Source organism: Martes martes (genome assembly GCF_963455335.1).
Source record: "Martes martes genome assembly, chromosome: 3".
Classification (NCBI taxonomy): Eukaryota; Metazoa; Chordata; class Mammalia; order Carnivora; family Mustelidae; genus Martes; species Martes martes.
The window spans coordinates 118,916,282-119,060,460 of NC_137890.1; the positions used below are offsets into that span (position 1 = coordinate 118,916,282).

A 144,179-nucleotide genomic window follows, 5' to 3' on the forward strand; every position below is an offset into this window, starting at 1 on the left:
AACTGGATAATTTTTAAAGCCATCCATAAATGTTACTGTAAATGATCAAATGTTTTATAGCACTTATATAAGAAGCTGTGTGCTATAGTTTCTGAAATTTTATGAGAATTTTATAATTGAATTATTGTAAAATATATTTGGAGACAACAAATTATAATTGTAACATAAATTCTTCTGTAAAGCCAATTCCTCTAATTTTAATATTTTCAAGTTTGCATTTCCAAATGCTTATCTTCCTTAGAGTGAGTACCATTATACTTGCCTCAAAGAACAATTTTTCAAATGTAGATATATAACTTTTTAAGAATCAGATTTATTGAGATGATTTTTTTAAAAGATTTTATTTATTTATTTGACACAGAGAGAGAGAGATCACAAGTAGGCAGAGCAGCAGGCGGTGGCCTGAGAGCTCTGATGTGGGGCTCCATCCCAGGACCCTGGGATCATGACCTAAGCCGAAGGCAGAGACTTTAACCCACTGAGCCACCCAGGCACCCCAAGATAATTTATATACAATAAAATCCACACTTTCTTAGGCATACTGGTCTCTACTAAGTAATTTCACTAGTTTTCTAAGACTACTACAGATTTGAAGCTATTATCTACTTTCTATATCTCTGAAGGCTTATAATTTTAATGATCTCTGGATATGTTCTAGGGGAAAACAGTAGAAATCTCTTAACTGAATGGAAACTACTTGGAAATCTTTAGTACCAAATGAACTGTTAAAACTATGCTTTATATGATGAGGGAAGGAAAATCTCCAATAATGCTTTTAAAACTTAGTTTCCTAATCATTTAAAAAATTTTATGTTTTCCCAGAAAGCTATAGTAAGAAAAAACCACAACAGGCACAATTTTTGGTAATAGTTTTATAGGCTGATTAACATGGTATAACATATTTTCAATGAAGAACTGAAAGAAAATATAAAATGATATATACTAATTACAACTGCCATAAAATTATATGTACATGGCAAAACATATAATTACCTTAGTTCTGATAGTATGCTTTTTATATAGATAGGCAAATACCGAAAGGGTTGAATCTTAGTAACAAGACACTTTTTGATGCAAAATGTAGAAAAAAATGCAAGAATTATGAATACTTCCTCTAGATCTAATCTCTTTTACTCAAATAGGTATATTCCATTCAGTCTAGGGTCAGTATGTCTAGAAATTATAATAAAAACTGAATACTGGACTAGATCTAAAGAGTCTCCCTCCATTGTGTATTCTAAATTATAACCAGTGTTCAAGTTCATATGGAAACATGATAGTGGCTTTTCTTGAATAACAGTTGTGTTCAAATTATAATATGGTACCATTTTTTTGTTCTCTTTGTATATCACTTTGGAAAAACTAGAAAATGATGTGAACTTTCATTAGTAGGACTCTGTAGTTCCGCTGCTCGCTAAATTTATTTGTGGTCCCCTGAAAGAGCACATCCTTCCTTCAACGTTCACCATCTTTCTGTTTTCTTACGTGGCTGTCCCAAACCCCTCATGCAGCTTTGCTTTTCCCAGGTCTGCTCTCACGGTAGCAGGCTCCAGATGCTTGCCTCCTCTAAATTAAAATTTTAACTATCAGGTTGGAAAGTAATCAGATAAATCAAATCCCCCAACGTGTTACTGGCTAAAATAGCTCAAAAGGTAATCTCCTTGACGTGTTTGAATTTAAAAAATAAATAAATAAAAGTAAAGGAGTCTTTAGGTACAAAGCCTTCATTCAGGTGTGATTGACTGTGCTGGATGTTGGACTTCTTTAATGTCACTTAAGTCAAATGCATTCAGTCCATTCCCTTCCTCTTGTCAGGATATTAAAATAAAGATTTCTGTAGAAATAGTACACACCCAGCTTTATATGTATCTTTAAAAGATTTTATTTGTTTGAGAGCGAGCATGAACAGTGGAGAGAAGCAGAGGGAAAGGGGGAAGCAGGTTCCAGGCTGAGCAGGTGGCCCAAGGTGGGGCTCCATCCCAGGACCCCAAGATCATGACCTGAGCTGAAGGCAGAGGCTAACCCACTGAGCCACCCAGACACTCCTTAAATTTCTTTTTGAAAGCTATTCATCACAATTTCCTTTTCACAAAGCGTTTTGATCAACCCAATGATAGCTTATTTACTCTTAGAATGTTGTTTTGAAGGTGGTTGAACATTTTGTCATTCACTTAAAATTAATGAATATAACAGAAAGATTAACACATCGAAGTAAATTAAGGGCAGAAATTATCAAAGCAGTGTGAATCCTCTTGGCTAGAACTCCTCCAGCCAATTACCTAAGTCCTCGATTCGTTCACTTTTGGAACCAAGTCTAATACATTTGTCTAGAGGGAGTAGTCTTGGAGTGTGGCCGGGAAGAAACTGATCAGGAAAAAAACAAAAAAACCCAAAAAACCACAATGAGATGGAAAAGTAGAAGGGTTCCAAGAAAGGGTGGGATTGAGGGTGGAGGCCAGGAAAAAAAGCGATCGTTCTTTCATTGAACATTTATTTTTTGCTTCCCTCATGCCAGGGCCTATTTAGAGTCTTCTCCGGATGGGTGCCGCGAGTCAACAAATTCCGGATTCCGATTATCTCAGGAACTTGAGTTGCCCTCACTTCCGACCTCCTCTCTCACAAACTGCCTGGAGGCAGGGGAGTCGGGATGGGATGGGGAGGATGGGAGAGGCGACGCCCGCCTCGCGGAGCACAACATCTGCTGTGTTCAGCCGGAGCGTCTGTCAAGCAGTGGGAGGAAAAAGAGCTTGGAGCCACCAGCCCACTCTTAGGCAAAAGTCTCCTGAAACGCTCCCCTCCCGCCCTCCGGGCTTCTGCTGGTTTCTTTAGGGAGGTGGTGCGGAAAGGCAACTTTTGGGAACTTGTAGGAGAGGCGTGGGGGCCGAAGAGGGACGAGCATGGAAAAGCGACCTCCCTCGGTCCCGGCTCAGGCACTCCCCTGCCGGGATCCGGCGCAGTGGGCGTTCAGGGCCGGGTCTGGGGCGGGAGTCAGGTCTCAAGCGGCGGTGGCTGCAGCAGCGGCCAGGCCGGGAGGGGCGACTAGGGCCCCCCCCGGCGCAGTTCCCCGTCCGGCCTCGCGGGGGCGCCGGCGCGGCGGATCAGGTGACCGAGCGCTCGTCCGGGGCTGCGGGAAGCTGCCTCGTTCTCAGCCGCCGGAGACGCCGCCGCCGCCGCCACACCTAGTGGAGGAGCCGGGGAAGGCGGCTCGGTGGGGGCTGGGGCGGAGAGCGCCGGGGGTGGGGACGGAAGGGCGGCGGGCGGAAGGCAGGGGGCTGACGGGGCGCGGGCTGCTGCGGGGGAAGGGACCCCTAGGGTCTGCCGAGGCTCGCTCTGTCACCCGCGCGGGATTGGGGCGCAAGGGTCATGGGCGCTCTCCCCTGAGACGGAGGTCGCGGGCGGGGGGAAGAGGCCCGAGAGAGGTTGACGCGGAGGCCGCGGGCCGGTGACTGGGCGCAAGGCGGCCGGCGGCGGCAGCGGCGGCGGCACCGGCGGCGGCACCACCACCACCACCACCACGACTACCACCATGTCGCGCTCCGTGCTGCAGCCCAGTCAGCAGAAGCTGGCGGAGAAGCTCACCATCCTCAACGACCGGGGCGTCGGCATGCTGACTCGTCTCTACAACATCAAGAAGGTGCGCACGGGCCGACGAGGCCGCGGCGGGGGCGACGGGCGGGCGGAGGAAGGACGGGCGGCGGGGGAGAACTGGGGGTGGGGGCAGCGGGCGGCGCCCACGGCAGAAATCACGGCCATGCCGAGTCAGGCCCGGCCCGGGGTCGCTGAGATGCGCCGCGGCCTAATGCGGAGTCCCGGCGCCTCGCCCCGCGCCTGGCGGGCCGGCCGGAGGCAGAGAGAAGCCATTTCCCCGCTCCCAGCGTTGGGATCTGGCGGGGCCGGCACAGGGTGCGGGGTGCTGCTATCGCCCCCTCCTCGGCGCCCCCGCCCCCGGAACGGGGTCAACAGGAAAGGGAGGGTAGAGGGTAGGCACGATGGGGGCGGGGAGAGCATGGGAAAACTTGGGTGTTCCATAACTGAGGCTGAATGGTGGGAATCTGGCGGAGATGGTAGCAATTTTTTCTCAATTTTTTGGTGTGTGTATGTGGGAAGGGAATTGTTCATCAGGGTGAACCCCGCATCTCCTCCGCTTGCCACTTTATTTTAGATAGCTAAATAATAGTCGTTTGAGAGCATGCTGACAGTTTGGAATTATTTCATTTTGAGGGTGGAGAGGAGGGGGAGGTGAGGGTGGAACCAGTTTTCTTCTGAAATACTTCTGGGCTGTGAGTCACTAGAACAGGAATAACAGCCTTCTCTCCCATCCCTCTTTACACCTCCTCATCTTAGTTTTTCCAGCCTTGTCTAATAGTACCTAAACACATTTCTTAAAGTTCTGTGTCGGTACGAAATTAAAACTGTAAATATGTTGCTATTATTACTGGTTTATAACATATAAGGAAAATTTGTAGTTGTAGCTGATAGGCCCATTGAAAGTCTTTAAATGGCTTCAGCAGATTAAGAAATGGAAGGCTGAGCTGGAGTTAAGAGAAATAGATGTAAAGATAGAATAAATATTAATTCTTCCTAAGAGAAAACAAACCAAGTTTTTTTCCTTTTAAGGCAGGGTTAGTAAGTTTCAAAGAACTTGGTAAAGAGAACATTAAAGAGATTTTTGGGTACAATCTACATTCTTTGAGTTTCCAATGTGTATTTGATGTCATGTCTTCATAACTATTTTTGTTGGCTTTTTAGTAAATCATGAATATTTCCTTTAGCTTAACCATAGTAGAATTGCGATGTGTGTAAATTAGGGCTGCTGAAGAAATACATATTTTTTGAAGTCCATATAATGAGGTTCAAGTATAAAACCGATTTATTCCAACAATTTGATGTAGATATTGTAATTTTAAAGAAGACTGTCCTGACTTAATACTGATAAGTTTTTTATAAGGATGGTTTATGTTCCTGTTCCTTACCTGGATGCAAGATTAGTTTGCCTCTAAACACAGTAAAATCTGGAGAGTATCTGCAATATGTCTGTTCAGTTTGTTACATCTTATGTGGCAGGAGCTCAGTATCATTACAAAGAAGCCCTCTGCATTTACCAAAGGGCCTTGGTTATAAATTTATGTGGTTGCAAATAATTTAATTTTGGTACTATTACTTACAGGTTGTATTGACCTAAACTTTTTTGTGAGATTATGCTTTTTAACAAACTTTGAAATTCGTTCCTATATGAACTTTGTCCAAAAAAAACGAGCAAGGCAAGCAGTACTAAAAATTACTAGACCTGTGGTATTGTGGTTAAAGGAAATGGTTATGATGGTTTTCAGAAGAGGAAGTGAGAGAGTAACATCAGAAGTGATTTGGGTATTTGGGCACAATACCTTTTTAACCGTGCATTTAAACATTTTTATGGTATAAATACAACCAAACTTTATTCCACTTTCATAAAGTACGTAAGGTTAAATTTTAATCATTTCAACTCTTACGATTTCAGTTCAATGCCTTAAAAGCATATTTTTTCACTTCCTGTTTTGAGAAACTTCAGGCTCTTGTATTACTGAGCTAGTGAAATTTAGAGTGAGTTGAACGTGATTATTAAATCCAAGTGTCAAATATTTTGAATTATTGAAATGTTATATTTCAGCACCTTATTGATAAATATTTGTCCACCTTGCTGTTCCCTCTGGGCAGGGAGAGTGTTACTCATTTTTGAATTACTAGTACTCAGGGCCTTACCTGGTCCATGAAGTTTTCAGTTAAGTCACATTGAATGCATAAATACACAGTGTATAAGTGTATATTTAACATATGAGTGTGTGCATAATCTTGCTCTAGTTTTAATAATAGCTTTTGGTTTGCTCTCCTTGTGTAATTTTGCATACAAATGCATCAGATAGATTTTGAATCTTTTACCGTATAGAGTTGTCTATAAGACTGGCATATCTTCCTGGCTGGCTAGGGATTGAAACATTTGTTCAAAAATCTTGCCAGAAAAAGTGAGTAAGATTTGTTCACCATGTGTTTATAAGGTTCATGCAGTCTGCATTTTTATAACAGTATGAGCTACTTAATCTTTTCAATCCCAATCTCTTACAATCCTCAAAAAAAAACAACCCCAAAACCCCAAAAAACCAAAACCCTTCCACTACATAATACATGTCTATCAATCAGTTATCGCATTTTTATTAACTCATGTGTGCATTATATTGTTAGATTCAGTTACTCTGTTTCAGTTGGAAGTCTGCATGGGAATATAATGAGTGTACACCATGAAAATACTTAGGTGACCTGAGTAAAATAACTTCAGAAGTTACTGGAATCAAAAATAATATGCTTTGATGCTTATTACAGGAATGTAACATGATTATTGAAATCGTTTTGCTTTTAAAAAAAAAATCTCATCAGTTGAAAAATTTTTGAATCTTAGTATGTACAGATTATGGAAATTTTAAGGAATTTATAGACTAATCAGGGATGTGAAAACACATGAAGGAGGATTTTAGGGAAAGGACATGAACGTGGTAGGTAGTTTTACATTTAAGTTTATTTGTTTCTTGAATCCTTAAAAATTCTGGTTTTTATTGAAAATATGTCTTTTTCCAGACCTGATAATACTGCTCACTTATATGTTGATTTTTAACATCTTCCAAGCTCCTTTTATATCTGTTACTGTGGCATGGCAGGCAGTGTGGTTGTGAAAGTGGAGTACTGGGCCAGGATTTGGGAGACCTGCATTACAGTCTTCAGTCTGTCACTGAGTTTTGTAACATTGGGAGGTGTCTTGACTTCCCTGAACTTCATTTTTTACTCATTCTGTAAAGCAGGGAAAAATTAACTGTAAAAGGAATGCTAAAGTCCATTCCAGCTCTGATTATCTTATCTTTACAAGTAGTAGTCATAGCCCATTTTAAACAGTAACTGAATTCAGTATACTTTTCTATAATAGAGAGATGGTAATCCATTCTCTGCCTACATCACAGATTATTCATGAAGATAAAAGACAACAATGTGAAAATAGTTTAAAACCTCTGTGAATGTAAGGTCGTATTTATTTAGGAGTCTCAGCAACTTTTTTGGTCAACATTTGTTTTTTTGAAATTTTACTGCTATTAGCAAACATATTCACAAATACCAAAACATTTTTGCTGAGTTCAGAAATATATCTATTTTGTTTTTTGTTTCCTTTCCTTTCTTACCTGTCATCAACATGAACTTGATAATTCTGTACCAAAAAGGTCTCAGTTAATACTTGCATAATTTTGTTACATTATTGCCTTAATTCTAAAGGACAGAAAAGAAGACCCACCCAGCTATTGCAGAGTTTTTTTTTGAATGGCATCTGTTTGCAGATTTCAAAGCACTTTCACTTGTTTAAAAATTTTTTTCTTATTAGAGGCTTTTTAAAAAAATAGTCTTTCCCCATAATTTTGGATATATTTATTTTATGAGGAAAAATGGGTAGAATAGCAGTGTAAAAAATTGAATGTCTTTAGCTGGTATCTGTATATTTAATGGAGAAAAAAAAGGGTGCATGGGAAGGGTGTAGTGCAAGGCAAAGGGAGGGGAATCAGCTTTAGTTTTCTCTTTCACTGTTACGTTTATCTTCATTTAGGGTGTTATTTTCTCTGTTCCTTGATAAGGAGCAGAAACATGCTCCAAAGATTGGTTTGTAGCAAATTGTAGACTAATAATTATTATTAGTATGAGATTCCCCCCCCCCCCCCCCCGCCATGGGGTTTCATTATTAAGAGCCTTAAACATGATAAGAAGGAAACATCTCTCCATAAATCTGAATTAAATAATATATATTATTTATTTAAACAGATCCTATCATGTTCATTTGTAACTTTATTTTTCAGGAAAGCTACTTGTAAAAATGAGGATTTGATAATTTTTTTTCGTGTTATGTTGGATGGTAGACTGAGGAGATAAAGATCACTGAAAAATACTTAGGAAAAATTACTTTTATTTTTTCAAGTGGCAGTGATAGATTATTCTTTGTGGACTAGTTAAGTAAATACTAAGCATTTTTAATGATTACAAAAAATACATGTTTATTATCAAACTCAAACATAAGAGAATTGTGTCACTTCAGAAATTCTTTGCCTGCCCTTCTCCCACTTTTAAAAATAAGCCTTATACTTACACCCTTTTCTGTACCAATGCTAACATATGTGCATGCATATTTTATTATATTTTGATTAAATTAGACTCTTCACAAAAATAAAATTGAAGCAGCATGGTGCAGTTTACATATAAATGAAATTAGGGTCCTTAATCTATTGCTTGTATACTTACACTGTAAGAAAGTGTTAAAGGAACGAACATACTTAGCTAGCTATATCCAATATGTAAAAAATGAAGAAGCCCAGATGAGAAAGTATGTCAAGGTCGAAAGTTCTTGTCCTTACTGCTTGGGATAATTAAAAATCTACTCCATATTCTTGTTTGATAATTTCCTAGGGATTGTTCTTATTAAGTTAAGTTTTAGCAGTAATTTTGGGTTAGTTCCAGTAGTTGTACACTTTATATGTTACTAGAACTAAAAAGTTTCATCTCTTTATTGGCCAGTAAAAATAATGTGTAATGAAATTAAAGCTAGCTGCCATTTTATTGAGACTTTACTGTATGCTGTTTGTATTGTTTAAATTTGTCCTTAGGTCTATGACGTATTTATTTATAGTTAAAGCAGTTGAATTTGGAGAGGTTAAATAATTTACCCAATTCCCTTTTTTTTAAGTTTATTTATTTATGTTTTAGTAATCTTTACAACCAATGTGGGACTCTAACTCATGATCCTCAGATCAAGAGGTGCATGCTTCTCCAACTGAGCCAGCCAGGTGCCCCTGTGCAATTCTTATTCTAGAAAATAAGAATTTAGATTGGCGACTTTTTTTTTTTAATTAAACCGTAAGTATGGTTTCTAATTTAATTATTTTTGCCATTAGATTTATAGTGATTATTGACATTTTTGTGGTAGATAGAATTAGATTTTGGACACACAGTAACCTTAAAGAGATATGCAGTTATATTACAGAAATAATTTTTATTTTTACTGTAGATTACTTTTGTATGAACTTTCTATGGATTTGTATGAAAAGATCATTGAGATCATACTCTCAGTGTACCAGAATTATTATTGTTTTAAAAAAAATTTTATTTGAAAGAAAAAGTGGACTGGGCATAGGGAGAGGGAGAGAGAGTCTTAAGCAGACTCTGTGTTCAGCATGGTGCCCATGTAGTGCTTGATTTCATGACCCGAGCTGAAACCAAGCTCTGGCCACTTAATTGACTGCACCACTCAGGTGCCTGCCCAGAGTATTTGTTAATGGAGACTTCTGTTTAGCTTTGTAATGTATTAAAATGAGAAATAGTTTAGAATTAGGAATTTTAAAATTCAATTTATTGAAAATTTTTTGGAGAAATATATTTTTTATTAGTTTTTCATGTTCTGTGCATTTTTTCTTTGTGATTATTTCTAAAATTTAGTCTCTGCTATTAAAATATAAAAATTGGAAGGACTAACCATATAAATAACACTAAAGAAATCAGAAATTTTGTTTTATATTGGGGAAAGAGTATTTATAAAGCAGAAAGGAGAAGTGTAAACTGAAAGAAACAATGAAGTAGCATTTGTCTTTCCTGATGTTAAGAACACATGCAATCATTTCCCCATTTGAAGGTATATTTTGTTCCAAATTGAATTTGGATTTTTAAAAAAAATTTTTAGAGGGAGTGAGTATGCAGGATGCAGGGGAGATGTGAGGGACAAAGGGAGAGAGAGAATTTTAAGCAGGCTTCCCACCCAGCCCCACAAAGATTAATTTCTTTGAGAGAGAGAGCAAGAGAGAGTGAATTCGGGGAGGGGCAAAGGGAGAGAGAGAGAATCTTAAGTAGGCTCCCCATTGAGTGAGGAGCCCAACCTAGGGCTCTATCCCAGGACTCTGAGACCATGACCTGAGCTGAAATCAAGAGTGGGATGATTAACTGACTGAGCCACCCTGGGGCTCCTAAATTTAGAATTTCTAATGTACTTTCTCATTTTAAATTTTACATAAAGTTAAATGGTAACATTCTCACACTGAAAATTTTGTAACATGAAATACAAGAAATGCAGTTAATAAAGTCCACCAGTAAGTTTGTTTCTTTCTGTGTTGGGGAGAAATTAGTAATTAGTAAATTAGTAGTACTGTTTTCTATTCTCAAAATGTGGGTTTTTTTGTTGTTGTTGTTGGCTGTTTTTACGATTGCCTTTATCAGTAAATGTAGTAAAATCTTCTTTTGATCCTTTTAGGAATTTGCAGTACTATAATTAGACTTTGGTAGATTTTTTTTTACTCAATCTGACAGTGATGAGACAATCTCCTGGTTAATAATTTCTTAAAATAATATTATACTGCAGTGTTTTACTTAAATAAGTTAACAAACTTCATAAGCTCTTGAATTGCTAATTTTTAAGTAGGGTTGTACATGTGCCAGTTTCAAAGGAATTTCTTGTTTTAAGTAAAAGCCTGTTTGGGAAAATACTTTCTTACTGCATAGTTGATTATTTTAGATACTTGACAGTAATAAAACTGCATTTTAAAAAGTATTTTATAAATCGTATGAACTTTTCTTTTAGTTCCAGATTTTGAGGGTTTTTTTATTCATTCATTTGCTCTGCATTTACTGAATGTCTTCATAGACACTGGGGAGACAGATAAATTAAGATGCAGTCTCTAATGCCAAGAAATTCACATTTTAGTAGGTTGAGAGATTTACAGGTATTTACCTAAAATGTGTTGTGTAAGTGTGCTTACGAGAGTCTTGAGAAGGGCATTGAAGATTCCATTCTGGGGAAGAAGAGATACTGACTTTTGTGCTTGATTTTGAAGTATGAATAGAAACTTCGGGTAAGCAGTGACAAGGTGTAGTTGGTCATTATTAAGATTCCAGGACTTTTGTTCAGCAGAATATATAGAGATGTAAAATATATAAGGTTATAAGAATCCTAGTAATGTCTAATGCCCTCCTTGCTGGCATATGGCCTCTAAACTTCTCTTTTGTTTTTCATTCTTGTAATATATTCTATGGCTTGAGAGAGCTAGATTCCAGATAAAGCTCTGATACTATCTTTTAAACTTTGGACAAGTTATCTAATTTTTCTTGGTTATAGTTTCTTTATCAATTGAGGAGACCAGTGTTTTTTAGCCAGGGATGCACAATATAATTATTTTAAAAGGTTTTTAAAAATATATCTGTATCTTGACCTAAACCTACTGAGTAAGAAAAAGCCCCTGAAGTGATTCTGATGTTAAGAACCATAGAAATAAGTAAAATGTAAGTTTTTAATACCTCCATTTTCTTTCTCAGGCAGTTATTCACAATAGTGATATAATTTTGTTTTCTGGGGTAATACTAACTTTCTGGTATACTGGGCTGCACGTAGACTTTCTACTAGCAAAATCATCTACAGAGTACTTATTCTCAGCTTCTGTTACACTCTAAGCTGTATGTTTTTGTTTCCTAAGCCATGTTAATCTTTCTGATACTAATTCTTGAAATTTTTATAGATGTTCCAGTTCTCCTGTGTCTGTAGAGTACTCTTTAGTTAACCTTAGAAGGTTGAGTGAGTTAATTCATCTGAAGTGCTAGTGCAGTGCCTGACACAGGAGTAAGAAATGAGTAAGTTTAGGCTATTGGTATTAAATCTGTTTCTGGGGCATGAAACAAAGTAGACATTTCATAAGTTCATTTTTCCCCCCCTGTTAAATTCAGTTCAGTATCACCTCTGGGAAACATTTCTTAACTTTTCCTTTTTTACTTTCTGACATTATAGTTTGATATCTATTTACTGCTAGTGCAAAATAAGTATTTTTATTACAGGAGTGTATTCTTCAGTGGGCCCTTATTTATTTATTTTTAAAGATTTTATTTATTTATTTGACAGACAAAGATCACAAGTAGGCAGAGAGGCGGGCAGAGAGAGAGGAGGAAGCAGGCTCCCCGCTGAGCAGAGAGCCCAATGTGGGGCTCATGTGGGGCTGGATCCCAGGACACTGGGATCATGACCTGAGCCCAAGGCAGAGGCTTTAATCCACTGAGCCACCCAGGCACCCCTTCAGTGGGCCTTTAAAGAACAGATTGACTGACTGATTGATTGATTTATAAAATAAAGTGGAGCCCAACACGGGGCTTGAACTCACGACCCTGAGATCAATACCTGAGCTTAGATTAAGAGTCAGATGCTTAATTGCCTGAGCCGCCCAGAGGCCCCAAGAGCAGCTTTTTTAAAACAGTAAAAATGTGGCCACATATAATACTTGAAAAAAAAAAAACCTATAGAATACCTTTTTTTTTTGTAAATTGAGATGTTTCTCTATATTGCAAGCTGAAAAATGTTTAAAACCTATAGTGAAATACACTTCTTGTGAATTGAATAATAATTAGTAACTCATTTGAATCACTAAGATTTTTTAAAAAATGAATTTTGAAATATCTAATGCATTGAAATATTTGTTTGTGATTTTCCCAGAATTTGTGCTTAGAAAGCAATAACCATAAAATATATATTTTTAAGCTGGCTGTTACTGGCTCCAAGTAACAGGTAATTATTGATAAATTTGCATTAATTTTAAAGCATTTCCAATAATTCCAATATATTTTCTATGAAGCCTCTTAATCTAAATTTTAGCAGTGAATTGCGTTTTTTTCCCCACATATCCAAGCTCGAGGGGAAGTTCAAAGCACATTGCTTGGACAAGATATAGGTGATACATACGAAAAAACAAAATAATTGAAAACAAAACCACTGATGAGACTTAAGTCTTGTTTTGCTCTTGATAGATTTTCCAGTATTTATTGAAACTTCATTGTATTACTTTCATTTTTGAAATTAGACAATAAAAGAATGATAGCTAAATTATTTTCTGTAGTCCATTATTTTAGGTGATGTCCGTCTTTAGGCATTAATGTCAGTTAATTTCCTTGAAGACTCAAGGGAGAATCTTGGTCCTGGTATGCTTTTTTTTTTTTTTTTTTTTAAGATTTTATTTATTTGACAGAGGTTACAAGTAGGCAGAGAGTCAGGCAGAGAGAGAGGTGGGGAAGCAGGCTCTCCGCCAAGCAGAGAACTCAATGCTGGGCTCGATCCCAGGACTTTGGGATCATGACCCGAGCCGAAGGCAGAGGCTTTAACCCACTGAGCCACCCAGGTGCTCTGGTCCTGGTATGCTTTTAAATTTGCAAAACATGCTTTAAAATCTATGGTTTTTCTTATTTATTGAGTAAAAATTAAATTCCTGTTTCTAGCATAAATTGGTCACATTTTGCATTTTTCTCTTTTTCCCTGACATATTCAGATAGGGCTAGTTTCTTTCTCGTACTTTCACAAATAGTGTTCTCACTCTGAACTCTGGGATTTTGTTCATGTTTTTTCATTTATGTTGCTGTATCTAAAAAATTGATTTGCTCTGCAGTATTTTGGCAAAAGAATGTGTTTTATTGCTGAGTTAGACTAGGACTTAAAAAATAAAACTGATGAAACTAAGCAGATTTTTCCTTTGATAGTAATTACTCCAGTGAAAGTTTTGAGCAGTTGAGGTGTTGAAAGAATGGAACTTTTTTTTTTTTTTTACTGTTTTTCTGTGCATATATTTTTAGATAAGCATTTTTAGTGCTTTAAAATCTTTATGTACTCACAGCTAAACCTTGAGCAAGTCACTTAATTTTTCTGACGCTCCTTTCCTCTCTGTTGAGAGATGCTTTAGGCAGTTTCAAAAGCATAGATGTTTTTACACACAACAGGTGCTTGTAAATGTTCTTTTCACTCCCCACTCTTGGGTATTTGTTTTCTTTTTCTTGATTGTTGCTTAATCTCTTATGAATAGATTGAGGATTATTTCTGTATTTGATTTTTGTAATATCATGGTAAGTTTTTGGAAGAATATGTAGCATTAACCGTATAAAGTTAATCTGTGTTATGTAATCGGTTTGAGGAAAGGACTTGGGGGAAAGGGTTTTGGTGGTAGATTGGCAGAAAAATTTGTTTTGAAGTTATATTTTGAAATCACACAAAGTCTGGTGTTGAGGTTTCTGGTCACAGATATTTATTTTGTGGCCTGAATGAAATATTATGTGGTTTTCTAAAATATCTCTGTTCTTTATTTTTGGTAATAATATTATATTTATGTCTTGTGAAAAAAATGAATTTGGAGATGTTGACTGATAATTAATTCTGAGCTAGAATTGGTTAAATGGAAAATTTTACTTTAATAATTGGGAACTCACTATAGATATTCATGTGTTTTGAGAAGTTTTATTTTAAAAAAATGGAAGATTGTTCAAATAAAAATCCGAACAGTCTACCCTGGGAAGTAGGTAGTATTAGTACCCTTACTTTTATGAATTAGAGAACTGAGGTTCAGAGATTAAACTGCTTGCCAGGAAGTCATATGGGCTGAGCTCCTTGACTCAGATTTCTTAATTATTATATTTAAGTATTCCCTTTAACATTAGTGCAATTTTATCTTCCACATTAAATAGTCATAACTTTGTTGAATTTAAAGACAAGTAGAATATTCATAGACAATAAAGTTGCAATTGTGAGAACTGGAAATTTAAGTACATAAATATTTAAATTTCCTTTATATCTTCTGGAATTTTAAATTACAGTGTTTTTTTGCATTATGAAAGCATGCTGAGTCAAGATAAAGTAAAATACATGGTTTTGGGGTTGTGAGTTTTTTTTTTTTTCTTTAAGTTCTGTGGCTCAGAAATGATTTACTTTTTGTCTAGTGATACAGCTCTTTTAGCCAATTATGCAAAAAAGCCTTTTTTTTTTGGATAGGGCTGTAAGGTTCAGTTATTTGGGTGCAATTTTGCCTTGTACTCGCCTTTTCTTTTCCTCTTTTTCTTTTTTGGTGTGGGGGAGGAAGAAGTATTTAAAAGTTTTGTTTGGTTTAGGCCTTTTGGTAAGCCTTTCTGACACATAATAGTCTAAAATTTGTTAATAACTAACTATAGTAGTATATGTTTTCTTTTTTATAAGATTTTATTTATTTATTTGACAGAGAGAGAGATCATAAGTAGGCAGAGAGGGCAGGCAGAGAGAGGGGGGAAGCAGGCTCCCTGCTGAGCAGAGAGCCTAAGCAGGGGTTCCATCTCAGGACCCTGAGATCATGACCTGAGCCAAAGGCAGAGGCTTAACCCACAGAGCCACCCAGGTGCCCCTTTGTTGTTTTCTTAAATGTGGCACTTCAAAGGGTGATTCTTTTGAGAGTGAAAGATTAATTTTGTATAATATAATAGTTACAGGAGAATGAAGTAGAGTTTGAGATGTACCAGCTGCAGACAATGTTTCTGAAATATAGGTTGTTATTTTATGATTTCTTTGTCCTGTGTCCTGAAAATGAAATGCTTTGAGTGAGGTTGGAGAAGAATAATAATTTTTATTAAATGAGACTATCTGGTTAGTTGGAATTTTTTATTTTTAATTTTATTTGACAGACAGAGATTACAAGTAGGCAGAGAGGCAGGCCGAGAGAGAGAGAGAGAGAGAGAGAGAGAGAAAGAAGGAAGCAGGCTCCCTGCTGAGCAGAGAGCCCGATGAGGGGCTCGATCCCAGGACTCTGGGATCACGACCTGAGCTGAAGGCAGAAGCCTTAACCCACTGAGCCACCCAGGCGCCCCAGCAGGAAACCCTTTTTAACTGAATTATTATGTATGGCTTTTTGTCAGATATTAATTACTTAGATGTTAGTTTTTAGTCAACTCGTTGTTGTTGTTTTCCTTGTACTTTTTCTTTTTTGCATGAGTGTTCCTTACACAGTGTTTCTGTTGGTATTAAGTAAATAAATCAAGCAGGTTGACCAGAAAAAATGAAATAGGGGCTAGTACTTGTATATAGTATTTATGAGCCATGTATGTTTTATTTGCATTTTTGAATGCTCATGGTATTCCAAATATCTATGTTAACTGCACAAGTACATGCATGCACATAGGTAATGGGCCTGAAAACTTTTTAGGGTAAATTGCAATTATTATCAACCTATTTGATGGATGGAAAAACTGAGGCACAGAGGAGTAAAATCACTTACTTCCTTATGGTTATGCAGTTAAAAAGTGATGGAGTTAGGATATATGAACATGGGACAGCCTATCTTAGAACTCATGTTCTTAACTACAAGGCTAAACTCTTTCTATAAGTACAACACATTTGGCATTTAGAGAACAAATGAAGGAAATGTGTGATTGGAAAAGGGAATTGTGGTCATTATTGTTTTATATACTATGATAAAGACTGTTTTGCAATTATTCATATGAGACTTTTACTTGGGTAATTATAATTATTGAGGCTGTTATTGACAATAGCTAGCATTTTTAGAGCATTTTAGAACACCCATATGGTAGCCCTTCTGCTAAATACTGTACATGGTTTATCTGTCTCTTTTCTAATCCTCATAATGACCCTATGAGGTAAGTACTAATTTTCCCATTTAAACATGTAGAAACAGACTAGGAGATAATTTGTAGTATATTCAAGGTCCTATGGATCATAAGTGGTGAAGATTGAAACCCAGTAAGTCTTATTCTAGAGTCTGTTCTGCCTCCCAGGATAGTATGTTTAGATATGGCTCATTGAGCAATGTGGAAAAAGGTAAATCAATTCCACGAAAAGATTATACAACCATTTATTTTTCCATTGAAATGAAATTTCATTCTTTATGTTTTCAGTGTAAGAAGAGTTCCTTGTATATATACATGCATCTATATATATGAGAATACATGTAGGTTAGTTTTCAGATATTTGATTAAATTCTTACACAGTAAAATTTGTGATCATGGGAAATGCATATGGTAGTCTATCATATTTTCATTATTCAATAGTCACTAATAATGTTAGAATGGATAGCTAAATTTTTAAATATTAGAATATGGAAGATAAAACATAACATTAAGAAACTGAATGTAATACTGAATAAATACTCAACAAGTGAAAAAAAACTGAATGTAATAAAAAATAAAAAACTGAATGTAATTTGGAATCACTTTAGGATTTGCACCACCTCAGGCATATTTAGGGAACTTGATTTTCATTGTATCGTTGGTGTAAGGAAATGCTAATCTGTAGCTGTGGTTCTTAGTTATTCTTATTATATATAGTAGACTATTTTTTGGGAAGTGAATTAATTGGCTAATTAGTTTATGAGAAATCACATTTTAAACAAATGATAGTCTACTCTGAGGAAAAAGCAGATGTGTTTTAGTATTTACCATGTTGAAATGGAATTTGCATAGTTGTTTTGTGTCAATCTGGTTAAGGATTATGAAGTTCTAAATTTCTTAGGTTAATTTTATCTACTTATGTTTGAACAATAAGAGAATTCTTACTGCATTCCTATTTCCGTTTGGAAAATAACAGGAATGTTTGCATTGATTTTTATACTTTGACTTGGAAGGGAGTTAGGTGATATTTGAAAGTAGTTTCAATTTGAGCTGAAGTGCAAAAGTCATCCAATAACAATTTATTTTATTTTTGGCTACCGTTTCTTTTTAAGGTATGTAAAATTTCACTGACGGTTTTGCTCCTATTTTTATAGTTGCATGTAGTCTTCATTTTCCTTCTAGTATTATTTAAAGTTTATTTAGAAAGAGCACCAAGAAACTGACATGGTTGTACACTTACACAGTAGTATTTAAATATATATGAATAGTATAAACTCTATAAATCTATTGTATACTAAACTCGCTACTTAGAATACCTTTAAATTGTAGCACCATATAGTTCTAATCTTGTTTTGTTATTCATAGTCTGCGGTGCATAAGTTCTCTACTGAAACTACTGAAACGTATATCATAGTTTGACAATCATTGTTTACACGTAATTTTCTCTCTTTTTATTACAATGCTTCCCCAGCAAGGACAAGTTTGGAAGGTTTGCAAAGCTTTTCACCTTCCCTCTGCCCGCTTGCCCGCTTTCAGATCAGTTTCATGTTTCATAACTTCTCTCTCTGCAATTCACAACATAGCCATAGTAAACAATGAAAAAAACATTAAAATTGCAATATGTTTCCTCACACATGGTAGAGAGATAAAACTTTCTCAAAGGACACATTTAAAAAAAATGTAATGAGAAGTTAAATAACAATGTTATAATTTTAGCAATTCCCTAAGAAATAACATTTCACTAGCATGCAGTTTATTAAATGTCACATAACAAAACACTAAATAGTTTCGATTGTATTTGGTATTGCTAATAGTTCAGATAAAAAGTTCCTTCTAATAGTAGTACTTGACATTTGTAAAATGCTTTACAGTTTACTACAGAGAATGCTGTATGGCTGATGTGGTCAAAATGTAAACATTCCCATTTATTCTGTGCTTATGAGATATAGAACAGATGTAGATTCAATGTTTGAAGTGCTGCTGGTATGATGGAAAAATACTGTTGTAACTCAGATGTTCAGAGGAATAGGCAACACACTTCAGTAATATAAAGACAATTTTAGCAGCTTCCAGTTCTTTTGAACTAGGGCTCTTGTATTAAAATGTTTAAAGTGAATGAGGAAAACATTTTGGAAAAGACATTTAAACATAAGCTTATTATTTTATAACACTTAGAAAGAAACATTTCCAGTATTCTTCTGAATATTTAATTTTGTAATATTTTATTAGCTTCAAATGAATACAATCCTACCTCAAACCAAGACTTTTTTTTTCTTTTTCTTTTTTTTTAGGTTTGAGCTTTTTCCTTCACTGCTGTTCTGCGCTAACTGCTTTGAAACTTTCCATGCATTTTTTTTTTCAGTAGAAGAACATCTCTGTCCTGTCTCCCATTGCATATTTCAGCTGTGACAATCCCTGCACTTTGCCTATTCATTTTATCACCTGCTCACCAAAAACAATAAAATATCTCTAACTTCTGATTACAGATTTGCTGTTACTTGGTTTTAGAACAAGGATGCATTTCACTTTTTTATTACTGTTGTCTTATAGGCATGTGGAGATCCCAAGGCAAAACCATCCTACCTTATTGATAAAAACCTGGAATCTGCTGTGAAATTCATAGTCAGAAAGTTCCCTGCTGTAGAAACTCGCAACAACAATGTAAGTCATAGAAATTTTTGTATTGCTTGATTTTAGCAATCTGAAGGGAAAGTAATGTTTAGTTCTTATTTGTCTAATTCTTTGTATTTGGTATGCCAATTATGTAACTTGATTAAGGGCTTTTGGGAACAATATTCTTATCTCTAAACTGGAAAAAATGACTCTGAACTACATCACCATTTTATTATAGAAAACATAAGATCTTAATTTCTTACACACTTCTTCTCTTTCAAGTTGGGGCAGAAAGTAAGGTAATAGAAATGTATATATTCCAAATATTTGCATGACTAGTTGGGGAGTTTTTCCTTATAGTCATAAACTTTAATTTGAAATTAGTAAATGTCTTCATAGAATTTGTATTCTTTTTAGTAACTATCTATGTTTATTCTAAAATACATTTATTTCTTTAGTATTTTTATAATTGAGAAAAACGTTTCTGAAAAATAATATAACAAGGTGATGGTGTAGGATCTTTATTTTTCCATATTACTTTCTTCAGATGGAGTAGTTTTTCTTAGTATATAAAATATAGTCATATCCGGAGTCTTCCTGATATGTTTATATAATCTTTTGGTAGTTCTTTATAATAATTTCTATAAATAACTAATTTTAGAAAATTAGGGCTAATTTTATCTCACCATGGTCTTTTCATATAAATTTTGTTGACTTGGAATCTTTCTGCATGTCTTCTTTTTTTTAAATGTTTTTTCTTTTGTAGTTTCATGTTATAATCTTTACTTTCTTTTTCCTTATGTACAAACTTAGTCTAGAAATTTCCTCTTATATATGGTCTCCGTACTTTTAAGAAACTGTTTAAAAAATATTTTGTCATCTTTTAGTTTCCTCAAATCATGTATAGTTATTGAACAATCATATTTTCCCTGTTGATAATCACCTTTACTTAAAAATATTGTAATGTAGAATCAATCAGAATTAATAGTCTGGTAAAGTGCTTTTTAAAGAATTTAAAAAAAGGTCTGTTTTTTGTGAGTACGGGTTAATAGAGGTCTTTCTGTGTTTCATAGATGATTGTGTTTCATAATTGTTATATTAAGGTATCAATTAGTTTTTGATTACAAAATGGGTGATTCAAAGTATATGCTTCTTAAGAACACCATTATTTGTATGGAGAATTCTTTTTTAGTTATTGACATTAATTAACTGACTCATATGACAGATAATATACCCACTCTGAATGAGAGAGATTTTGTAATGAAAATCTGTCCTACCTTTAGTTTTATATATACTTCTTTTTCTCCTGGCTCATAAAATCTCTGTGGTATGAGCTCTCCAGAGAATCATTTAAGTTTAATTTATGTGTGTGAGTATGTGTGTGTGTGTGTGTTTGTGTGTATAAAGTTCTATGTGAAAATAAGCATAGTTCCTAAATAGGAGGTCTTTTTTTAGAAAATTAGTAAGATCTGATTAAATACATGTTCACTGTTTTTGTAACAGTAATATTTTTTGTTGAAGAGTAAATTAAGAATCTTTGCTTTTCCTGGTTTGTGGGGCAAACTTTATAATAATGCTGCTGTTTTTTGTTTTTTAATAATTTTATTTCCCTTCTCAAATTCTGCAGCACAAAATTGACTTTTTAAAATGAGCTTTTTAAAAGATTTTATTTATTTTTATTTATTTAAGAAATTGGCTTTTTAAAATAAGGTTTTTAAAAAGATTTTATTTATTTTTATTTATTTAACAGAGAAAGAAAGATCACAAGTAGGCAGAGAGGCAGGCAGAGAGAGAGGAAGAAGCAGGCTCCCTGCTGAGCAGAGAGCCCAATGCAGGGCTCCATTCCAGGACCCTGAGATCATGACCTGAGTGAAAGGCAGAGGCTTAACCTACTGAGCCACCCAGGCGCCCCTAAAACAACAGTTTTATTAAGGTATAATTCACATACATATAGTTTACTCACTTAAGGTGTACGATGCAGTGGGTTTTTAGTACATCCACAGAGTTGTGTATCCTGTACCACAATCAATTTTAGAATATTTTCATCACCCCAAAAAGAAACCCCAGACTTATTAGCACTGACTCCTGCCAATCCCCCATCCCTAGATAAACACTAATCTTCTTTCTTTCTGTATGCCTATTTTGGAGCTTTCGAATAAGTAGCATCATATAACATCTGGTCTTTTTTGACTGGCTTCTTTTCATTTAGCATAATGTTTTTAAGGTTTATGCAAGTTGTAGCATATATTAGTACTTCATTTCTTTTTATTGCCAAAATATAGTCCATTGTGTGGGTAGATCCTTTTATGTATCCATTCATCAATTGATAGATGTTTAAGTTGTTTCTGCCTTTTTTTTTTTTTTTTTTTTACTATTGTGAATAATGCTGCTGTGAACATGTATGTAAAAGTTGTTGTGTGAACTTATGTTTTCATTTCTCTTGGATGTATATACTTAGAGGTGGAATTACTGGGTCATGTGGTAATTTTTTGTTAAACCTGTGAAATCAGTTATATAGTATTGTTGAATGTTACGCTGCTTATAGAATTTATTCTGGTTGTTCTGTTTGCAAAGTCTGAGTTTTGTCATACAGCCTTTAAAACTATTCTGTGTAATGCCGTTCTGTTGTTTTTTGCCTACTGAAGTACTATGTACTAGGTATTTATGAAATTTTGTGACCTCAGTTTTGATCCGACCCTGTTAAAATCCTGGTGAAAAGTTCCTGGCAAACTTGGGTTAGGAAATAAGAAATGAGTTCAGTTTTTTTTTTTTTTTTTTAAATTTCATAGAAGTAGTTAATGGAGGTTTAAGGACTAGCAACGGTCCTTAGTACCATCTGGGAATGATAGAAATTTGCAGATTTCTGGCTGTTAGGTATGCTGAAGAAATGATACTGATATCATAGTCGGGTTTTTTCCTTCATGTTTGGGTCTTTGAGTAATTATGTAAATATGTGCCACAGAGCATGCTTACTTTATCTCATGGATCAGGGAGAATTACTGGTTAGCACTGTTTCTGTTTTGATTCAGATAAGCACGACTTGTCCTCAGTTTCAGAAAAGGCAGTCATAAAAATATTGTTTTGGTAAAAATTAAGCACAAATTTATTTAGATGTTTCCGTGATTTGATTCTTTTAAAAAAAAGGCTTCCTGTGTGCTCACAGATAGCTGGTTTTCTGGTATTCTGAGAAAAGGAGAACACTATTATCTGATATACCCAGATTGGTGCCTAACAGTGCTTTAACAGTGATGATGTTGGGCTCTGTTGAGTCAATTTTACTGTCTTACTCGGGCCCTTTGTAATCTGGTAGAAACTTTTGTACTCTCCTGATTCTGGAGTCAGGGTAAGTCAAGGAATGCTTGTTTTGTTTTGTTTCTTTTTTGTTTTTGTTTTTGTTTTCTGAGTCTTGATTTTGAACTGGATGCCTCAAAGGCTTCAAAGCAGGTTGATTAGGGTAAAAGTCAACTGAATAAAAGTGATACCAGTTTTATAATTACAGCAGCATTTACTGAGTGTCTAATATGTGCCAGGCTATGTATTTTAATAGAGTTATTTTTCTTATTTAATTTTAGATTAAAGAAAACATTTCTGAGCTGAGAGATTGTCTAATATATCTATAACATGGTATCTTCTAGTATTTTGAAAGTGACTGCCAGATGGTTTATAATTTGTTTCCTGTAAGTTTCTTATGAGCATATAGAGGGAAATCTGTAATTTTCCTAGATAAAGAAAATAGTAGAAACTTCTTATATTTTTAACAGGTAAAAATTATTTTGTCCAAGAAATTCTAAGGGGCACTTTAAGGAAATGTTCAGGTGTATATATGTTAAAACATTTCTTTTGAAATATTTTTCCTAAAATATTTTAATTTCCTCCCTTTGTTCTGTTGTTAAATTTCCATCTAAAAGCTACTTTGTGTTTTTTAAAACAGTAAAAATATCTAACACAAAGGTGTCATTGTAAGATTTGTCTACTTATGTACATTTTAGTGTAAAACTTTTTATTTGATTCCCAAATTAATGGGAAAGTGATATAAATTACTGCCCTGTATATGTTGAATGAATAGGTCTTAATTCCCTAAGAATGATGGCATTGTTCGTGAGGAGAGTGCCACAAGAACCATACTGAGATTCTGGACTGAGATATAGGCCATTATTGAAATAATTAGAAAATTAAGTTTTCAGACTTAAGAGGAATATTTTGTGTTATAGATATTACTTATCTCCTCTCGTAAGGAACCCAGTACTACAGGATACTATGTAATAAATTAAAGTTTTTAAGTAGCTTACAGCATCACTTAAGGAAAGACAAAATAAAGCAACTCTAATACTATTGGTTGTGAGACATAGCATTAGAATCTGTTTTTTTTTTTTAAATTTTTAAGAAGATTTTGTTTAAATGCTTCTTGGAACACTGAAAAAATAAAATATAAAAACAAAAAATACAAAAAAAGAGAGAAGATTTTGTTTATTTATTTGAGAGAAAATGAGAGAGCACAAGGAGGGGGAGCAGCAGCAGGAGAGGGAGAAGCAGGCTCCCGCTGAACAGGGATCCCTATGCAGGACTAGATCCCAGGACCCTGGGATCAAGACCTGAGCCCTAGGCAGACGCTTAATGACTGAGCCACCCAGGTTTTGTTTTTAAACACCATTTTATCCCTAGTGCATGGTACATAAGAGGCAATAAGTAAATGTTTGATGAGAGAATAAAATTTCCTTTATTATTTTAAATTTATGCCAGAACCCAACTTAGCAATATTTTTTTTAAATTTTTTTAATTAAATTTTTAAATTTTTTTTATAAACATATAATGTATTTTTATCCCCAGGGGTACAGGTCTGTGAATCGCCAGGTTTATACACTTCACAGCACTCACCATAGCACATACCCTCCCCAATGTCCATAACCCCATCTCCCTCTCCTGGTCCCCCTCCCCCCAGCAACCCTCTGTTTTGTGAGATTAAGAGTCACTTATGGTTTGTCTCCCTCCCGATCCCATCTTGTTTCATTTATTCTTTTCCTACCCCCCAAGTCCCCCACGTTGCATCTCCACTTCCTCATGTCAGGGAGATCATATGATAGTTGTCTTTCTCCAATTGACTCATTTCGCTAAGCATAATACCCTCTAGTTCCGTCCACGTCGTCGCAAATGGCAAGATTTCATTTCTTCTGATGGCTGCATAGTATCCCATTGCGTATATATACCACATCTTCTTTATCCATTCATCTGTTGATGGACATCTAGGTTCTTTCCATAGTTTGACTATTGTGGACATTTAGCAATATTTTTTAAATTTCATTATCTTCTTAGCTAAAAAATAACTATCCTTTTTAGTAGAGTTACGCAAGTATGTCTCATTAATAATACTACTGAGAATAAACTGGAATACGAATAGGAGTCCCAGCTTAAAAACATAAATATGTTTTGGGAGTGGGGTGCTGGTATCAAGGACGGGAGTAGGGAAGCTCTGACACATGCCATCATGCACTGTGGTTTAGTTAGAAGGAAAGGGTAAGGAAACTTAACTTGTTTCTAGCTAATCTCTAAGAGGGCATTTGTTGTCTTGGCATGGTTTCCATTATGATGTGGTACTTAAGAAGATGGACTTTGGAGCTAGTAAACCAGAATTTGAGTTCTAGCTGAATGATTTGGGAAAGTCATTTCACATCTTTTTTCTTTTTTTGAAAGATTTTATTTATTTGAGATACAGTGAGTGAGCGAGCGAGAGCGGAAGCTGGGGGAGTGGCAGAGGGAAGAGGGAGAAGCAGATTCCCTGCTGAGCAGGGAGCCCAACTGGGGCTGGATCCTGGAACCCTGGGATCATGACCTGAGTTGGAGACAGACACTTAACTGACTGAGCCACCCAGGTGCCCCATGTCATTTCACATTATTTTAGTATATATATGCTGCCGAAGAGAGCATAGTCATTTCACATCTTAAATCTTCTTTGTTCTTATCTCTAAAATGATGGTAATACCAATTCTCAAGAATCAGTTTAAAATCTCCTAAGTACTTCATAGATTTGTGTGACAAATTGCTTTTGAAAAATGGAAGCTGTTACTTATATTACCTCGCTAACTTTTTGGTCTACTTCACTGGTTTTTCTTTTAGCTGCCCTATATAATGTGGGTGTTTCTAAATGGCTTCCTGCCCTCCTCCCTCCTGTACTCCCCTGCCTGCAGTATATATGTATGAAAACATTTACTTCATGGCTTCCACTAAGTAACAAACTGCCTTCTGTTTTCTGGGTTCTAGATCTGAATTCCTTCTACCCTTTGGACGGCTGTACAAGTTAAATAGCAAACTTTCACGTAGTATTGAACACATGGTTATCTTCCATTTTGTTTCTCTTTTGTCTTGAGTCTCTTTTTGTCTTGAATCATTATCTTCCACTTGGTTACCTAAACTAGACTTTTCAGAAACCCCTTTGACTTTTAGAAAATGTCAAGTTAGTCATTTAGGGCTCATCGGTTTTAATACTTGTCAGTTTTCATAATGTTTTGAGTATATCTCCCCCCCCCCTTTCAGGTCTGCATCTCCTGCTGGGAGAAATGCTATGATAATTCAAACACTGCTTTTCATGCCTTTCCAATCACTTCTCATGTTGCCACCCCCCATCTCCCACACTGGGGGAGGCCAAACAAAACAAAACTAATCTGTTTCTCTGTTGTAACTCACATCTCTGTTTTCCTGGCCCAAGTACTCATCTTTGAATCCTGTTGACTAGGATATAGTAGGCCAACAGATAACACTTTGGTTTTAAAAGGAATTATCTTATAATAAGATAATGTAACAATTTTTTAAACTTTTTTTTTTTTAAGGATTTTATTTGTCTCAGAGAGAGAGAGAGACAGAGAGAGTGCACGAGCAGGGGGAGTGGCAGGCAGAGGGAGGAGCAGGCTTCCCACTGAACAAAGCCTGATGTGGGTCTTGATCCCAGGACCCTGGAATCATGACTGAGCCAACGGCAGACACTTAACACACTGAGTCACCCATCTGTCCCATTGTAACAGTATTTTGATGGTGTATTTTGTCATTAGTCAATATGTCTCTATATATACTGTTATGGAAGCTTAAGGAAATATTTGGTCTTGACCGATTAAACTTTGCCAAAATTGAAAAATAGTAAGAACTAACTAAAGTGTCTATTCTTTTAAAAAGATATCATCAACATTCATTTAATATCTCTTCTACATGTAATAGTCTTTAATTCTAGCTTGAATAAACAGAATAAATAAAAGAATGAACCCCTGATTAGTAGATACAACTAAGCCATGCTTTGATACATTTGAAAAGTATTTGAAATAGGTCAAGTGCTGGCAGGGAATTGCATTAGCACTAATGACCTACCTAAACTGGTTTAAATTATCTTTCAATTTTTACCAAAAATAATGTGAATATATCGTAATGAGTCAAATAGTTCAGAAGAATTTAGGATGAAAAGTGATTATATCTCCTATTCCATTCTTTCCTACCCTGGTCATATTTCTCAGAAGGAACTTGTATAAGGAATATCTTATTTTTCTTTTATAAATTCATTTACCAATGTTAGACACTGTATATAGTCTACAAAATAATTTTGTAGACTGCTACAAAAGAATTTAGGTCATTCAGTTTCTTGCTCCTTACTCACTCTTATCTTCTTGATATTCAATAGGTTTTTTTCTTAATATTTTTGGATCATTGGTTACTTCATTTTTAAACTTTAAATATAGTTCTCTATTTTTATAGCCTCATCGCAGTCATTTATACTTTAATGCTGTCAAAATTGTTAGTGCTTTCTTTTGTTTTTGAAATCATAAAGTGTTCTGAAATTGAATTATATACTGATTCTAAAAATTAAAACTAGTAAAGACCTGAGTGCTTAGTTTGCATTGTTTCACTCCATTGTCACACTGGACTTAGAATAATTTATATTACATATATGTATTTATGTTTACATATGTAATATATAGCATTAAAATGAAATGGATTCTTTCTTCCAGAATTATTTCATAGTTACATGATTTTCTGTACTTACAGTTATGTGCCTTGATAGAATTCTTAAATTTACCTGTCCTAATAATCACATTGATCAGCTTTCCTTTTTTTATGGAGTCCACTCTTCTATAACCTGCAGCCTTCTAACTTCTCTCTGGACAGTTTGCTTATGTCTGCTGCATAGCTTTCGTCCTGGGAAATCTTCTCTTTGTTGTCCTGCTAGGGCTCACATGGAGTTTTCATAAAGTTTGGGAATGCCTTGAAATTGTGTACCGAGTTTGAGTGAGAATGTATTTTTCAGCTTTCATTGTAATCTCAGGGATGATTCTTATGCTCCCCAAACACATCTCTTTTGAAATCATAATCTTGTATATTGTATATTCTCATTATACTGAACTGTAAGCATAACCTCTTCAGCTCACTGATGCTGTTTTCCTGCAAATGAGACTGCCAATGGACATTATACAGGGGTTTTATAGTATAGCCCCCAAGGAGATACATTCCTGGCATTTGCAATCATCTATTTTCCTCAAATTTCCTAAAGTTATATCTTGCCTTTAGTGATAGTTTTTCAGCTGTCTTTCAAAGAATCCCTTTGGCTGCAATGGTAATTATGATCCCCTACCTAATAACAAAGGATGTTACCAATACCTAATAACTTGTTGATTTTTAATTTTTATTTTCTTTGTCATTTGTTTAAGGAGGCTCTAGCCACTTTTAGCCTGTACCCTTTGAGTACCCTTAGCATAGTATTTTACTGCTTATCATGGCAGGTCTGGTCTTACCTTTGGTCAGATCAGAAGTTATTTGCCAAGATCCAGAGTAAAAGACAACAAAAGAAACTACAATGGAGTAAATGAGAAGATTTTGCGAAATCACTTATTTTCTTTATTCTTCCTAGCAGTAATCTTGGCTAAAAATGTTTTAAATATGTATACCCATGGTCTTTGGCCACAAATAAATAGGATAGTATACTATGTTAGTCTTCAGTCTAGTGTTGGATAGAATGTAGAACACGGGAAAATTATTTAATTGCTTATATATTTTTTAAATTTTTATTTATTTGAGAGGGAGCGTGAGCGCATGAGTGGGGGGAGGGGCAGAGGTAGGGAAAGAGAGAATCTCAAGTGGACTTCACACTGAGTGTGGATCTCCACATGGGACTCGATCTAATGACCTGAGTTCATGACCTGAGCTGATGTCAAGAGTCAGATGCTTAACCAACTGAGCCACCCAGGCATCCCTTAATTGCTTATTTTTTAAGGAGTATTTTGTTTTGGAAGAGTATGTTTATGCTTTTCATGGCACAAATGGCCATGCTTTCTTTTGCCTCTAGGCCTTTCTTTATTGCTGTCTTTACTATCTGGCAAAATATTTTACTCCCATATTCTTTCACTGGGCTAACTTCTTCTTGTCTTTTGGGTTTATGCTTAGATGTCACCATTTCAGAGAAACTTTCTTTAACCCTTCCAGTTAGGTTATGTGCTGCATGTATCGTTCCCTCCATTTATCACTTACTTTATTCACTTATTTGAAAGGTTTGTTGAATGATGTCTGTGAGCCAAGTTCTGTTATATGAGAGGGGATCCAGCAGTGAATAAACAAACCAAAATACTGCCCCATGTAGAGCTTATATTCTGTTGGGTAGAGATAGAAAAGAATATGAATATAATACCAGGTAAAGGTGAGTTCTAAGAAGAACAGAGCAGAGTGATAGTGGGGAGATACTTACTTAAGGTGACCAGGGAATGCCATTCTGAGGAGGATGAAATTTGCAATCATTGAGATGAGAGCTGATAGTGACTTGAGCTAGAATGGTAGAGGTGGAATATATTCAGATTCTGAATTATTTTGGAGACTGAGCCATGAAATGTTCAGATACTAGAATTGTATTTTGAAGATAGAATCTAGAGTAATTTGCTGATGCATTGATAGGGGGACAATGAGAAATAAGATCTGAAGATTTTGGCTTGAGCAGATATCAAGCTTTACTTGGGAGAGGACACAAGAGAACAGGTTTGGGGTGGGAATATAGAAGCGGTGGTACTCGCCAGCTCAATATTAGATATGTTAAATTTGAGGGGCCTGCAAATCTGAATGGAGATTTTGAGTAGCCAAGTCTATATATTATTGAGCTCATATATGTAGCATGAAGCTGAGAAGTTGAAGAGAAATTGTTAAGTGTTTTAATGGAGAGGAGGAGTGGCATAATCATTGAGAGGAAGAGAATGAATTGACAGTAAAAATTGGCAGTGAAAATGGAGTAATGTTGCTACTCAGTTACGGTTTATGATCATGAAGTGGGGTTGAGATCAAGTCAGCATGTGTATATTCTTTCTCTCACTGGGTTTTATCAGGCAATAATGATAGAGGGAGAAAGGGACAAGGGTGTAATACAATGATGGGCCATTCAATTTTTGGGGGGGGGCATTCAATTTTAAGATGGATAAAAATGGAAATAGAGCATGAGATGATGAATGAAAAGATGGTAGGGCAAATGTATGGGGGTGCCTCAGCGTTCAAAGAATTGATGAAGATGTATAGGTATTAAGAGAATATTACCTGTATTAAGTGGGAGTTATTCTTCCATTGATGCTATTATACTTTGTCTTCAAATCTCCCAAGAACAAAGGATAAACAAAAAGGCCAGAAAGAAGCCACGACAGCTTAAGCATTAACGTTATTCCTGTTTATAGGCCTGCAGATTGAGGAAATTTAACATGAGCCACCACTCTCTGTCAATATGTAAGAAAAATAATTCCTGGGAGCCTTCTGTATTTTAGGGTCTCCTTTAACTTCCCCCCTCTTCTTTACCATTCTCACTGCCCTTAGAAACTTCTGCCATTCTTATTGTGGTCTTTTGCAAACTAGAGTGAGTGAGTGTGTTTGTGTTTGTGTTTTAAACCTCTTTCATGTAATTACTAGTTGGTCTTTGTCTTGTATTAAGCATTATAGTTTTTCACTATATATTGTAGTGTAACCAGCTTCTAAAACTGGATATTTACCTAAAAAAAGGTGAGAGTTACCTGTATATCTACATAAATATCCCTCACTAGATTATATACTCATTTAGAGGGCTATCATTTATTGATAGTTTTATCCCCAGCTCCCTCATGTTGCCTGATAATAATAGGTTGGGATATTTGTTGACTAAATGAATACTATATTATTACAGTAATTCTTCACTTTCCTAGAGGTTACTTTCCATATCACCAGCCTCTTTGAATACCTCTGAGAACTAGGAAGGAAGCAGTGCCACTTTCAAGAATCTTCTCAAGAGGAGAGCCTGTGTGGCCCAATCCATTAAGCTGAACCTTTGGCTCAGGTCATGATCTTCAGGGTCCTGGAATCTCAAGGTCCTGGGATTGAGCCCCGTGCTGGGCCCCCAGATCAGCAGAGTCTGCCTCTCCCTTTCCCTCTGCCCCTTCTTACCACTCATGCTCGCTCTTTCAAATAAGTAAATAAAATCTTAATAAAAAAATCTTCCCAAGAAAAAGAAAGTATGTGTCCACATATAGATATGTTTATAGCAGCATTCATTACTTGTAATAGCTTGGAACTGGAAATAGTTCAAATGCCCAGCAATCAATGAATAAATAAAATGTGCTATATCCACTTAATGGGATACTGTTTAGCAATTAAAGGGAACACACTACTGAGGCATATTGTAGTATTAGTGAACTCCAGAAACATTTAGGCTAAGTGAAAGAAGCCAGATCAAAAAAGCTACATATTGTGTGATTCTGTTTTATAGGAAAAGTCTAGAAAAAGTAGATTTGTTGAGACTGAAAGTAGATCAGTAGTTGCTTGGTGCTGAGGTGGTGGGGGTAAGAGGTTAATGTAAGTAGGTACAAGGGAACTTCTTGGGATATTGAAAATTTTCTAAAGTAATAAGGTTGGTAGTGGCACAACTCTAAATTTACACAAAGTATTTAATTGTTCATTTATCATGTTATGGTAGGTAAATTGTACCACAATAAAGCTATGAAAAACAAATAATTTTGAGCAGCCAGAAGTGGTATTTTAGAAAAAATAAAGTTTATTTAGAAATAAGCCTTTTGGTTCTCACTATGTCAAACTTGTTGAGTTTACTTAGGCAAAATTGTAACAAGTCTGTTTTCTAAAGCACTGTACATTAAAGGTACTCTTATCAGGAGCAGCAAATGATAATTGACAGGAAGAGAAATAGAAACTTTAAAAAGTGAAAAGTATAGCCAGCAAGGACTGTTTAACGTTAGCTTATTACCTTGTATATGTCAGTAGCACCTAAGGCTATCTTGACATGAATAGCTCGGTATAATTATTGATTACAGTGATGACATCTAATCAGTAAGAAAAGCTTGATTTCTTTCTGTGTCCCCAGGTTGTGAAAGCAAAGTAATCACATATTATAGAAAAATTTATAAAAATTAGTTATTAAAATTCAGTGTAAAGGAACTAGCTTCATTTATATTTTTACTTATATTGGAAAATGGTGCCATTATATGAGGTAAATTATATTATTAACACAGTGTGCTGTCTTTTATATAAACCTGTTATGCCTAACCACACTATACTAGGATCTGGAATTAATGATTTTTCTAGTAGTAATGATAAAATTACAGTAGTTTCATCAGTTTGCATTAATTTTGACCATCTTGTAACCAGAAATCTTAAACTTTCAGGATTTTTTCTGATGCAAGTTAATGCACTGAGGTGGTCAAATAGAGATTGTTTTAATTTACCTAGTGCTACATAACAGGCCACCCCAAATCTTGCTGAGCTTAAAACACAACTTATTTCTTATCATTCTGTGCGTAGGTGGGGTAGTTCTTGTGCTTGTCTTACCAGTCTTACATCAGAGCTGCATTTAGCGGTGAGTTGGCTGGGGGATGGGCCTAGCTGGGCTTAGCAAGATGCTGAACAACTTCTTTCTACATGATATGATTTTTGAGGCTTCTTCACCCATGACATTTTAGGACAGTGTTCCCGAAAGAGGAAAATTGGAAGCCATAAGGCCTCAAGTTAAGAGTGTCATTTCTGTGGCTTTTTGTTGGTCAAAGCAAGTTACAAGACCAGTTGAGATTGTAAGGGTGGAAAAATAGACTGTAATTCTTGATGAGAGGAGCAATTAAAGTTCTATTACAAAAGAGGCAGTCTTTAATTTTTTTTCTCCTTTCTGTCCTTTAAAATATAAAATTATGCTTTTCAGAATTGAACAGATGACTAGCAATATTGGAAAAAGTTTGCATTTATATATAAAATGAAGAGGTTGAATTAGAGAAATTCTTGGAAGCTTCAGTCTGATGAGGCTACAAATAAATATAAGTATTTTCTGAAAATAGCTTTGGTTTTGCTTATTCCTGTACTAATTTTGTGTCATTGTAGGGCAGCTTCAATGTTGAAGTGTATTGAAGAGGTGTTTGGGCTTTGAAATTTGACCTGTATTGGCATTTTCCCTTTTATGGTCTATTTCTGTATCTGGAAAGTGAATATAAAAATATACCTGGATTGGGAAATAGAAAAAAGTTCTGGAGATAGACGGGAGTGATGGTTACACGACTATGTTAGTATATGTATATTTTTAAGATTCATTTAGAGAAAGAGACCACAGTTGTGGGGGGGGGTGGACAGGATAGAGTGGGAGGGATTAGGGTTACTTTCCCTAAAATTTACTTACTTTTTGTTCAGAAAAATGCATTTCTGATATAATTGACTACCAATAGAATCGTTTTATATATGATAAAAGAAGAATCCTACAAAATCCTATGAACCTTTTTAAAAAATTGTGTACTCTTTGTGTGAATTTGGATTTTCAGGTAATCTTAAGAGATTTGCTTATATTGGATAGAATATGTCATTCTCTTTAGATGTTTCATATTTCCTTCTTTTATGTTTTCTTATCCTAGAAAGACACAATGAAATATTTTGCCCAACTTTGAGGATTTGTTCAAAGGATTAAATCACCACTTTGTGTTAGGATACATAAACTCATTTGAGGCATGAGTTGATGCCTGATACTACATTCATTTACAGTCAGCAGTGCAATTTGAAAATTGACTTCATGATTTTTATGTTGAGAATCTTGAGGATTGGTGATGGATTGATTGTCCATCTATGTGCTATGTCCATCTCAATGCTGGCGATACAGCAGAGAATGATACAAATGCCCTTGCTGTCATGGATTTAAGTTCAAGTTGAGATTTTAGACAACAAATAAGAGAAATAAATACATACTTTGATTGGAGATAAGTGATAGAATAAGGAGTTAGAGAGTAATGAGGAAAAGGAGACTATTTTAGAGAAGAATCCTTAACAGTGGCTTCTCTGAAGAGAAGTGTGGAGTGAGTTATGCAAAGAAGTGGAGAATAGCACCCCAGACTTAAGAAAGAGCAAGTGCAAAGGCTCTGTGGTAGGGCCAGCCTTGGTGAAGTTGATTAAAAGAGCAGGAAGAAGACCAAAACGTTAACTACTGAGTGAGGCTAGAGGAGTATGAAGGGAGATGAGGTCTTAAAGGTAGGCAGATCTGCTATTTAAATTTGATTCTGAGGCTCTGGTAGGGACTTTGTATTTTAAGAGTGATGGGAAACCATTGGAATTTTTAAAAAGCCTTCTATTTTGAAATAATATTAGACGTGAAAAAATTTGCAGAAATAATGCAGAGAGTTCCCATATACTCCTTACCCAGTATTAATATCTTGCATAACCATTATTGGAATCAGTTTTTTGAGATAGAGTGTTACTTTAAAATTCTCACTCTCCCGCTTCTATGTGGAGAAGACTGAAGAGGCAAGAGATGAAGTATAGAGTCCAGTTTGGAGGCTAGTGTAGTGATCTAGATGAGAGTTGATGAGGGTGGTAGCTGACAGTTTCTTAAGAGGTTTATCCAAATAGCTTCTTCGGGACTCGTACTTTTAAAAGCCTGGTTTAGAATCTCATACTAAGAAACTGTACAAAACTTTCCCTGAGACCAGACTCCTATACTTGGTTGTTTTTTAAGAGGAACAAAATACTAGCATAATTTAGACCAAGAAAAATATTGTGCATAAGCAACTTTGTTAATGAAAGCAGGTAATAATTGAACTAAGCGAATAAAGAACTATAGCCACATTTCTTTGTGTTGAAAATCAGTGAGTAGCTCTCTTAGGCCTTGTTGTAAGTTGTCAGTAATTTTTCTTTGAAAGAATGAAAACTAGTAAATACTACATTTCAGTCATGTTTTTAGATACTTTGTGTGGAAAATGCTTCTTACTTTGACAAAGATCAGTTACCAAGATTTTTCATTGCAAAGGTACAGTCTTATTTTATGATCTGCGTGGCTACTCTTTTACTTGAATGGTAAGAATTTTATTTGAATGGTAAGAATAATGATCCATGGTTTGAAATTTTTTTTTTTAAAAGATTTTATTTATTTGACAGAGATCACAAGTAGGCAGAGAGGCAGGCAGAGAGAGAGGAAGGGAAGCAGGCTCCCCGCTGAGCAGAGAGCCCGATGCGGGGCTCGATCCCAGGACCCTGAGATCATGACCTGAGCCGAAGGCAGAGGCTTTAACCCACTGAGCCACCCAGGCGCCCCCATGGTTTGAAATTTTAAGAAAGCATTGTATAACTATATACTTTGCTAATGTATATAGTTAATCTATGAATCCATGATATACTTTTAAAGTATTAATGAACAGAATGCATTCTTCTCAGAGTTGTGCTTTTCTAATGTTCTCTTCTGTAACATTAAACAATTTATTACTAATTTATGTTCTTAAACTATTTCCTGCTTTTTGTTCACTATAAAACAATGAGGTGATGAATTAAGAAAACTTTGTTCTGGATGTTGAACCTAAAATTAAGTACTTTTTGGTAGTATCTACTCTCCCTCACTTTAAGAACTAAGTGGTAGCATTTTTTGTGGTTGAAGTCTGAAAATTGTAGACACTTTTGTTCTTTGTTATAGGTTTATATAATTTATTTTCATTAAATAGAGTACATAATTGATATGGTTGAGTGAGATATTGTAGAATATTTGGAACAATGCTTAGCAAAAAGTGCATGCTCACTTAATATTAACTCTTATTAGAAGTACTATAAGTAGTATTGGCATTATTTAAAATAGCCTTGTTTTTGGTTGTTTTGAAGAAATGGTCTGTGAGCCTCCTTTGTTACTTACTTAATATTTAATGGGTAGCTTCTGGGTGACAGGCACTGTCAGATGTTCTTATGTACTTTATTTTGGCACATCATAAGAGTATTAGGCTCTGAGAGGTAAAGTCATATAATCATCGTTGTGCAATAAGAGGTAGGCTTTCTTTTCTTTTCTTTTTTATTTATTTATTTTTTCAGTGTTCCAAGATTCAATGTTTATGCACCACACCCAGTGCTCCATGAAGAGGTAGGCTTTCTAACAAAACTACCCAAACCTGTCCTCTGTCATTGACATATAAAGGCCTTTTAATTTGTCAAAATCACTCCTCTCATAGATGTTTATATTGCATAATTTCTTATGTGCAGAGCTATATGATATAGGTTGTGGAGACTGAAGAAATGAGTTGCATACGCTGTCTTATAGTGTTGGAGATAGCTGTGATACATGGAAGAAAATGATATTAGAAATTAGACACAATTAGAGGACGGAGGTGTTGTTTGCATTCAGGGAAGAAGGTTAATCAGGATTTTTTTTTTTTAATTTTATTTATTTATTTATTTGAGAGAGAAAGAGAAAGAGCCAGTGTGAGCGGCAGAGAGAATCTGGAGCAAACTCTGCCCTGAGTGTGAAGCCCATTATCGGGCTCAATCCCACATGACCTGAGCCTAAATGAGGAGTCAGATGTTTGTTTAACCAACTGAGCAGAGGAGGTACCCTCAGGGATGGTTTCTTGAAAATAGGTTAACATTTAAACCAAGTGATTTGGGAGTATTGGGATTTGGACATCTCAGTAGAGGAAACAATGAAAACATGAGATAGGAAAATAGTGAATAATTTGTTTTGGCTACAAATTAGGGGAAATTTTAAGATTGGAAAGGTAAATTAAATTTAGGACCAAATTGTATAGGCCTTTGAAAACGTGACCGTTTTGAATTCAGACATTCATTTAGTTGAGTGCATTTCTTTTGGTCATTGTAGAAGCTAGTTACATATGGTTGGGGGGAAATAAATTGAATAAGAAATTTAGACCACAATGAGATTTTGTTATTAAAAAGGGAAATTGGTAGATATGCAGAATGATACAAAGAGCACTTTATTAGGAATGAGGAAATGAGATTTACAATTCTGGTCCTGCCATGAAGTAGTTATATAACTTTGGAACAGTTCTTTTACATTCTGTGTACATTAGGTTATCAGTATGTGAAACGAGGTTTGTATAAGGAATCAATAAAGGCATAATGAGATGGTGACTGTGTCTTTTTTTTGGTCCAAATAGGATGCTGAAATTGAAAGATACGATTAATAATTAAGCCCAGTAACAACTGAATTATATTCTTGCTTATCTTAATGAGTTTTTCACCTATTATGTTTCAAAACTCAAATTTAAAGTACTGAACAGCAAGAAAAAGGACTAAGACATTAATCATAAATGTTTAATGTTGAACAAGGTGAAGGTAGTATAATCTGAGGAAATAGAAGCTTTAAAAAATTAATTATTTTTAATTGAAGTGTAGTTGACATACAGTGTTACATTAGTTTCAGGGTATGTGGCATAGTGATTCCGTAAGTTTGTATGTTAATACTACGCTTACCACAAGGGTAGCTACCATCTGTCACAATTCAGTGCTATTATAACACCATGGCCTATATTCCCTGTGCTATACCTTTTATCCATGACTTCAACTCATTCCATCACTGGAAGCATATGCCTCCTACTCCCCTTCACCCATTTTTACCATCTGCCACACCCTGGAAATAGAATCACTTTTAAATAAGTATCTGCTTGATGTTATGAGTGGTAATGATTAAAAATGTACGTATGAACATGGAATTGTTTTGAAACAGATATATTCTTCAAAATAAAGGCAGTTACTCTCGTAGATAAAGCTAAAAACAGTTACACATCACTGTAAGTATACACTTTAATATGGCATTTAGAGGAAGTAATGAGGTACCTCATTTGCACATGTTTTCTAGACAGAATTCTTTAAATGTCTTCAGGGACTGAAGTCTTAGGGTAGTTTACCCTGTGCTTGCTGTTTTAAATTAGTCTTGTTACAGTTTTTTTGTTTATTTTTTTAAATCTTCCCTTGATGTTATACTTAACTGCTGTAAATTTTCTGGCTTATAATGGTTCATTACAATTACATGGAGAGGCATCTTTTCCCACAACCTTCCTGTATAAGTAAGAACTGCATGAGAACCTCAGAATTACGTGGATTTGGTAGCAAGTTTGTTATTTCAAGCCACTTTTCCTGTATTTTCTAGTTTTCTCATATTCTGACTAGGTGATTCTCAGACGTTTAATGTGCATTCAGATCACCTCGGTATTTTATTAGATCTGCCATGGGCCTGATTCAGTAGATTTGCCATGGGCCCGAGAATCTGCTATTCTAATAAGCTATCCTAAATGATGTGGAGTTGCTGTTCTGTGGACTACACTCAGTATCAAATGTTCTAGAAAGTTTATTGGAATTCGCATTTATTGGATACACAGGACATTAAATATGGCTGGATTCTTTCAGAACTTATATTGATAGTTTAAAAAAAAACCAGGACTTTTGTAAATCTAGTAATACAGTTGATTGAATGATATTTATCTTTTGTATTCACATTTCCCTCTTTCATGTTTACCAGTGTCTTAACCCTAGTTTTGCTTCTTTCTCATTTCTTTTTTTGTTGTTGTGGTTTTTTGCTTTTGTTTAATGTATTATTATGTTTTGTGGATCTGGTCAGGGAACCGTTACTGTATTTTATGTTTGTATCTACATTTTATTTTGCATGCGTAACGTGGCTTTGCCTGGATGTTCTTTTTGGTAAGTTCCAAATTTATAAAGCATATTATTTTTTTGTAGTGTAAGTTACAGTGTTTTTCTTCTTTTTTACCCTCTCACTTCTAGTAATGTGATCATGCTCATGAGTTGTTTTTTTTTTTTTAAACAGTTCATTTGATATTTTTTCCTAACATTTTCCAACTTTCCTTAATAGTAGTGCAGTTTGATACTAATCTGCTTTGATTGGTTTTATAGCTTCACGCTGTCAGTTGCTGATCACTATTAGCAGTTGCTGTCTCAAGTATTTTGGTTTTTAAAAAAGCCGTAATCATCTAGAGATATTGTTCTAAGAGCTTATGCTTCCATATAGCAGTCATAAAAGAAGATAGTTTGTAGTGAAATTAAGTATCTTTGTTCTGAATGAACAATGGATTCTGATTTTGTTTTTACAGCAACAGCTTGCACAGCTGCAGAAAGAAAAATCAGAGATTCTGAAAAATCTGGCATTGTACTACTTCACATTTGTAGATGTTATGGAATTTAAGGTAATGTATTTTAATATGTAAAATTTAACATAGAATGATGTTTGTTAATTGTATAAATTGCTTTATCACTTGTATATAATAATATTTGAATTCTTCTAGAACTAAAACTTAAAATACTTTTTATTTGTGTGTGTGTTCTAAATTTAGTATCATTTATATAGGTGAGAGATTAAAATAAGCTTTATTTTCAGGACCATGTTTGTGAATTGCTGAATACTATTGACGTTTGCCAAGTCTTCTTTGATATTGTAAGTATTATTTTCAGAAAAATTTCCGATTCCTTCTATCTGATTTTCTAATAGAACTAAGGGGACTGAATATTTTTCTTCAGAAAAAAAAATCTGTGTGTCTAGTGTGTGAAATTTTAGCGTTGTTACGTTGGCATATTTTGTAGCACTTTTTTTAAGGTAAGGAGTTATAATGTATTCTCTGTTTTTACTTGTTTATTTGTCACTGGGTATAAGTTTTGCCCATATTGGGAAGTAGTAGTTACTTTTAGTATTTTATTTTAGAAGACCCAATTAAAAGTTAAGTGAATAATATTTTTCTCTGTGAGACATACTTGATAGAATCTTTCTTAGGTATGATAATTTCTAGATACAGGAAATCAAAGTGAAAAATGTCTCCATTGACAATTTAGTTATTCAGTGAATTTTATTACTTATTTGTATAATACTCCTTTTTCTTAGTGAGATTGGCTCCATCTTCCTTCTTATTCTGGTTTTGTTTATCCCTTTAAACTGTCATCGGTTAATCAGTACATTTTTTTCATCTATAAAAGTTTGTCAACAGCACAAAACTGTTACCTGTAACTTCCAAATTTTAGGTATATTTTTGGTGAAAGGAATTAGAATCTTAGAAATGGGGATAAAATAAATATAGAAAATTATTGGCTTTCAGTAGCTGCTGTGAAGATTTGTGTGTGTGTGTGTTTAAAAGTTTTGTAAAATAAGGAGTTAACCTTGATTTTTGTTTTCTAGACTGTAAACTTTGATTTAACAAAGAACTACTTAGATTTGATCATAACCTATACAACACTTATGATATTGCTGTCTCGAATTGAAGAAAGAAAGGCAATCATTGGATTATATAACTATGCTCATGAAATGACCCATGGAGCAAGGTAGACCTGCATTATACAAATCTTTGTGAAATTCTGTTTGATGGCTAACACCTCCCTGAAATTTGGTATATCTGTTTTAAGTGACCGAGAATATCCACGCCTTGGTCAGATGATTGTGGATTATGAAAACCCTTTAAAGAAGATGATGGAAGAATTTGTACCCCACAGCAAGGTAAAGTCTGGTTTTTAGATGCACATAGTAGGCATGTGAGATACAGGGTCAGGAAATCAAGTCCTGTGCTGAGCCCATGTGGTGCTTCCTTAAGATTCTCTCTCTCCCCCTCTTTCTGCCCACCCTACCCCACTCATGCATGTGTACTCTCTTGCCTGCTCTCAAATACATAAATAAATAAATAGGCATATGAGATGGCATAAGGGTGAATATTTAGAGTGATTAACAACTTTTATGAAAAACATAATGGGATGTGAATAATAGCTATGTATTGTTTTATCCGATTGTGAACCAGAGAACTCTAATTAGTTAGACTCCCAAATAGTATTTGGAGACTCAGGGATCATTCATTATAGTTTTTAGATGCGGTATAGGGTATAGAGGTAGTGAAATTTAGTATTTGAGAATGTCTGCTCTCATACCAGACTACCTGGATTCTGATCCCAACTCTGCCAATTACTGAGTATGTAATATTGGGTAAGTCATTTAACCAACTTCATTGTATCTCAGTTTTCTTATCTGTAAAAATGGAATAATAGTACCTACCTCATATGGTTGTGAGGATGATTAAATGAGTTTCTTCACAAAAGTATTTGGATACATAGTATTTGGTACATTTTAGTTATATTATTAATAAAACCTCTTAATGAGAAAAAATTGCAAGAGTTTTGTGAAAATAATTTGGAACGTCTGTCTTTTATAATATATTAAAAAAAATAGTTCTTACTGAAACAATTTTGGTTCAAAGGAGTCTTGCCGTATGGGTTCTCCACAGTAGGGCTGATTCAAATGTTCCTAAGCATATCAGGGAAAGGTATAGGTATCTCATATATCCTCTTTATAGATAAGGAAATTGAGGGCTGGAGAAGTGACACGAGTAGTCATTTGGCAGTAATAGTGGCAAAACCAGAACTAAAGCCCAAGATTTCAGAATCTTGGTTCATTCTCTGAGTGATGAGAGTTGGACATTTTAATAATACACTATTTTGTGTGAATGCCAATATTTTTCCTTCAGTTTTCTTATTCCTGTGAAAATTCTGAAGATGCATTTACAGAAGGTGTGTTTGCAGTTAATTTTTTGTATAGCTGTATTATCCCACCAATTTATATAGGTTTAATGTTTTGAAGTTAGTTGGATCATTAGTTAGAAAGAAGCTAATGGATGGCATCAGTTTTGAAGTAAAAATCAGCATTATAGATGGAAGTGTCAGGATTTTTCAGAGTGCTGAGCATGTCCTAGTCATCTGTCTCTGATTTTGGTAGTGGTTTTTCCTCACCTAGAATGGTCTTCTTTGCTCCTTTCTTGTTTTCTCCATGGATCCGTTTCTGACTTTTTGCCAGTTATGTATGGCCTTGTTTTTACCCACTGCAAATTTGTTTCTTTTCCCACTCAGGTGATGATTTTAGGTAGAATCCCAGTTTCTGTTTTCTGAACAAATCCCATGGTAGTTTATGTGCAGCCAGATTAAAGAATCACCCTTGGGGTGGCTGGGTGGCTCATTTGGTTAAGCATTTGCCTTCGGCTTAGGTCATGATCCCAGGGTGGGTCCTAGGATTGAGCTCTGCCTCTGGCTCCTTGATCTGTGGGGAGTCTGCTTCTCCTTTTACTTCTGCCTTCCCCCCTACCCCCACCTTGAGCTCCCTGGCTCTCTCTGTCAAATAAATAAAATCTTAAAAAATATACAATTAAAAAAATCACTCTTGTACAGAAATTTTAAGAAGCAGAGATGGGGCACTTGGGTGGCTCAGTGGGTTAAGCTGCTGCTTTTGGCTCAGGTCATGATCTCGGGATTCTGGGATCGAGCCCTACATGGGGCTCTCTGCTTAGCAGGGAGCCTGCTTCCCCCTGCCCCCACTGCCTGCCTCTCTTCCTACTTGTGATCTCTGTCAAATAATAAATAAAATCTTAAAAAAAAAAGAAGTAGAGCTAAGTACCAAAGCCCAGTTAAAAGCAAACAAAAAGCAGATGAGAAGAAACATTAAATACCTTGATGATAAAGCTGTACTTAACAGACCAATGGCAAATAGAAGTACAGTAATTTATTAAGATAGAGTACATTTTTTTAATAAGGCATTCTTTGGAGAAATATGAAATATGTTGAGTTCTATTAACACTTAGTCATATAACCCTAATGTTCTGTTATTTCAGAGAGAACTATCAGAGTACGAAAGAATGAAACTAGGCTTCCTACCTCTTCTGAAATAAAAATGCCAAGATTGCCAAACATTTTAATTTCTTTCTTTTTTTTTTAAGATTTTATTTATTAAAAAAAAAAAGATTTTATTTATTTATTTGACAGAGAGAGATCACAAGCAGGCAGAGAGGCAGGCAGAGAGAGAGGGATGCAGGCTCCCTGCTGAGCAGAGAGCCTGATGCGGGGCTCGATCCCAGGACCCTGAGATCATGACCTGAGCTGAAGGCAGAGGCTTTAACCCACTGAGCCACCCAGGAGCCCCTGCCAAACATTTTAATTTCTAAGGAAGCAACATGATTTCCTGAGCTAAGATCTTCTCCAGGAATGCAGAATCTATGTTGCTTTTATGAAATAAAAAAAAACTTGAGAGGAGATAGCTGGACCCACCTCAGATATTATATGGAGCATAGTTGTAATTAGGCTTTGTTGTTTTAGGATGATAGAGTTAGAAACACACAGCAGTTATAGCTGAAATTTAAATGGAAAAAATTTATTCCTCAACTTCCTTTTTTCCTATTTTAATTAGTCTCTTTCAGATGCACTGATTTCTCTTCAGATGGTGTATCCTCGAAGGAATCTTTCAGCTGACCAGTGGAGAAATGCCCAACTATTGAGTCTCATCAGTGCACCTAGTACAATGCTTAATCCTGCACAGTCTGACACCGTATGGTTCTATTTTTCCCTTTTTGAATGGAAATAGTAAAGTTGTTTTTTAAAAAATATCGGTTATGCTGTGTTGTTACAGTTTTTCTTCTAATTGATACTAGCCTGTCAGTAAAATTTATTGTAAGATGCTCAGTAAGTCGTACTGTTGAATTTTTTATTTCTAAATTTTGATGCTGAGTTAATACAATTAGTGTTAAGTATTTTCTTTTAAAAATTAAATGTTTGTTTCGTTCTGGTATAGTAGAAAATTTGGAAAATGCCGAAGATTTTAAAGAAAAAAAAACAATATCACCTCAGTCTTCACCGACTATAGAAAATCATTATATTCTTTCACACAGTAGACCCTTAAACAACACAGGTTTGAATTGTGTGGGTCCACTTACACCTGGATTGTTTTGATAAGTACTATAAATGTCTTTTCCTTAAGATTTTCTTAATAACATTTTCTTTTCTCTAGCTTAATTTACTGTAAGAGTACATTATATGATATGTATAACATAAAATGTATGTTAATTGACCTTATAGGTAAGGCTTCTGGTCCATAGTAGGCTATTTGTAGTTAAGTTTTTAAGAGTCAAAAGTTTTAGGTGAATTTTCAACTACAGAGGGAGAGGAGTTTGGCACCCCTCACCCTCATGCTCTTCAAGGATTGACTGTATTTTCAGTCTTTCCTCTGTGTATATGAACATAGAAATTCTGCAAATGGAGAACACACACATAATTACTGATTCGGGTGAGACTGCATCTACGTACATAAATCATTTTTAACTTGATTAATATATTATCCTTTGGAATATTACAAGCTCTGAAATAGACTTGGGAAATTTAGACTAGACTCTTGGAAATTTATCCCTTACCAGATTGAAGACAGTTTTGCAAAATATTATCTTAAGGGAGATTTCAGGGAGTGTAAATGTGAAGGGGGCACAGCTCTCATTGTCCTTTATGGATTGCACATTTAAATATAAATTATAAGACCTTTATCCAACTTTTCAAATATGTTGTGGTGGTATTTGAGCCATGAATTGAGTAGTAAGAATTTTTAGGAGAGGGACAGTGACTTAGTACAGGATTTGTTTTTTTAGAATTTCCTTAATCAGACATCTGTATTTTCTTTTTAAGATGCCTTGTGAATATCTCTCTTTGGATGCAATGGAAAAATGGATTATCTGTAAGTAAAATTAGTTTTGTAATCACCCCTCAGGTTCTAAGTTTTAGAAAAAATAATGGGTAACATGGGTTACTTCTCTGCCAAGCAGTGCGCTAAACCTTCTCAGTGCCTTACCTCATTCAGTTCTCATACTGACCCTGTCGGGATAGATAGTCTGCTTTATAGATCAGGAATCTAAAGCTTAGTCCACATAGTTAATAAGTGACCAAGACAAAATAACCCAGGCTAATGCCAAGGCTCATGGTATATAAATTGCCTCTCAGAGTGGCTGTCAAACTACATTTTTGTTTTGTTTTTAATGGTTTTTAAAATATTGTATTTATTCAGCTAAGGTTTTTGATTTTGATTTATTTCAGTAATACTATAGTGACTCATGGTTGGCATAAGATACATAAAGGATAAAAATACGAGTTGTGCTCCTGAGAAGTTCACAAACTGTAGGGAAAATAGACACAGTGACCCACAGATATAATATAGAATGAGAATTGCTCTAATACAATTACTTCTATCACCCTGAAGTCCAGTGGCAGAGGGGAATAATTTTGAGCTTTTTTTTTTAACTTCCTCTAGTTCTTGTTACTTGATTTATTAACCATTAGGTAGTATTTGCTGTCTTTTCATTATAGTATGTCTCAAACTACAGTGAAGGACCAGTTTTTCTTTTTTTAATTATTTTGGATTGATACTTAGATAAAATACAGATTACTAAACTACTAAGAACTAAAAGTGAATTACTAGAGTTACCAGAAATAAAGTAATAAAGACACAAAATAAAAACTCACATTTTTAATTATTTGATTCACTTTAGTCTGACAAATAGATTATTACTAGGTTTCTACTCCTACTAAAGGTCAAATTTTTGTGAAAGTTTCTAAGTACTCTCTTTCTTTACTTAATCTTATCATGCCCTGGCACTTTGAATAGCCCTACCACTGTTACTAGTATGAAAGAGAGCACATGCTCCCTATCCTTAGCGTTTTTTAAAGAAAGATTTGATTGATTGATTGATTTATAGTGTGCACACATGCGAGTGAGTGGGGGGCAGAGGGAGAGAGAGAGAGAATCTTGAGCATGGAGCCTGTCTCCAGTCTTGATCTCACGACCCTGAGATAATGACCAAAATTCAAGAGTTGGATATTTAACTGACTGAACCATCTAGATGTCCCTCCTTAGCCATTTTATTAATTATATTTTTTACATTGATCAGTTTTGTGATATTTATATTTTCTTCTATAATGATAGTTAAGATTTTAATCCCTTCTCTTAGTTGACTCAAAAGCCAGTTTTCACAGTTTTGATTTTGCTGAAATGTATTGTGATCCTTGATGGCTGTAGAATAGAGGTGATTAGTAGTTAGGTGGCATGGGTGATCTCTAGAGTTAAAACTAGTTCCGCCAGTCTGTACAGGAATGCTGATTGCAGGTCTTCATATGATGAGCAGGGAAGTGGTTCAGAAGGTAGGCTACCCTAATTGGGGATACAGGGACATAGAGAAGGCAGAGAGATGTGGAATGACCACAGTTGCCAAAATAAGGAAGGTGTTTACTCTGAGTTTTGCTGCTTTCATGTAATTGAGCTTTGAGTAGAGGTAACAGGTTAAGAATTACGTTAAGAATTACCTTAAACTCTGTACTTTTTGACTTCGATACTCATAGTAGGACATTTCTGTAGAAGGTGGTCTACTTTCTTCAGCACTTTGCTTTAGATTAGTTCAAATGTGGTCCCTGGGTCAGCAGCATCACCTTGGAACTTGTTAGATATACAGAATCTTGATTTCTTTTTTTTTTTTTTTAATTTTTTTTTAAAATTTATTTATTTGTTAGAGAGAGAGAGCGAGCGAGCACAGGCAGACAGAGTGGTAGGCAGAGGCAGAGGGAGAAGCAAGCTTCCCGCCGAGCAAGGAGCCCGATGTGGGACTCGATCCCAGGACGCTGGGATCATGACCTGAGCCGAAGGCAGCCGCTTAACCGACTGAGCCACCCAGGCGTCCCCAGAATCTTGATTTCTACCTTAGACCTGCTGAATTAGACTGTGAATGAATCCTAGCAATCTGATTTAAAAAATCATAAGCCTTTCCAGCAGTTCTGATGCAAGCTAAAGTTTGAGGATCACGGGTCTATATGATAGCCTGGCCAAGAGTTATTGAGAGTCTGGAATGTTAAAGACTCAGCTATTTGGAATGCAGTATAAAATAACTTATCCTGGTGTTCTTTTCAGGGTCTATTCTTGCTATATTGGTTGGACTCAGAGGACGCATTGGGAAAGATCTCTTTTCAGCTCTGGAGTTTTGGGTTACTAAGTCCAGTCTCCTTTTAAATTAAATTCTACCTGCTTTCCATCTTGAAAGATATTCTCTAATTTTCTTATCTAGCCCTGGTGTTTTGTCTTGTTTCCAACATTTTTTGTGGCTTAAAAAGTTAAAAAAACTTTTTTTCTGTCCTTTTATTGGGACGTTGGTGGGGAAAGGAGGGTAATATGTAACTTAATAAACCATCCTGATCTTGGGCAGTCGAATTTGAATTACATTACCTTTTTTGATTCTGTCATAAACAAATGGATGTACTAAATTCAAAGGTAATCTATATCTTAAAAAAATAAAACATATGGTACCCCATAATATAACTGCTAATATTTTTAGAGAAACCTTTTGTTGTCAGCAACAATTTTGTGAATCTAAGTATTCAACAAGGTATAAGACACTAAATGAAATCTCTTTACTCAGGGGTTTAGAGTAAACATTATATAAGGCAAGAATCTTTTACAGTCTCTCTTGAGGATTCTTTTTAAGTTTCCGTACATGAATTATATTTCTTTGCTTGTGTACCAGATCATATAATTGGCTTGTGTTTAGGGGTCCTGTTGCATTAAAAATACTTTTATGTGTTTCAGGAAATTTAAGAAAGTTAAATACACGTTTGCACATAAGACTCCACAGTATATGCCTACTTAATTTAAAAAGTTAACTTGCTTGTGTAGTGGCCCTGTTAAAAGAAGGTTGAGATAAGAATAAAAAGACAAATGGCAAGTTGTATGTTAATGATTCAGGAGTTTAGAGGTGGGAGTGACTACTGAGAATCCTAGGGAAATTTGACAGGAAATAGGATTGGTTTGTAACTGGCCCACTACGGTACCTTTTGTATAGCCGGCACTGAGTAAATGTTGAATGAAGGACGGATGAGGTTTTGTGGCCTAGTATGGATGGCTAGAGAGGGCATCCACAAACATATATATGATTATATTTTTGTGTAGGATTTCCAAAGTAGATAACAGAAGATGAAAGAGGGATTTGAATCCGTATACTAGAGAGCAGCATAATATATTGAAAGAATCTTAGACTTCAAGGGTAAATACTTGAGGCTGACTCTAGCTCTGACATGTTAATGGTATAACTTAAGGTAAGTCATTGAACCTTCATTTCTTCAACTATGAAAGAGAAGGATACCATCTGTTTTATCTACTCCACAGAATCATGTGATATAATATATGTGAAAACTTATTTGGTAAACTGTGCATTGCTGTGAAAATGCAGGATGCTATTGCATTTCTTCTGGTGATTTAGAAAAGTAGATTAGTTTTATTTTTCAATTATTTGAATAGTTGTAATGATTGCTGTATTGTGTGTTGATTAGTAACTTATGATCTTTGGCTTAAAATATTTTGTAAAGATTTTTGAAAATGTCTTTTACTCATTTGTTAAAAATGACTTCTTATACTACCCAGAAGCAACATTTCTTTTTCTCATCAGTGTGGGTTCAAAGAACTGATCTTGCAGAATACAGAAAACTGTTGAGAGAAATATTGTTGCTTTCTTGTATGTATATGAATTTTTATCAGTCCCTTGAAATCCTCGATTTAGTCATTATGTTTATATTTCTGAAAAATTTGAAAGCTACTTTGTAACTGAAATAATATAATTTTGGAATACTTTTATCTTTGTATTTACTTGTGTTTTTTTAAAGTTGGCTTCATTTTGTGTCATGGGATTCTGAATACTGATGCGACAGCATTGAACCTTTGGAAGCTAGCTCTTCAAAGTAGCTCTTGCCTCTCTCTCTTTCGGGATGAAGTTTTCCACATTCACAAAGCTGCAGAAGACTTATTTGTAAACATACGAGGGTATGGCATTTTCATTTATCTTGCTTTTTTTGGAGAAGAGTAGGATTATTTTCATTGAAGTTGGCAATAGAGAAGGGTCATGTCATACAAGAAGATATCACCTGTATTATCTTACTGGCCATAGCAAGTTGTTTTTAACAGTCATCCTGATATGGTAGTATTCATATTCATATCATTTTTATAGGTAACTGTAGATTAAAATACCTAGTGTTTCTGCCCTTTCAAAGTTTGTATTCTAGGATAAAGAAGATGTGTTCTCTTTTGCAAATCATGATGTGGAATTAGATATAAATATTGCTGAAAGTACCATATACATTTTAGAGTTTTGACATTTTTGTAGTGCTATTTAAAAGTACATGAATCAGTCGAAAGCTCTTATTTAGTTACAACAATTATAGAAGTCAGACCACGGCACATAAGAAAACATGTTTCCTTTTAATAAGTTATTTCAAGTGACTCATGTATATTAATTCCCTGTAAATCGAGCAGTTCATACAAATTTGTTTCCTTGTAATCTTTAATGCCTACATTTCTTTCCACATGAGATTCTATAGACAGTATATTAAAGACAGGTTGAACTCATACTTGGTAACAATTTTGAAATCTTTTGAAATTAGGACTGTCTAAAATATTCTGGGATCCCCTGTACCTGAAGGTGTTGAATAATTATGTTTGGCTTCTTAGCTTCAGATAGAAATAAACTTTACCTACATTTATTTCATATCCAGTTTAGAAATGTCTTGATGAAATTGAGATGAAGCATCTGTTATTTATTAAAAAATAAAGATCTGTTTAACCTACCAATTTAAGCCTCACATTTTAGTGTGTGTGAGAATTAGAGGTTCCTGGACATCATCCCTAAGTTGTGTTTCCTATATCTGTATCTTGAAGAGGCTAAAGGAATCTGCCCTCTTTCCCCTACTAATTTTTGAAGTAAAATTTACCGACAAAAATGCATAAATTTTAGGTGTCAACAAATTTGTATATGAATATTCTAGGTGATCACCTACTCAAGATACAGAACATTTCCATCGTCCCCAGAAAATTGATTTGTGCCCCTTTTGGTCACTACTGCCACCGTGATTTACCTCCCAGTCCTTTGGTCAAGAGACTGCTGTTTTGATTTCTTTATCTGTGGGTGTTTTTGACATTCTCTCTCTGTTTCTCCCTCTCTCTCTCTCTCTGTCTTTTTTAAAGATTTTATTTATTTATTTGACAGAGAGAGAAAGAGAGCACAGGCAGGGAGAAGCTGCAGAGGGAGAGGGAGAAGCAGGTTCCCCAGTGAGCAGGGGCTTGATCCCAGGCCTCCAGGATCATGACATGAGCTGAAGGCAAACGCATAACCAACTGAGCCACCCAGGCGCTCCCTGTTTCTGACATTCTCTTGTGGTAGTTTCTTGGTCATAAAATGAGGTCTAGTGCCATATGTACTTTACAGCTCTTATTTGGCTTTTATTTTAGGTGGTAGAGTACCTGGAAATATCCCATGGGATAGCTTCTAATTGATTTTCATTTTCTAATTGATTCAGGTTGAAAGTCGTGAAACTTGTATTTTGTTTTAGCATATTGATAGCTTCTCTGTGGAATAGTATTTAAATATATGTAAGCATTTAGAATCAGGTAGTCTATATATTGAGCAAACTTATGTATGATACATATAAACTTAATGACACCATGAGACCAATTGCCTTGATGTTATGCTTTTCTTTTCTTTTTTTTTTGTTACGCTTTTCTAGTAAGAAACTTAACCATATAAGAATCTTGATATTTAGAGTTAAGGAGTCTTAATTTTTTATTAAATCAAGAGTGACCAATTTAAAATCATTAAGTATAAAGGCTTATGAATTATTAAGGACAGTGATTATAGAATTAGTTTATTTTTGACATTTGCTCAAAGAACACATAAATTTTAGAGTATTTAATTTAGAGGTTGGAATTCTTGGTGTAACTGGTTTTAGCCGGGTTGTCAGGAAGATAGTTTTTCTTTAACGTTTTAGAAATTTTGAGTTTTTGTATATAGTATTTATGAAAATAATGTATTTATAGCATTTCTTTTTCAAGTGTTATCTTTAAAGTTTTTGATGTTCATGTCCTGTTTCTTTTAATTTAAAGTAGTCTTATGCTTTCCTGCCCTAGTTTTTTCTGCCACAAAACCCCTATCTCCAAACATTCACTAGTGTTGCTCACTATGTCCTTCCATAATTTTTTTTTATGAAATAGCATAAAAATCAGAAGTAATAGCTTTGTTATTGCTTTAGATTTTTGGAAACCACTGTTAATTTCATTGGAAGTACAATTTTCAATAACTCCATGAGGGCTTAATGAGGTGTATTTAATCAAGATCTACATAGTGAGCTTTAATTTTTTTTTGTTAGATTTAATATAATATGAGAACTCTTTTTCTAAGAAGACTTAACTGAGTACTATAAGGAGCCAGGAAAGGAGGTGGGTGGATTTCTTCCATGCAGTTTTAGTTTGAGGGCCAGTTTTCCTTGTTGCTAGTAGTAAATTTTAATTGACTTTTAGTGTTTGGCTAACTCGTTTTGACTGTTACTGATGAAATTAAGATTAATGTGGTTTTAAATTTTTTTTTCACATAGCTATAACAAGCGTATTAATGACATAAGAGAATGCAAAGAGGCAGCTGTGTCACATGCGTAAGTAGTTCTATCTTATCTGTGGAACTTAAAATCAAGAAGAATTTCTTTCTTTCTTTTTTTTTTTTTTTAAAGATTTATTTATTTATTTGACAGACAGAGTTCACAAGTAGGCAGAGAGGCAGGCAGAGACAGAGAGAGAAGGAAGCAGGCTCCCTGCTGAGCAGAGAGCCCAATGCGGGGCTCGATCCCAGGACCCTGGGATCATGACCTGAGCCGAAGGCAGAGGCTTTAACCCACTGAGCCACCCAGGCGCCCCAAGAATTTCTTTCTTAAAGCATAATTTTGTTGAAATGATGGCAGATTAATGTGTACAAGGTGTGATAGAAGTGAGAGACTTAGAATCAATGAAAAATAGGTATATATCTTTAGTATGTAGTAAGCTTCAAGTTAGTACAGACAGATCTTAAATATTTTTGAAGTGTTGATATAAATGCTCTAAGAAAGTACTGTACAGAGGTCTTTTATTTTAGGTATCATTTAAGTCTTTTACCATTACTATGCTTTTGTGCCAATACTTTGCAAATTGTGATGATTTTTGTACTATTTCATGAAAATTGACATATTTTCACACTCTTCTAAGTAGTATTTACTTTTCAAAGTATGCCTTTCCTGAATTGTAATAAATATCTTATATTAGTAAATATATAGAATAACTTAAAAGTTAGCATATTTAATATCTTTGAACAGTTCTTCAATTTTCTCATGAAAGAATTATAAATAATTTGATATTTCAACTTAATTGATACATATGGTATACTTGTATAGAATATTTTCTCTACTGAACTTAGGTAGAAGTAATATTATTTGAGCCATCTCTATTTCTATAAGCCAGAGAGAAGATAATGCATCAGTGCCACTGATAAAAATATAAAACCACAAGAAGTTTTAGACTTTAGGTTTAGGCTATGGGGTGGATGTTGGGAGTTTAAACCATCTTTATTTATTGCTGTCAGTGTTGTATCATTTTCCTCATGCATATTTTTTCACTTGAATGAAATGCTTATATTATTATAAAGTTATTTTCTAGTATAAATAACATACTTTGAAGTATGTTAGAATTCCTTTCTTGACATACAAATGATTATCACTTCTTCATTGGATAGACACTGTCGTAAGCACATATATGGTGTCATAGCTATCTTTTATGAAACTCTTTCAAAGGTAAGGCGTTCCCCCCCCCTTTATTTATTATATAAAGCAACCATAAGTAATAAGCAATAATTTTTCATAGGAATTTCTCATTCCCATAATCCAGGCTTAGTACTTTATAGACCTTTTCTCTCTGTATTTAAACACCACAGGCACCTTGTAGCAACTCTGTGTAGCAAAATAGTCAAAATAACATTGACCCCTTTCTTAGAAATTGCATAGGATGACTTTATTATTGTCAGATAAAAAAGAGCTTGTTACTGGAATTAACCTAACATTGTGAAAGTGTTGTGTTTCAGCCATTATGGAAGATGTGTTTTTTGAGGCAGTTATCATCATCCCTGCTTTATAGATGAGAGGCTAAAACTAGGAGAGGTGAAACCTAAGATTGCTAGGCAGAGGTTGGATTTTAATCAGTGTCTTCTACTGGGTCCCGGCCAAATTTCTGGTATTCTATATCCCTTACAGTTGTTTTTCTGGCATATATATAGTGTGGGGGGGGGCGGTGGTGGTGGTGCCATTTTTTGTACCTATCAATATCTTAAAACCTAAAATTGGGACTGTATATTTTTCATACTGTGAGAAGTTGGAATACTTAAAACGTTCTGTGATTTTTTTCCATGTTATTATGTGAGAGTAATTCTTTTTAAAAATTGGTATTTCATTTAAAGAATACCTAGTAATAAATATTTATAATTACCTTTTCCTTTCCTCATCTTTTCTGTTTTTGAACAAGAGTGCCAAGAGATCTCATCCCAATATCTTTATTGTATATAGCTCGTTTAGTAAGTCTCTTAGGAATGCAGTTAATAAATTGGATATGGATTATCAGATATTTATTAACTTGTGTTCATTGATTTTTTTGTGGAGATGACAGAAATGTATACATAGTAGAACATTGCTTGCTTTTAAGGATTTCATAGTCCAGTTCTCAAAGTGCTAGGCTAAATGGTATTAAAGTTGGAGAAATTATTTAGAAATGGACATCTAGATAGTGGGAAATACTTTTTGAAGGATTGGTCTTAAAGTTTGGGTAGGATTTTGATAGGTGGGGAATAACAGAATAAACATGGTTATAAAAACAGCATAAGAAAGGCAAGGATAAATGTAGGATTGGAAAGTCCTTTAATGACATACCATAGAAGATACTTGTAGGGGCTTCTTCCTAAAACAACTTTGGAAATTGACTTGAAGTGATAAGTTATTTAATTGTTAATAATGATTTTAGTGGAAACATAAATTATAATGATGTCTTTCCCTATAGTGGTTCAATGCACAGAGAAAGACGTAAATTTTTAAGGTCTGCACTGAAAGAATTGGCTACTGTCCTCTCTGATCAACCTGGCTTGCTAGGTCCAAAGGTAATTGATTTAATTCTTGTTCTACCTACAGGTGCGCCATATTAAAAGGAAAAATTCCATGTGAAGTTTTATTAAAATTTGATTTAATTTCTTAATTATATGTGTGCCATATTAAAATTAAAAAAATATTCTCTGTGGGAAATTGTACTAGAATTTGAATTTTTACTAAAACATATATATAACTGAGAATGAATTTGTTTACTTGATACATATATCACACCTTCCTCCATTTTTCTCACTTCTTACTTATATATGTACTTTTCTTGATACATATCTCCAGGTTTTCTTCTGTATTTTCATTTTTGCCTTTTGAACTTGATTTCATCAGTTCTTGCCAGTGACTTTTCACTTAGAGAAAGATTATGAGTAGGTTTTACTTAGAAGCGTGGCATGAGAATAAGCAATATTATTTATTTCTTTTTAATTAGGCACTTTTTGTTTTTATGGCATTATCCTTTGCCCGTGATGAAATTATCTGGCTACTTCGTCATGCAGATAACATGCCAAAGAAGAGTGCAGATGACTTTATAGACAAGTAAGTTAGCAACATTTAAAAAGTTATTTTTTAAATATTTTGATGTATGGGATGTGGAACTTGGGAACTTGGGGTTAAATTATTTTGAAAGACCTTTTTAAGGGCTTTTCATATTTCATAATAAAGGAATACTTGTAATATATCATTAGATAATATGAATTAGAATGCAGAGTCTACTTTAACTTAATACTAGGGTTTTAATGTTTCCTTTCTAATACTCTAGGTTGTCACAAATTCCTGTTTTCTTGCTATAACCAGTACTATTTCCTTTGGAATTCATTTTTTAAGATGACTTACTATACAAAAATTTAAAAAGAATCCTTCCGAAGTAGAGTTGCAACCAAAGTGTGTGATTTGAAATGTCTATCATTTTAGTCCACAGTCTTTCAATAGGATTTAGATAAATGAAGCAGAGAAATAAGAGCATACAGAAAAATCTTATTTCTAATCCTCTAATCCTCTTTCATTTGTGATTTTTTGATGATGATGTAGTTTATGAGATACGCTAGTTTTATTTTCATTTTGGGTTTTCCTTTATCAACTTTTTTAGTCATAGCTGTTTTGCCGTTGTTTTTTTTTTTTTTATTTTTGTTTTCCATCATGGAAATGTCTTTAGAAAGTAATTGACATAAAATGATATTTAGCAGTGCTTTTTCTAAGAAAAAAATCTTCTTGTAGTAATACCAAAGGCATTTTATATTTTCCTTAATAATGATGAATTTCTTTTTTGAAATACTTTTCTTGAATTTTTTAAAAAGGCACATTGCTGAATTAATATTTTACATGGAAGAGCTTAGAGCACATGTAAGAAAATACGGACCTGTAATGCAGAGGTATTATGTGCAGTACCTTTCTGGCTTTGATGCTGTTGTTCTCAATGAACTTGTGCAGGTAAAAACTGTATCATGCTATTCTCCCTATTGTTCTTTGCTTCCCTTCTTTCTATTAACTGATTTGTTTGCTCAGTATAATCTAGTGCCAAGTGGTGGAGCTACAAATGTAAGTAAGTCATTGTCCTGTTTTGTCAAGGGGATCATAATCTAGAGGGGAGAAAACACTTAGTTGTAGTTGAGTGTAGTAGGTGTTACGCTTAAGTGTGGACCAAGTTCAGAGTGAACACAATGCAGGGAATAATTCTTTGTTTTGGCAGTGGAGGTGTACAGTGACCAAATTATAGAGGACCTTGCAAAAGAGTATAGTCATAAATCAGATTTAACTAAGTTTTAGAGGAAAAGTAGAAGATAAATCCTTTGGCACAGTATGTTAGAAGATCTTTTTATTTTTTTAAATTCATCTAGATGTCCTAATTTGATTAAATGTCCTAATTTTATTTTTAATTTGGATTTTCATCTATTGATTTTTAGTCTTAATTTTTTTTTTTGCTTTCTGTAATTTCTTTATTCAGTCTTTTTCCTTTTAATATAAATTTATTTTATCTTTATTCCAAATAAGCTAACTGTAAGGGAAATGAGGTGTTTTTTTGCTTCATTTTATAAAACCAAGATGTCTTTATACTACGTGTTAGTAAACTAACACGTAGTGTAAAGAACAACACGACTTCTCTGTATTCTAAAACTACTTGTTTCCCAGAGGAATAACCATACTTTGATATCCTGATTTTTTTTTTCAAACGTACTTAAAAGGTGCAAGTAATGGGGCGCCTGGGTGGCTCAGTGAGTTAAAGCCTCTGCCTTCGGCTCAGGTCACGATCCCGGGGTCCTGGGATCGAGCCCCGCATCGGGTTCTCTGCTCAGCAGGGGCCCTGCTTCCCTCTCTCTCTCTCTATGCCTGCCTCTCTGCCTACTTGTGATCTCTGCCTGTCAAATAAATAAAAAAATAAAATCTTTAAAAAAAAATAAAAATAAAAGGTGCAAGTAAGAAAATAAAAAATTGTTCATGTAATTGTTTACCTTGAATTACATATACCTCATAGGTTACTATCCTGCTGTATTTTTTCCTTTATCCACTAGATGGAGCTTAGATGCTTTCTGTCTAGAATGTCTATTAAAAACAGGAATAGAAGAGCTGATTTTTATCCCTAAAATGTTATTACTTTGCTATACTTTTTTTTTAAAGGTTTTATTTATTTATTTGATAGACAGAGATTACAAGTAGTCAGAGAGGCAGGCAGAGAATGAGGAGGAAGCAGGCTCCCCGCTGAGCAGAGAGCCTGATGCAGGACTCAATCCCAGGACCCTGAGACCATGAACTGAGCCGAAGGCAGAAGCTTTAACCCACTGAGCCACCCAGGCACCCCCACTTTGCTATACTGTTATTTAAATAGTTACTACTTACTGGATAAACTAGAGGCTTTTGTGCTATCACAATTTAAAAAATAAACCAGACTCCTGATTTCATGTCATTTTGGAACTTGCTGTGGCTGGTTGGATATTAATTAATAAATGTAGATTTATGTTACATAATATTAAAATTTTTAAGTCATTCCATCTCTTTTGGTGTCTTTTGCATCAATTTGCATCAATTATATTTTATAGTACTAGGGAAATTAATGTTTTTTTTTTTCTGGAATTATAATATTAGTAGCAGTAATACTAGTATTAATAATTGTCAGATTTATATATATATTTTTAAATATTTTATTTATTTGACAGAGAGAGATATCACAAGTAGGCAGAGAGGCAGGCAGAGGGGGGGGGGAAGCAGGCTCCCTGCTGAGCAGAGGGCCCGATGCGGGACTTGATCCCAGAACCCTGAGATCATGACCTGAGCCGAAGGCAGAGGCTCAAACCACTGAGCCACCCAGGTGCCCCGTCAGATTTATTGATAGTATATTTTATTACGTCTGTGCAACAATCCTCAGAGGTTAGGTGTAGTTACCATTTGTTGATGAAAAAAGAATTTACATAACTTGCTCAGTATCATAGAGTTCATGAATAATAGAGCCAGTATTTGAGTGCAGGCTCTAACTCTAATGCCCGAGCTTTTTATACCCTCTTCTGTTGTAAAGTACATGCATGGTGTTTTTAACCATTTACTAGGATTTAAATTTAGAACTAAGATTAATCTGTTAATATAGTTCATTGTAATGGGTGTTAAATTTTTTTATTGAGGTAAAATATACGTAACATACAATTTTCTTTGCTAACCATTTTCAAGTGTACAGTGTAGTGAAATTATGTATGATCACATTGCTGTGTAGGTTTTGAAAATTATACTATTTGTGAGCTAAGCATCCACTTTTTAAAAAATTGTATTATTCAGCATCAACTTCAGATGCAGTTTTTAAGGTACTCATTTTTCTAGCTGACTTGAGAGGGATCTTTTGGTCCTAATTTTGTTGAAGTATAATTTACACACAATAAAAGTCATCTATTTTCAGTGTACCATTTGAATTTTGACAACTGTACATCCATGTTACTACTGCTACAGTCAAGACATGGAAAGTTTCCAACACTTAAAAGTTTTTTTGTGTACCTTCGTAATTGATTCTCTCTCTAAACCCCGGGCAACTGTTCATCTGTTTTTTGTCACTTTTGCCTTTAAAAACATTTTTTCTCACATAAATGGAATCATATACTATATAATCTATTGTTTGTGATTTCTTTCAGTTAGCATAGTGTTTCTGAGATTCATCCATGTTAATATATGTATCATTTCATTCCTGTTTAAGGCTGAAAAATACAGTATGGATATACCAGCTTGTTTATCCATCTACCACTTGATGGACCTATGAATTATTTCCCCAGTTAGATGTTTTTAACATTATTATTTTTTTTTTTTTTTCAGAATCTTTCTGTTTGCCCTGAGGATGAATCGATTATCATGTCCTCTTTTGTTAACACTATGACTTCCCTGAGTGTAAAACAAGGTAAGTCTTCCAAATAAAAGCATATTTTCTCCTAATTAGATTTTCAGATTTGATTATTAAGGGGGGATTTAACAGTTAATTTTTCTAGACTCATTTATTTTGGACACATTTACTCTGTTTTCTTTTGTCTTTGCTTTGTTCTCTCTGAAGCAAAGTTGCCAAAATAGGTGTATAATGATGTTTATAAAAATAATGAGAATTTTGGCTTGAAATTTCTTATTACTCAGTAGGTGGGAAACCCCCCCCCCCAAACATAATGAAGTATATATGTGGTCTAAGCATCACCTATGACAGTAGTTGGTACCACTGATGAAATTATATTTAAATTATATTTTAAAAAGTACTAGGCACTCAAATAGTATCCTATTTAATTCACATCAGTTTTAGAAAGCTGTTGTATTTGGTAGATTTGAAAACTCAAGGTTTGAGAGTTAACTCTATTTTGCCAAGCTCTAACAGGTATTAAGTGTACCTACTAGTGCAGGGACTTTAAGTTCAGGTCTGTCAATCCCAAATGTTGTATACTCGACTGCCTCTTCATTATTTGAATACTTCATTCCAGCAGATTGCTATGATGTTTCAGTGTTGTAATCTTTAAGTAAAAGATATCTAAAGCCTTGAACATTTCTGAGTAATAAATACATTTTAGTTTAATCAATCTTTATCACACTTAAGTGAAGTTATTGTGAAGTTGCCTGGTGATACTTGGTGTATAAAGAGTTACTTTGAGGAGTTTCACCATGCTGTCCATAGCTTCTGTTTATAGGATTTCTCAAGCTCTCTTCTAGCTTTTTTCAAAATTGGTATGTAAGCACACTGAGAAAGAGTTTAGGAGAGAAGTCTATACTTTACACTTCTCTTAGCATAACTCCCTCCTTATATCAACATCTTTATAGGATTTGAGAATGACTTCACTCTCTTAGCTATTCAATTACTTTTGTTTTTTTAAGTGTACAGTTTAATAGTGTTTAGTATATTCACATAGCAGTGCAGCCATCTCTAGAACTTTCTCATCTTGAAAACTGAAACTCCATAGCTATTAAAGAACACCTCCTGTTAACCTCTTGCCCCTGACATCTACCATTACGAGTTTGACTACTCCAGGTACCTCATAAGTGGGATCATGCAGTATTTGCCTTTTTGTCACTGAGTTATTTCACTAGCATAATGTCCTCAGGGTTCAGCCCCACTATAGCATGCGTCAGAATTTCCTTCCTTTTAAAGGCTGAATAATGTACCACATTTCTTTCATCTATTCCTCTATTGATGGACATTTGGGTTGCTTCTGCCTTTTGGCTCTTGTGAATAATGCTGCTTTGAACATGGTATGCAAATACCTCTTTAAGACTCTGCTTATAATTCTTTTGTGTATATGGCCATAAGTGGAATTGTCTTAGATCTTAAATTTTAAAACTGATTGTATATTCGTGAAACATTAATTTGCTTTGTAATATTTTTTCTATTATTGTAGTTGAAGATGGGGAAGTATTTGATTTCAGAGGAATGAGATTAGATTGGTTTAGATTACAGGTAAGAATAACTTAATTTTCATTGTCATTCCGTTTGGGTAATGAATATTTTAGCTAACATGAAAATACTAATAAAAAAACTCATTGTTGTATACCTGTTGAAAAGACTAGTTTTGTGTAACTAACTATAGTTTTTACCTCATAGAAGAAACAGTTTTCTTAATTTAGATATAATCAACATATAACAATATATTAGTTTCAGGTTTACAACATAATGATTCATTCATTCATACTCCAACATGATCATAAGTCTAGTTAACATCTATCGCCACACATAGTTAGGAGTTTTTTTTCTTCTGAGAACTTTTAAGATCTACTTTTCTTAGCAGCTTTCAAATACACAATACAGTTTTACTGATATAGTCATCATACTGTACATAACATCTCCAGGACTTACTTATTTTATAACTGGGAGTCTGTAACTTTTGGTTACCCTCAGCCATATTGCCTAACTCTGGCTCCCCACCTCTGGCAACCAGCAGTCCATTGTCTACTGTGCATTTAGTTTTAAGTATTTATTTGTTTGTTGTTTTTTTTTTTTTTAATTCCACATATAAATCAGTTCATTTGGTCTTTGACTTTCTGTGTCTGACTTTCTTCACCTAGTATAATGCCTTCTGGGTCCACCCATGTTGTCACAGGTGGCAGAATTACCCCATTCTTTTGTTGAATAATATTCCCGTGTGTGTGTGTGTGTGTGTGTGTTTACACCACCATTTCTTCATCTGTTTATCCATTGATTGCCACTTAGGCTATTTCCATGTCTTGGCTGTTGTAAATAGTGCTGCATATGAACTTGGGTTTAAGGATATCTTTTTGAGTGAGTGTTTTCATTTCCTTCAGATAAATATCTAGAAATGGAATTACTGGATCATACGGTAATCCTAATTTTTTGAGGAGTCTCTATACTGTTTTCCGTAGTGGCTGCATCCATTTACATTCCCACTAGGAGTGCATGAGGGTTTCCTTTTCTCCACATTTTTGCCTTGTGTTTTTGTCAATAGCTTTTCTAATAGATGTGAGGTGACATCTCATTGTACTTTTGATTTGCATTTTCCTGATGATCAATGATGTTGAGCACCTTTTCATGTTCTTGTTAGCTATCTAGATCTATCTAGATGTCTTCTTTATGAAGGAGCAAGAACAAGCATCCAGCTCACAGGCTGTAGTTTACTGTCCCCTGATGTAGTGCCAAAAACTTCATTTTTCTGAAATGCAGAAATAAATGGTAGTAGACTTTAAAAGTTTTCATTTAATATATAACTCACATAAATAGTTTTAGAGGACTTTTAAAATTCAAGCTTAAAATCTTTGTATAACTGTAAATTTCATAATGAAATTTAATTCCCTGTAAGTTCTTCTAGTAATTATGTGAAAACTGTGGCGCAGTTTTTCAGTAACTGAATATTCTTAAAATATGTATATTTTAAAATAATAGTAGTATGTTCTCATTATAAGATGTCAGAATACCCAGAGGTAAAGTAGTTTGTACTTTTCCCACTTTCATACCTCAGAAATGCTTTTAATAAGTGGTTTATATCCGTTTAGGTGTTCAAATAACAAATGGAATTGTACTATACACACCCATGGTTCTGCAACTTAAATTAATTTTTATTTAATTAAAAAGCAAAAACAAAACCAATATGTGTTGGTGGAAGAGATTTTTATATCAACCCAGTCTCAGGAAGGACTCCTAGAAAGAGCATACCTTTCTATTACCTGAGGTAATTTTGCCCTTAGGTTCCTTCCAACCTCAAAATACAAAGGCATTTTTCTCACACTTGTTCTTTGTTCTATGGTTATGTACTTTTGGAGATGATTTTATAAGTGAGGCTACAAGTATTAAGTAACTTGCCTGAGTTTGCAGAGTTGGTTAGTGGGAAATCAGGGAGGAACACTTAAAACACCACCATCCCAAAATATTAAATGTGTATATATAATAGGTTTTTTTTCCCTTTAAAGTTTGGGTGCCTGGGTGGTCCTGGGATCGAGCCCCCCGCATCGGGCTCCCTCCTCTGCGAGGATCCTGCTTCTTCCTCTCCCACTGCTTGTGTTCCCTCTTTTGCTGTCTCTCTTTGTCAAATAAATAAATAAAATCTTAAAAATAAAGTTTAGATATTAACATTTTATTTTAACAAAAGCTATGAAACAGTATAGAAGTAAGAGCATATAAAATGAAAATAAAAGTGAAATTGCTGTGCTACAGGATGTACACATTTAAAATTTTGAAAGTCACTCATCATCAAAAAGCTTTAACTATTTAAGTCTCCAGCTGTCAGTTTGTGAGAGTGCCTAAACATTTGGGTTCAGAAAATTTTAGAGAGATAAGGTACATTTCAAATTTGCCCTTATTAAATACTTTCAGGATTATTAACTTACTCATTTGAAGGATTCACTTGAGAATTTATCTGTGTTTAGTCATATGGCAGAATATAAAACATTTCTGTAGCATTAAGAATGTAGAACTGGTATATCTAAGTTTTTTCTAAATTTTTATGAGATTATTATAATAATATCACCTGCTATATGATTCTTTCATGTGTTGTATTCTTGCTTTTATTAGTTTGCTAGGGTTGCCCTAACAGAGTACCAAAGCTGGTAGCTTAAACAACAGAAATTTATTATTTTATAATTCTGGAAGCTAGAAGTCCTAAATCAAGGTGTCAGCTGGGTTAATTCTTTCTTAGGGCTATGAGGGAAAATCTGTTCCAGGCTTTTTCCTAGCTCCTGGTAATTTGCTGGCAAACTTTGATGTGTTTTGGCTTGTAGATGAGTCACTCTAATCGCATTATCCCTGTCTCTCTTTATACAGTCTTCTGTGCATATCTCTGTGTCCAAATTTTTCCTTTTTTTGTAAGGATTTCAGTAATAATGGATTAGGGTCCAATCTGAAGACCTCATTTTTAACTTGATTGCTTCTGTAAAGACCCTGTTTCCAAATAAGTTTACATTCTGAGAAACTGGAAACTATGACTTCAGCATATTTTTTGTGGACCCAATTTAACCCGTAACATTGCTCATAATCATGAGTGGGACATACAGCCCCTTTCTACTGTATAACTCTTAATTTTTAGTGACAGTGCGCTAGAGCATACTAAGGAAGAAAATAGTGGGGAATATAAGTAAGCCAGAGAAGTCTTGACTGAGGGAAAGGATAAAAGTCCAAGTTGTGGGGCAGTAGCCAGAATCCAGAACATTAGCATGGGTGATGAAGAAAAGTTCCACACCTACAGACTAGGCCATAGGATACCAGAAATAAAATATTGAGCAGTATTATATAATTTGTAGAAGAGTACAGATCCTCTTTGAATGATGTTATAAATCTGGCTGTGGAGACAGGCATTAAAGGTAATGAAAAATTAAATAGCAGTTGAAAATTTAAAAGATTACCTTAAAAGATGCTGCTGGCAGAATATGATTATAAATTAACTGTAGTTTTCTTAGAAGGAAGAAAGCTTTTTTCAAGTTGAAATTGCTAATAATAATTTTATAGAGAAAGCATCATTTTGCCCAGACATTGAAAGATGGGTAGAAATTGAATAGGAAAATAAGCTTACACAGAAAAAGGGCAAACAATGGGGAAAGGACAAGTAAAGAAACTTTTTAGTGTTAAATATTACTACAAGAAGGAACAAATCTTCACAAGAGCGATGAATGATCTGACTCAATGATCAGATACTAGGATAAGAGTTCAGTATAAGCATGTGGCCAGACAGGTACACAGTTCTCTAGATATCAGTAATTCTTGAGTAGTGCAGGACCAGAAGGGTAAGCCTTTGGGAGAATTTTAGAATTGCTTTTTGCCTTCACTGGAGTCCTAATTTAATCCTTAAGTCATTGGTCTTTTTTAGGTCATTTTGATTTTTCTCCTTTTTTCTAGTCTTTAAAGAAGAATTCTTTGTCCATGTATTCTTTGTCATTTTTTTTCCTGCTTCCTCAGGCATCTCATTCCCTTATGTATTCCCTAGTCTCTTAATCATCTTTGGTTACTTTCGAAAATTTATCTTCTTCCCTTCTGTCATTAAATTTACTTAGGTAGTTCTTACCTTACTTTTATTTAAACCTTTTTTTTTTAAATGACCTGTTTTTCCTTTCATTGTTGTTAAATATTTCAAATGAGTCTTTTACATTAATTTTGTCATTTTGTCACCATCTATATTGTAGCCCCTTGCCATTGTAGGGGCTGAGATTTGATTTTTTTCCAGTTTACAAGGAAATAATTATTTAGTCTCTACTGTTTGATGGAAATTGGCAGAAGACTTGGAGCCCCTGCATCAAGGACAAAGGATTTTATTTGTTGCACAGGAAGCAGCATGAACATCGACATATATGTATCATTTTTTTTCTCTTGCTTCCATGACCCAGATGAATGCTATGTATGCAGTCGGTTTGTGTTGCAGCTAAGGAACATTGAATTTGATGAACCCTCTATTGTATCAACAGTAAGCATACTAGCTCTTTGATCCAGAGGTAGATACTGCCTCATTTCCTCAAGTTTGGCAGCTGCAAGTACAAAGTACTTGCAAGTACAAAGTACAAGTACTCTGAGAAATGGCCTGAGTAGTGAGTACTCAGAGCCTTGAATTCTTGCATATTGAAGATGTGTAGGCACGCATGAGATCCATGAAGGAGTATCTCACAACACCAGAATCCTGGCCATCATTCATAATTCTTCTGTTGCCCGCCTATCTAATGATTTCCCAGATGAAACTTTTGAACTACCACCATTGTAGATGAGACCATCATAATCCTGTCTGGATTATTGCCACGACTGCCTCCTATTCCCTTTCTGTTCACCTTTCCCTAGTTCCCTCCTCCACATAGAATAATGTTTCTAAAAGATTTTATTTATTTATTTGACAGAGAGAGATCACAGGTAGGCAGAGAGAGTGAGAGGGAAGCAGGCTCCCTGCCGAGCAGAGAGCCCGTGCGGGTTTCCATCCCAGGACCCTGAGATCATGACCTGAGCCGAAGGCAGCGGCTTAAACCACTGAGCCACCCAGGCGCCCCTAGAATAATGTTTCTAAAACACAAATTGACCACTGCACAGAACCTTTGGTTCACCAAAAGGTTTAAATTCTTTAATGTGGTTTGCAGGGGTCTGCATGATCTGGTTGAATCTCTTCTTACACCATTTTCTTTCTCTTCTTTTCATTTTAACTGTAGCCACAGTGAACAGTATTTATTTTATAGACACTCTTTCTCTTCTTGTTTTGTGCCTTTCCGGAATGCCCACTGTCCGTGGACAGATTTTTCCTCTCTGATTTGGTACTCTTATAATAGAATTTATTTTCCTGTAAACCTATCGTGATGGTTTTGGTTAAGTTCTATCACATTGCTCAACCTACACTAATTTTTACGATTTTCATTTCCTTTCTAGAATTCATCAATTAGTATAGTATGTTTTAATTACTATAATCTAAAACCTCAGTGAATTAACATGTACAATATTTACTTTCATCTGAGTGTATCACCTGTATTTTTTCTCTCAAACTAGATTGAAAATTTCTTTTGGTAGATCTAACTTGACAATTCACTGTTTTATACTTTTGATATTATAACTTCCGTTCCTTTGGGGTTCTAGATGAATGACCCATATATTAGATTTTACTTTATTGGCGGTAGTATTCCTATTTATTTAAAGAATTTTTTGGTAGGAATTTCAAGTTTGAGTCACTATTGACAGCTTTAAAAAGGTGATGCTACTGATACAACGTCAAAATAAACATCAAAAAATTTTTGATAATGTGGTTTTTTTTCTCTGTAGAATGTCAAGGCTAAAATCATTGGTCTTTGCTTAAACTACTTTTGTTTTTTACTTTCACAGGCATATACTAGTGTTTCTAAGGCTTCACTTAGCCTTGCAGATCACAGAGAACTTGGAAAGATGATGAATACAATAATTTTTCATACAAAGATGGTAGATTCCTTGGTGGAAATGTTGGTGGAAACATCAGATCTCTCCATATTTTGGTATGTGGTAATTTTTTTTTGTATCAGAATTTAACATTTTTAGTATGCAAAGGTACCTTTGTTTATTGTTTTTATGATAGTGTTGTCCTTGAGACCATTCAGTAATAGACTTTTTTTTTTAATATTTTATTTATTTATTTGACAGACAGCGATCACAAGTAGGCAGAGAGGCAGGCAGAGAGAGAAGGTGAAGCAGGCTCCCAGCTGAGCAGAAAGCCCGATGCGGGGCTCGATCCCAGGACCCTGGGATCATGACCTGAGCTGAAGGCAAAGGCTTACCCCACTGAGCCACCAAGGCGCCCCTTTTCTTTCATCTCTTTCTCCCCACATAAGGTGGTCCTTGAAGGGAGTTCAGGTCAGGTTTTTGGTTTTTTAGTGTCTACCATAGTAGGTGTTTAATAAATGTTTATATGAATAAATGAACTTGATTGTGATCAGACTAATAAAGAGTAGGACCAGGTTTCATACATAAGTATTCTGGCTCCAAAGCTGGGCAGTATCAGCTCTGTATCTTCTTCTTGGCTTTTTTTCCTGTGTGGAAGCTAATTGGAGTAACCTAGTGTGTCCCTTTATTTCTACAATGCTGAGATAATCTCAGTGGATAGTGGTAGTTGTTTGTGTGTATTGAAAAGCTGTTATTACAAACAGCTTCTCATTTTTTTATTTTTGAAGATACTCCAGTCCACACTGATTTGGGCAGTTTGTTAAGATAGCTTTAATTAGCAGTATTGCAAAAGAAATCCAAATCACCAGATAGGGAATGCATGAGAGGTTTCTTAAAAAAACTGAAACAAAACAAAACAAACCAAAAAAACAAACCAAAAAAAAAAACCCCTGAAACATAATTTGTCACTGAAACAAAATATATCACATGTCAAATTTGCAAGAATTTTAAGATTATTTGGAATCCTCTACTGTTAATCTGACTTGAAAAGAAAATGGAACATTTTATGTTTACATGTATTTGAGCTACAGAAAGGTTCCTTTTGGTAAAAGAAAGCTACTGCAATTAAAAAATCCTGTTCCCCTTCCTTGGAAATAAAAATACTTTGAATAATGTTTAAAACTTGTGATTTTCAGTCATATTTAACTTTTATCCCTAAGTAACTTTTATCCATTTTTTTCTCATCACTTTCCTATTTTATCTGTTACATCCAAAATAAATACATGTTTACTACTTCTGGTTGTCTTACTATTCCAAGGTGTACTACATTTTATTAACTCATATTCTTTTATGTTTAATATCTCCAAAATCGGGAAGTAATTTAAAATTGATGGTATAGCATTGTTTAATTGACAGTGTTTTTCTTTCTTAGTTGTACAATAAAATAATGGTGTTTCTTACTAATTGATAGTGACTTGCCTTTGATAAGATTTGGTAGTGTGAGATTTGAATGTCATGTATTCATAAACCATAGATATGGTTTATTTTTTGTTTAAATTTTTTATTTTAAAACTTACTGTTATGGAAATTATATTTTTATTACTCTGTAATGATTGTGGTATATAAAAGATACTCTTTGGAAAAATAACTACTCTCTTCTTAAGGGAATAAAGGCTGCCAGTTGATAACTTTTGTTCCCTGGAATCCAGTTAAATTAACCAAGTACTATATCATAAAATTTTTAACTGTAAAAATGGTGATTCTAATTTTTAATTTGTGTCTTCATATAGTTTTTATAGCCGTGCTTTTGAGAAGATGTTTCAACAGTGTTTGGAGTTACCCTCTCAGTCAAGATATTCAATTGCATTTCCACTACTTTGCACTCATTTTATGAGTTGCACACATGAACTGTGTCCAGAAGAGGTAATTTCAGGATAGTACTGTGATTTATATGGTATGCAGAGTATACTAGACCAAACATGTAGCTGGCTAGATTTCATAATTACCTAATCTAGCTTCCTACCTAATTTCTCTTTATGCAGAATCAGAACGATGTTTGAATAGATTAAAAAAATGTAGTGTTTATTTGCATGGATGGATAAATGCACATACATATTTTTAAGAACATATAATGTCACTTAGAATTACACTGATTAAATGACAGGTCAGGTATTCATATTTATGGTAAAGTTATATACAGTAATTGATTTTATATGCTTACTTTTTCTCTTAAACTGTTATTGAAAAGAGTTGAAAATTGAATGTATAGATTACTGACTAAACGTAAACATGTCAAAGAGGAATTTCACTCACTTATTAATATGATAGATATGATAAACAAAATTAACATTGGTATTTGTAAGACAATTGCTTCTTGGCCTTTTGGTTAAGATCAAGTGTAGTATTTGTAAGACATACACACAGGCACACATAGTTATTAAATAATTGAACTACTCAGTAGTTTTATCAATAATAAGTATCAAATATGTACTCAGTATTTCTTCTGATCTTTAAAGAAGAAATGTCACTTTGTAAGCATGGTGAGACTATATATTAAAATTAAATGGTCTGTTTCTTTATAGTTTAACTTAGTGTTGAATCCCTTTACTTAGAACTACAGAACTTGGAGAAAAGAAACTGACAAGCAGTAGCATTATTACTATCTTGAAGCATTAGGTAACATCTGTTGCAGATTGTATTCCATCAGTGCTTTGGAAGCGGACTCTGAGACAAGGTTAACCTGCAGGAAGTTTAGTAGGGTCTGCTTTTAGGGCTGTTACCTGTGAGGATATCAACACCACCAAATTTAATACTTTTATACAGTTTTTAGATATAATAGATTTTATCCTGAAGTTTTATACCTAAGATATAGTATTAACTCTTCCTCATAATCATCCCATTAAATTACCCATGAAGTCCTCTTAATTTTGTCTCTTTCATTTCTTGAATCTGTCTTCTACGTTCCATCGCTTTTGTCACTCTTATAGCTCAAATTTGCAATACTCTTCATATGTACTCCTAAATAGTTCTCCTGCCTTCAGTATTTCTGCCTTTAATACTGTCTAATACACTGCCACCAGAGTGTCTCTTTCCTTCTTGAAGAATCCTCAGTGATTGTCTCTTGCATATGGAGAAGGTAAAAATTTCTCACCCAGGCATTTAAATCTTCAACAATTTGCACTCTGTTCCCATTTTTTTTATTCTAAAAAACTGTGATTAATATCTATCTATATCTGTCTGCATACAGACAGATATATAATGTTATATATATGACCTAAAAGTGTGCCGTGTGTTATTTTTAAATGTGCAATTCAGTGGCATTAATTAATTCCACAGTGTTGTACAACCACTACTACTATCATTTCCAAAACTTTTGTCATCCCAAGCAGAAACCTTATAATTATAATTATTAAGTAGTAATTTCTCATTCCTCCAACTCTTGGTATCCTCTAGTCTGTTTTCAGTCTCAAAAAATTTGGTTAGTCTAGGTGGTTTATATAGGTGGAACCATGTAGTATTTGTCTCTTTGTATCTGGTTTATTTAACTTAGCGTATTTCTGATGTCTCCCAGATTTTTATCTCCATCCCACAGCTTTCAGATCTTGATTTTCTGGATATTCTGCTGGAATTTAGGTATTTTTAGCCATCTGAAATGTAACATGTCCATGATTCTCTGCATGTTACCCCATCACCATCCTTTGAAGCCTTTTCAGCCTTTGGGCTTCATATATATCCAAACTCCTACCACTTATCATCATTGTCAAAGCCACATCTTTTTTCCTGCATTATTGTTGTAGTTTCCTAAGTGGTCTTTCTGCTTCTGACATTGTTCTCCCAAAATCTGTTCTCAGTATTGTCGCCAGAGGCTGAGGCAGATCATGGAGAGAGTTCAGTTGTTATGTTTTTCATCCAATTTCAGCATTTCTGAGCTTTGAAGGGGAGTAGTGATATCAGATTTGTATTTTAAATAAGTCTAGTAAATTTGAAGAAATGCTAATTCAGTGTTTTGTATTGTTTTGAGGAATAAATGATAGCAAGGGGTTCAGGAGTCAGAATTCAGTTAAATAAAACCCTGAATGTTTATAATTTGAAAACTTTCCTTAAGTAAAGTGAACCAATATTTAATTGTATCTGAGCTGGGGATTCCTTTTGATTTGGCTTCCTTTTAAAGTTTTCAGGGGCATTTATAATAAAATACATTAAAGTATCATGATAGATCATCTAGGAACAGTTACTTTAGGTGTTTAAGTATTTTTATATTCTTATATATTATGTTTGTTTATATATTGTATATTTACATTTATATTTATATATTTACATTTATATTGTATATTTACATTTATTAGCAACATAGAAATACCATATGTAAACTGTATATTTGTTACGTAATTATGGAAGATTTGGTAAGGTAAACTTTAAAAAATTTCTCTCTTTATGAAGTATTATAAATTTGGAGTGCAAAATTTTATGGTATTATATACTCAACTTTCCAGTTATCATTGACAAGAAAAACCTATTAAATTATTATGATAGCCACCAAAACTAAAAGGTTACAGAATCCTGTAGAGAGAGATGGATGAATTTGAGTGAGTATATGTCTACATACACATATCTAATCTCTTAAAAATTAAAATAATGCTCCCTGCCCGCCCCCCCCAGTTGTGTTCAGAAAATGCATGGTTAGCTTTTTTTCTCTTCTGGGTTGGAGAGTTTGATTTTAGGGAGTTGAATGCTTTGTGAATTTCTTTGTTTTACTGACCTCATGTCTAACAATTTTAATTAAATATTTAAGCTTTTCTGTAACTATGAAGTTATTTGTTGTGTCAAGATCTTTATATATGTATGTATAATATATATGTGTGTTTGTGTGTGTATCAGTTAAGATTAGAAAACATTACTCTAAATGTGTTCTTTCACAGCCTCTGTTTGATAGTTTAATTTTTAAGATCCAGATGTAGGACCTTGCAAAAACTGAAAATTAAGTTAATAGTTTTTCATGTTAAAGAAAATACCAATAACTAAGATCCCTCTAATCATACTTTACTTGTATAATCACCAAATACTTTACATCAGCTGTGTAAATACAATATGGTAGGTTAGTTGTTCCAAGAGATAAAGGTGATCTAGAATGTTCCTTACCCCCACTCCTCAGTGTACAATAGACTTTATTTTCCATGTTTATTTAAAAAATATTTTAATTCAAACTACTTTCTTATAACTTTTATTATTGTTGTTATTATTCTGCTTTGACAGCGACATCATATTGGAGATCGCAGTCTTTCCTTATGTAATATGTTCTTGGATGAAATGGCCAAACAAGCTCGAAATCTCATCACTGATATTTGCACAGAACAGTGTACTCTTAGTGACCAGGTAATAATTCACATGTTTTCTTACAGACAGGAAGTTTGTGTGTGAAGTCAAGAAAATTAACTGTTAGCCAGTTATTTTTTTATTTTTCTGTCTTTTTCATTAAACTCTTAGTAAATCTCATTACCTCATTCTTATAAAACTCCATTTTTAGGTTTTTAAAAAAATTGCCACTGTCTTTAGGATTACTTGCTGTTTAAAATCCAGCCTGTAGCTTGGTGTTCATATACCTTCCTCATAGCTCAAACTGTCTACTTCACCCTGCACTTGATGCTTTTTACCATTTAGTAGTTCTCACTAAATTCTGAACTTTTCCTTCCAGTAAAATGTTCTCATTTTTTGCTTGCCTAGTCTGTTATTACTTATCCTTTAAATTTTTGCTTTGATAATAACTTCCTCTATGAAGCTTTCTTCACACAAGATTTACCTATTTCTCTTTTCTACCAAGCTGTATGAGCTCCCCAAGCTAGCTAGGTGAACTACATCTCACCTTAGTGCTAGATGGTATTTGCTACATTGTCTGGATTCACATAAGTTTTGTTTAAATTGTTAGTGTTTTTTTCAAAATAATTGGTTAATGTAAGATTTCATTTCTTTTTAAATAGTTGCTACCCAAGCATTGTGCCAAAACCATTAGTCAAGCAGTGAATAAGAAGTCAAAAAAACAGACTGGTAAGAAAGGGGAACCTGAAAGGGAAAAGCCAGGAGTTGAGAGTATGAGGAAAAACAGGCTGGTAGTGACCAAGTAAGCCATCCACTTTTATTATATCTTTTTGTTACAGGTAGAAGTTTTTCATTTTTTGTATGGCATTAGTACTGAGGGAATGCCAGTAATTGTAAATTCTTAATTTCTCATTTATTATTATTATTTTACCTTTGTGAACTTGAATAGTTAATGCTTATTTCCAAAAACAGATTTTGGATTTTTGAAGAAAATTCATGTAGTAGGTAATATTTGCCTTTACTAAGTACTTTATTCGTATACTTTATTTATACTTGTATACTTTATTTGTACTGAATACTTTATTTGTCTATACTGAATACTGAAGGCAAAGAACGTGTCTAAAAATTTGGGGGGTACACTATAAAAGCAAGCCATAGTTTTCCATTTATTTAAAATCAGATAGCCTGAGACTTTATTTTGGCATGCATTATATTAGAACATACGTCATTTTTAAAGTGAATATATCAGACTAGATATTATTAAAGATTGTGTGTTTGTTTGGAGGGTAGGCATGGTGGGCAGTAATACATGAACATATGTTTTGTTTAAAGTAAATTTCCTACTTAATTGCTTTTTTTATGTTGAGCAAGCTGTTTGCTACTTTGTAGACAACTTTCTTTCTCCAATACAGAGACTACAGCAAGGTTTGGAAATGATCGTTTTTATGAGCATGTAATAAGCTCTTATTTATATTAAATCATTGTAGTCATATCATCTGAATGGAGAAACAAATGAGTGATACTGTCTTTAAAAAACTGCCCTCATGTTAGTAATATCCCTTAGGATTTTGAACTTGTCAGTTTAGGAAAGAAGAATACTGAATTCTGCAGTTATTATCTCCAAATAAGGTCTGATGTGTTTATAAAAGTAATTTTGTATTGCTATGATGAAATATTGAAAATTTTATTGTTTATTAATATTTTTTCAGCCTTGATAAATTGCACACTGCACTTTCTGAATTATGTTTCTCTATAAATTATGTACCAAACATGGTAGTTTGGGAGCATACGTTTACCCCACGAGAATATTTGACTTCTCATCTGGAAATCCGCTTTACTAAGTAAGAAAGAATATAAACTACTTTTGTTGGTTCAGTTAATGAGTTTGTTATGTTCTTCATATCCATACAGTGTTTACTTTTATGAGGAAAAGTATTAGAACTGATACAGTACGAAGAGTAATGAATGGGGAAGCACAGAGAATAGTGAACTGGGAATTACTTAAGTTATTCAGATTCTTGTCCCATACTTGTTATTAACTAGTTGTAACACTGGATAAGCCAGTTAATCTTTGTGTGCCTTAGGTTCCTTATAAGCTAAATGGGAAGACTGGAGCAAATCAGTGTATTTCACCTGACAGGTAGCAACCAAGTAGGGTCATGAGGTCAATGTAGAAAGTTGCAGTCAATGTTTAAAAAAAGAAAGAAGAGGCAGGGAAGAAAAGAAACAGGGAAGAATAGAAGAAAAAATCCATGCACTGCACGCAAGTAAGTATAAATACTGTTCTTGAAACTCTTCACTTATACATATGTATGTATGTACTGAGTCGTGATGCCAAATGCATATCTTTTAGTTGGTTACAGTTAAATGTTTGAAAACATCATGACTAGGTGAATTCTTACTTTTTCTGAATTCACATGTATGCTCTTAGACCAGTAGAATTTTAGACTCTCGAGGCATTCCTAATTAGAGATTTATAAGTCTTACATATGTTTCTTGAAGTCATATTGTGTGTGATATCAGAAGACTTTCAATTTTATAAATGTTGCTCCAACCTTTTTTCTAAAGTTATACACTTAATTATTGAAGAAAATATCGATTGATTTGAGAAGTTTTTCTTGGAAGGCCTTAGAGCAATTTATAAAACAAAATTTAGCCAAGGATTTTTCACAGTTTTATTTATTTGACAGAGATCACAAGTAGGCAGAGAGAGAGGAGGAAGCAGGCTCCCTGCCGAGCAGAGAGCCCGATGTGGGGCTCGATCCCAGGACCCTGGGATCATGACCTGAGCCGAAGGCAGAGGTTTTAACCCACTGAGCCACCCAGGCTCCCGATTTTTCACAGTTTTATAGTCATTAACAAGTAGTATTTGTACCATATGCTTGACATTGTGTTAAGTACTATAAGTAGTAATGAAATATTATAAAGCTTAGAGCTACAGTTCGTGAGAAGCCTACAACAATTGGAGAGCAAAATAGGAGAATATATAAGTGGCACTAAATTGTGTGTTAAGTCATCAGTTGCGTAGTCAGGTGTTTAAGACTGTCTGTTGCTTTCCTTTAGTAAGGCAGGCATCCTGACAGTGAAAGCCAGAATAGCATTTAGACCAAAAGGATATTATACACTCTGGTATTTATTAAATATTCTCAACTTGGTGGGGGTTGTTAGAGTGGTGGGTGGAAGAGAGGGTTCACTTTCCACTCCCTTTTTTTTCTCTGTATGTAGTCTGGTCTGTTAATCCACAGAGAAAACAGATATTCGTTTGACAAAACATCTACTTAGTTATGAGAATCAAGGCCAGGCTGTAAACTTGTTTACCTGGGAAAGATTTTTATGCCAAAACAAATAGCTCGTATTAGTTGGTTGATTTTTGCTGATCACTTGAGCACAATCTTAGGGCTTTAGGGGTTATATACAAAGATAGCAGTTATTAACCTTGAGTTGGTCTTCTGGGATTTTTTTTTTTTTTAAAGATACTATTTATTTATTTGACAGGCAGATCACAAGTAGGCAGAGAGGCAGGCAGAGAGAGGGGAGGGAGCAGGCTCCCTGCTGAGCAGAGAGCCTGATGCGGGGCTCGATCCCAGAACCCTGGGATCACGACCTGAGCTGAAGGCAGAGGCTTTAACCCACTGACCCACCCAGGTGCCCCTCTGGGATTGTTTTCTATTGATGGAGTTTGTCGTTCTCTTTAAGGATTTATCCTTAGAGATACAAGTTTAAGATCTTTACAAATCTAACGCTTGGGGAGTTTTAAAGATGGTAAGATAGGGGTGGTCAATGGAGGAAAAGATCAGGTAGGAAAATACTTTCAAAATTTGTGTTTCCTTTTAGGCTTACAGTTTATTGGGATATAAACATAACACAACTGTGTTTTATGTGCTGCCAATCATTAAAAAACCATGAAGTTTTTTGTTTGTTGCCATGTTTTAACTATCATGCGTTTTGTTGGGTGGCAGCACTATCAGGCAGATGTGGGCTTAAACCCTAGACCCACTACTTCCAAACAGAGTGAACTTACTCAGTTTTCTTGAGTTCTGAGCCTTAGTTTTTTTTTTTTTTTTTTTAATCTGTGAAATGGCGGTGATAATAACTATATCATAGGGTTATTAAATATGAGGATGATCTGTATAAAGCTTAAAAAAAAACTACTGGCATGTAATAGTGCCAGATGAATTTGAGCTATGCATTCAATAGCCCATTGTATCTTACTACAGACAATGTATCCTGTTAAAGAAGTTTTTTAGAAACCATCTTTATTGTTAAATCATTTTTAATATTGATGCCCTTAGAATTTTAAAATCATATTTCTACTTCATTGTAGCTTTTAGGTGTTCATTTTTTTTAAGGTGGTTTCTTTGGACGATAATGATAGTAATTTCATGGCTTTGAAACGAATTGTATTTAAAATTGTTATTGCTTATTTAATCAGAGATCAATATGTTGAATGGCCTTTACGTAAATGCAAAGTCAGTTCTTTTATTCCCTTCCTGCCAGGTCAATTGTTGGAATGACTATGTATAATCAAGCCACACAGGAAATTGCAAAACCATCAGAGCTTCTGACAAGTGTAAGAGCATACATGACTGTATTGCAGTCAATAGAAAACTATGTGCAAATTGATATTACAAGAGTATTTAATAATGTTCTTCTTCAACAAACACAACATTTAGACAGTCATGGAGAACCAACCATTACAAGTCTATATACAAACTGGTAAGCACATTTAGAAATTGGGAGTGATAAAAAGTTACTTTGTAATAAGCTGCTTAAGGACGTTATTTTTTTTTTATCAATAAGTGCTCATTTTTATTATCAGTCAACTTATGTAGGAATGTATACCATAATAAATTTTGAATCAATTCCTCCTTTTTATAAATTTACTTTTTCTCCTTAGGTATTTGGAAACTTTGTTAAGACAAGTCAGCAATGGTCATATAGCTTATTTCCCTGCAATGAAAGCATTTGTGAACTTACCTACAGAAAATGAATTAACATTCAATGCAGAGGAATATTCTGACATATCAGGTGAATGAAACTATTACATGTTTTATAGAGTGAAGAAACCTTGATTCTTTTGGCTTTAGATTGTTATGACTATGTTCATTCAATTACATTAATTCAGTACATAATCATCATACATTATATCTTAGACTTACCTTTGTGTTACCTTTTTTATTCTGGAGACTTGTCTAAGGATTTTTGCATTAATAATTTGCTTCTATAATGGGACATTCCAGTATGTTAATATTCGTTTTCTGAAAGTATTTGCTCTGTCAAAGTATAAAATTAATTACATTTCCTTTCAGAAATGAGGTCATTATCAGAACTACTAGGCCCATATGGTATGAAGTTCCTAAGTGAGAGCCTTATGTGGCATATTTCATCACAAGTTGCTGAACTTAAGGTAATACAGTTTTTATCAGTTTTAGCTTTGAAACATTAACTCCTGAAAAACATTTCAAAAGTATGAACTTAAAGCCTAGAATGTTAGTTTAATCCAACATGAAAGTTCTCATATGTAAATGAAATTGTAGAGCTAGCATGGCCTTTCAGTAGCATTTTCATTCAGTACTATCTTTTACAGATGAAAAAACTGAGAGCCTAGAGAGGTGAAATGATTTACTAAAGGAGACTAAAACTCAAATTGATTTCTTGGCCTTTGGTCATATTTTCATTCTGTGGTACCATGATACTGTTCTTTGAATGATTGGTCAAAATTCCAGCCAAAGTCATTTATTTAAATTTGTAGTTTGAATGTATTACTTTATACAGATTATATTACAAACATTTTTAGGCTCATTGGGGTTTTTTCTTTCCCCTAAGTAATCTCTGTGCACAGTGTGGGGCTCAAACTCGTGACCCCGAGATCAGGAGTCACATGCTTTATCAACTGAGCCTGCCATGCACCCCTAAGCTCATTGTTTTTTTTTATTATTAAGTAATCTTTTAAATTATCTTATGCCCTTTAAGCTGGATAAAAAATGTCTTTAGAATGCTTAGCATTTTTTAAAAAAAGATTTTATTTATTTATTTGACAGACAGAGATCCCAAGTAGGCAGAGAGGCAGGCAGAGAGAGAGGAGGAAGTAGGCTCCCCGCGGAGCAGAGAGCCCGATGCGGGGCTCGGTCCCAAGACCCTGGGATCATGACCTGAGTGGAAGGCAGAGGCTTAACCCACTGAGCCACCCAGGTGCCCCTAGAATTCTTAGCATTTTATTAAAAATGTAAAAGAGCTGAAGCAACAGCATTTTAAAGGACTTTTCTTTAAAAAGCCTTAAAAAGCCTTTTAGAAATATTCCAGTGTTAAGGTGATTTATATTTGAATTAGTCTGTGTATATAGTAGCTATTAAGTTTTTGAAAGAATTTGAATTTGAGCCACTAAGACTTTAACTTAAGAACAGAATAGAAGAGGCATATTTTAAAATATGCCCTTTTAGGGACACCTAGCTAGCTCAGTTGGTGGAGCATGAGATTCTTGATCTCAGGGTTGTAAGCTTGAACCCCACTTTGGGTGTAGAGATTATTTAAAAATAAAATCTTAAAAAAATTATTTAATAATGTGCTCTTTGTGAATTTTTTGGTTACTTGTGCCTTGCATTTTTAATTTCTCAAGAATATGGTTATAGCACTGATAAGTAGCTTGCATTTTAAATGTAGCACTTAGAAGTCTAAATGTGGCAATCTGATATACTGAAAATTTAGCAAATATATAGCGTAAGTCGATTGCTGCAAGGTGAGAAATATTTTGCTGAATGAAAAAAATAGCAAGAGTGTGACAAGAAGGAGAGGTGGTAGTACCCAGTGTTTAAAACATCTTTTAGAAAGCTTTTATTAATTTTATTTTAGAGAGAGAGTGCGTGAGTGGGGAGAGGGGCAGAGGGAAAGGGAGAGAATCTCAAGTCGGCTCTGTGCTGTGTTGAGCCAGGTGTAGGGCTCAATCTCATGACTCTGAGATCAGGACCTATGCCAAAACCAAGAGTCAGACGCTCAACTGACTGAGCCACCCAGGCACCCTAAGAATTCAAACCTTTAAAGACTCTAATTATCCTGAATTTCAGTCCTCTCATTTAAGAGCTTTGACTTTGGGCAAAGTTTAAACTCACTAAGCTTTTATTTTGAGAGAATTATATGAGATAATGCATGTCAAACACTTAGGTACTGAGCATAGTTCTTGACCTACAATAAACATTGAGTAAAATATTACTTGGTATTCATCATGTCCATTATCCTCTTAATGTTCTTTTTCAAAAGAGTGTTCTGTAATTCTTGTATAAAAGTCAACTTTTAGATACTTTATAATGTGGATTTTAAATATACAAACTGTATGCTTTATATAGTTTTGAATGCATAAACATTGCAGTGACAGTTTTGGTTCTTTACAAGCAATATCATTGCTGTTTATTAGACTCATTCACCTATAAATACACAGTCTTTTTACTATCCTATTGTTCTTAGGTGACAAATTTCTCATCCTCATTTTGCTTTCTTATGTTCTTTTTGGTATGAAAGAAGAATTATGACAAGATATTTTTTTCTTGACTTCTAGAAAAGAATTTTACTTTTACCAGCTGTGGTTTTTTTTTTTTTTTTTTTTAAATTTCAGACTGAATAATAGGGATTGCTAGAATTGTAGTATTTTTAGTGCTTCTTTGCCATTTAATGTGGTGGATTGAATATTGTCATGTAGTAAAACAAATTAGCCTGTATCTATATCCATATCTATGAGAGTTTAAAGGCATTTAATGTCCTTAACAGTACTGGAAGGCGGCCCCTATAAGATCTGGCCTTTCACTTTCCTCATCTCCGTAACTCGTCCAGCCTGTTTGGCCTACTTGTTATCTCAAAATATTCTTCACTGAGTTATTGTCTTAGCTTACCTTTTCATAATATTCATGTATTTTTCAAATGTTGTGTTATCAGAATATCCTTTCTTTACCACACTTTCTAAAATAGCAAACATCACTTTTTATTCTCTTTATTCAGCTTTCTGTGTATCTTACTTGTGACCTTTCATGTCATGTATCTGTTTATGTCACTGTCACTCGAATAAAAACTCAGGTATAAGCTCTCTTAAAACTTCAGTACTAAATTAGTGTCCACACATAGAAGATACTTGCTTAATATTTCTTGGATGCAGAAGTAAAAATAGGTAGCTATTTTGACTCTTCACTTTGTCCTGGGACTTTTCTAAGCTGCTTTCATAAAACTGATATCATTCCTATTTTACAAATTAGGAAAGTAAAACCAAGAAATATTAAGTACCTTGTCTGGACTCACATGCTTAAAAGTGGTGAAACGAAAACTTGAGCCTGTGTGGTCAGTCTAGACCTAGAGCTTATACTGGTACCATGTTATACTGTTTTTAGAAATAAAAAGGATCTAAGCAGTCATCTAATCCATACTTACCTGATGCAGGAAGATCAGACAGGTTTTCATTCTAACATCAAGAGGTAGAGATTGCCTTTGACAAGATTACCTTTACATATTTAAAAACTTTTGTAGTGTATTGCCTTTGTCTTCCCCATGTGAAATATATTCGTGTTAGTCTCTCTTTCTTTTGTACAGATTCTATTGAAATTATTTGTGTAAAGCCCTTAGATAATAGTGCCTTGAAACAGAATAAACTTCAGCTAGAGATCTGATTAGTGAAGGTACACTTATTCTGGGTACTATACTTACTAGTACTGTTTAAGATTGCATTGATACTTTTGGTAGCTATACCATAATATTTTTATGTCAACTTGTAATCATAAATTTTCTTTCTTTTCACTTGCTGACCTTGAACCATGGCTCTCCACATCTTAGATTTTGTACGTTTTTTTTCTTTAGACCCAAGTGTTGGCAATATTGTTCTTTTAAAAATTTTGTCTTCTTAGGTACTATTATTTCCAGATCACTTTTGACTTCAGATTTTTTAGTAATACTTTATTTATAAACTTAACTCTCTTAGCTCTGTCCTTAAGTATTGTTCTCAAATACATTCTTACTCTTTTTTGTTTTTTTTTTTTTAAAATTTTTATTTATTTATTTGACAGAGATCATAAGTAGGCAGAGAGGCAGGCAGATAGAGGGGGAAGCAGGCTTCCCGCCAAGCAGAGAGCCCGATGCGGGGCTCGATCCCAGGACCCTGGGATCATGACCTGAGCCGAAGGCAGAGACTTAACCCACTGAGCCACCCAGGTACCCCTACCTACATTCTTACTCTTGAAGAGAAATGGGAGGAGCTTATGTCTAACATTTGTCTGTATGGTGGAGTGACTATTTTTTTCTTGAATGTTATTAAAATTTAATTTAAGGTTTTGATGAGAGTATAAATAATGTTGACTTCTTTCTTTTAATGCTATTGAATTTTCTAACTCAAGAATGTTGTTTCTTGGGTGGATCCTCTTTTAAATATTTGATAATATTAAACTTGAGTGAAAAACCTAGACAAAAGAAACTTTTTGTGCTAAGAACTCAGATTCATAATAATTGAGATGCATGAATGTAAATTAGCTTGGATTTCTCATTAAATATACTCCAAAACCAAGATGGTTTAGGATACTAAACATTTTTTTCTAAAACTTTTGATGTTAGCATTTTTATTTTTTTAAGTTTTTATTTAAATTCCACTTAGTGAACATACAGTGTAATATTAATTTCAGGTGTACAATTTAGTGATTCAGCGCTTACATATAATACCTGGTACTCATCACAACCAATACACTCTTTAATCCCTGTCGCCTATTTAACTTATCCTCCCCTCTGGTCCCCATCAGTTTGTTCTCTATAGTGAAGAGTGCATTTTTTTGGTTTGCCTCTCCCTTTTCCCATGCTCATTTGTTTTGTTTCTTAAATTCCACATATGAGTGAAATCATGCGGTATTTGTTTCTCTTTGACTTTTGCTTAGCCTGATACTCTCTGGCTCCATCCATATTATACCGCATTACAATTGCATATGGCAGTTGCAAAGTGCAAATGGCAATTGCAGAGTGCAAATGGCAAGATTTCTTTTTTTTTTTTTTTGTGGCTGAGTAATATTCGAGTGTGTGTGTGTGTGTGTGTGTGCAAGAGTGTGTGTGTGTATGTATACACAGACCATAACATCTTTATCTGTTCATCAGGATGGATATTTGGGCTGTTTCCATAATTTGGCTATTGTCGAAAATGCTGCTGACAACATTGGGGTGCATGTATCTCTTTGAATTAGTATTTTTTTATTTCTTGGGCAAATAGTAGGGCAATTACTGTACCATGGAGTTTTAACTTTTTAAAGGAACTTCCATAACTGTTTTCCAGAGTGGCCACCTGCACCAGTTTGCATTCCCACAAACAGTGCAAGAGGGTTCCCCTTTCTCCATACACTTGCTAACACCGGTTGTTTCTTGTGTTTTTGGTTTTAGCCATTCTGATAGGTGTAAGGTGAGATCTCGTAGTTTTGATTTGCATTTCCTTTATGACAAGTAATGATGAGCATCTTTTCATGTGTCTGTTGGCTGTTTGTATTCTTTGGAGAAATGTTAGCTCTTTTGCCCATTTTTAATTGGGTTATTTGGTTTTTGGGTGTTGGTTTATATAAGTTCTTTATATGTTTTCAATACTAACCCTTTATTAGATATGTCATATGCTAATATCTTCTCCCATTCAGTAGGTTGCCTTTTAGTTTTGTTGGTTGTTTCCTTCACTGTGCAAAAGCTTTTTATTTTGATGTAGTCCCAGTAGTTTATGTTTGCTTTTGTTTCCCTTGCCTCGGGAGATATTTCTAGAAAGAAGTTGCTATACCCGATGTCAGAGAGGTGACTGCCTATATTCTCCTCTGGGATTTAAATTGTTTCATGTCTGATATTTAGGTCTTTAATCCATTTTGAATTTATTTTTGTGTATGGTGTAAGAAAGTGGTCCAATTTCATTCTTTCACATATTGCTGTCCAGTTTTCCCAACACCATTTGTTGAAGAGATTGTCTTTTTCCCACTGGATATTCTTTCCTGCTTTGTCAAAGATTAATTGACCATATTGTGACCAATCGTGGGTTCGTTTCTGGGTTTTCCAATCTATTCTGTTAATCTGTGGGTCTGTTTCTTCACCAGACCATACTGTTTGGATCACTGTAGCTTTGTAATATAACTTGAAGTCTGGAATTGTGATTCTTCCAGCTTTGCTTTACTTTTTCAAAATTGATTTAGTAAATTGGGGTCTTTTGGTTCCATATAAATTCTAGGATTGTTTACTCTAGTTCTGTGAAAAACACTGTTGCTGGTGTTTTGATGGGGATTGCATTAAATGTGTAGATTTCTTTGGATAGTAATAGACATTTTAATAATTTTCTTTCAATACATGAGCATGGATGTCTTCAGTTTCTTTTTTTAAAAAAGGATTTTATTTATTTGAGAGAGAGAGAGAGTATGAGAGGGACAAGCAAGCTCCTCTCTGCTCAGCATGGAGCCCAATATGTGGGGCTTAGTCCCAGGACCCTGAGATGGTGACCTGAGTGGAAACCAAGAGTTGGATGCTTAACTGACTGAGCCACCCAGGTGCCCCGTCTTCCATTTCTTAGCCTCTGTATACTGAGGCATGCTTCCATGTGTATTCTTGTATTTTATTACATATATCATATTACAATCTTCTGGTCATAATATAAGGGTATTTTATATAGACAAGTTCAGTGTATTGTGTAGTATGCTATCTCATTGAGATGAATCTCCGGAAGTACTCAGTCTGTCAGTGATGATTCTAATTGTTTTGCATTTTTTAATGTCCTATTAAGTTTCCTTAGAATGATCTAATTTATGAAATTACAGAAACAAAATAACATACAGATTTTTGGTTCAAGTATTGGTAGGATAGGTTATTTAGACCATCTTTTCTCCTAAGGACAACTTAAAAAGTTGGCAAGATATATAAAGACAGATTCTTCTTTTAAAGAAGCTAAAAAGGGGACGCCTGGGTGGCTCAGTTGGTTAAGCCGCTGCCTTCGGCTCAGGTCATGATCCCAGGGTCCTGGGATCGAGTCCCGCATCGGGTTCCTTGCTCGGCAGGGAGCCTGCTTCTCTCGCTGCCTCTGCCTGCCTCTCTGCCTGCTTGTGAGTACTCTCTCTCTCTCTCTCTCTCTCTGGCAAATAAATAAAGTCTTAAAAAAAAGAAAAAAAAATTTTTAAAGAAGCTAAAAAGGTAGGCCAAAATCAAGAAGAATGTGGGAACTCAAGAGAAATGAGCCTAGTACTGGAAGCCACTTTTGATCTGAAGACATTTGCTGATCCAGAAGCAACATTCGTAAGAGTAACATGTAGGTTTTATGGCCTTGTGGGGTGGGGTGGGGGAGTCTATAATAAAAGCCAAAGCCTGTCTAAAGTGAGGAGTGGGAAATCTGCTTAAATTCTTCTCCACACTTTTTACACAGATACCCCAAAGGATTATATCTCCAGGGTAGTCATTAGCTGGAAATGATTTGCCCCTCCCCAGGATATCCTGCTCTTTTGGTGTTGCTCATTTTGTCCAAGGAATCTATAGTCTTAAACCTGGATTGAGGTTGTCCTAGATTAGTAGTGCGACAAAGTGCTTGGCAGAAGCTAACAAATACTCTTTAGAGAAAGGTATCTTCATCATAGTTTTCAAATGATTCCTACAATCATTTTTCAAAAACAGTAACCTCCACCAAGAGAGTGGAAATCTGTCGGAGATTGAGTGTGGAGGTAGGAGGTGTTGTCCTTGTTGGCATCACCTCTTAACATGGTGAGAGGTGTGTAACAACCCCCAATACAGACCTGTAATAACCCTCTTGTTTTCATCTTCAGGTCTTTCTTTCTGTGCCACTACCTACAACTTCTGTGCCCTGCCTGGGTCCTAAGGCATGCATCAGCTTGCCTTCCATATTGTATCTCTCCTGCAGGAATTTGCTGGTCACATTTCTACTTATTCTTTGCTCCAGTTTCCATCTTCTGGAAGTTTGTTGACATCTGTCATTTGGTCTTGTTTCCTATGTTGTTTTCTTTTTTATTGTAGGTTTATTCTTTTTTATTCTTTTCCTTTCACTTCATTGGATTTCTGGAAGAAGAGTTTTAGACATATGTATAAAATACTCAACATTTAAGCAACACTTCACATGGTTTACAAACTTATTTGAGCATAGGAAAAATTTCTGAAAGTGGTTCAAAAGATATGGACATCTGCATATTTTCTAATATTGCCAAATATCCCTCTGAAGAGATTATAACTCACACTCTTCATATTAGATTATGATTATGCCTCTAATAGTATTTTGGTCTTTTTTTTTTTTTTTTTTTTAAAGTAGGCTCAACATCCAGCATGGGTCTTGAACTCAAGATGCTGAGATTAAGAGTCACAAACTCTACCAATTGAGCCAGCCAGATGCCCTCTACTTTAGTCTTTAAATTAGTGCATAAAGGAGCATGTGGTTGGTTCATTCAGGAGAGCATGTAGCTCTTAATCTCAGCGTTGTGAGTTTGAGCCCCACATTGGGTGTAGAAATTATTAAAAATAAACTTTATGAAACTAGTTACATAAAATATTTTGGGGGAAATTATAATATTTTTAAGACCATTTCTGTAATTCCTTAGCTTTTATTTTTTTCTGTTTTTATTTCTTAAAATTAATCTAAATTGACATAAACTAAATACTTGGCAGCATATTTTCTTCGTATCTTAAAGATGATGTTCATTGTTTTAGTTTCTGTTTCAGCTTGGGACTTTTTGTTTCACAGAGTAAGTTTGTGTGTCAGAAAAAAAGGAGAACTTCTTTATATTTAATGATCGTGAATAAATCATGTGTCAGACATAGTCAACACTGTGCATGCATACTCACAGTAAAACGTGTTCATTGCTCTCTGGAGAAGAAAACAGCCAGTCTTCTTTTCTACTAAAATTCTTGAGGTGTTTCATTTGGTGGTGTGCCCATTGAGACAATGTCTCCTTCTAATCCTGCCAAAAGAATCGTTTTTGGCATTTTGCAGATCAGTTCTTCTAGTTCCTCATAGAGCCCCTTTTCCCCCCCAAATGAAGTAGGAAATTTAAATATGAATTGTGTCAAGAATTTAACACTTTCTTATTAACTGAAAACCAAATTTATTTTTAGTACTCTTCATATGTTTTTTTTGCCTGATTTGTATTCACTAGTATTACTTCCGGCTTATAGTCCATTTGCCAGTGATATTAATCAGTGGCTTTAAAATGTTTAGAGAGCTCTGTTTTAGGATGCAATTGAGGGAGAAAAGAAAAAAATTTAAATATATAAACTGTTTTTAAGTGGAGACAGTATTTAACTTTTCTTTTTTTTTTTTTTAAGGAATAATGTACAAACAAATACTTTAGGGTAATGGTTCTTAAAGTACGGTCTTCAGATCAGCGGCAGCTGCATTACCTCAGAACTTGTTAACGATGCACAAGTTCTGCCTTTGGTTCTGCCTCAGACTTGCTGTATTAAAACCTGTGGGGACTAGGACCCAGCAATGTGTGTTTAAATTAATAAGTCTTCTAGATTGTTCTGGTACACTAAAAATCGGGAACCATTTCTTTAGGGATTAAGAGCATGAATTTTTAAATCAGATGTATCTAAATTCAAATTCTGAAATTCACCATTTAATATCTTTATAACTTTGGACTACTTACCTAATTTCTCCAAGCCTTAGTTTAGTTTCCTCAGTTGTAAAGTTGGAATATCACCTCTCTTGTGTAGAACAAGTAAATGGGGTTGTTTGTAAATTGCCTGGTATGGGAACTAAAAAGTGATTGTTGTATCCTTACCATTAAACAAATACTATAATTTTTGATTCTCAAACACAGTTATTCTGTATTAATGTTTCTGAAACTGTAGGGATCTTAAAGTCATGTGATTGGAAACATTGTGTCAGCTTACTTGGTAAAGTTTTCTTTTTTTTCCTCTTAATGGCACGTAGGTAATAGTGCATTTAAAACTCAGTGGTTGGGCGCCTGGGTGGCTCAGTGGGTTAAAGCCTCTGCCTTTGGCTCGGGTCATGATCCCAGGGTCTTGGGATCGAGCCCCACATCGGGCTCTCTGCTCGGCGGCAAGCCTGCTTCCTCCTCTCTCTCTGCCTACTTGTGATCTCTGTCTGTCAAATAAATAAATAAAATCTTAAAAATAAATAAATAAAAAATAAAAAAAATAAAACTCAGTGGTGTCTGATTCAGTGATATGTGTGGTATTATGTTCAAGGTATAGGAGCATGGTCAGGATTGAGCATGTATTTGAGTGTGTATTGATTGAATCAGGTTTTAGCCTGGGACAGGTATTGAATTGGCCCCAGGAGAAGTAGGCGTTTTAATCATACATTGTAGAAGTTGAATTTAGCAAACAGATATGACTGGAAGTGTATATTTGATTGGGAGCATAAAGAGAAATAATCTGAAGTACAGGAATACCTCATTTTATTGCACTTTGCATATACTGCAATTTTACAAGTTGTGGGTTTGTGGCCAACCCTCTGTCTAGCACGTATATTGGTGCTATTTCTCCAGTAGTATTTGTTCATGGCAGTGGCACATTTTGGTAATTCTTCCAATGTTTCATGCTTTTTCAGTATGATTATATTCATTATAGTGATTTGTGATCAGTGATTACGACTCAGAATGCTCAGATGATGGTTAGCATTTTTAGCAATAAAGTATTTTTTAATTAAGGTACATACATTGGTTTTTAGACATGCTGTTGCACATTTATAGACTGTAGTGTAGTGTCAGCATAGCTTTTTGTATGTACTGGGAAACCAAAAAATTCATTTGACTCGCTTTGTTGCGGTATTTGCTTTATTACAGTGGTCTGGAACTGAATCTGCAATATATCTGAGGTATGCCTGTAATATCAAGTAACCTAAACAAAATTCATACTAGTATAGGAAAACTGATTTTTATAAATTTTATGTATAGGTTTTCATCCTCCCTTAAATCACTTATCATCAGCCTTTGGCTTGTAACAAAACCCTCATGGCACTTTTAACAATATGCTTGCTGTTAAATCTTTGCAACCAGGCCTGCTAAATTGAAATATCTGAGGATGAAGCTTGGATTTGTATGTATTTTGAAATATACCCAGGCTTTATTCCTGGATACTTAAATATTACATCCAGGCTCTCCATATACATAGAGACATTATCTCTGCCAGAATCAAATTAATTATTTTTTCATTTTAATTTCAAACTTAATTACTTTTCCAAAGCATCTTTTAAGAAAAACATTCTTTAATGAGTTATACTTTCTTTGAATAGCTATTCTTTATTCCCTTCCCTTATTTGTATCTCTTCCTTCTGTTCCTTTTTCTGTGGTCTCTGAAAGAGAAGGTAGATAGTTAACACTTCCATTTTATAATTTGTGTGGGAAATCTTGCTCTGTTATAATCCCCATGAAGGAGTACATATGTATGAAATAGTACAAAAGTTATTCTCCCTCTGATTGTATACATCCAGTGATGAACTGTAGGCTGTCTTTAACTGTAGGCTAGCTTTAACATTAGCAAGTTGTTTTTATTTTGGTTGGAATTTATTGCTCTCTATATCTTCTTCAGTGTCTGTTTTTTATTATTGATGCTGTTCTGTGTCTAAGCATTAGATAATCCTTTATCCTACTGCTTATCTTTATTGCTTTTTCCTGAACCATCCTCTCCCTTCTTGAATTTGCAAATGAAGAAAAACATTAGTCCTATGTAAATAATTTTAAGATTCTTTTATTAAGCCAACAACAAAAGTATATAGCATAGAACATCTGGATTTCATGAATTGTATTTCCTACTTGCTGGATTATGATTTCCAAGCATGCTCTTATCTCATTAACACAAGGTGGTCTATGCTTAACCTAGGATCTTTATTTTTTTTTTCTTTCTTTCTTTCTTTTTTTTTTTTTTTAGAAACTTGTGGTGGAGAATGTTGATGTGCTAACACAAATGAGGACCAGCTTTGACAAACCAGACCAGATGGCTGCACTCTTTAAAAGATTATCATGTGGGTAACTCATGAAACTTTCTATAAGCATTAAGAAGACCTTGACACTCAGTATTTAGCCTTTGCTTAAACATAAATATAACTACTCATTAGCTTATGAAGAGAGCAGAAAATAGTTGCAGTCAAAGGATATTTTGAGTATGTGGCTTATCTATTTCACATTTTTTTTTACCATAGTTTTAATACCATGTATCAAGTATTTAATGAGTATTATCAATTAGTTCATAAACTCATTTAATACAAGTAAGTCTATTAATTTAGACTAAAGGAGAATTAACTTTTGAGTCTATAACTTTCTAAAAATCAACTCTATTGTGGTATAATTTGCATACAATGAAATCTACACATGTGAGTGAACAGTTTGATGGATTTTTGTCAAATGCATATATTCATGTAACCGTTAACCACAGTCAAGACATAGAGCACTTCCATCACCTCAGGAAGTTTCCTCACGTCCCTTTGTAGTCAGTTTCTTGATATCACCCAAACACAGATAAAAACTGATCTGATTTCTGTCACTGTAGATTAAATTTGCCTGTTATAGAACTCTACATAAATGGAATCACACAGTATATACTCTTGTGCCTATCTTTTTTCACTTAGTATGTTTTTGAGATTCACTCAGCTATGTTATGTGAATCAGTAATCTGTTCCTTTTTATTGCGATCTAGTAGTCATTGCATGAAAACCTGAGCCCTACAACTAAAAAAAAATTTGTTTTTAATGTCTTCTTGGCATTGATTCTTTGTGGGAGGTATATTGTGCAATAGCAGTGAGTCTTAAAAATTTATGAAAACATAGTAGTTAGGTAACTATTTTAGGTGCACTTGAATTAATTTTATTTTCATTTACTTTTGTACTTGAACTTGTATAATTAAAAATTATTCTGAAGTCATACTTCTTATTGATTCATTTAAAAGCTTTTCCAGCATTAAAAAATTAATGAAATACCAAAAAAAATCTTTGTATTTGAGAAAACCACAGTTTATTCTCCCAAATAAAAAATAATCTTGAAAAAAATTAAAGCCATGTGTATATTTTACCTAATATTTCCTCCTTGATAATTTTCTTTTAAATGTTATGCAGCTATATAGAATTTTAAAAGTATAAAATGATTTAGAGAATCACTTTATTAGGCTGTCTTATCCAGCTTCAAAAATATAAACTTATATAATAAAAATTAGTGTAAAATTAAACTACATGATAGGTTGCCCTATAGAACAGATCAGTTGTTGCCAGAACTGGGAAAACAACAAGGGAGTGATGAAACTTGTTGACCACAATGGCAATGGTGGTAACACAAGTCTACACATGTTAAAATTTTTTCCTAGAGCTGTACCAAAAGGGGGAAAGAGCATCATGTTCACTGTACGGTACTTTAAAAAATGAAATTAAAATTAAAAAAATGAAAATACTGATTTGGTAGTATTCTAGGGAGGTAGAGTATGAATAAATACTTAGAAGGAAATTATTTTTTAAATTTCTACCTGATCTCTTTTGTACATTGTTTTACTATATACTTACATTTACCAGTCTTGTTTTCTTTATTCTTAATTATTTTTTCCTGTTTCTTCTGTTTTTTAATACTCAGTTGACCACTCAACCAGCCTAACTACTTAACTTCTTACTAGTAAATAATATTTTGACTGTATCATCTGGTTAAAGGCATTTAATCCACTGCATTGTTCAGTGCCTGCTTACTGTTACTTTAACTCTCCTATTTGTGTAATTGAAACAAAATGGACTTTGTTAAAATTCCAAAGTTTGTACAATTTCAGAATAAAATCCATAACCCTTAATGGCCCATCTATATCAAATTTGCCTTCAAATAGAATTTATTTATTCTCTTTTGTGATTTGGAAACAGAAAAGTTCTGCTTGAGAATGGCTCATGTAGGGGAGTAGAGAAAGCTATTCTTTTAGTTGAAATATTTTTCAAAACACTCTTTTGTCTCAGATCCCCATCTTTGTGCCTCCTTCATCCCATATCCAGAGGTTGATAAATTTTTATAGCAGTCTGATTTTCATATTCAACAACTATATTCTTTTTAATGCCCTTAAAAAGCCATGTAACTTGTTAAAAAATAGCCCTAATTGGGGCACCTAGATGGTACAGTCAGTTAAGCCTCTGACTCTTGATTTCGGCTCAGGTCATGATCTCAGAGTCCCGGGAGCCTGCTCTGCATCAGGCTCCATGCTCAGCACGGAGTCTGCTTGAGATTTTCTCTCCCTCTGTCCCTCCCATTCATGCTTGCTCTCTCTCAATAAATAAATTAATCTTTAAAAAAAACTGCTCTGAATTGGGAGGTAATCTGTAATTAATTTTCAGTTTTAAGACTTTTAAGCTATTTGAGCAAATTTAATACTGTATTTCTTCCTGTTTTCTGACAGTGTGTCTCTTGGGTCTAGGTTCATCACTTTATTGACTCCCTTATTATAGACCTTAATTTTTCTCGTTTTCCTTTAATAATTCTTCCTTTTTAAAATTCATTCCATTCACTTTTGCCCTGGTCTTGCCACCATCTACAAATCTGTAAGTTGCCTCCAAAGACCTTTACTTTAGCAATACTTTGAATGTTATTATCACCTTAAATTGTTGCACTGATAAGATCCTGAATTTGAAACTTCACTCTCAGTTCAGTCATGTCTTCAAGCTTTCCCACTCCTTCACTCCTATTAAATTTTTTGTTCTAGCTCATTGAAACATTGATGTTTCTCTAGTTTTCTAATCAGCCTCTTCCTGGCTTTACTTCCTTACCCATTCTGGACTTTAAAACATAGTGATTTTAATTGCATTCTCCTCTGTGCTATCATACCTTTAACTTTTTTTTTTTAAGATTTTATTTATTCATTTCAGAGAGATACAGAGACAGAGATGGAGAGAGAGAGAGCACAAGCAGGGGAGAGGCAGAGGGAGAGGGAGAAGCAGACTCCCTGCTGAGCTGGGAGCCAGACATGGGGCTCTATCTTAGGACCTGGAGATCATGACCTGAGCTGAAGGCAGACAGACGCTTAACCGTCTGAACCACCCAGCTGCCCCTTCTTTGACTTTTTGCTACATTCATCATTCTAAGCAATTTCCCTGATCCCAGAAAAATCTCCTGCTCCCTGGAGGCCAGATACTGCTTGTAAAGTAACACTTGTTAAAGTCTGTTGTTAAGCCTTCCTCTTATTCACTCTACCATTTTTCATATTGCTAAATTTTTGACTAGCTTGTATTCACTGTTTGTCTTCCCAGTTCTCTACTCTCAGTACACTATAATGTGGCTATTTGCCTGAAACCTTTCTGGAAGAGATCATTAGTGACTACCCATTTTCAAAATCTGGTCCTCTTTCCTCTTATTCTACTTGATTTCTCTATAGTGTTTCTCTCTTTTATTCCCCTTTTTATTGAAATTACATTCTCTTTATTTGTCAATACTTTTACCATTTTTAAGACTTTTAAAAATAATCCTTTTGGGAATATGTATCCAGTCTTACTTATCAGTGTGTCTTTAAAGTATTCATCCCCAGCCTGACTCTCCTTATGGCGCTCCAGGCATTTAATACCAAGTGCTAAATTGATCAGAGTATGGTCTACGGACCAGAAGCAACAATCAAAAGCACCACATAGGAGTTTGTTAAGAATGTAAATGATTAGGGTTCCACTCCAGACTTACTAAATCAGTTTGCTGGGGCCCAGTAGGTGATTCTGATTTGCACTGAAGTTTGAGAAATATTGTTAGATGTTTGACGCACAGATACTTTGCAGCATCTCTGGAATAGGAATGATATTCTGCTGGGAGATACAAATGGGTGGGGCGAGAAAGCCTGATATTCTTCTGTTATTGACCATTATTTTACCTCCCATGCCATTCACCCAGTGATTCTCAGAGGGAAACTTGGTTATGCTATCTGACTTTTTCCCTGTCATATTCCATATCTAGTAGCTATGTCTTCCAGATCAGAGTTTGCAAGTTGGTGGGTCATGTTTGGCCCAAAGATGTTTAATTTTTTTGGCTGAGTGCTCCATTAAGTTAAAAAAAAATTTTTTTTTTGATCATTATTTTAAAAATGGATCATTTTGCATAAATATCCAAACTTTTGGTTTTCCCTCCCCCCAAATCCTGGACAGTATTTTGCCACATTGCGGTGATTGGCTGGAGCTAAGTAGCAGTTGCCTCCTTCAGAAATGTTTTTCTCCAGCTTTCCCCCCTCACTATTCTGTCTTTCACTTAGAACTTCACTATTTTATGTTACCTGCTATAGATACTGAACTTGTAACTCCTGCTGCAGATCCCATATCTTAAATGTGATGCCTGAATCTGTTCCTTTTATTCCCGTGGTTCTCATTTAAGGCTTTGTCATTTCATGAACTACAATCTTGGCTTCCTAATGTGTTCAGTCTAACCCTCTCCCACATTCAGTTATATTTCCAAAGATTTCTTTTCATACCACTCTTTATATTTAAGAAACCCTGAACTACCCCCTCCTTGCTTAGAGGATGGTCAAAACTCTATCAAAATGGCATTCAAAAGCCATTATTTGGATAACCTCATATCCAGCCATTGTTTCCTCTCTTTCCCCCTACAATTTTTTGCTTGCCTGGCCTGAGATCCACATAGTCTCCACTCAAGTGGTACTTCCTTGGGATATGCTTTAGTCTGTTTGGGCTACTACAACAAAAATATCACAGATTGGGTAGTACATAAACAACAGAAATTTATTTCTCATCATTCTAGAGGCTGAAAGTTCAAGATCATGGTGCTGGCATGGTTGGGTTAAGGACCTCCTCAGGGTCGCTGACTTGTCGCTATATTTTTGTCGCTGTATTTTCACATGACTGAAAGGGGATAGGGTTCTCTCTGAAGCCTCTATAAGGCAGTAATCAAGTTCATGAGATTCACCTTCATGACTTGAGCACCTTTCAAAGGCCCCACCTCCTAATACCATCAGCTTTGGGGGCTTCAGTTTTTAATACATGAATTTTGTAGGGACATAAATGTTAAGAACATAGCAAGATGTTAATGGAAATTTTGGGGAATTAGAGGAAGTGCCAGTGCTTAAAAAGGTATGGCAAATAATCCATTAATGGTAAGTTAAACAACAGTTCTTACAATGAAGTTTCTCAGAACTTTTAATGTGTCATTATTGCTGTATATATTCAAGAGAAGGTTGTAGGATATAATTCTGGCAAAATTATTTGATTGAATTCTCATTATCATCCCTTGGAAAATATATGATAATGCCACACTACTTATTTTCTGATTATTCACCTTATTTTCTGCATTCCTTTTTCTAGATTCCCTTTTGTTTTGTTCCCTGGCCTGGAATGCTTTTGTCTTCTCCTTTATGACCAATTTCGATAACATTTTCCCAGAGAAATAGTTCCTTTCATCCTTCTTTCTTCTCTCCTTTTCTGGATGGTAACATAGTCTCATTTCTTGAATAACCATTTCATTGAACGTCTAGTCTTCTGGGTCTCTGGCACTCTTCTAAATCCTAGAGAAAGATAAAAAAAATTGGTTGATTCGACTGGTTCCTGCGCATGTGGGAGGTATAACATATTTGTGCCTTACCTCATTTTGTTAACACTACTGTTTTAAGTCTCATCACATTTTGGCTTATATTATGGCTGTTGGTGTGTTTTAATAAAAGATGGTATGGTTGGGGTTTAAGCAAACCACACAGGAGGTAGAAAGTCCAAACATTCTCTCCATTCCTGCTCCTTAAAGGTAACTATGGTTAATGGTTATCTATACATCTTTCTAGAGATTTGCTATCTATATACAAATATATGTATGTATATACTGTTGACTCTTGAAATACATGGGGTTTAGGGGTGCTGATTCCCTGTGCTGTCAAAAATCTGCATGTAATTTTTGACTCCCCAAAAACTCAACTGCTAATAGCCTACTGTTTACTGGAAGCCTTGCTGATAAAATAGTTAACATATTTTGTATGTTGTATGTATTATATACTATATTCTTACAACAAAGTAAGCAAGGGAAAAATATTATTATAAAAATTATAAGGAAGAGAAAATATATTTACTGTATTTACCAAAGTAAAATCCATGTGTAAGTGGACCTGCACACTTCAAACCTGTGTTGGTTCATGGGTCAGTTGTGTATCTTTTTGTCTCATATAAATAGGGTTGTATTTTCTTAGTTTTCTTGACAGTTCATTTGGACTTTTAGTTATGGTTTAGTTTATTATTCTCTTTATATTTGTGTTCTTATTACACAGTACTATGCCTTGTATATTGGGAGTAATTCAATAAATGTTTGTTGGTTTTTTAAAATATGAAGGTATTGATCCTTCCAATTCTAATTTCCCTTGATTTTGTTAACTAAGTTTTAATATTGAATATATCATAATAATTTTCAGAATAATGCTTTTTAACCAGAATGTGAATGATTAAATCATTTATAGTCTTCAGCAACCTGGTCTTGCCCAAACTGCATGTGATCTCAATAGCCATTTTTTTTTTTTTTCCTTGACTCTCCAGACCTCAACAGTTTAAGAGTTTAGCATCTCCAAGTTCTGGGACCATTTGAGGACTTAACTCCTATCCACTCTGACAGCTCCTCTTTCTCCCTTAGTCTCTCTCTCCTTCCTCCTACTTCTGCCATTTCTGAGAGGATTATACAGGTGGCTACTTAAGTGATTATTTCAAGATTCTGGTGTACCATCTAAACCATTTTAAAGAATAGTATGTGCTCCATATGAAGTAAACTGTAATTTCCTTACTTGAATATCATTCAGTATTTTCCCTCTTTAATTATTTGTTGTAATCAACTTGCTGTCATATCTTTTATCATGGGAATTTTATGACTAGGAGTTTTCTTCAACTTTAAGGAAGAATTGAATTCATACTCTTCTCTTTTCTTCCAATTTAGCTGTTGACAGTGTCTTGAAGAGGATGACAATAATTGGTGTAATTTTATCCTTCCGATCATTGGCACAAGAAGCACTTAGAGATGTAAGAAACCATTTTAAGTACATATCCTATAGTTAAATAATCCCTTTTAATTTCCCAGAAATTAAAAATTACTAAAATTCCAGTTTTCATAGTTATATAATATCAAATATATAGAAACAAGAGTTATTTAAACTTATTTATATTTTGGCATTGAAATTGGGGTGGGGATTTAGTTTGCCTGGATATTGTACTACTTTTTCAACTTTACTCTTCATTGAAGTGTTTTCCATTTCAGCTATATTCAGTTTGGCATTCTAAGTACTATTCTTAGTACTTTAGAAAATCATGTGAAAATAGAAAAGGTAAAATAATGATTGTGAAAACTAGAAGTAATTGAATGGTTATAATTAAATTTGGGGTTCACAATTTTTTTTTTAAGATTTATTTATTTGAGAGAGAGAGAGCATGCACAAGTAGGCAGAGCAGCAGGCAGAAGGAGAGGGAGGAGCAGGCTCTCCGCCGAGCAGGGAGCCTGCTGCGGGGCTCGATCCGAGGACCCTGGGATCATGAGCCAAGCCCAAGGCAGCTGCTTAACCAACTGAGACACCCAGGTGCCCCTGGGGTTCATCATTTTAAAATAACAATGCATTTTTATTTGTTACCCTGCCTAGGTCTTATCTTACCACATTCCTTTTCTTGTAAGTTCAATTGAAGATTTCAAGGATCATATTCCAAGGGAAACTGATATGAAGGTAATAAAACTTCTATTTGCATTTTACAGTTTCTGAAATGAAATATTTGAGCTACATATGAAGTAAAATTTAATAAATTTGAAACTACTGTGAAGTTTATATTTTAGAGTGATCAGTTATTATGCTTACCTTTGCAAATGCATCTTTGAGAGCTCAGCACCAAAATGCTACATAGGCATTTTGAAAGTTCATCTTCCTTGATCACCTATAGCAATGTAAAATGGGTTGGTATTGATCTTTTCTTATACTGAGAGCTGTTCGTACATAAGCAGAATAAGAAAGACAAGCCAGTGAACTAAGAGTTGTTTTAGTAAAATTTAATCAATTTTTAAAAATTAATGTTAAAAGTCTTGTAAAAGGATGTCAATTATAGGGTATAATTTTAAAAAATTTTAATACCCTGTTTTTAGAAATTAAAGAATATTAGCCATATGTGAGTTTACCATTTTTGTTTTGAAAATAAATATTTTGATTGTGAAATCCAACTCACTTACCTAACCCCAGCAATAATTAACCAGTGGTTACACATCCAGTAAGTGACCTTATATGTATGTTTTCCAAGCTTTCATGTGTCTTGAAAAGATTTTGTTTTCTGTTTCACATGTTTTGAAATGCACTGTCTGAAAAAAGTTATGTTTGAACTCTTTTGTATGACACTCGTGTTTTTTCTCAGATTGATGCTATTCACTTTCTGAGGCTTATTTTCCATGGCTTGTTCCATCCCTCTCCCATGCTCTTAGCTTTCTTACTCTATCTTTCTCGTCATATGTATCCCATGAGGTAACTAGTCCTTCCTGTGTGCATTCTCACATCTGTTTGTTTCATCCTCCAGTTTATTCTACCTGAAAATCCTGCCCTTTTCTAATTTCTGCCTTTTGAAGTCCTGCTTATCTTTTAAGGTCTGAGTCAATTGCTGTATTCTGAGAAACATTCCTTGATACCCAGGCAGTAAAGGACTTCTTTTTTCTTATTATTATCAGAAAACTTTTTTGTTTTTCCATTGCGGAGTTAAATATTTTCTGCTTCGTATTATAATTGTGCTTTTTCTCTTAAATTTTTACTAGATTGTAAACATTTTGAAGACCTTGTTTTATTTTTTTTGTCTCCTACAGTGCTTTACATAATGTAAACATTTGAAATTAATGACTGTCCTATGATTTTATGTTTGAAAACCATATGTGATTAGTGCAAACTTGTTAAATGGAAAAACTGTAGAAAAAAGAAAACAGTAAATATAAATCATTCCTTGAAAATACAATGGTGTATAGATTATGAGAGTATTCTGAGCAACCATCCAGTTCTCTCAGCACCAGACGTAATTATGTTTAGTTTTTAGCAAACTAACTTTCTTTTTTTTTTAAAGATTGTATTTATTTATTTAAAAGACAGAGATCACAAGTAGGCAGAGAGGCAGGCAGAGAGAGAGAGAGGGGGGCAGGCTTCCCGTTGAACAGAGAGCCCGATGCGGGGCTCGATCCCAGGACCCACTGAGCCACCCAGGTGCCCCTTTAGCAAACTTTCAACAACACTTAATATTTTTTTAAAACTCATATATTTTTAACATTTATTTTTAACTGAAGTATAGTTGTTATACAATATTATACTAGTTTCAGGTGTACAACATAGTGATTCAGCATTTATAAACATTATGAAATGCTCACCATGATAGTATAGCTACCATCTGTCACCATACAAAGTTATTACAACGTTGCACTACATACAGCGACTTACTACCCAAAACGTTGTTAACTATATTCTCTATGCTGTACTTTTCATTCATGTGATTCATTTTACATCTGAAAGTTTTTACCTCTTACTTCTCTTCATCTATTTGCCCAGTCCCTCTCCTCTCTAGCAACCACCAGTTCTCCAAATATATATATTTTTAATAGCTTTATTGAGATATAATTCAGTTATCTTAAAATTTACTCATTTAAAGTATATAGTTCAGTGGATCTAAGTATAGTCAAGTTTCTTGATATCCTGTCAGTATTTGTTGTTGTCTTCTTAATTATAGCCATGCTAGTATGTATGAAATGGTATCTTATTGTTTTGTTAAAGATTTTCCTAAAATGATGAATGTTGAATACCTTTTCATGTGCTAATTGACTATTTGTGTATGTTCTTTGGAAAAATATCTCTTCATATCCTTTGCTCTTTGGATTGTTTTCCTTTTTAATTTTGAGTTGTAAGAGTTTATTATATATTCTGGATACAAGTCCATTAACATATACATAATTTGCAAATCTCATTCTGTGGGTGTTTTTTTTTTTTTCATTTTTGTAATAATGTCCTCTGTGGCACAAAAAATTTTTAGTTTTGATAAAGTCCAGTTTGTCTGTTTTTCCTTTGGTTGGCTTTCCTTTTGGTGCCCTAAGAAACCATTGCCTTACCCAAGTCATAAAGATTTATACCTACATTTTCTTCTAAGAATTTTATAATTTTAGCTTCTATGTTTAGGTTTATGATCCATTTTGAGTTAATTTATGGTTTGGGAGTGAGTAATGGATCACACACAAAAAAAGTTCTTTTTTTTTTTTTTTTAAAGATTGATTTATTTGAGAGAGTACGTGAATGAGCAGGGAGAGGGGCAAAGGGAAAGGGAGAGAATCTCAAGCCAACTTGCTGCTGACTGGGGGGCTTGATCTTACAATGCTGAGATCACGACCTGAGCCAAAATCAGGACTTGGGCGATTAACCAACCGAGCCACCCAGGCGCCTCCCCAAGAAAATGTTTTTCTAGAACTTAATCCATGGCAATTTCCATTTATTTTAAGATACACAGTTTTACTTCGCATTTTATACTGAGGTTTTTTTGGTAGCAATAGCAAAGGTAACCAACTATGTAATTGGTTTTTAACTGAGGTATTGAGTGGTCAGAATACCATAAATACTTGAAATCGATATATGATACCAAAAAGAATTATTTTAGTCATTAGAAATTTCTTTATCAGGCTTTAAATTTATATTCCTTAAAAATCTATTATGGGGCCCCTGGATGGCTCGGTCAATAGGGCATGTGACTCTTGATCTCTGGATTGTGAGTTCAGGGTCCATGTTGGGCATTAGAGCTTGCTTTAAAAAAAAAATCTGTTATGAAGAGGTTAATTTACCATATTTATAGCTATGATATGATGAGTCATTGAACCACCATAATTTTTCATTGAACCACCATAATTTTTCATTAAGTAAGTATGAATATAAATATAAGTTGAGCAATTTTGATTCACTTTGTTCCTTTATTCATCTCTTTTGGCTTGATATTTTTACATGTATGCTTCCAAGAAAAGTAATGTTAGTATGATTTTATTGGCATTTGCCACAGAGAGTATACAGATTTTCTTTGGCCTAACAATGGAAAGTTCTAATAAGCAACACATCATAAAGTAATAACTGAATTTTTCATTGTAGGTTATTTGTGCTGTAGTTCCGGTTTCAGCCAAGTTTGAAATACTCTAGTGTTCTCTTAGGTAGATTCTAATTTAAAATGTCTTTTCTTACTAAAGTGAGATTTCTTAGAAATTTGCTAAATTATTTCTTACTCTGTAATTCTTAAATATTCCGTTAGGTTGCAATGAATGTGTATGAGTTATCATCAGCTGCTGGATTACCTTGTGAGATTGATCCTGCCTTGGTGGTAGCTCTCTCTTCACAAAAATCAGGTAAAATGCATTGGTAAATATGTATTAGTCTTAGTTAAAATTACCAGGGCAACACAGATACAGGTGTGGTACTTATTTATTCAAATGCCTGCTTAATGTCAAATTTTTTGGGGGGTTGGGGTGGGTAGTTGGAATATAGCAATGCAGAAAAAACAAAAATCCCTGTCATCTGGAGCTTATGTTATAGTGTAGTCATAATACAGACAATATTTAAACCATAAGACTAGATGGAATTTCCAAGGTTAGTTAACATAGATGCAAAAGAAAGAGAATCAGGGTCTGATCCTTAGGACACTTTCAAATTTAAGAACTCAGGGAGAAGAAGAGGAACTACTAAAAAAGAAACTGAGAAAGAAGGATGGATGAAAGAGAAGGAAAACTTGGAAAGAGGCACTTCCAGCAAAGTGGAGAGGGAATGATCAGCTATGTAGAACTAATGGGTAATGCTGCTAAGAAGAGCGGCAGTGGAATTTTTGGAGCAAAATGCTGAATAGAGAGGGCTTAAGAAAGAATAGGAGAAAAGGAATGGGAAATAATAAGTATAAAACAACTCTGTCAAAGAGTTTTACTGTAAAGGGGAAGAAAGAAATGAAATGACAGTAGCTAGAGGCAGGAATAAAATCAAGAGAAGGATTTTTTTCAGGTGACAGAGTCACAGAATTTGTATACTGATGGAGATGGTCCAGTAGGTAGCATAATTGGTATCATAATAAGAGTGTCTTATTTTCACTGGACTAGAGTTGTTTACCATGAATCAGTGCATCATTGTGTTGTGTTAAACATTTAAAAGATTTTAAAACTAGCTCTCTGAAATGTAGCACCCAGAATGTTCTAGATATTTCTAGATTTGTCTACAAAGTAAATAACATTTTATCTGTTTCTGATACTAAAATAACCATCCCTGTCCCCTTGTATCTAGCATGTTTGTCTGGGTTCATTAGTTTTTTATTTAACATTTCTTTTTGTTTCATCATTCATGCAGTGTGTTAATTATAGTCACATGGGTAATTGCCACTATTACTCGTTTGGCTACAACTATTTTTCATCGCCAAATTTTTAAAACAGGTTCTGGCTCTTAAGTTCAGTTCTTACATGTATATGGTAGGTGAATAATAAAATAACTGGAATTTCCCAGGTACCAGACTCAACTGCCTAGGTAACCCTACAATTTTAATACACGTTATAATAAATTTTTTTGAAAGGATTATGTCTTAAAAGAATTATGGCAGTGCTAGTTATTTTCATTTATCATTGGTTCCTTCTGTCTTCTAAAATAGGTTGGAAATCTAGTCCACTTTCCACATTTATATCTTTCAAATACTAATAGTAAACTTTAGATCACATTTATATGTTTTAGAAAAAAAAATAAGGCTTTTTTTGATGATTTCATAGAGTAATTTATGTGATAATTTTCTAAACTGTAGTACACAGAATATTCTTATAAAATAATAATTTATCATCAGTTTTCAGTTAGGAAATTTTAGGATTCTACTTATCCTAATCATATTTTTTTGCCCTATAATCTTAAAATTAAAAATTTTATTTTGCCTCAGTGTTTTTTTTTAGAGGTCCTTGAAATATGTTTGGGAAGTTGATAATAGCCAATAATAATGTATTTTACTTCTGTATCACTTATAACAAAGTTGTGATTAGTTCTGTAGAAGCTCAGTATAAAAATTGAAATTTGCATTTTCTGGTTTAGATTGATAGCTCTTAACTAATCTTGAAGAAATACTTTTATTTTTAATTTAAATTTAAAATAATTTTATTATTTTATTGAATAAAATACTTTTATTTTTAATTTTCTCCCTTAGAAAACATAAGTCCGGAAGAAGAATATAAAATTGCCTGCCTCCTTATGGTCTTTGTGGCAGTTTCTCTGCCAACATTGGCTAGTAATGTGATGTCTCAGTATAGCCCTGCTATAGAAGGTAATGGTTTAAAATTGCTTTGGTAATGAAAAAGTCAAGAGTTTTGATATAATAGATACTCTTCAAGTAATTTATTTATAATAGGGTGTAGCTTAACTTACTAGCCATTTACTAGCTTTATAACCTTGAATAATTGACTTTTCTTTTTCAAAAGCCCCAGTTTCCTGATAAATGAAACATGTATGTGTGAGCTTTTGGGTGCCTGAGTGTGTGTGGCAGGGGGTGATGAAGGAGTATCCAACTCTTAAGATTATTTTAAAGATTGAATGACAAAATGTAAAGCAGCTAAGAACATCTTTTTTAGTTTCAGAGACAATATAAAATTGATAGATGATTTCTCTTGGGATTTTTTGAAAATTTGCCTGTTTAATACAAACATCATTCATTGGTTTTTGCTATAGTATTTTTAAAAGCACTAATCCTCATAAAAATGAAAGGAGAGCAAGGCAGGTAATCTCCCAATTCTTAATAATGTCACTATTTATGTAGATTGTGACGTGATTAAAGACTTGCTGTTTATGTATTCTTTGAAATTTTGTGGTCATACAGAAAAACTACAAACCCTATTTGCACTTTCTCAGGGCACTGCAACAACATACATTGTTTGGCCAAGGCCATCAACCAGATCGCTGCAGCTTTGTTTACAATTCACAAGGGAAGCATTGAAGACCGTCTTAAAGAATTTCTGGCGGTAGGTATAGTCAAATAGCAGAACTTGTGATGTTTCATAAGGAAAATTAAAATGATAACTATCAGATATAACAGAATAAAATTTTTTTTTTTTCCCTCTGTAAGGAGGACCAGGTGAATAAGGCAGGCATTAAAATCAAGGAGCCGGTTAGCATTTTTTTCCCTTAGAAATCTCTCATTTCTAAGTCTCTGCAATATGACCTTTTTTTTTCCTAAGCTGATCTTTGGACTGCCTTGAATTTTGCCCATTATCTAATATATAGACACTGAATGATTGAAATGTATTATTTTAGGTTGAAGCATAGTGAAAATAAGTAACTTATGAACATTTCATTAAATCTTTCTTAAAATGTTTATATACTTTTAAGCTTGCATCTTCCAGTCTACTGAAGATTGGCCAGGAGACAGATAAAACAACAACCAGAAATAGAGAATCTGTTTATTTACTGCTAGATATGGTAAGTCTCATTTTATTTTTTATTAACAAGAACATTCTTGATAGTCTTCTTGGCATGTAGTGTTTAAATAACAATATGAGCTGAAGTACCTTCTGTTGAGTCCACTCAAGCTACACACTTTCTAAATATCACTTGAAAGACTAACATTACTTGTATTTTACCATATGGTAATCATACCAGGAAACAACAGAATAAAAGATAAGTATTACCTATTGGATATTCTTTTATAAATAGTTTTTTAACCACCTGGGAATCAGTTAAGGCCTTATATTTTCTTAGTGTGTCATTTTCAACTCTTCTAGTTTTTTGAATTTTCTACATTTTGACTCTCTTCCACCCATCTAATACAATTTGCTGTGATTCTCTGAGCCTGGCCAGCTTTTTCTCTTCACAATCTGAACCAGCTCTGCTTGCTTCTACACTGTGGCTCTTCCCTCACTTAGAGTAATTTCCTTTTCCTGCAGAGATCTGTATCTATCCTATGATTTGGCATACCCCATAGCTAAAATCTTTTTCTAGATAGACTTTCCTGATTACTGTGGCTCACATTAATCTTCATCCCTTTTGAACTCCTCTAGCTTTCCACTTAATTACAGTTGGTCTTATGTTTGATTTGGCTTTTTGGCTTAATCTTGGGAACCCAGTTAAACTTGATGCTATGGACCATATTTTAAATATGTTTATATTCTTTTATATGTCTAGAATACAGTTGAGGGCAAATGAAAATGCTCAGTCTGTTCTTATGATTAGTAGACTTAATTGAAAAGTGGTGATTTTAAAGATTTTGATAGCAAAATACTGGCACATTTATATTTCACATTTTAAAGTAAAAAGAAAATAATTTTCTAACTATTTCTAGTACGAAGTATAGAAATAATGATTTAGTGGCTGTGAGTAAATGTTCCCATTACAAATAATTTCAATTCTGTGATGCATTTTTGCTACTTTTCAGATTGTGCAGGAATCCCCATTCCTGACAATGGATCTTTTGGAATCTTGTTTTCCTTATGTCTTGCTGAGAAATGCATACCATGCTGTCTACAAGCAAAGTGTTACATCTTCTGCATAAAATCATAAAATATCTACTTATTGAAGACAAGCACGCATTTTTTGTTGCTCTGGTTTTACCTGTAAACTGTGGAACTATTTTACCTTAAGGCCTGAAAAACAGTTTTGTGGATTATAAATTTCTTTCATACGGTTGTATTTTCTGATCATTTGTTTCATTTAATATGGTTGTACTACAGTATACTTGGTTGATTTAGGTTTCATATTCACTGAATTCACTAAAGTTATTCCTATAATTTTAGAATATCATTGTTTGAAAAACATACATTATCTCTATGTTTTTGATATTTGAAAATGAAAAAAAAATCTTTGCTTGTTTATTTCCGAAAAAGAATTGTATTTAGTGATTATTTTAGATAGTGATATTATAGCATTCATCTGTGTGTAAATTATTTCATATAGGGAAGAGTTCTGATCTGTACCTATGGTTCTTATTGAAAACAAAACTGGATGTGCATTTCTGTGATGTTATGAATACATTTCTACTTTATTTTGAAACATTTGCCAAACTAAATACTGTAACACTGTATAACATTAAAAATGTTAAAGGACTGCTTAACATTAGAAGCAGACTATGCCCAGAAATTCTAAAACAGCAGCATATGTTGTTGCTTGTATAAAGCCTGGTGATAATTTTTAGACTAACTTCCATGGTGCCCTACTGGCATTTAGCACTACCATTGTACCCTGCTGTATAATAAACAATCTTAGACATTTATCAACTGTTGATACAAATGTTAGTCCCTAACCACTTTTTATATGTTTTAAATTTTTGAAATTCAAGTGTACCTGCCATAACATAAAATAAACACTAGACTGTATCACATTTTGAATTATTTCTTTAATTTTGGATCTCCAGAAATTTATTTAATAGGAATATTTTAGTTTTAATTTAGTTTAAAATAAGCTTTAGTTTAGGAATGTCTAAATTTAGCATTTGATACTAGGTCAGCTGGAGCAAAATTTGATTAAATATTTTGAAAAACATTCCACTGAGAAAAAATTTTAAATAAATATAACTGGAAAATAAAATTACATAACATTTTTTAAGAATTAAGAACTAAAAGGAAATTCATGTGCCATCAGCTTGCAGTTGTGTATGTGACCAAATGGACATAGTTACTTGAAAGAGTGGGAATAAAATGAATGATATGAAACTATAAAATGTTGTTGAGAACTATATCAGTCAGTAATGAATGGAAAAGACCTATTGCTTAGGGGTTGGCATGGTGGGCAGAGCAGCTCATTTTGTTTAAAAACTAACCAAATGTTTTGTTCTTTGGCATTATAAAGACTACTTCTCAGCAGCTTTGTATCTGGGTCTCAAATAGAGCTTTTGCTCACAGCTTCTTACGTATACCCTAGTAAAATCTCAAGAGAAAAGAAAGCTACTATGAACACAGTTATATAATGTTCTTCTTTGTTCAGATACAAAGAGTAGAATGAAGTTGAGGTGCCACAAGATTATCGTGTTGCTGTTTTGCATATGATTTTTTCCAGTCTGTACTTAAAGCAGGGAATAGTTATCACTATCTGTTGGGAATTTTTAGTAGTTCAGTGAGGATTTTTGAAAAGGGAAGGAATTTTCTGGGTTGCCTGGGTGGCTCAGTTGGTTAAATGTCTGATTCTTGATTTGGGCTCAGGTATTGATCTCCAGGTCCTGCCTGGGATTGAGTCCAAATCAGTCTCCACACTCAGTGGGGAATCTACTTGAGATTCTCTTCTTCTCCCTCTGCCTCTCCCTTCATTTGCATGTGCTCTCTCTCTCTCTCTCTCTCTTTCAAAACAAATCTTTTTAAAAAGAAGGAAAGAAATTTTTAATGGAGTGGTTTTATAGACTTGAAATAGCCTGATGACTCAATGAACAGTTGAAATTAAATAGTTTGTTTTGAAATATTAGTATCCTAGGGTGATAATAACTTGTTGGTAATGATACCCTGAGAGGTGAAGTAGGTATTTGAATATATGCACTTAGATTGGTAATGTGGTAGGCCATAAAGATGTCCATATGCCATTATTTAACCCTGTTTAGGCCAAGAAAAGATGGCTCCTTCATAGTCATGTGAAGTTTTTCTTGCCTCAGTTTTTTTCTCATATACCCAAACTGACTGATGTAGTATCTGATTATTCTTTGAAGACAATCTTTCTTTCAAAAAAAGAAAAAAAAAAGACAAAGGTAACTTGGTGAATTAAAAGTAAACTGACAGTACTATTTCTAACATTTTGTTTGTCCTAACTTTTTTTTTGTCTTAATGTTTCTTATTCTAAACTTTACAGCACACTGTTTTTATTGTTTTCTGTACAATCATGTCATGCCATGGATGCTAGTCCTATATTCTGCTATTTCATTCAGCAATAGAAGATGTCTTTGATTTTTTTCTTCAATGCCTCATATATGCCATGACTAATTTAGTAATTTAGTGAACATTTAGGAAATTCCTCGTTTTTCATTTTAAATATCTTCTATCTATATCTTGGTGAATTTGGCCTATTATCTCCTTAGGATAATTTCTCACAAGTAAGATTGCTTGGTGGAAGGATGTACAAATTTTATTTTATTTATTTTATTTTTTAAAGATTTTATTTAGTTATTAATTTGACAGAGATCACAAGTAGGCAGAGAGGCAGGCGGGGGTGGAGTGGGGGAAGCAGGCTCCCCACTGAGCAGAGAGCCCGATTCGGGGGCTTGATCCCAGGACTCGGGGATTATGACCCGCAGCTGGAGGCAGAGGCTAACCCACTGAGCCACCCAGGAGCCCCAGGATGTACAAACTTTAAACTTTGATACATAATATTAGTTTCCAATAAGATTATATAATCCAATAAAATTATATCAGTTTTACTCCTATAATTGTGTGAATATAATTTCCTCTATTACTGCTAATCCATATCTTTGCCTCTTCAGAAAGGGAGACATTTTGTTTTAATTTGCATTTCTTTATTAGGGAGGTGAAATATCTTTCTTGTGTTAATTGGTTATTTTTATTTCTTTAATGAATTACTCATTTTCATTCTTTTTGTTACTTTCAAGTGGTGTTTAAAAGCTTTTAAGATACTAATTGAACACTTACTGGCATATGTAAAAAATTTTTGGTCCATACAGTTAGGGTTGCAAACAGCTCCCATATAATCTTGAGTGTAGTGTATGGCTATTAAAATCTACTAATAGTGCATAGTAATTAATATTAGGATGCAGCTACTTTGATAACTGAATTTTAATTGAGTTTTAGAAGTATAGGACATTTATTTCTAAGTCTATGTTAAGAATAGCATTCATATAAAAAGGGTATATATATATCTTAAAAAATGAAAAGATGTGCAATTTAAATATATGAACTTTAGAATCAATTGAAATTACGGTGAGATTGTAATTCCTTTATTCTATTAAATAGGTATAAAATTATATATTAAGCTAATTCAGAGAGATTTTGTTTGTGTGTTAGATACTATATGTAGGAGACTGTGTATATAGCAATTTTTAACCTCATTCCTCAGAGATGTCATTTTAAAAACTGTTTCAATAAAAACATTTGCCAATTAGAAGGCAAAAAGTTGCAAGACTTCCCTTGCCTTTCATAGTAATAGCCTGGTGTACATCATTTTTTAAAGAGAAAGAAAAAAGACCAGAAAGAACTTAAGTGCTTTCTTTCTAAATTAGTAAAATTAATATTAGTCTTTGTCTTTTCATTATATCCTCTAAAGTTCATTTGTAAAGCTCTTTATATTTTAATGTGCTTGGTAAAATTGTTTGTATCATTCATTTCACCCCAGACTTCATTTTATGGAAAGTTTTTCATTTTACAAAATGATTGTGAACCCAGGTAAAGTGTCCTTTTTGTTTTAAAGAGTTTATTTGTTTGTTTTTTGTTTTGTTTTGTTTAGAGCTAGAGATCAGGGGGAGGAGCAGAGGGCAGGGACAAGCAGATTCCTGGCTGAGTGTGGAGCCTGATGTGGGGCTCCGTCCTAAGACCCTGAGATCAAGACCTAAGCGGAAATCAAGAGTTAGATGTTTGAGCCACCCAAGCACCCCTAAAGTGGCCTTTTGTTACTAAAAATATAAAAGAAATGGGATCTATATCATACATTATTTTAAATGTAATTTAGATAATTCTTTGTGAAGAAAAAGCTGCCCTACTTGTCATTTAGCCATCTGTAATCCTTGTCTTTATGGGTTGTACTAATAGAGGAAATCTGGTCACAAACTGTTCTCCAATTCAGTTAATTTGAGCATATGTCTGTACGATTGGGATGAAAAAGATGTGTAAGGTCTTGCACCTCCCTTCTGGGAGCTTAGAGTGAACTTTGCTGCTATGTCATATTTTAATCCGCTAATTGTTCTGCTAGTGTTGCCAGTTTCTTAACCCAGGAAGGATGGAAAAACTTCCAAAGTTCGGTGGAATAGGAGTAGGATTCTGGTGGTTTATTCTGGAGAAAAGGCTTCTGGGAATGTCAACACAGAATAAACCTTTTAGAATCTAGAAGTAAGGAAGAGTCATTTGAGCCGAAGTTAGGGCAGCTGCTGGGGAAACAGTCTTCACGGTCAAGAAAGTGCTCTAGAAATGAATAGTTTTTACAGGGTTATATACTTTTTACATCTTATAAAAACTCAGAATAGTATAGATTAGTACATAGGCAGAATCACGAGGTTTACCATAAAGGAATGCAGGGAGTAGGTGCACTGATCGCTATCTCAAGGATGGTTTTCCCTTAGGTTACCCGTTAACAGAGTAGATGTACCATGCATGTGTGGTAGGCCATAAATCGGGCTTTTGGTTTGAGCAAAGATTACATATAGTCATGGTGACTTAGGAATTTAAAAATGGCTTCCCTTGTCTATCAGGCCTTTTGAGAGTTTTTCACTCACTACACGCAGGAGAAGGTTGAGTCCAAAAAAAATTCAGAGCTTAGCTTTGTGTGTTATACTTGACATGGTGCTGTGGTGATAGTAATGAGAATCTGAGGTAGTTGAGCAAATATTGGCTAGATGAGATAAATTTCATTTATGCTAGCAATAAATACCCTTACCTATCTTTGTAATTCCCCAGTAAGTAGAAACAGTGCCTTAGATTTGAAATGGGGGCTTCCTTCTTCTTCCATTAAACTCTTATTTATTCCTTTTCTTTCTTTTTCCCAAGTTACCTTTTAATTTTCCCTTCTCTTTTCAAGGTGATCCTGGGACTTGGCACAGATGCTTCCCATGACTTCCCATTTGGAATCCTCCTGTTAGTCGTTGGCACTCTCCTAGTAATTCTCTACCACTTTTCCATTCATTCATTCAGCAAATATTTCTAGATGCCTGGATATAATGTTGAGCAGAATATAAAAGTTCCCATTTTACAGTTAAGTTTGCACATTAGTGATGGTAGGCAGTAAAGGAACAAACTTCTGATAGAGGAAATATTGGGATGGTGGGCTGGGAAGACAAGGAGAGAGTTGTTTGAGGCATCAGGGAATGCATCTGTACGAGAAACATTGGAGCTGGTACATGAAAGGTGAGAAGGGGCTAGAAATGGTCAGCGAGAACAGTGAAGGTGAAAGCCCAGAAGGCAAAAACAAACAAAGAAGAAAGTATACCAATTAGCATTTCTATGGGTAGGAGCCTCATTGGGCTGGCTAGCTCTTCTACTTTCCTGGTCTGCCTGTCTTCTATCTTCTTTCTTTCTTCTTTGCTTATATATTCAAAGTTCCAAAGTCCAATCTAAGGTAGGTTGACCATAAAGAAAGAAAAATTGAATTCACTGATTGGCTGTGGCATTGATGTGAGAATGGTAAAGTCTCATGTATCTACCACCAGGCCTTCTAAACCAAGTTTTTTTCAGGCAGTGAATCATCATCTACCAATTACGTGTAATCATGCCAACCTTTCTATTACAGTGACTTGCCTTTGGAAGATAACAGCTGTGTTACTCATAAAAACGTCTATGAATGAGTAATCCCTAAAGTAGTAACTCCACATTAGTCTATGACCGCTTGAGCACAAACCGCCATATCATTTAATGGCATTGGCCTGAATTTTCAAATAGACAACATGCCTCTTTTTCTAAAGATTTGCTGTGAACTTTGTCTTTTGGGAAAAAAACTGGTTTGTATTCTTAAATGTTTTAATCTTTAATGAGAAATGATTGTTTAGCTATTTGGTCCTATAGAATTGAAAGGAAAATTCATATTTATTGATTCTACTTGGTATTATTTTCAGAGTGGAAAGCTGCTTTAAGTATATGAAGTACGGGTGCTTATATGAATCGAACTTCCCATACATATTACTGTCACTAACATTTCAGATCAAGCATCCCTAACTCTAATGTGTCTCATTTCCAAGAGAAGTTTTCAGCCTGTCATTTTGACCTAAAAATAACAAAATAGGGCAAATTAGCAGATTAAAGTGAGGAACCTACCCAGAGAGGGCCATATCTTATTTCCAATTAACCTTAACCCTCACTTTACTAGTAATTTTTACTTCGAGAATGAGATGGATGGACAGGTTCTGGTCAACTTCTTCCATGAGGTCCACAAACCTGGGACATGGGTGACCTGGAGATGGGGTTATACTCTATGAACAACCTGGTGATTACTGTCTTAACGGTTGTATATGGCTAAGTCATATTCATAGTGTATATACTGACCAAATGCTCAATGGTCTAGTCCTGAAATTAGTATTTGGCCAAGGCCTACTTGGAAGATCACCATTATAGAATACAAGCTGCTGTGATACATGAACAACTTTTATTCAAAAATTGTTATAATTTTATTATATCAGTTATGTTTTTAAAGTTTAAGGTAGTTCAGGATCATTCATTTTTCACCTCTGTCAACTGCCAAATTGCTCCTGTGCTCATATTAAATCACTCATTTAAAATACTAATGGGGCACCTGGGTGGCTCAATGGGTTAAGTGGCTGCATTTGGTTCAGGTCATGGTCTCAGGGCCCTGGGATAGAGTCCCAACTCTCTCTGCTCGGCGGGGAGCCTGCTTCTACCTTTCTCTCTGCCTGCTGCTCCCCCTGCTTGCTCTCTCTCTCTCTCTGCCAAATAAAATATTTAAAAAACCAAAATACTAGCTGCTTTCAAGTATAGAGTGGAGAGCAACTCATGAAATTGCTATCAAATTATTTAAGATCTGCTTTTTCTCTATTAGTACTAAGTTAAAGGCATCTCCTCTTTAACTCCTGGATTTGAAGTTTTGGGGGTCAGTGATAATGATAAAATTTCTTAAAGTATTCTTGCATGCTGAAACTCCATGCATTATTGAATTATATTACCAGAAACAAACCTAAAACATGTTGCCCTTGTTTATTATTTTCTAATTTTGCATGTATTACTGGATCACAATTACTTGGAAAAAATTTTTCATGAACTTTGGTTCTAAAAATGTGACAACGGAACAAATACAATTGAATTTCCATTTGCATATTATCTTTAACAGCATGCCCATTAATTTCAGCATCTTCCCTTTAGTAGAAAGAGAATCTCTACAGCAAGTGTCAGGTAAAAGAACCTTGAGTTCTAAAGGCGCATTCAGGGACACCTGGGTGGCTCAGTCAGTTAAGCATCTGCCTTTGGCTCAGGTCACGATCCCTTGGGTCCTGGGATTCGGGTTCCTTGCTCGGCAGGGAATCAGCTTTTCCCTCTGCCTGCTGTTCCCCCTACTTGTGCATGCTTTCTTCCTCTGACAAATAAATAAAATCTTAAAAAAAAAAAAAAGGCACATTCATACTTTAAGTGATAGAATCCAATTTGGGGATATCTCTACTCCAATTACATCTGAAAGGTTTTACTTGAAACTGGATATTCAATTGTTAATCATAAATCAAGATGCTGTACTAACTATGTATGACCATAACCTATGTGATTACCTGGTGATTGATCACACACAAGTTGTGGATGCCAGAGAGCAGGTTGGAGCAGGCATTCGATTGTTAGACCTTGCAAAAACTGAAGCAGAATCTAAGGAGCAGAGATAATGCAGAACTTCCTAGGCTGAAGCTGAACTTCAGTTCATTCCTACTTCTTACCTTCAGCCAAAATGTACACAAGTCTCTGTGTGCACCCTGAAGTGCAAGTCCCAGCTGGCAGAACTTGAGATGGGAGGACAGGTCAAATTTGACCTTGGCTGTTAATAGGGGTATTGTCCAAGCTGAAAAAGTTGGTTAGAGTCTTAAGAAGAGCTCACATTTATTGATAGCTCACTATGCAGCAGACACTGCGAAGTTTTATCAATTTGATCCTCTTTTGCTCATTTAGTCTTCTCAATCATCTTACATGGTGATTATCCCCAAGTTACTCCTGTGGAAACTGAGGCTCAGGGAAGGTACGTAACTTGCACAAACTCATATTGAAAGGAAGTAGTGGCTAAATATCAATCTGGCCTCAAACTACATACTTACCATTACATTGTCTCAGATCTCTCAGATCTAAATGTGGACTTTTTTATGCACTAGCATTTAAAGGTGCTTTGCACTAATTTACCTGCAGCTTCAGGGTCAGGAAACACTTCTGAGTGCTTACATTGTGCCACTGTTGATACTAGGCATTTTCATGACCATTACCCCATTTAATCTGCACAACCAAATTGGTCAATAGGGACTATTTTTTCATGAAGAAACTTTCACAGCTTTAAATCCCTTGTCACAAAAATACAGAGTGACAATAATAATGGAACATTTTAGTCTTTTATAGCTGGATAAAGCTTTAGAAATTACGTACTTTAACCTAGTCAACGACAATTATCCAAAGTCACATAGAAGAAATCTTGTGATTTCTTCTAGAATTCTTTTTTTTTTAATATTTTATTTATTTATTTGACAGATCACAAGTAGGCAGAGAGGCAGGCAGAGAGAGAAGGGAGGAAGCAGGCTCCCCACTGAGCAGAGAGCCCGATGCGGGGCTCGATCCCAGGACCCTGGGATCATGACCTGAGCCGAAGGCAGAGGCTTTAACCCACTGAGCCACCCAGGCGCCCCTAGAAATCTTTTCTTTATTCTTGGTTCAGTAGATCTAGTGCTCCTTGTACTGTGCCATGCTCCTACATAAATGTGCATAGTCCCACAGTCAAAGTTTAAGTCATAATGAGCATTTGCTGGTTCCTGCTAGGATTTTAGGGGTATGTGTGAGGTATGATTCCATGGCATCAAACAAATCTGGGATCTCAGTCCCAGCTCTGTCACTTAAGGATGAATTACTTGATTGAGTTTGTTTCTGTAAGTGTAGAATGGGGATAATGTCTACCTCAAAGGGCTGTTGTAAGGATTAAAGTAAGTGAGGACATGTATGTAAATTGATGAGATTTAATAAGTGGTGGCTGTTTTCTTATTTGTTGTTGATTTGGCTATTTGTTTTGATTTTTTTGAAATTATCTTCAAAGAGTTTGTCATGGTTTTTATGAATAGTGACATCACAACTTCCAGTCATGAGAATGGACATTGTTGTGTCAGCCTGTACTCCAGCTCTGGTCTGAGAGTCTTTGTATTAAATGGGAAAGAACTTTTTCTCGTGTAGATTTAACATAAAGCAATCTTCAAGTTAATTTAAGACGATTCTTTACTATATATACTTTATACTGTATTTGTGCATAGTATATACCAGAGATGTAAAAGATAGAAAGCTTACATTTTCAAATGTCCTTGTAGTACCCAGAACAATTTCAACAGTTGCTCACTGGAAGCCTCTGTGCCTTTCCTCATGTTGTTTCCTACCTCTAGAATGGAATGTTCTCTCATATTCTGGCCTGCAAACTGCTGATCATATTGTCAACAGTGAGTTCAAACATCAACTTCTTTTCCATAGTACATCATCCACTGTTTCTTCTGAACCTTGTAAATACCTTTATTGTAATACTTACTGAATCATAGTGTAATTGTTACGTATCGGTGTCTCCTTTGATTCTGGGAATGTCTTCTGGATCCATGTTTATTTCATCTTTTTTTTTTTTTTTTTTTTTAAATCAATCCCCCAACTCGGTGGAAAAGGCTGATGGCTAGATAGATATTACAGAAAAATGTCCTTTGCTTCATGTTGGGGACAAGTGGTTATTTTTCTTTTTGTTCTTGTTGAGGGACAGGGCATTGTGAAGTACAGGTAGGTACTTCCGGTGCCTGGAATGGAGGTGGCTCAGTGGTGACACAAAGTGGTTTCTGTGATTTCTCCCAATGAGATGATTCACATGTTTGGAGTACTGGGGGAGATGTGGAATCTGAACTTCTTATGTAAATAGGCATAACCCCCTGAAACTAATAGTATACTATATGTAACTAAATTGAATTTAAATAAAAATTTTTTTAAAATAGGCTTAAGGATAGTGAGAGATCAAGAAAGTGTTCCATATTACAGGAAAATGATTTTAAAAAAAAAACAACTCTGGAAATGTAAGTGAAATGCCAAGAACAAAGAAGAGAAGGTCTAAGAGAAATTACAGAGTGACAGTTGAGGTCATTGTCCTGAAATAGAAAAATAATCCTTTCAATTTGGTGACTCACCCCTAACTAAAGTCAGTACTTCATAAGAAAGGCAGGAGCTTTGAGACACTTAACTGTAATCTTATCCCTTTGCAGAAATACCTCCCATACTTGAGCTGGTCTGATGATCTCATGTCACCAGGCACAAGGATTAGTAGACCTTGAAATATCCTGTCAGTGTAACTTCTCATCTACTCTCAAGATCACACCGACAATCACTTTGGCAGCTGATCACACAGTGACGACCGACAAGGCTCCTAGGCTTTCAAGATGGCAGAACACTCTTGCAGAATAAATGCCTTTGCTGCTGGAGTCCACAGCATCCAGAAACTGATTGGAGGAAGCAGCTGATGACCTCTCTAGTGAGTTCTATTTTTGTCATATTTGAGCCCAAGTCCAGTGGTTGCTAACAAGTGAACAATACTTATACTTCAGTTTGAAGGAGATATCACACAATTCAAGTATACTCTCCTCAGCTAGAAGCCATAGAGCCTTCTTTAGCTACAGTCTGAACATTGGCATTCTATACCAAACATTGCAATTGGAAGATAGGTGTGGTCTTTCAAGAACAGCTTCTGAATCCGCCAAGTCATCCTAAATAAAACGTATCATAGAAATCCTGCTTTGCTTCACATCTCAATATCATTGTATCTTTTGAAGTTGAGGTGTGCACAGATGGTAAATTCTCAGATTGAGTTTGACTGCCTCTCTTTGTGTGAGAGAGGAGACTTTGAGAGTACCTGTATTCCTGGGGAGAACACCCAGTAGAGGTGCTCACAACATGCTGTCATGACTGGCATGCTTGGATTCCCAGTTTCAGTGATCACATCTGGTCTTCGCTTTATAAACCTTTACAAAATTTGATTTATTTGAAGTGAAGGGAGGGAAAGCCTAATAAATGTTCCTCTGGGCACTAGAGGGGCCAGCCCTTCCACAAGAACAAAAAGAAAAATAATTTTTTGCTCCTAACATTGAGGCAAAGGGCATTTCTACCCCTGGATTTCTGTAATGTTTGTCTAGCCTTCAGACTTTTCGACCTCACAGCATACTTTCTGAGGGGGAAGTTTGTTAGAGAGTATTTGTTTCCTTAATTAATCTTGAAATTAATAATAGAACTCTTCATTCTAAATAACTTAAGGTCTGAAGGGAATCAGAAACGGACAAAATACAGTATTGTGGCATTTTTAGAATGTGGCATGTCCTCAAGGATCCTTATAACGGATGGGTTTCTGAGAAATTATATTCTATATTCTATTATATTCTGTTTTCTGTTTTAACTGATTTTTAAAAGATTGATTTTTTTAAAAAGATTTCATTTATTTATTTATTTATTTATTTATTTGGGAGAGAGGGCACGAGCAGGGGGAGGGCCAGAAGGAGAAGCAGACTCCCCACTGAGCAGGGAGCTGGATGTGGGACTTGATCCCAGGACCCTGAGATCATGACCTGAGCTGCAGGCAGTTGCTTAACTGACGAGCCACACAGGTGCCCCTTTAAAAGATTGATTTGATGAGTTTTCATTTTAAAAGCAATGTTTGAGGGATGCCTGGATGGCTCAGTGGGTTGAGCATCGGCCTTCAGCACAGGTCATGATTTCAGGGTCCTGGGATCACGCCCACATCGGGTTCTCTGCTCAGCGGGAAGCCTGTTTCCCCCTCTTTCTCTGTCTGCCTCTCTGTCTACTTGTGGTCTCTCTCTCTCTCTCTGTCAAATAAATAAAATCTAAAAAAAAAAAAAAAAGCAATGCTTGAATAGGAAAGTGAAATATAAATTTCCAGCTTTAATTCTACTTATTCTGGGAGCATTATGTATCTTTCCAGAGTCTAAAACCTCAGCAACTATTGCTTTATCTCCCTCCACTTTCCTTTCCCATCCCATAAAATTATGACTCTTAAAAGAAATACAGTAGTCCTTCCTTTATTGGTAGGGGACACACTCCAGGACTCCCAGTGGGTGTATGAAACTGTGGACAGCACCAAACCCTATATATAGCATGTTATCTATGCATACATACCTGTGATAAAATTTAATTTAGAAATTAGGCACAGTAAGGGGTTAACAACAATAACTAATAGAACAATTATAAGAATATACTGTAATGAAAGTTATGTGAATGGTGGTTTCTCTCTCTCAAAATATCTTACTATACTATACTTACCCTTCTTGTGATGATGTGAGATGATAAAATGCCTACATTACTTGGTGATGAGATAAAGTGAGGTGAATAGTGTAGGTATTATGACAGCCTTAGGCTGATATTGACCTTCTGACCATGTCACGAAGAGGATCAGATGCTTCTTGACCACAGAAGTTGACCACAGGTAACTGAAACCACAGAAAGTAAAACTGCAGATAAGGGAGGACTACTGTAATATATCACATTCTAGCATTCGTTCAACAAATATTTTTTAAGTTTATTTTTATTTATTTGCTAATCTTTCAGTAGTCTCTCTACCCAACGTGGGGCTTAAACTCATGACCCTGAGATCAAAATTCATATGCTCCTCAGACTGAAACAGCCAGGCATCTCTCAACAATTTTTTTTTTTTGAGAGAACTTAAAGATAGATACTTTATTGTTCACCTTTTACACAAAACACACCAGCCATTTTCTTCCACAGCTTGACAATGTTTAGTTCTGCAAAAACCCAGCAAGAAGCTTCATGTAGATTTCAGTAAAGGAGAATGTAACTCAGCCAGGCTTTTGTTTTCTGCAGCAATAAGAAAGGGCCTCCTGCGCCTAGCAAAAATCTGTCCTCTTAATTGCTGTAGTGACTTTCTTCCATTATAAAACAAACAAAAAATGTCTGTCCAAAAGCAAGCTGCCTTCTGTTTGCTGAGCCAGAGGTATTAGCTCATGCATAAAACAATTTCAGTTTGCTGTTTCTTCTAACAGATTTCAAGTAAAAATAGGGTTTAAGGAAGAACTTCTTTTGAATGGATGCAGGTCGGTTTGATTTGCTATAGTATATAAATGCCTACATGTACTATAGGTTCACAACTTAGTTTTATAATCTTTATGGATTTGGGCCATATTCAAGGTTTCCAGAGTTGAGCATATGGTATAGTATTCCATCAAAAGGATAAGGCTACTGAAAGTGCTATCTGTAGAAGAGCTCATTTCATAGGAACTGACCTAAAAGTTCTATCATGATGCAAATGTGGCATAAACTCTGGAAAAAAGCCAATCAGGGCATAACTCTGCTTGGAGAATAAGCATTGGAATACTTTAAGGAAAACACATTTAAATGGATTGATAATATGAGGAAGGTGTCCTAGTTGTAAATCTAAAAAAAAAAATCTAGGAGAATCCTCATATTCTAAACCACTTACTAAAACTATTAATTTAAGTAATTTCTTCCCCCCAAAAAAGTATGCATGCATGTTCTGACTGGGGAATTAGTCAACTAGTCAATTAAAGCCAATTTAAATTACCTTTTAAAAAATTCTTCATACAAAGGAGAGATGCTGTATGTGTTTCTTAAATAAACTACATTATGTAAGTCCTTAAAAACAAACAAACAACAAAATTCAATGAAAACCTACAAGTACTTATGCCAAGCAGGTATCTGCCTGCCACCTATGGTCTCGTATTAACTAAAAATTGTTGTTGGACTCAAGATTTTGAAACTAAGTTTTTATTATTTGAGCTCTAGCACAATGTAAGGGTCTGTAGCCTTAACTAGGATAATGTCTTCCCTGATCAAATCCAAAATGATTACACTGATAAACTCCATGCTGGAAGTGCTATTCAAATTGGCCCCCTTGGTGATAATTCTGGCTCCCCCTTCCTCCCCAACCTCTTTCTGGCCTCCACATCCACCTTGGCTTCTGCAACCACTTCTCCCTCCACGACCACTGGCTCAGTCACCATGGTGACCACCATCTTGGTATCTAGTGTCCTGCTGGTATCCACTACCCCAGTATCCACTTTCTATGTATGTAGATGTTTGGAAGTCACCATAACTATCACCTTGATAGCTACCATTGCAGCCACCACGATGATAGCCACCTGGCTGGAAACCCGAATCTCAATGACCACCATCTTGGTAGCCACCACCTCCTTTTCCATTCATTCCATCCGTCCAGCCTCCTTGATGCTTATTTTCTCTTCCTCCCCCTAGCTACCATGGTCATAGCCACCACATCCACCTCTCCCTCTCTTTGTTCATGACCTCCTCGACCTTCATATGAGGAATGTTCATAACCACCTCTCCTCCTTGTTGGCCTCCTGCTTGTTGTTGGGGGCCATCTTACCTTTTCTGCCATGGTGGCATCTCTGGAGGTGGAGGTCCAGTTTCTTTGGGTCTATGTCCTCTGTCAGGCACCCTGCCCAACAACATCTTATTGATGGCCCAGGCAGTCTTTTCTTTTATAGAGTTACTGCTTGTCCTTAAAATCTTTGATGAGTCTTGTCTTATAGCCAAAAAATGGGAACAGAAATAATACTTTTAGGAGATAGGACTGAGCATTTCAGCTGGTAAACCATTGCTATTTCTTCTGTCTGACTCTTAGCTCTGTCAGACCAACCAAAAGACTAGACAGTGACATCTAAGCCTTTTAATAGCAGCTTTCTCAGAACTTCATGTTCATTAGCTATGGCTTGGTTAACTGCTTCTTTGTTTTCCCAGTGGGCTGGTCTCATTGGTTTCTTCAATAAAGGCTTTCCACATGGTTAAATGGAACTTTCGCTAATGTCTCCTTTAATTTTTTCAGTCCCACTGAAGAACTGGAACATAGTTATATTGGCTGGAGGACTGGACACTCCTAGAGCAATACATATGCCTTTCAACTCTTGAAAGACCTCATAACTGCCTCCTTCTTGAGCTTTCTTTTTTATTATTATTATTTTAAAAAAGATTTTTATTTATTTATTTGACAGACAGACATCATAAGCAGGTAGAGAAGCAGGCAGAGAGAGAGGAGGAAGCAGGCTCCCTGCTGAGCAGAGATCCTGACGTGGGGCTCGATCCCAGGGTCCTGAGATCAGGACCCGAGCCGAAGGCAGAAGCTTTAACCCACTGAGCCACCTGGGAGGCCCAGATTTTTTTCTTTTTCGAGGAGTACTCATACAGAGAATTCTGGCAGCTTCTATTTCTGAGATGAGGAGTGTGAGCAAAAGGAGGCAGTTCTGAATGAGAAGGCACGTGGTCACATCCTCAGATATCAGTGAAAGATATGGACAGTTCATCTCCCCTACTAGCCCATTCACTCCAAGCTGGAATTCTTCAGTTTCACTCGGGGTGTTAGTTACTTGCACATTTTCCTCTAGTTTATAGAACGCTCTTAATTCAGACACCAGCCAAGCATGGTTTGGTAAACTTGGGGGAACTGGCTCCAGCAGAAACTGCCTGAGACAGAGCGCCATCTTCCAACAATGGACCCTTGTTACCTAGATCTTCAAATGACTCCAAGATGTTAGTCTCTATGAGGTTACACTCCATCCTACTGTGGTATTCAAATATTCTAGTCGTCAGGTTCCCCTCTTCTCCTGCAACACATGCACTCACACGTGCACTGCCTTCCTGCAACAAATATTAAAAAAAAACCTACTGTGTGCCAAATCCTTGGGGCAGAATAGTAAAAACAAAACTGTCTTAACTAAAAATACAGTTTAACTAGACTTATTCAGGTTTTCTGCCCTACACACAGCTTCATCTAAAGAGAAAGATTCCTAATGGAGGGCCCTTCTGTGTTTATACACTCTGATCCTAATATGTGTCTTCTTGCTGGCTAAAACTGATTAAATGAGAGAAGGAACTAAACTTGCAGGGAGATAGTCTGAGGACTTGAAAATGGTGGGCTGTTTTTACCAGATTTTTCTCATAAATTAGAAGAGAGGCTGAAGGTTGTAGTGGCTACTTAAGCTCGTAGTCTTATGGAGTAGGGATTGGAAGAGCCATTTCTGGGCCTCCTATGCTTCCAGATTATGAGGGAGGAGAGTGTCAGAGAAAGCTGATCAGGTGAAGGAATGGCATGGAGATACAGAAGAAATCAAAGAAGCATCACAGGATGAAGATGAGAAAACATCCAAACTCTCTTTTTTTACCTGAATTGATTTGACAAGATTTATATTTCTTACAAATTCCCAGTGCAGAGAAGATTCTCAGTAAATATTTATTGAATGAATAAATGTACAGGGCATTGTGTCCTAAATGCTTGGTGTATACAGGAAGCAGATATGATTCCTGACATCATGGAGTTTACAGTGTAGAGGAGGAGACAGATTTTACATATTCGGTCTTGATGGTAATATAAGTGTTAACTCTCATCATCTGATGCAGGAGGAAGGTGATTAAATAATGACTATTCAACATTGTAGTGTCAAAACTAAACAGAGGCTCGGGTAAGAGTTTCAATGTTATTGCTTATGACCAATGGATATGTGAATGCATTAGAAAATTGGTATGATACCATACCAATTTTAAGTAAATTGCCCTTAACTAGAATTCAACTTTTGCCAGATTTTTTTCCTCCACGCTTCTTCCTCCTTTTCCTCCTTATTTCCCCCCTTTCTTTCTTTTTTGAAATTTGACTACAATATTGTGCTAGTGCACATATTTTAATCTGGTGCAGGGCATGCATAACAAAATAAGTGAAAAGCTGTATATGTTAGAGCATATAATTTATTTCAATGACAAAGCATCAATAAATCATTTTGTCAAGTTGCACTGTAACATCCAAATTCTGTCTCTGTTATGTCTAATTGGCTAAGCATTTGCAATTCTGAACTTTACAGAATGGAGCAAAAATATATTAATTTATAACAATAGATCGTTGACTTGTCAAATGTACCTTTCCTAATTCATACTTTGTCTCTTTAACTGAAAAAAATGCCTTCCTCAAATATGTACTATTTATAGGTCATTGGAAAAGAGTATTGCACAATAGGATTACTATAACGTACTAAAAGGTAACACATTTAATCTTATTGGCATGTAGAGATCACATGTGGAAACTTTTTGATCTTTGTTGACTTTTTAGCAGAAAAGATTTGGAAATCCTTTTGTCACTGACAAAAACAGAGCTGTGGTAGCTGTTTTATAGTTGGTCAGTTTTTTGGTTTTTTTTTTTTTTTAAAGATTTTATTTATCTACTTGAGAGAGAGAGAGCATGAGAGAGGAGAAGGTCAGAGGGAGAAGCAGACTCCCCATGGAGCTGGGAGCCCGATGTGGGACTCGATCCTGGGACTCCAGGATCACAACCTGAGATGAAGGCAGTCGCTTAACCAACTGAGCCACCCAGGTGCCTCTAGTTGGTCAGTTTTAACAATGGATAAAAAAGTTTTTGTTGAAGCCTATTTATTAATACATAATGGGCAACATGTTGCCTTAAAGACAAATGCATATTTTTCTCATATCAAAAGACTCCCCAGATCTTTGCTAATATCCAAAGATATTTAAAAGAGATCTGTGTTCTCCTCCCTTACCACCCCCACCCCGCTTCTCCCCCCTCCCCCACTTCTGTCCTATGCTGTGAAATAGTACTGCAATCCTCTGAGCTTTGGCAGTTTTTTAGGTAAAAGGAATTTTTTGTGATGTAATTGATATTGTAACTACTCAGCTGGATATAAGCTTTTAAGGGCCAAGTCCATTTGCTGATTTGTTTGCATTCCCTACTCCAACTAAAAGAATTCAAAGGCATGAAGAGTCTATTGTGAAAAACGCATGAATAATGCAAAAGGCATCCTGAAGTAGGATATCAGTAAGGTTCCAGTGCAGCTATGGCTTTCTAATAAAATCATGAAAAATTTTAAAATGAGAAAAGTCAAACCATCTCAAATTTGTTGACACAGTTATAGATGAGTATATGAGGGAAATCTCTCTCTGAAATATTTGGGCTTTTTTCTGTGAAGTCTGTCCCCCTATAGCCCACTGCAGCTTTGTAGAGATATAGTTAACATGTAACATTATGTGAGTTTAAGGTATACAGTGTGTAGTTCTGATACACTTACATAATGTACAAGGATTACTACCATAACATTAACTATCATGGCCATCAAGTCACATGATTTCCATTTCCTTTTTATGGTGAGAACATTGAAGGTCTACTTTTATAGCAACTTTCAAGTATCTAATAGAGTAGTACTAACTATAAGCATTATGCTGTACACGAGATCCCCATGTTATGACTGGAAGTTTGTATCCTTTGACCCCGTATCCTCCCATTTCCCCCACCCTCCCTCCCCTGGCAGCCACCATTCTACCCTGTTTCTATGAGTTTGCCTTTTTATAGATTCCACATTTAAGTCATATCATACTGTATATGTCTTTATTTGTCTGACATATTTCACTTAGCATAATGCCCTCAAGTTTCATCCATGTAACATAAAGGGCAGGATTTCCTTTCTCATGGCTGAATAATATTCTGTCTCTGTGTGTATACATCATCTCCTCAGCACCCCACCCCCACACAAATACCATGTGTAAATTGATGATTTTCCATAGCCGTATACATTGATTCTCTTCTCTTTACCTTCTGTGAATCTACTGTAGATTTTCATTTGATGGTCATCGTGTGGCTTACATAAAATATTATAGAGGGGCGCCTGGGTGGCTCCGTGGGTTAAAGCCTCTGCCTTCAGCTCAGGTCATGATCTCAGGGTCCTGGGATCGAGCCCCGCATCAGCCTCTCTGCTCAGCGGGGAGCCTGCTTCCTCCTCTCTCTCTGCCTGCCTCTCTGCCTACTTGTGATCTCTACCTGTCAAATAAATAAATAAAATCTTTAAAAAAAAAAAAACAAACATTATAGAGATATAACAGTCTATTTTACACCAATAAGATAACTTTGTTTTTTGTTTTAAAATATTTAATTTATTTATTTATTTGACAGAGAGAGAGTCAGTGAGAGAGGGAGAAGCCGGCTTCCTGCTGAGCAGGGAGCCTGATGTGGGGCTCTATCCCAGGACCCCAGGACCACGACCAGAGCCGAAGGCAGATGCTTAACGACTGAGCCACCCAGGCACCCTTATAAGTTAACTTTGATTGCTACAAAAGCTCTACATTTGTACTCTCTTTATTTGTTGTCATAATTTTCATCTTTTTATATTGTGTATCCATTAACAAATCATTGTAACCATACACTTTTTTTTTTAAAGATTTTATTATTTATTTGACAGACAGAGATCACAAGTAGGCAGGGAGGCAGGCAGAGAGAGAGGAAGAAGCAGGCTCCCCGATGAGCAGAGAGCCCGAGGCGGGGCTCAATCCCAGGACCCTGGGATCATGACCTGAGCCAAAGGCAGAGGCTTTAAACCACTGAGCCACCCAGGCGCCCCTGTAACCATACAGTTTTTAATCCATTGGTCCTTTAACCTTTATACTACAGTTACAGAGTTAACATACCATAATATTACAGTGCTAGAGTATTCCGAATCTGACTATGCTTACTTTAACTAGTGTTGTATATTTTCATATGTTTTTCTATTTCTAATTGGCATCTTTTTATTTCAGCTTAAAGAATTCCTTTCAGCATTTCTTATAAGACAGATCTATTGGTAATGAACTCCCTTGGCTTCTGTTTGCTAGGGAAAATCTTTATCTCATCTTCATTTCCTAAGTACAGTTTTACGGGGTAAACTATTCTTGGTTGGGAGCTTGTATCTTTCAGCACTGTGATTATTTAATTCTATTCTCTCCTGGCCTGTAAGGTCTATGCTGAGAAATCTGATGTTAGCTAATGGGAGTTCCTCATATGAGGAGAACTTTTTTTTTTTCCCTCTTGCTGCTTTAAAAACTCTCTTTTTGAGGGAGGAGAAAAATAGTGGAGGAGTAGGGGCCCCTATTTCAACCAGTTCCCTGAATTGAGCTGGGTATCTACCAGACCACTCTGCATACCTATGAAATCAGCCTGAGATATAAGAAGATATATCTGGATCTCTACAAACAGAATATTTCCAGTGGTTGGTCTTGAGGTATGAAGCAGGGAGCTGTGATTCTGCATGCAGATAGAAGATAAACAGAAGAGAGAGGGAGCCTCCATGATTTTGCACTGGGAAGGCAAAAGCCTCCTGAGCTGGGGACAGGGCATAGACTTGCAGACTGGTAGCAAAGGGGAAAGGACTTTAGGGCAGCCCCCCAGACTGAACCCTGGAGCTATGGGGGCACACATGCTATCCGGGGGGTGGCTTATGGTTTTAAAAGCACAAAGGACAGAGATGTGCCCAGCCCTGGGGGGTAAGGACTGGGAATGCTGCTGTGGGGCGCACAACCCAGGACACTGTGGTTTTTAGCAGCACAGACAGAAATGGAGACAGTGTGGCCTGGGGAGCTCACTGAAGAGCAGACTGTGATCTCTGTGTTCTGAGACAGAGTTTTGGATATGGTCACTTCTGCTCTGACTCTCAGAATAGATGCAGAAAGCCACCAGGGAAACTGCCAGAGAATAAAAGCCCCCAAACACCAGTTTTCACTGAGTTCATTCCCTCCCAACATTGGGCAAGGTAACTCTGCCCAAACAGGGTTGTCTGAGTAACAGTGCAGCAGGCCCCTCCACCACAAGACCAGCTGGAAGAACAAGAGGCTGACAATGCTAAGGTCCCTATAAAACAGGTGCATCTTGCTTGGGTTATGGTCAATACTTTGGACTCTGTACATTCCCCCAACCCCCCCCTCAACAGAATGACTAAGAGGAGGAATCCCCAACAAAGGAAAGAACCAGAGAATGTGGCTTCTGTCACAGGACAAATGGATATGGATATAAGCAAAATGTCAGAAGTAGATCTCAGAGTAACAATTATCAAGGTGATATCTAGGCTTGAGAAAAATAATGACAGCATAGAATCTCTAAGGGCAGAAATGAGATCTAATCAAGCCAAACTTAAAAATGCTATGAATGAAATGCCATCTAAGCTGGATACTCTGACTGCCAGGGTGAACGAGGCAGAAGAATGAATTAGTGAGCTAGAGGATAAGATGATAGAAAAAAAGGAAACCAAGGTGGCATGGGAAAAACAAATTAAAACACAAGGAATCAAACTGAGAGAGATTAGTGACTCAATGAAATATTCCAATATCTGAATTATTGGGAAGCTCTGAGGGGGTGGAGAGAGAGGTCTAGAAGATATATTTGAGCAAATTATAGCTGAGAGCTTCCTGAAAATGGGAACAGAAACAAGCATTTGTGTCCAAGAGGCAGAGAGAACCCCACCTAAGATCAATAAGAACAGACTGACGCCACAACATATAAATAGTACAATTTACAAATCTTAGATGCAAGGAAACAATCTTGAAAGCAGCAAGAGGGAAGAGATTTCTTATATACAGATGGAGGAAGATCAGATTAACGTCAGACCTGTCCACAGAGACCTGGCAAGTCAGAAAGCCTGGCAAGGCATATTCAGGACACTAAATGAGAAGAACATGCAGCCAAGGATACTTTATGCAGCAAGGCTGTCATACAGAATAGATGGTGAGACAAGTAGCTTCCAAGACCAGCAGAAACTGAAAAAATATGTGACTACCAAACCCTGCAAGAAATATTAAAAGGGGGTTCTATAAGAAGAGAAGGACCTGAAGAGTGATATAGAACAGAAATTTACAGAGACATTCTATAGAAACAAGGACTTCACAGGCAACATGATGACAATAAAATTATATCTTTCAATAATCACTCTCAATGTTAATAGCCTAAATGCTCCCATGAAATGACACAGGGCTGCAGACTGGATAAAAAGACATGACCCATCCATATGCTGTCTACAGGAGACTCATTTTGAACCTTAAGATACATCCAGACTGAAAGTGAAGGGATGAAGAACAATTTTTCATGCCAGTGGACCTCAAAAGAAATGTGGGGTAGCAATTCTTATAGCAAATTAGATTTTAAGCTAAAGACTGTAGTTAGAGATACAGAAGGACACTATATCATCCTTAAAGAGTCTATCCAACAAGAGTGTCTAACAATTGTAAATATCTATGCCCCCAACATAGGAGCAGCCAACTACATAAGACAACTGTTAATCAAAATAGATATATTGATAATAATACGTTAATAGTAAGAGTCCTCAACACTCCACTCTCAGCAATAGACAGATCATCTAAGCAGAAAGTCAACAAAGAAACAAGAGCTTTGAATGTTACACTGGACCAGATGGACCTCATAGATATATACAGAGCATTCCACCCTAAAACAAGAGAATACTCATTCTTCTTGAGCGCACATGGAATTTTCTCCAGAATAGACCACACACTGGGTCACAAATTGGGTCTCAATTGATACCAAAAGATTGAGATTATTCCCAGCATAGTCACAGACCATAATGATTTGAAACTGGAACTCAGTCACAAGAAAAAATTTGGAAGAAATTCAAACACTTGGAAGCTAAGGATCATCAAACTTAAGAATGTTTGGGTCAACCAGGAAATCAAAGAACTTAAAGAATTCATGGAAACCAATGAGAACAAAACACATCAGTCCAGACTTATGGGATACTGCAAAGGCAGTCCCAAGGGAGAAGTACATAGCCATCCAAGCCCCACTCAAAAAAATAGAAAAATCCCCAATACACAAATTAACTTTACACCTTAAAGAACTGGAGAAAGAACAACAAATAAAGCCTAAGCCATGCACGAGAAGAGAAATAATGAAGATTAGAGCAGAGATCATTGAATTAGAAACCAGAAATACAGTAGGGCAGATCAATGAAACTGGAAGCTGGTTCTTTGAAAGAATAAGATCGATAAACCACTGGCCAGACTTATCCAGAAGAAAGGAGAAAGGACCCAAATTAATAAGATTATGAATGAAAGGGGAGAGATCACAACTAATACTAAAGAAATAGAAACCACTATTAGAAATTATTATCAACAACTATATGCCAATAAATTAAGCAATCTGGAAGAAGCAGATGCCTTTCTGGAAACCTATAAACTATCAAGACTGAAGCAAGAAGAAATTGACAACCTAAATAAACCAACAACCAGTAATGAGATTGAAGCAGTGATCAAAAACCTCCCCAAAAACAAGAGTCCAGGACCTGATGGATCCCCAGGGGAATTCTACAAAACACTCAAAGAAGAAATAATACCTATTCTCCTGAAGCTGTTTAAAAAAGTAGAAACAGAAGGAAAACTTCCAAACTCATTATATGAGGCCAGCATTACCTTGATCCCAAAACCAGACAAAGAACCCATTGAAAAGAAGAATTACAGACCAATATCCTGATGAATATGGATGCCAAAATTCTCAACAAGATCCTAGCTAATAGGATCCAACAGTACATTAAAAGGGTTATCCATCACTACCAAGTGGGATTTATCCCTGGGGTGCAAGGGTGGTTCAACATTTGCAAATCTATTAGTGTGAAAAGACACATTAATAAGAGAAGAGACAAGAACCATATGGTCCTCTCAATTGATGCAGAAAAAGCATTTGACAGTATACAGCATCCTTTCCTGATTAAAACTCTTCAGAGTGTAAGGTTAGAGGGAACATTCCTCTAATTTCATAAAAACCATCTATGAAAAGCCCACAGCGAATATCATTCTCAATGTGGAAAAGCTGAGAGTCTTCCCCTAAAGATCAGGAACACAACAAGGATGCTCACACATACCACCATTGTTCAACATAGTACTAGAAGTCCTAACTTCAGCAATCAGAGAACAAAAAGAAATAAAAGGTATTCAAATTGGCAAAGAAGTCAAACTCACTCTCTTTGCAGATGACATGATACTTTATGTGGAAAACCTAAAAGACTCCACCCCCACATTACTAGAACTCATACAGCAATTCAGTAGTGTGGTAGGGTACAAAATCAATGCACAGAAACCAGTTGCTTTCCTATACAATAACAATATAACTCTATAAAGAGAAATTAAGGAATCAATTCTGTTTACAGTAGCACCAAAAACCATATGATACCTTGGAATAAACCTAACCAAGAGGTAAAAGATCTATATTCTAGAAACGACAGAACACTTATGAAAGAAATTGAAGAATACAGAAAAAGATGGAAAAACATTCCATGGTCATGGATCAAAGGATACACATTGTACACATGTTAAAATGACTATGCTGTCCAGAGCAATCTATACTTTCTACGCCATCCCGATCAAAATACCAATGGCATTTTTCAAAGACCTGGAGCAAAAAATCCTAAAATTTGAATGGAACCAGAAAAGACCCTGAATCTCCAAGGAAATGTTGAAAAAGAAAAAGAAAGCTGGGGCATCACGTTGCCTGATTTCAAACTAGATTACAAGCTGTGATCACCAAGACAGCATGGTAATGGTGCAAAAAAACAGACACAGATCACTGGAACAGAAAAGAGAGCCCAGATATGGACCCTCAACTCTATGGTCAAATAATCTTCGACAAAGCAGGAAAAATATCCAATGGAAAAAAGACTGTCTCTTCAATAAATGGTGCTGGGAAAATTATACAGCTATATACAGAAGAATGAAACTCGACCATTCCCTTACACCATACACAAAGATAAACTGTAAATGGATGAAAGACCTCAATGTGAGACAGGAATCCATCGAAGTCTTAGAGAAGAACATAGACAGTAACCTCTTTGACATTAGCCACAGCAACTTCTTTCAAGACATGTCTCCAAAGACAAGGGAAACAAAAGTGAAAATGAACTTTTGGGACTTCATCACGGTAAAAAGCTTCTGTACAGCAAAGGAAACAGTCAGCAAAACAAAGAGGCAACCCATAGAATGGGAGAAGATATTTGGAAATGGCACTACAGATAAAGGACTGATATCCAAGATCTATGAAGAACTTCTCAAACTCAACACCCAAAACCAAATAAGTCAAATAAGACCAAATAAGTCAAAAAATGGCAGAAGACATGAACAAACACTTCTCAAAAGAAGACATAGAAATGGCAAACAGACACATGAAAAAATGTTCATCATTAGTGATCAGGGAAATTCAAGTCAAAGCCACATTGAGATACCACCTTACACGAGTTAGAAAGGCAAAAATTGACAAGGCGAGGAACAACAGATGTTGGAGAGGTTGTGGAGTTAAGGGAACCCTCTTACACTGTTGGTGGGAATGCAGGTGGGTGCAGCCACTTTTAAAAACAGTGTGGAGTTTCCTCAAAACATTAAAAATAGAGCTACCCTATGAACAAACAATTACAATACTGGATATTTACCCAAAAGATACAGATGTAGTGAAAAGAAGGGCCACATACACCCCAATGTTCATAGCACCAATGTCCACAATAGCCAAACTGTGGAAGGAGCTGAGATGCCCTTCAACAGACAAATGGATAAAGAAGTTGTGGTCCATATATGCAACAGAATATTACTCAGCCATCAGAAAGGACTAACACCCCATTTGCATCAACACGGATGGAACTGGGGGAGATTATGCTGAGTGAAATAAGTTAAGCAGAGAAAGACAGTTATCATATAGTTTCACTTATTTGTGGAACATAAGGAATAGCATGGAGGACATTAGGAGAAGGAAGGGGAAAATGAAGGGGGGGAAATTGGAAAGGGGGGTGAACCATGAGAAACTATGGACTCTGGGAAACAAACTGAGGGCTTTAGAGGGGAGGGGGGTGGGGGGATGGGTGAGCCTGATGATGGGTATTAAGAAGGGCACGTATTGCATGAAGCACTGGGTGTCCTAGGCAAGCAATGAATCATGGACTACTACATCAAAAACTGATGATGTACTGTGTGGTGACAAACATAACATAATAAAATAAATAAATAATATTTAAAAGGAAAAAATAAAACTGTCTTTTTGTCTTTGATTTTGGAAATTTTTATTACAGCGTGTCTTGGAGAAGATCATTTTAGATTGAAATTTTTAGGGTGACCTACTAGCTTCATGAACTCAAATGTCCAAATCTTTCCCTAGACTGGGAAAGTTCTCAGCTACTCTTTCTTTAAATAAGCTTTCTACCCGCTTCTCTCTCTCTTCCCCTTCTGGCATCCGGTTGTGTACCCTGTTTCTCTTACTGGTATCCTGTAAGTGCTGTCAGCTTTCTTCATTCCTTTTTCTTTTTGGTCTTTTGACTGGATAATTCCACTTGGTCTGTCTTCTAGCTTGCTGATTCTCCTGCTTGGTTAAGTCTGTTATTGAAGTTGTCTGTTGAATTCTTCAGTTCAATCATTGTATATTTTTTAAGCTCCAACATTTGTTTGGTTTATTTTTATGTTTTCTATTTCTTTGTTGACCTCATTTTGTTCTTGCATTTGTTTACCTGATATTGTCATATAATTTATCTGTGTTCTCTTGTAGCTCTCTGAGCATCTTTGAAACAATTATTTTAAATTCTTTGTCAGACAATTCCTAGGTCTCCATTTCTCTGAGGACAGTTACTTAAGGTTTACTATATTCCTTTGGCATAGTCATGATTCGCTGATACTTCATGAACCCTGTAGCCTTGAGAAGGTGTCTGTGCCTTTGCAGAACAGGTTACCTCTTCTGGACTTTATGGATTGACTTTAGTCATGAAACACAATGTGCTATCACCCTGGGTCTAGTCGTACAGGGCACCAGGTGTGGGGTCATGCGGCAGCAGTGGATATAGGGGTGCATGATGTCCCTTTGGCTTAGGCTGCTGGAGCAGACGGCATGAATACCCATGTGGTCCTTGGTCAGCACTGTGGGGAATACAGTGGCTGTAAGGGCTGTTGGGATCCTTAGCAGAACCTTCAGGTCCAGTAGCTCGTGACCTGGGCAGGCAGTGATGGTGGCTGGAACCACAGGTGTGTGCACACTTGGGTATGGAGCCCGCAGCAGGCGCCTGTGTAGTGGCTGGGACCAGATGCAGACACACACGTCGTGGGTGGCAGGGAGTGGGACTGGCTGACTAGGGGTTCTTTGGCAGCTGTGGGGGCCCTGGCTGCTGGCAGGCTCTCCCATGGCTGCATGGTTTGTCACAGATCCGCATGCAGCAGTGGAGGCTGGTGACAAGTGTCAGGCTAGCGGCACGCAAATACGCAGCTGGAGGGGCTGACCCCTGTGCCTGCTAGGCTATGGAGCTCAGCCGCAGGACTCCATGCTGGCATCTTGCACTCATGCCTCCACATAAGCTGGGTTTGACTGCAGCTCCTGGACTCTGGCCTGGGTGAGGGAGGAGGCAGCAGGGACAGATGCAGGAGGCTGGTGTCCACAGACGAAAAGTAGTGGTGGTGAACCGAGCAGAAGATTCGCAGCAGCTCTGCTGCATCACTTTCATCAGAATCTTTCGGTCACCGTGGCCCATGATTGCCTCTGCTGCGTGGCGGCTGTCGGTATCCCCTGCTCTTCCTCCTTGTTCCTTGATGTCTTTATATGTCTCTGCTTTGCCACTTTCTGAGTGCAGTGAAACTGAAGTGAGACTTTCAGGGGTAGCTAGAAGGCTGGGGAAGCTGGTCACTGACCTTCGTTTTCCTCCCCTGGTGAGGGAGCTCTTTCTACATGGGAAGTTCTCTCTTTACACTGAGCAGTGCTGGCCTGGAAGATGGGTTGGGACAGGCAAAATGAAGCTGTCTTCCTTTGCTTCTTGTGCGGTTTTTCTCGGATTTTTTGTTTCACTGTGCTGCTTAAGTTCAAATGGACCCAGGGGCTCTCCCAGCGTTGTTTTATTCTTGGATAGCTAATTGTTGTTCTTTGTGGGATAATGAGGCTAGGTTTCATCTATCACCATTTTGGTGATGTCACTCCTGCCATTAAAGAAAAATCTCCATCAACTGCAGTCTGTTCTCCAAATGAAAAAGTAGGTGTTTTTCAACATAAATGTTCGAAGAATTTGAGGGAAATGAAAAAAAAAAAATTATCAAAACTGGTGACTTTCCTGGTTCCAAATCATGATGATGGTCACTACATTGATGACTTAACCTTTTGAAGTTTAAAGTGTCAAAATATGGATTTCACTTATGTTTTCATGGATTAAGATTTTAGGTTTCAGGTTTTTTTTAGATTTGTCTATTTATAGCAGATTATATTAAAATACATTAACTAAATAAATTAATGAAGTCATTAATTTATTGCCATTTCTCAGCTTTATTTCTATATTTTACACTGTCCTATGAATTCACCCTTTTGCTGAGTATTTGAATTCTCCATTGCCTCAGGCTTGGTGAGATGCAGAGTCTACTTCCTATCCTAGAGGTCCACTCTCTTAGCCTCCCTTGTGCTTTTTTTTTTTTTTAAAGATTTTAAATTATTTATTTGACAGAGAGGGATCACAAGTAGGCAGAGAGGCAGGCAGAGAGAGGAAGGGAAGCAGGTTCCCCACTGAGCAGAGAGCCCGATGCGATGCGGGGCTTGATCCCAGGACCCTGAGATCATGACCTGAGCTGAAGGCAGAGGCTTTAACCCACTGAGCCACCCAGGCGCCCCTCCCTTGTGCTTTTTGAGGGATATGTGACTCAGGCTCATCTGGTCATCTGCAACTACTGTGGGTTTGAATTGGGGGTTAGTGATGTAAGAGAGTAAGGATACAAAGCCCTCCTGCTGGCGGTAGGGCCAGTCATACCCTTATTCTGCATGCCAGCCCAGTAGAGACAGCCCTATTAACAGTGGTGTCTACTACCTAGTGGCTGAATTCCTGAGAACAAACTTTCTCATTAGAACTCTACAGTCTTTTATATTTTAGTCTTCACTGAATCCCTTCTCCCACCCCACCCTATGCCAGCAGGCGTGTTTACATGTGTCTGAACACCAAACATGACAGAATATGTGGTCTTTGACCGGAAAGCTATTTTGCCTATATACCCCAATTGCTGGAAATGGAAAATGAGGAAAGTGTTTTTTTCTTAGGAGTAACCAAAAAGCTCATTTTGAACCTCATCTCAGGGTGGGCTCCCTCCTTTATTCTTAGCACCTCCAATCAAATTCAAAATGGAGCATTGAAAACTCTCTGTTTCTAGTCAAATTAATTTGTATTTTGATGCTCTGTACCATTAATATATTCTCAGGGAAAATTTAAAAGTCATTTTTCACTTAAACAGATAAACAAAATAGCAACATGCATGTAAGAAAAGGCAATAAGCCCAAGTGTTCATCTACAGAGGAATGGATAGGGGTGCCTGGGTGGCTCAGTGGGTTAAAGCCTCTGCCTTCAGCTCAGGTCGTGATCCCAGGGTCCTGGGATCGAGCCCCGCAACGGGCTCTCTGCTCAGTGGGGAGCCTGCTTCCTCCTCTCTCTCTCTCTCTCTCTCTCTGCCTGCCTCTCTGCCTACTTGTGATCACTATCAGTCAAATAAATAAATAAAATCTTAAAAAAAAAAAAGAGGAGTGGATAAACAAAATGTAGCATATACAGACAATGGAATATTACTCAACCTTAAAAAGGAAGGAAAATTAGATCCATGCTACAACATGGATGAACCTTCAAGACATGCTAAGTGAAATGAACCAGTCAACAAAGGCTGTGTATTGTATGATTTCTTTCACATGAGATTCCTAGAGTAGTCAGTCTCATAGAAACAGAAAGTAAAATGGTGGTTGCCAGGGGCTGGCAGGGAAAGGGGAGTGGGGAGTGAGTGCTTCTTGGGAACAGAATTGGGGAAGATGAAAATGTTCTGGAAATGGATGGTGATGATTGTTGTACAACAATATGAATGTACTTAAGGCTACAGAAATGTACAGAAAAATGCTTAACATGGTAAATTTTTATTATATTTATTTTACCATGATAAAAAAAATAGTAAAAAATGCTCTCCTGAAGTAACCACTGTTTTATTTCTTGTGTATTCCTCCAGGAATTTCCCTCTGCATATATATATATATGTATGTACTGTATGTATACCTAAAAATGTGTGTGTGTATTTTAACATAAAGTGTTCTGTATGCATCTTTCTTTGCTTATTCTATCTTGGACATACTTCCAGATCAAAACATATAGATCTACTCTATTCCTTTAGGTGGTATCAAAATACACTCTTATCTTGAAATAATCTAAATTTTTTATTAGTGTCCTACTGCTGGACATCCAGATTAGATTCTTTTTCTTTTCTTCTTCTTTTTTTTTTAATCAAACAGGGGTGCCTGGCTGGCTCAGTCAGTAGAGCCTGTGACTCTTGATCTCTGGGTCATGAGTTCAAGCCCCATGTTGGGCGTGGAGCCTATTAAAAAAAATAAATAGGGGTACCTGAGTGGCTCTGTTTGTTAAGCATCTGACTCTTGATTTCGGCTCAGGTCAGGATCTGAGGGTTGTGAGATGGAGCCCTGCATGGGTTCTATGCTCAGTGTGGAATCTGCTAAAGATTCTTTCTCTCCCTCTCCCTCTGCTGCCCCCCCCCTTCCCTGTGTTCTCTCTCTAAAAAATAAATAAATAAACAAATAAATAAAAAATAAAAAATTTTTCCAAAAGTCAAGCAATACAAGAGTGTGCATTTAAATATACATCTTTGAGCTTGAGCACTGGGGTAAATATGTGTGCTTGACAAATTTTTAGAAAAATGGCCTTTAGCTGAAAAATGATCTGTTTTAATAATATGGTAGATATTGTCAAATTTCCCTCCAAAGTGTTTGTACCAGCTTACACTGCCACCTACAATGTATAGACATCTATTCCCTACTCTCCAGTAATGGATATTATCAAATTTTTAAACTGTCGATTTAGTGGATGAAAACTAGTGTTGAGCATCTTTGCTATGTTAATTGATTTGTAAGAGCTTTTAATGCACAGTAACAAAATTAGTTTTTTTGTCTATCATATTGTTGGCAAATATTTTCTATGTCTGTCATTTGTCTTTATGCTTTTTTAAACAGCGACTCAGAACTTCTAAATCATTACATAGACACAAATGTATCCACTTTTTCAAGATAAAAACATTCTTCACGCCATTTCTCGTATTTTTGTGGTTTCTTCTTATAAGTCATCGATTTATTATTTTGGTGTACGATTGAGGCCAAGAAACTTGGCACTTTCATAAAAATAACAGTTACTCATTAAACACTCTGTGAAGCATTATGCTAGTGCTTTCCATTGGTCACAGTGAAATCTGTATTGCTGGCAGGTAAGGAAGCAGGCTCAGCAAGTTCCCATTGCCAGCACAGTAACACAACTAGCAACTGGTAAAGAGACAAGACTTGTGCCCTAGCGATGGTCTGAATAGCTAATTTGGTCACAGAATTTTAGACCGTAGTGGGGACCTCTGCTTTCGTACTCTGTCACTTCCTCCATTTTACACCAGAAGATCTGAGCTCTAGAGACATCACACAAGTAGGAGCAGCAACTTTAAAAACATGTCAGAACTCCTGAGTCCCGGCCTTCTTCTTCCAAAAAACCCTTATTCTCAGACTTTCCCGGGTCAGCACAAGAGGGTGCGCAAGATGTTTCCTCATGAAGCTGCTTGACAATTGCACCTACAGGGACTGCAGGGACCGTGAGGCTTTCTGGGGGCTCCTTTGCCAGTGTGAAAGGCTGTAGATGCCCAAGGCACCCTCTCCCTCTCCCCCAGTGAAACCTGGAAACCTGGGCTCTTAACTGGAGTTGGGGAGGCCTCTGGGCTCTACTGCAGGAGGCTTGTGACCTAGGCTTTGTATTTATTATTTATTTATTTATTTAAATGTCAATTATCTTTAATAATTTACATTCAAAATAAACTAGAAAATACAAGGTATTTTAATGGAAGTAGACAAATAGGTTCTGATGTTCATATGGAAAAAAATATGTAAGTAAGAGCAGCAGGAGGAAGTCTGAAAAAGAAATGAGATAGGACTAGTCTTACCAGATAATATACTGTATCATAAGGTCTCAAAAATTAATAGTATTGATATATGAAAAGATAGGAAATGAAACAAAAAAGCCAGAAATATAACCACGCACATTTGGAAATTTAGTGTATGTTAAAGGCACAGGCTTTGTATTTATATATGTGTGTTCTTTCTCCTGGGGCCATAATTCATATTGTTCATCAGATTTTCAGAGAGGATGGGGGGAAAGGTTAAGAATTATGTTACTGTCTGTACACATGTAAAATATTCATGGAATGGATGCTTGCATTGGACTGCATTGCTTCCTGAAAAATTTCTTTAATAGGTATCATTTCTTCCTGAAAGATTTCTCCATTAGAAATTCCTCAAGCAACAAAGGTGAGAGTCTGTTCTTTTACTGTCAGCAGATGTGTAAAAAATGTTCAAATTGTTTCCTTCTCCAGGGCTCCCCGCTCCCTTCTTCTGGAATCTTTCAAGTCTGAGAGGCAAAGTACTCCTGAATGTCAGAGAAGCTACACAGATGGTTGTGGCCCGAACGTTTCCGGGGGGCCATGAGTTCCCCAGACATAGAGTCCTGGCTGTTCTGTGGCCAGAAACACAGCCATCCATGTCTTCAATTAGCACACAGCCCAGGCTCCCGCGAGGACACCTTGTCCCCTCCAGCCTCAAGCAGCGAAGTGATTTCTTCGGCTAAGCAGGAGGGAAAGGAGGGTCGAGATGGCAGAGCTGAAAACCTGCAAGTGAAATCAACTTTGAATTGATCCAGAATGAAGCCTTTTTTCCCTCCTAAGCTGCAAGTCTTTGAAATGCTCACTGGTGTCTTTGGGGTGGGAAATTAGCATAACTTCCTTCTCTCACGGTCAGGTCTTCCAGCCTCCCAGTGGGGGCTCTCTTTGAAATACGAGGAGTGTGTGTGGAAAGGTTTCAGGAGCAAGGCTTGCGGGCCAAGAAGAAAAGCAACCGGCCTATTTCCCATCCAAAGAGTAACCAAATACAGCTGTAACTTCAGACTAAGGTGCTTGGGAAAATGATTTTTATTATTATTTATTATTTTGTAAGAAGCAAGTATACACTGCTAAGGAAAGGATCTAAAATGTGGCTTAGGAAATCTAGCTTTGATATTGCAGTCTCATCTATCATGTAAAATTTGACAAGTTAGCTGATTTCTTTTCTTAGGAAGAGAAACCTCACAATTAAAAAGTTTTTTTAAAAGACACAACGATTAAGTAACGACTTAGAAATACAAACCAGAGATCCCAAACACCCAGCAGGTACAATACTCTTACAGCCTGTTTCTATTTCCTTCAATATTAGCTCTGTTCGAGTTTGAGCAATTAATAAAGGAAGCTAAAATTCTCTTGTGTTTTGTTTACCCGTGGGAGCTACAATAAGATCGCCACTGAAACAGGAAATATACAATAAATCCCCCCTTTATGACTGGAAGGGAAGTATTTTATGGTGTTTGCACGTCATGTAACTTTGTAGGGGAAACAAGTAAATTACATTGTCAGTTATGTATTACTAAGTAGTCTCTTGCTGCATAATAACCTGTTTTGTGTATCTGCCACCTCTTTGTAATTGCAGCCCCTGTCTGTCCTAGCACATAATCAACTGTGATGTTGAAATGAAGAGAAAAGAGGCACTTGACACTGAGTTTGTGAAAACTTATGTGTCATGAGATTTCCCGCAAGCAAATTAGACCAACAATGATATATTGTATCTTATTAATTTAAGTAGAAAAAAGTTAGGTGACTTAAAAACTAGGAGATATTTCAAGAATATGGTTTATTGAGTCAGTATTGTTTTCAAGGAGTCTTTAATTTAGGAATGTTCTGCCATTTTAAGAGAAATTAAAAGTAGTTATTCTTTGATTACTGTTACCAAAAAGGTAACTTTCAAAAAAGAAAGAAAACAAGACGTGATCTTAGTTTTCAAAATCCAATTTATTTGAAAAGCCTGTACTGGGGGGGGGGGTGTCACTATATTATGTGCATTTGAACCAAACTCCTTTTGCTCAAGTCAGTCTACCCATCTCAGATCCAAATCTGGTGGTGGTTCTTGATACCTGTAGCACATCTCCCATGTCTGACTTTGCAACTCCAACCTATCACCTGTTCAAGTGTAGATGTAATCAAGATGAGACTAATAAGTTGTATCCCTTATTTTGATGCTATCAAAGATTGCAGTTTCAGGTCTGTAAAGTCTAGAGAGACTTGTGTGCCCTTTATCTCTAGTGTAAGGTTTTGACCTATGATTGTAGTGACCACCAATCTCACTGTAACCCAGACTGTCTCTAGAAGGAAAAGAAACATTTCTTCATACAAATGGAAGACTAATTCATCATCGAACCCATTCATCTGAAAAAGGGTTGAAGTGAAGGGAATGCAGAAGAAACTCAGAATCAACCCTCTGCGTCTGTTTTGGTTCATGGTCCTTGCTCTGAATGTTGGGATTGTGGCTACAATCATAGAAGGCATTTCGTGAACCAGAAGATAGACTGCAACTACCAGAAACTGCCAGAATATTAGCTAGAGGATTCAGCCTTGAGTGAGACTCTTGAATGCTGAAAGAAATGCTACCTTGTGGCTACATGCATTCTGTATAAATTAGGAAGGGCCTCATAAAGGAGGGGGAAATATCCACAAACCAAATTCAAGAAAATTAAAGAGTAAAAAAGAATCTTCTGCTGTGAGACCATTGCACTGAACCTTTTGGTATATATACTTTTTTTTTTAAAGATTTTATTTATTTATTTGACAATAAATAAGTTCACAAGTAGGCAGAGAAGCAGGCAGAGAGAGGAGGAAGCAGGCTCAACAGGGAGCCCGATATGGGGCTCAATCCAAGGACCCTGGGGTCATGACCTGAGCCGGAGGCAGAGGCTTTAACCCACTGAGCCACCCAGGCACCCCAGTATATATACATTTCTATTCTATGTACTGATCGCTAGGGATACTGTAACTTAAATAATAATGCAAGAATGGATTCAGTAATTTTCCCTTCCTATATCTTTCATGCACAACATCTAGGCCTTCAGTGATGTATCAAGTTGAATCCTAATCTTCCATAGTTGAGAAAGAACATTTCTATATTTATTTCTTAAAGCATTCTTAAGAGCCAGCATTCTGCAGAGGATATTGTACCAGAAATATTGACTCTAAGGCGATACTCCCTGGTGGAGGTGACCACATTTCCTTCTTCGTTATTAAACTGGGGAGGCAGTCCTAGATGGATAAAACAAGAAGGAATTGGATGCCAAAACAAATTTTCCTATTCCCTCTACTACCCAGCCACTAGTACCTGGGTTGAGGGATTGGCTCCCATTTTGTTAGCCATATAAAGGTACAATGTGGAATTAAGTTCGTCTTCACTTCAAAAATCTGGAGATATTTCCCAGATGAATTTAGAATGCCTTAAAGCAATTGTTAAATGCCTTTTAATCATGTTTCAGATGATAGGTGGCTCAGTGTCCTAGAATTTGTGTGAAAAGTCACATATCCCTTCAGAGATCCTAGGAAATCAAAAGCCACCAGTGCAGTTGTCCCTGGCTTGGGGACTGGGATGGTGGCTGTGACTCCACTCCCACATAGCCTGGCCACGTGGCATAGGAGGTACGGCTCTGCCTGTGACAAAGCCCAAAGGGCATGAGACAGCATTAGTAGAATTGGGGCTTGTACACGAAGATATGCATAATCATATTTTGCTTTTATCTAGATATGCTGTTTTCTCCTTGGGTCATCCACTCAAATATTTTTCCATTTTACAAAGTAATACATGTTTATTAATGGAAACTTACATATTTATTGTAGAAAATCCACATATATTTATGACAAATACAGACAGCAATAAGCACAAATGTTAAATCACCTCAAATCCCATCTTTATTAACATTTAATCTAGATATAAAGAGATATCTGGATAGATATCTAGATATACATACATACTTCATAGAATTATATGTATTTCTGTAGGAATATTTATATTTACAAATGTATCTATATCTACCCTTATATACTGATCTATCTTCAGTTTATCTCACTATCTATATTTAGAGGCACTCATACAAGATCATGCAAGATCTACTATGTGATAAGTTTTTAAAGACTTAGCATATCATGAACAGTTTTCCATGCCAATTTCTTCTACTATTATAGTCTACAAAGTCATTTTTCATGGCATAATGCATAGTAATCCATAGAGCATACATTTGACAATTCTGTTTTTTTAGGATCAATTCACAGATGTGGAGTTATGAGTCAATATTGCAAAGCTTCTGCTATTCAACGACATTGTCTTCTAGATGGTATGTTCCTATTTCTACTTCTACCAGCAGGGTTGGGGAGGATCTGTTTCCCTGTCTCATTACCAAACATTGCTCTAAACTTTTATGGGCTGCTCTTTAACAGAAGAGCTCAAAGTGCCACACAGACATCCACTTACCAATGTCTTCTATATTGGGCAATGGAATGAAAGGGGTTGTAATGCTGGTTTAGAAAAGAGCATTCACTATACTGTTGAGGTAGGAAACTAAGAGTAGATTCCTGGTCAGCTGATGGCCCACTTACAGTTCTTACTTTTAGCTCTATTGCAAACATTTCGTTTAACTATATATTCAAGGAACTGTTATTTTGGTGAAGAGTGGCATGGTTCATTTTATAATATTCAGAAATTTCTTCAGTGTAGGGTTTCAAATTCTAATCTATAGGATTTTAGTGTGGGGTGGCTTCCCATTACCAGGATAAAAGAGATTTTAAAGAGGCCCGTAAGAATACACATGGTATGAAGGTTCCCATCCTTTATAAATAAATAAAAGCAACACAGAGGTCAGTGTGAAAGACAACAAAATGAATCTGCCAAACACGAAATGGCAGGCACCACTCAGGGACAGGAGATTTTTAGACTAGACTCATACCTCCCAGACCATGCCTCCCTCTGTCAATAAATGCTTTTTTTTCCTTTTATTTCCCCCTTTCTATGTATTTCAATCTTTCTTGATCTTTTTTCTTCTCTCTGCCATAATTTTAGTTTGTGGAAGTTTCCATAGCCTTGTTCAATGGAGGAGAAGAAGAGAATCTGCTTCTACGTGTAATTCCTTATATGGACTCACTTTATCTCCAATGGAACACTGCTATGTGTTTCTCTAATACAAAGCAGATAAACATATAAAGGAAGGGGACCTTCATACCATTAGCCTGCAATGACATCCTTTAGCTGTAGGTGGTAAAAGGGAATACTGCCTTCAGAGTTGGTGATTTTAAATGGATTGTGTCAGGGGTCTGAAAGCCCTGGTTTCAAATCTGTCTCTATTACTTGCCAGCTCCTTGCTATTGGGTTGACCTAGAACTTAGAGTATTTCAGTGAGGTTTAAATAAAGTAACATATATTGAGTACTTAGCACAGAGCTTAGCATACAAAAAAAAAAAAAACCTTTTTAGCTTGGCATGCAGGAAAAAATGTTTTAGGAGGTGAAGTAGAAAATTGTTTGGAACTCTGTTAATTATGCTGACTCCACTCAGTGTTACTGGTATTACTGGTTTGACATAGAGTCAAACACATTCCCACTCACTGCAGAAAGTCCAATGCTTTCCCATCTATGCCCGTGAATTCCCAAAAAGCATATTGTCATGGTCGCCTATGGTTCCAGTCTCCAGCTTCTGCCAAATTACTCATTAAGAGATTGCCTCACTTTCCCATGTTCCCTGTCCATGTTCTGTGCCACTTTGACCCTGACATGTCACCCAGTGATTTTCTTTCATTTCCATATACACTCAAAAAATTACTCACCATGGATATTTATGCATATGTAGAAAAGTTGACTGTTCAGGTAGAGGGATTTATATCACAGACACATTAGCTTACAAATTAAATGTTGGATATTTCTGATTTTGAAAATGCCTCGGCCATTTCTGAAAAGTGAGCTTTTGATAAAATCATGGTGAATAATAATACCTAAGCCACAGGGTTGTTGTGAGGGTTAAATGAGATAAACCATAAAAAACCACTTGGAACAATGCCTGGTATGAAGTGGTTAGCTGCTTTTACTCTCACTATTACTCTCACTATTACCGATATCCGGCCTGCCACCACGTGACTTGGTCGTCCTCTGTGTCCCGTCTCTTTCTTCTGCCAACCACATTCCTGTTTGTTGTCTTGGCAGCTGCTGACCTTTAGCACGGGCATTCATCCAAGGTATTTACGAAAGCATTTCCCAAACAGAGACAGTTCCTTTTCTAAGAAGAATTCTGCTGCCAGCTGTTAAGATAACATGGTTTTGTGTGTGTGTTTATGTGTGTGTTTTGTTTTTGTTTCTTTGCCCTACTCCTTACATATTTCAAGCTTATAAAATAAATTTATTGAAGAAGGCAAATTCCACGCATATCACAGACTCAGATCACTTTCATCCTCCTGTCCTAAACAATCTAACCCACTAACCTACTAACCACCCAGGTAACTTATTGATCAAAGAGTGTGTTTCTTGTCTTGGTTACATGAGCATGTACTCCTTGATGGCATGGTTGTGTCCGATTCATTTTGGTTAGAGACAGAGACTTGCCTGCAGACGGATGACATGAGTAACAATGTATTGCTTTTCTCCCTTTCTCCACCATTGTGGTGTGTGGGGTTGACACCTTTTCTTGTCCTGTTTCCTATAAGACTTTCATGATCAAGTGATTTCTGGCCAAGAAACAAAAGCAGAGTCATTTTCATTCTCCAGTGAATTCACTTGAAAACTCATAATAAGTCAGGTACAACTCTAAGAGGAGACCACTGGGGAATAACCAAGCTGTGTCTGTAAGGAATCACACATCAGATGGCTCACATTGATGCTGTATTGAGGTCACTAGAATTTTACCCTATCAAGCTGCAAAACTGCCAGTATCAGAAGAGTTGGGCATATTATATTGGGAAAATAATTTTTTCTTTACTTCTGCACAAATAGATTGTTTCAGTAATAAAGATGTGAGAACTTTTGTTTGAAAAAAAATAGGTGATTAAATGAAGAGACTGAACAATACTGAGTATATTTAGTTCCAAGGAAGAAACATATTTTTGAAAAAAGAGTCAGCAGTCTTTTTAAGGTAGCATGGAAAGGTTTAATTCATTCGCCCCCTCACAGAGGGGTGGAAGGGTGATAATGGTTACATGGAGAGGCCACCTGTCTGCCCCAGCTGAGCCTGCGGGCAGAGGGGTGTTCTGGGAACGTTTCGCCGCAGCTCGCAGCTTGGCTCCCAGCAATCTAAGCGCTGAAGACACCTGCTGTGGGAGCAGGTGGTCTGGAAGTTTCGCCAGTGTGTGTGCGTGCGTGTGTGCACAAGTCTGCTTGTGTGAATGTGTGTGTATCTGTATTCTGTATGGGGTGTGCACAGCACAGCATCAAGGGGCCGGATGTGTGTTGAGGAGTGGGGTGGGGGTGATGCGCTTTTCATCTTTGTGTCTAGCTGAGCCTTTCTTGACAGCTTTGGATGCATTTGGCCTTTTAAATACTCTTGTAGGTATTCTACTAGCCTTGGGCATAATAAGGTTTAGGATGTTTTATCTGAAAGGGAGTGTTTATATAAATCTTAGAACTCAAAAATCAATTTTCAACAACAGAGGATTTGACCTCTGTTCTGCCTTTCCTGATGTTGCCTGATTACTGAGATGTTCCTGTGTTTCTCCTTCCTCCAAAGGAAGGTGAGTGAATGATATTTACTAACTTCATAAGCTGTGACTCGTTAGTGGTTGTGGAAGACCTACATCTCTAGGCTCCAGCAAGGACAGCTCTGCTCCAGGACACCTAGTCCTTCCTCAGCAGAGCTCAGCAGCTCAGCTATTTACACAGGAGCTAAGAAGACTGTTTCGTTTAGAACTGGCTAGAAACAATATGCGAATGAGGGGCAAGTTATTGGTGTGGTGTTTAGTAAGACAGAAGTGGGGTAATAACGGTGCAAATGAAGAGGAGAGTCAAGGAGAGAAGGAAGGAAGGAAAGAAGGGAGGGAAGAAAAAAGAAAGCGAAAGGGAAGAAAGAAGAGAAAGTGGTGGGTTGTGTTTGAGAGTCTCGGGCCTACTAAGGGTTTACTCAGTATCCACTGTAGAAGGAGTAGGGCCTGGGAATGGAGGGGGTTAGGTATCCAGTCACTTTCTACTTAAGGCCTTGATTCACCGAGGGAGGTTGTGGAATATTATTTTCTGATGGTGTTTAGATTTTGGAAGCTTCCAGCCTTCATTTCTGAGATCTGTGTTTTTATCACTAAAAAGACCGTGTGGTTTCCTGTCTCCTGGCTACGGCACTGAAAGATTTTCCTCCACTGCGCAAACCACTCCCTATTTAGGTGGTTTGGTCTCACAGAGGTGGCTGCTTCCCCAACTTCCTTCTGAAGCATTTCTGAAGCATTTAAAATTTAAAATTTTATTTGATAAACAGTGGGAATGCAATAACATAAAAACTAATTACCCGATTTTTTAATGCCATGGTATAAAGTGGCTAAATTCCCCCTCCGTCTGCTTACACCCACATTTAATCCCATCCTCCTGGGAAAGTTTTACCCTCTCTTACATTTTTGGTTTATCCTTTACAACTCCTTCCTACAGTGGTATATGCAGATACACGTGACTGTTTCTTGCCACAAAATGGAGTTCTATGTATATTTGTTTGCATTTTTTTTTCTACTTTATGCATCATGGATTTGTTTTCAAGTCACAGTGTCCAAATCTGTCTTGTTCTTTTCTATTGCTATACAGTCTCCTTTGGGTAGGTACCCTCTTTTGTTGAATCAGGCCCCTATTAATAGCATTTATGTTGTTTCCAACTTTCTGTTATAAGCTATCCAACAATAAATGTCTTTTTAAAAGCAGGGTTTAATTTTAGAGCATTTAAATTTTTTCTATGGTTTTATGAATGAGTTTAGTTTAGTTGTTGTTCAGTTGGGCAAAGCTATTGTTCCTGAACACTGGTAAAGAAAAGAATTGTGAAGACCAAAATTCGACGTTTTCTTCTGAAAATCGTGGGATGGATTAGTTAGAGTGAGATAATTACACAAAGAAGTCTAGTATATGTAATTAAGTTGCTGTAGTCATATGTCTCTGGTCTGCTAAGTGCTGTAGAAGTGTTAAGATTTTCTATTATATTCTTACCAGTATTTTTTTTCCCCCAGATTTTATTTATTCAACACAGAGAGAGGAGAGATACAGAGAGAGCACAAGCAGGGGAAGCAGCAGGCAGATGGAGAGGGAGAAGCAGACTCTCTGCTGAGAGCCTGATGTGGTTGATCCCAGGACTCTGGGATCATAATCTAAACCAAAGGCAGACGGTTAACTGGCTGAGCCACGCAGGCGTCCCTATTCTTACCAGTCTTAAGATCATTTGAAGCCAGTCATGCTTCAAGGTAGGTTGAAGAATGAGATGATATGTAAGATTATAATCAGTTTGATATTCTATTTATAATTTGTTGTATAATTGGAATAATTGAATTATAATTATGTTGTATTGCATAGTTTAATAATGATATATTGCTGTGTACCTCAAGTCTAAATCAGTTAGACCTGATTTCTGTAAGCCAGTGCTTCTGAGCCACTTCCCCCACA

At 35.7% G+C, this 144,179-nt stretch overlaps 1 protein-coding gene and 1 pseudogene across 2 annotated transcripts; one reads left to right on the forward strand and one right to left on the reverse strand.

Annotated features, from left to right (window-relative positions):
• Positions 1–3,225: 3,225 nt before the first annotated feature.
• NCKAP1 (NCK associated protein 1) lies at positions 3,226–104,695 on the forward strand. Its single transcript, XM_080798642.1, has 31 exons — positions 3,226–3,634; positions 18,979–19,089; positions 38,364–38,456; positions 38,648–38,704; positions 39,437–39,579; positions 39,661–39,751; positions 42,473–42,610; positions 43,735–43,783; positions 47,743–47,899; positions 50,500–50,556; positions 52,973–53,069; positions 53,498–53,604; positions 54,363–54,495; positions 57,352–57,433; positions 58,905–58,963; positions 64,790–64,935; positions 66,610–66,742; positions 70,073–70,192; positions 70,795–70,934; positions 71,842–71,973; positions 74,630–74,848; positions 75,030–75,160; positions 75,442–75,539; positions 86,987–87,080; positions 93,961–94,043; positions 94,655–94,735; positions 98,304–98,397; positions 100,212–100,328; positions 100,910–101,019; positions 101,387–101,476; positions 102,429–104,695. Exons 1-31 carry the CDS (start codon positions 3,527–3,529, stop codon positions 102,543–102,545), a joined length of 3,387 nt encoding a protein of 1,128 aa, XP_080654768.1. The 5' UTR covers positions 3,226–3,526; the 3' UTR covers positions 102,546–104,695.
• An 11,976-nt stretch (positions 104,696–116,671) lies between these two features.
• LOC308340450 (protein FAM98A-like) lies at positions 116,672–118,437 on the reverse strand (annotated as a pseudogene). The gene is made up of 2 exons: positions 118,061–118,437; positions 116,672–117,838 (listed from the first exon to the last, which is right to left on the reverse strand). The product of its transcript is annotated as a protein FAM98A-like (transcript).
• Between the last annotated feature and the right edge of the window lie 25,742 nt (positions 118,438–144,179).

Coding starts and splice junctions, on each gene's coding strand:
- NCKAP1 (XM_080798642.1), top strand. CDS start 3,527: ATGTCGCGCTCCGTGCTGCAGCCCAGTCAGCAGAAGCTGGCGGAGAAG. Junction 38,457..38,647: donor TAGATGTTATGGAATTTAAG/GTAATGTATTTT, acceptor CTTTATTTTCAG/GACCATGTTTGTGAATTGCT. Junction 75,540..86,986: donor CACAAGTTGCTGAACTTAAG/GTAATACAGTTT, acceptor TTTTTTTTTTAG/AAACTTGTGGTGGAGAATGT.